Source organism: Corvus cornix, chromosome 3, assembly GCF_000738735.6.
Source record: "Corvus cornix cornix isolate S_Up_H32 chromosome 3, ASM73873v5, whole genome shotgun sequence".
In the NCBI taxonomy this organism is placed as follows: domain Eukaryota; kingdom Metazoa; phylum Chordata; class Aves; order Passeriformes; family Corvidae; genus Corvus; species Corvus cornix.
Window position 1 is genome coordinate 15,187,743 of NC_047056.1, and position 144,179 is coordinate 15,331,921.

Genomic DNA, 144,179 nt, shown 5'->3' on the forward strand with positions numbered 1-144,179 from the left:
GCGAAGATCAAACGCCAAAGAGCGTCCTTTCCTAAGGAAACGTTTAGATTTTCCCCGTTTCGCACCACGGCCAATGGGCACAGACCGGCTGGGCCGGGCGAGCCCCGTCCCGTCCCTCAGCGTTTCCCGCCACAGCTGGGGGGGGCGGGGGCCAGTCGCGCGGGTGGCGCGCGCGTGGCGCTGCTTTGGCGCGCAGGGCGGCCCGCGCTTCCCGCCGCGGCCATGTCTCGGCAGAGCACCCTGCTCCCGCTTCTTCTCCAAGGCCGCCCCGCCGCCGGCCGGCACCGAGCCCCGCCGCCGCCGCTCCTCGGGGGAGCGGAACGGCCCTCCAGGCCGCCGGCAGCCCCCCGGGCGGGGCGGGCCGAGCGGCGGCGCGGCGCGGCGAGAACGGCGTGAAGGGCGCGGGGGGTGGCGCGGCCGCCAAGGCCCCCAGGTACCGGCGGGGACGGGGGAGCCTTGGAGTGCGGCCCGCGGGAGGGGAGAGGGAGAGGGAGGCGGGACGGGGCTGCAGCCGCCGGCGGTCGGAGAGGGACCCTCGGGCTGTCCGTGTCGTAGGCCCTGTCGCTGCCCCACTTCTCCCCCACACTCCCCATTCCCTGGATGTGGTGCCCGGCCGGGCCCGCGGGGCCCGCCTGCAGCGGCCTGTGCTCCCGGCGGGCCTGGGCGGGCGGGACAACGGGACACCTGCGGGGACGGGGGCGTGCGGTCTGGTTTTGCTGTTTGGAAATAGTGTTTGACTCGTGCGCTAAATTTGCTTTCCGTGCTGTAGCATAGAATGACACAGTGAGTCAGACTGGAAGGGACCACAGTGGGACATCTGGCCCAACCTCCCTGCTCGAGCAGGGTTATCCCAGAACATAGCACAGGATTGTTTTCAGACAGTTTTGAATACCTCCAGTGAGGGAGACTCCACCTCTCTGGACAGTCAGTTCCAGTGCGCAGTCACACACAGAGTCAAGAAGTTCCTCCTTGTGGTCTGGTGGAACTTCTGTGCATCGGTTTCTGCCCATTGCCTCTTGTCCTAATGCTTGGTACCACCAAGAAAAGCCTGGCTTCATTTTCTTCGTAATCCCCCATTTGGATATTTAGACACATTGATGAAGTCCCCTCTCAGTCATCTCTTCTTGAGGCTGACCAGGCCCAGCTCCCTCAGCCTGTCCTTGTAAGAGAGATGCTCCATTGCCATAACCATCTTTGTTGCCCTCTGCTGGACCCGCTCCGGGAGCTCTATGTCTCTCTTGGGCTGAACATCATGATGGCAAGTGTCCTACGTGTCAGGAAAGTGAGTGTCACTGGTTGTTGGGCCACAGCCTGCAGGAGTATCCCAGCCATCCCACACATCTGTCGGAGTGTGGCAGTGGGGTGAAATCTATGGGAAGCAAATAGAAGCTGCATCAGATGCTTTGCAGTGCAGACAGAATTTTCTATTTATTCATTTTTTGTAGCCTGAGGGTTTTTTAAGTCTTACTCTTTTCCTTTAGGTGCCTGGTTGATAATTAGTCTCTCCAGGGAAACTTGTCTTAGTTATATACATCGATAATTCATAATACCTAGTCTGCAATCTTTTAGTTAAGGTCTGGTTGGACCCAGGTACTCTCCCTCTCCCTTAAGTGCATGAAGAGTTGGGTTACACATGGCTGTAGGTGGCCCAGCTTGAGGAGAGGGCTTGGACAAGAGACCCCTTCTGATCTCAGCCAGTCTTCTGTGACTGTGAACTCAGAAGAGGCCACAAAGATGCTCAGGGGGGTGGAGCCCCTCTCCTGTATAGACAGTATGAGAGAGTTGGGGCTGTTCAGCCTGGAAAAGAGAAAGGCTCCAGGGAGACCTTAGAGCACCTTCCAGTATCTAAAGAGGCCTGCAAGAAACCTGGGCAGCAACTTGTTACAGGGCATGTAGTGACAGGACAAGGGGGAATGGCTTCAAACTGAAGAGAGGAGGTTTAGATTAGATCTTAGGAAGAAATTCTTTACTGGTAGGTTGGTGAGACTCTGGTACAGGTTGCCCAGAGAAGCTGTGAATGCCCCATCCCTGGAAGTGTTCAAGGCCAGGTTGGATGGTGCCTGGTCTAGTGGAGGGTGTCTCTGCCCATGGCAGGGGGTTGGGACTAGATGATCTTTAGGGTCTGTTTGAACTCAAACCATTCTATGATAAAGCTCTAGCTCTGTGGGGATCCAGCAGAACTTGGAGGAGCAAATCAAAAAAGTTTAGGAGACGTGTTGGTGGTGGTATGGAAGAACTGTGTGATCCAGGTTGCACCCCCTGGGAGCCGTCCAAGACCATAAGAGGGCAAAATGCTCAGCAGTGGTGTGCAGTTACATTTACAAAGAGCTGTTCTAAATGTCTGTGTTCCTTAAATGACAGATTTGTTTTCTCTGCAGTGTGTCCTGTGAGTACTCTCCTGGGGACTTGGTGTGGGCCAAGATGGAAGGTTATCCCTGGTGGCCATGTCTCATTTACAACCACCCCATTGAAAGAACAATAGTCAGAGGAAAAGGAAAATCCACTCGTATCCATGTGCAGTTCTTTGATGACAGCCCTACAAGGGGTTGGATCAGTATTAAATACCTGAAGCCATATAAAGGTAAGAGATAGAAACAAAATTTCTTAAAATGGAAATGTGCCACTTGTTTTGGAAATACAGTCTTGGAATATAGGATATGTTATTTGCCATAAAGAGCAGCAAAACCAAGAGCAGAATTGAGCATGTTTTGTGCTTTCTAAGTGACAAGTTTTTGAGGGTTGCAGGTACATTTGTGTTTATACAGTTCTTGAAACAAGACACTAAGCCCTTTTGTTTATTAGATTAGAACAACTAACTAAGCAAACTTAAAGCTTGCTTATGTTTTAAAGGTATTTCCTTTATTTCTCCCATTAGTATACAAAGCACGTAAAAGATAAATCCAGTGTTTCCACTTTTAGCCCTGAAATCCTTAAAATATTAGGAATATGAAACCCAGTTTTTAAGCAGCTGTTTGGGAACTGCAGTTTGTCCAGAATTAAAAGGCTAGGCCCAAGATACTGGGTAAATAAAATTACTTCTGCTGTGGTTCTTGTAAGCAATCCAATGATTTTGTAAATAAAATATATAACTTGAGAATTGAGTGTTGGTGAGGACAGTGCTTGTAGTTACAGAGCAGAGTTGGTGTTTGTTGTATTGAAGAAATGACTTGGCTAACTAGTGAAAATCAAATATAACCAGGAATTAACGTTTTGCATAATAAACCTCACCTTTTTAATAATCATAATCTGTTTTTCCCTTTTAGTCATGATTTTACTGCTGCTGAAAACTGAATCATTGGCTGTGACCTGTCATGTGTAAATCATGTTGCTGTAAACTGTCTTGTTAGTCAATCAATTACTTCATATGTAATACAGTATTTCTGATACCCTGTAGGATTTGCTTGTGTCATTGAAAAAAACCTGAATTTAAACAGTTTCTTCCGTTTTCCAAGTCAGAGTTCCATCTCATGATCATGTAGCTACATTTCAGTGTACTGCACTTCAGCCATAGTTTTAAATTAAAATGGTAATGTTCTTGCCATGAGAGTTAGCATAATTTATTGCAAGTAAATTGGTTCATGGTTTATGTGTGTCTTTCCTGAAAGTGTTTGAAAAGAACCAAAGTATTTTAAGAGCTTACAGGGTCACTTAGAAGCAACTATAGTTAAGGGGAATGAATCTGTTTACCGAAAGAAAATTGCCAAAAAGAGGTTTAAGCACAGATATACATCCACAGAAAAACTGTTGAATGCAGAACAGAGTAAAAATACTTAAAATACCTGGTTTGTTTTAAAATTCAAACAAAAAACATCTTTGTATACAAAGGAAGAGTGTTAGAGTCTTTGGGTAAGAAAACGGAGAAGTTTCTTGGGTTGAGTTATTTTTTGTACCTGTGTAAACACAGACTGCACAGGGCCTCTGACAGGTGGGCATGAAGAAGTGGGAGATGCACAGCAGCTGATTAAGTGAATATATGCAAGTGTTGCACTTTTAAGTGTGCAGTATATGAGGAGATTTTCTTCCTCCCATTGTTCAGTTGCATTTAATATTAATGCAAAATATCTTCAGACTGCCTCACTGCATTTGGGAAACTAAAAGGGAAATCTGGGTTGTTAATGTGTTGCCTTTTTGCTGTAGAACAGCTACTTGTAACTCCCTGCTTTGCTACTGCAAACTCCCAGATGATTGTAAGAATTTTGAGTTGAGAGGTAGTTGTCCTCCTCCGAGTTAGCTGCCTTTTGTCTGCCACTGGCTTAGAGCTGAAGCTTCAGTTGGTAGTGGTGGATAATGGGATGCACGAGAGTGGGGAAAAAGGACCTGTCCTTCTTAGAAATCAGTCTGCAGATTGGTTGGCTTTGGGTTTGTGTTGTGTGCAGGTGGTGGCAGGAGGAGCTGTGGTGCTCGGGAGCTGTGCAGGAGGATGAGGGAATGGAGCAGTTATTAATAGCAGGCTTTGTTCACTGCCCTGCAGTGTCAGGCTGAGTGGCCAGTGCGATTGGCCATCAGCTAATCTGGCTAATGGGCTGGGGCTGGGTGCCTGGCTGCACTTAGAGCAGCAGTTTGGAGGCCAGCAGAGCTTTCATCAAGAGCTCTGTGCCACAGGTGGCTTGTGCCTAGAAAGTGAAGTTAACTCAGTGGTTGAACTTACCTGTCATTGCTGAAACAGCCCTGTGGTCTCAGCCAGGTCTGTGTGCACTGCCAGTGTGAAGTGTTAAATTCACCACTAACTACAGTGTGAGGGTGTTCAGAGCTCAGCTTAGGAGTGCTCACATGTGCTAATGAGCTACAGAAATAGAAGCCATTCTTCAAGTGTTCCTGTGGGTAGGCTTTTCATTTGTGAATGTGTATGCTTTCCCCAGGGGTAGTTTATCAGGCTGAGTGAGTGATAGGTTGCTGTATTTAAGATGTGGTGGGAATGGCTGGTAACAGCACAGAATGTTAGTTATCTGAATACATTTAACAGTGAACTATGAACACTGGCTAAATGCTAGACTGCCTTCAGTTCCTAACAGATCTGTGGTTTTTACAGGTTCATCAGATGGGGAGACAATGAAGGGAGGTATGTTTTACAGCACAAAGCCTGAAATTAAAAGAGCCATGGTGTTGGCAGACGATGCCATGAACAAAGATAAAACCAAGAGGCTTGAACTGGCAGTATGCAATGAACCTTCAGACACAGAGGAGGAGGAAGAGGAAGAAATGGAGGTAAAATGTTTCTTAATTGCTGTCATTTTCAGAAATATTGCTAGAACTTAGAAGCTGTGACTTGGAACTAAAGACGGAATATCCTGAAGTTCTCTGGTACAGTAATCACAGCTTATCTCCTCGTTAACCATGCACACATATGTATCCATATGCCTTTTTTTGTACTGCTTCTGTGTTGTCAGGTCATATTCCGGTCTCTCATCTTTTCTAGTTGGAAAGACAAATCTCTCTGGTGTTCTGTATGGTAAGGACTGACCCCAGAATCTACCTTATTTCTCTGACTCTCTTCACTCATCACTCCCTGGTGACCTACTTTTTCACTCAGAAATGCTTTTTTCTGGTGCATCGTTTTATCTTTTCTATCTGCTGTTCATAGTCCAAGTTGCCCTAAGTTTGATCTGAAGTTTTAGTGTGTCATAATGTATAAATTTCTAGCTTTTTGAGTATTTGTCTAAGGCATTAAATTGAATTTTTGGAGCCTGCCCTCATCTTGTAGAGTAGCACTAAAATAACAGTTCTCGCACTGTTAACTCCAGTCTGTTGGTGGAGTAACTAAAAAGTGATGTTTTATTGTATTGTATTCGTGTTGGGTTGATTGAACTATTATTTCAGTAGCACCATATGCCTTGGAATAGATCTCTTTGGAGACAAATGGTATGAGGAAACTGTCAGTGGGATGGTGGTTTCCCTTAGCTTCTCATCTACTCAGTGTCCAGTGTGACAGTGCCCTGAGGGACAGGTGCCACTCCAGGCACTGTGTTATGTGCAGTGGCACTTTGTACTCACTACAGTCCCTCCACTGCTGGTTTTCCAGAGCTGTCACTGGAGTTATTAAAGTTTGAGGCTGGAAAGGCAAATAATGGAGTTGCTTTTATTTCTCCTACACATGCCATATTCTTTTTTGTGCAGTTTTAAGTGTTTTGTTCATCAGCATCACATATGCACAGTAATGAATGAGACTCTAAAGAACACAAGTGACAGTAATTATGCCACTGGCCAGTAGCAATTAGTTATCCAGAAAAAACCTGAGTTCTGTTAAGGTGAATGGAATTGGCTGGGGCTCTGCTCTCTCTTGCTTGAAGTATCATAGCTACTGCGTTATTGCACATTTTTGCACTTTTTTATGCAGCAGTGTCTTTGTAGCCAGAATTATCTACAGATACAATAATTGTTTTTCTAGGAGATGAGTGAAAATGCATCGGGCAACAGTGAAGACTGCAATAGTGAGGAGGATGCGAAAAGCAATAAGCGAGGGATGAGCAGGGAAAGAGCTGTAAAAGCCAAGAGAAGGAGAGTGCTGGATTCTGACAGTGACCACGATGGCTCTGATGTGGAGTTCAAGCCTGATGGGAAAGAAGCAGCAAGCAGTGAGGAAGGCAGCAGTGGGGTGGATGAAAATGAGTCTTCTGACACAGAGGCAGAGAGTGTTGCAGAGAGCCCCATAAAAGTCCCTTCTAAACGAAAGAGAGGAGAGGTGAAAAAGCCTGCTAAAAGGAGTAGCTTGGGAAATGAATGTTCTGAAACACCCAAAAGAGCCCCAACAGTCTCCTCAGAAGCCAAGTCTAAGCTGACATCGTTTGCAGCACCTGAAAGTTTTGAGTCTCAAGCAAATGCTAGCAGTGGAGGCACTGGTGGCTTCTCAGTGTGGGAGCACGAAAAGCTTGACTGGCTGCAGGAAGGGAAGAGGAAGGATGCGCACAGGAGGCGCCAGGGTGACCCTGATTACGACCCCTGTACTCTGTATGTGCCTGAAGATTATCTCAACAAGTGCACGCCGGGGGTGCGGAGGTGGTGGCAGCTCAAAAGCCAAAACTTTGATGCTGTGATTTGCTACAAGGTTGGAAAGTTCTATGAGTTGTATCACATGGATGCAGTCACTGGCGTGAATGAGCTGGGCCTGATCTTTATGAAGGGCACTTGGGCCCACTCAGGTTTCCCAGAAACTGCATTTGGCCGGTTCTCTGATGTGCTGGTGCAGAAGGGCTACAAGGTGGCGCGCGTGGAGCAGACGGAAACGCCCGAAATGATGGAAGCACGCTGCAAGTCAACGGGCCACTCCACCAGGTTTGACAAGGTGGTGCGCCGGGAAATCTGCAGGATCATTACCAAGGGAACCCAGACCTACAGCGTCATGGACTGCGACCCCTCCGAGAACCACAGCAAGTTCCTGCTGTGCATGAAGGAGAAGGATGACTCGGCCGGGACGCGCGTGTACGGGGTCTGCTTTGTTGACACCTCCGTGGGCAAGTTCCACGTTGGCCAGTTCCCAGACGACCGTCACTGCTCCAGATTTAGGACTTTGGTAGCTCATTACACTCCTGTGCAGGTGCTGTTTGAGAAGGGGAACCTGTCTGTGGACACACAGAAGATACTGAAGGGCTCGCTTGTTTCTTGCATTCAGGAAGGGCTGACCTCGGGTTCCCAGTTCTGGAATGCATCTAAAACACTAAAAGTCCTTCTTGAGGAAGGATATTTCAAGGAGAAGCAGAATTCTGAAAATGGATGTTCTCTGCCCTCTGTAATCAAATCTCTGACTTCAGAAAGTGACTCCCTGGGATTAACTCCTGGTGAAAACAGTGAATTAGCTTTGTCAGCTCTTGGGGGATGTGTCTTCTATCTCAAAAAATGTCTGATTGATCAGGAGCTGTTATCGCAGGCGAACTTCGAGGAATATGTCCCTGTGGATATCACTACTGCAAAAACCGTGAGTTCAAGTAGTTTGTTTGCCAGAACCAGCCAGCGGATGGTGCTGGATGGAGTCACCCTGATGAACTTGGAAGTCCTGCAGAACGGAACCAATGGAAGCACAGAAGGTACTTTGTTGGAAAGGATTGATTCTTGTTGTACACCATTCGGGAAGCGACTCCTGAAGCAGTGGCTCTGCGCTCCGCTTTGTAATCCTAAATCCATCAACGATCGTTTGGATGCTGTTGAGGACCTCCTGGCAGTGCCAGATAAAATGTCTGAAGTCAGTGAGCACCTGAAGAAACTGCCTGACCTTGAAAGGCTGCTCAGCAAAATTCACAGCATTGGGTCACCACTCAAAAGTCAGAACCATCCTGACAGCAGGGCCATCTTCTATGAAGAACTCAAATACAGCAAAAAGAAAATCGCTGACTTCCTGTCTGCCCTGGAGGGATTTAAAGTAATGAATGAAATTGTCGATGTCATGGAGGAGGTTGCCAGTGACTTCAAATCCAAAGTCCTGAAGCAGCTGGTCACCCGCAAGGCCAAAAATCCCGATGGCCGCTTCCCTGACCTGAGTGCTGAGCTCACGAGGTGGGACACTGCCTTTGATCACAACCAGGCTCGGAAGACAGGAGTGATTACCCCAAAGGCAGGTTTTGACCCCGATTATGATGGAGCACTACAGGATATCAAAGCTGTCGAGGAAGATCTTCAGAAGTACCTGGATAAGCAACGCAAGCTGCTTGGGTTCAAATCTGTGCAGTACTGGGGGACAGGCAAGAACCGGTACCAGATGGAAATCCCAGAAAGTGCTGTATCTCGTAATCTGCCCGAGGAATACGAGCTGAGGTCGAGCAGGAAGGGATACAAGCGCTACTGGACCAAGGAGATTGAGAAGATGCTGGCTGCGATGGTGAACGCCGAGGAGCGCCGCGACGCTGCCCTCAAGGACTGCATGAGGCGCCTCTTCTACAACTTCGACAAGAACAGCAAGGACTGGCAGACAGCTGTGGAGTGCATTGCTGTGCTGGGTAAGAGCTTTGCCTCGTTCTGGCACACAGTAAGACTACCCCTGTGGTGATGAAATCTGATCTGGGTAAGCTTGTTGCCAGCTTTTAACTTGTAGGTTGAAAACTCTTGATTGTGGTCAACAGCTTTGGTAGTTAACAGTGATTCCCTGTTTCCTTCCTGTCGCTAAATGGCAGAACAGTTGCTGGGCCTTGATGTTTGCAAACTCTTTCTTCATTCCTGTTGTGTGGTTGTAGGTGTGCAGCTATTTCTCCCAGTTCAGCATAGCCTCATGGGCCTCACTGCTTCCAGAGTCTTGTGTATGGATTAGTGGCTTCTTATTAAATGGAGGTATAAAAATCTAACCTGTTGGTAAGCTTCTTTCCATCTGAGCAGGCTGCTCGCTCAGCAGCCCTTAAGAATAAAAAATTGCTCAGTGTCAAGCCTTGGAGAAAGTAGTCTAGTAGAAGATTTCCTTGCTTAAATTTCTGGGATAGAGCAGACTCTTGTATTCCCTTCTCAGGATTGGCATACTTCTGTCCTGTGGATATTCTGCTGAGATGAGGCACTCTGGGATGTCTTTGTTCCAGGGAAAAATGAAAGCACTCTCTGAATGCCACTAGAGCAGAAAAGGGAGGACAGGCAGGCAGGGAGTGTTGGCTGGGAATGGATTTGCTGGGAGAGCTGGGAAGCAGTCACATCAGCTACACCACAGCCCAGGGCAAGTGCTGAATTGGTTCCCAGCAGAGAGGAATTCCATGTCCAGGCTCAGCTGTACTGTGTGTACATAAAGCCTCTAAAAGTCATAAAAGTCATTTCATAGGTGATCAGCTTTTAGAACCTCAGGGCTCAGCTAACTGAGGGGATTTGTTTTCTGCTGGACCAACAGAGTTTTAATATTTATATGGCTTTCCTCTGGCCACTTGCAAGCAGAATTACAATTCTTCACAAAGTAATTCCCGTCACAAAAGCTGATTTCCTCCGTACTTGTTCTAAATGAAAAAATGGTAAGAAAATAATATTTTATACATGCATTTCCGAAGTGGAATGATGTGGATTTTAAAGACTTTTAAACGAAAAAATCTAGAGGGGAGGATTTTTATCCTGATAGCCATAGAAATCTGGAAGGAATGAGGAAAGGCAGTGGAAATACCTCAGCTTTTACTTGTTCTGGAGTGCTACTTGGGTGTTTCCCTTACGAGGAAAATGGAATGAAATAGAAAATGTTGTCTACAAAATTAATGTTCAATGAGTAAATGAATTCCAGTGTACGAAGAAATTTGAAAGTGTGACTGACTGGAATCTCTCCTAATTTTCTAGATGTCTTGATGTCCCTTGCTCACTACAGTCAAGGTGGTGATGGACCCCTGTGCCGACCTGTAATTCTGCTGCCTGTGGAAAATGCTCCTCCCTTCCTGGAACTTAGAAATTCCCGCCATCCGTGCATCACAAAAACTTTCTTTGGGGATGATTTTATTCCCAATGATATCGTAATTGGCATCAAGGATGAAGGCAGCAGCAGTGAGGCCTCCTGTGTGCTGGTAACCGGCCCAAATATGGGTGGCAAATCTACGCTTATGCGACAGGTGATTGTCACATGTTCCAGGGTACCCCTGGGGTTTGGGTAAGGGAATTATAGGGCCTGGCTATTATGAGTATCACAGGAGGTCCCAGAAGTGGCTTTCAGGGTGTGCAGCAATTGCACAGGCAGGTAGAAAATGCCCACGTTGAGACAGATTTTCTACTTTAGGGAAGGACAAGTTTTATTTCTCCTAGGAAAAGTGGTTGGGAAGAAGTGATAGAGTACCTTTTATCTTTTTCAAGTCCCAGGACTTGGTATCATCTTGCCAAACATACTTCTGCAGGTTGAATGAGATGAAACTAGACATCAGCAGGGAGGTTGCTCTGTAAACACTGCTTGCTGTGGTAATTTGTGTTTTGAAGGCTTTCAGAGTGGTTCAGTCCTGCCAGAGATGACGCTGCTGCAGCCTGGAGCTGTTAAAGCAGCAGGAAGCTTTATGTACTGCAGCCCTTGTTTTAGGGGAAACACAGCTTCCTGCCCTTGTTGTGTGTGAGGAGCTGAAGCTGCAAGCACTAGTGAAAATGTGTGTGTGCCTGTTTGCTGTGCAGGCTGGTCTCCTGGTGGTCATGGCCCAGCTGGGGTGCTACGTGCCCGCGGAAGCCTGCAGGCTCACGCCCATCGACCGCGTGTTCACGCGGCTCGGAGCCTCGGACAGGATCATGGCCGGTGAGTGTCTGACACAGCTGCACGAAGGGCTGGTGCCGCCAACGTTCTGCTCTTGCTCCCAGTGGCAAGTTGGAAAGGGAACAGTATTTTGCAGGGAGGGGTGGGCACTCTTCTCTCTTGTTGTTCAGAGTGGAGACAGGATTGTAGTTTCTTTGTTTCTGTCTCTGCGTGTCTGTTATTTTTGACAGACACACAAAATCACTTTTTAATGAATTTTAATACTAAAAGCCAAACTCCCAGCCAGATGCAAGGCTGAGGAATATTTTTGTAGAATTGATTATATTCTACTCACATTGATATCTAAGTGTTCTGAAATAGGACAGTGATGTTTGGGCAGCTGTTGCACAGGAGTTGTTTTTGTACCTTTTTGCAAGGACTAGAAGTCCCTTGTTTCAATCAGAATGCCTTATGTTTGAAATCTGATTTCTTCTGATGAGTAAGAGGGGCAGGTGTCCTTCTTGGAAGCAGTAGTTAAGAGTATTTTGTTGCTTTAATGGAGGGGAAGACACAAGTGGAGGATGACACGACAATTGGAAAGGGAAAGTCTGCCAGTGGTGGTGGGCAAAGCGCCACTGGCCTAGAAAAATAAAATTATTGTGGTAAGAAGAGTAGTGTTGCTGCTCATTTAAGGAGGGCACAGATTTTCTGTGATCTCTCTGCTGAAAAATGTGGGTCAGTGAATATGAAAGGAGTTAAGCCCACTGAACTCGTTGCACAGAAGGAATTTGGAAGTGAATCATTCAGAGTTAATTAAAAAAAATATTTACACTTCCCCAAATCAAGGCTTTTCTTTGCAGCTAGAGAATGTTATTAAGGCTTTCTCTGCCCAGCTCGTCTCCATTTTGTTTAATTTCAGTACAAGAAGGAGTCAAAAGTGTGGAAGAATACTTAAGTGCTTATGGTAGAGATGAGAACTGCCCTTCCTTCATGAGAGATGGTCTAGCAAAATGTAGCATTTTCAGGGTTTTTTTTTCAATTAGCTGAGAACTATACTTCTGATTTAACATTTCAGATTGTGAGGGTGAACACGTCACAGAATGAGCTTTGAAATCTGTCCTTGATGCATTTGTTTGCACACTGTGTAGATAGGAAAGCACAGCAAGAGTTGTTCCATGGCAGTCACTTTGTAATGGATGTCAGCAGGACTTTTATGAAGTTAATTTTTTTAGTAAAGCAATTTTTAAATTGCCTGTACAATTTTAGGGCTTTATTTTCTAAAGATAATAAATGGTTATTCTTAAATATTGTTTAAAACATATTAAATCTTGGACATTTCTTTAAATAAACGCAGAAAATTAGGATTGGTGGACACTGCTTAATAATTCATGTTGGAAAACTTAGGTTAGAGCAAAGCAGTGCTCGTGCAGCATGAGTACAGGAAATAAATGCTTTCCTTTAATGGAATAAATGGCAGTAATTGCTGCTACTTGTGATTATTTGTAATGAACCCCACAAAGAACTAGTAAATCCTGACTTTTTAAGTGTGGCTTTATCATGTGTAAGGGTGTGAATAATTGTATACTTCTGCTTGTAATCTGCTAATTTCAGGTGTAAATTTCGGGCCTTGTATTATCTGGTTTCCTGGAACGCCCATGAGATGCTCAAGCCTTAGCAGCAGAATATTGCTTTTGTCATACTTGGCTCAAGGGGAGTGCATACAAATCAAGCCTTTATTATCCAAATAGTTCCCTCATGACATCACAACCAAACCAGTAATTCCAGTCTCTCAGTCTTTGACTTTCTGCTTGTTTTTTTTACTGGAAAGCCACACACACCTGAGGCCTACCCTGTGCGTTTAGAGCAAGAACCACTACAAAAGGGAAAAAAATTCTCCCCATCTTGTATCCTTTGTGCCCCTCTTTTTGTCCATTTGGTACTTTTGACTGGTGCTATTAAAAGTAAACAGGTGTGTTGCCCTTAAAACTTAAATTAATTGTGCTTGTGCCTGTACCTGTACTCTAAAGGAACCAAAACTTGTTTTTTCTGGCAAATGGGAACCTGCCATTTTCACACTGAAAAAAAAGTGTGATGTTTTTGTTCATCTTCAGTTTGCTATTGAGTTTCACTTTAGCTTAACCCAAGATAGTAGTGCAGATTAAATGAGGTTTTAGTTGTGGTTCTCTGACTACTTAATGGCCTTTTTTTTTTTTTTTATCATTTCCTTTAAAGGTGAAAGTACCTTCTTTGTTGAACTGAGTGAGACTTCCAGCATTCTCCAGCATGCAACAGAGCATTCCCTTGTTCTCGTGGATGAACTGGGTAATTAGACTACTTTGTAATAGATGGAAACTAAATCTGAGAGATTAAAGACTGGCTGCAAGGTTTTTAGGCTGTCTGAATGGCAGCCAAGTACACAGGGCCAGTTTCATCTTAACGCTGCTGGTGTTTAACTGGTCAGTGTCTCAGCCTCTCTAACAAACACATCTTGGGTGCCCTGGGAACCCATCACCACCTCCCACCCTCAGTCATCATTACCCTATTTCCAGCTGTGGTTTCCTGCTTTTCCTTTGCATAATTACTTGCAGCAAACCTCAGGAGAGCATGAACATCTTGTTTCTGCAGTGCAGAGGAGGGTGATTGTTATGGGACCAATACTCTCTCACTTCCCAGAGATGGCTCTCACCCCTCACTGCTGTTTGTTTGCCCTCCATACAGTGGGGAGGGATAAAAACAAACACTGCAACTGCACTGCTGCACGTGTCTTCAGGGTGCCTGTCTCTCCAGCAGCATGTGAACTGTGGATTGACATTACTGTGCCACTCGTGTTCCCAAGTGTGCCAACGCTGTCCCGTTGTGTCCCCAGGCAGAGGCACAGCCACGTTTGACGGAACAGCCATAGCGAGCGCGGTGGTGAAGGAGCTGGCGGAGAGCATCCGGTGCCGGACGCTGTTCTCCACTCACTACCACTCCCTGGTGGAGGACTATTCCCACAGCGGGGCTGTACGCCTGGGCCACATGGTGCGTGTGTGACGATGGGATTTCCCTTGTGGGATTTGCCCTGCTTTTCTGTGCTCTCCTGCCCCGAGTCACGGGTGTTTTGAGAACAGGACATGACGTCTCGTGCATTTCTTAGGCTGCAGGTCAGTATTGCAAACTCTTGACTTGTGACTTGCTCTTCCCAGGCATGCATGGTTGAAAATGAGAGTGAAGATCCAAGTCAGGAAACAATTACGTTCCTGTACAAGTTCATTGAAGGAGCCTGCCCAAAGAGCTACGGCTTCAATGCGGCAAGACTTGCAGATATTCCAGAGGATGTCATTCAGAAGGGGCACAGAAAAGCCAAAGAATTTGAAAAAACAACCCTCTCACTTAGAGTATTTAGGTAAGGCCCTGGGTTTCTGTACCTAAGTTGCAAATGGTTTACAGGCATCCATTTTAACATTTGGGCAGTGGCTTTTGCTCAGTCACAGCAAGAGGGGGCAGTTACAATTACTTTTGTGAACATCAGATGTTCGGAGGGAGGGAGGGAGGGAGGTACTATGGGAGGGCAGATACGATGAGCAGTATTTTAAGCCTTGGGCCACTGTGCCCATCTGAATTTGCACACAGAGGTGCTATAGAGGGACACTGCTGGCAGCCTTTACACCAGGCCCAGCACCCATATCTCCGAAAGCTGTTGCAGGAATGGGAATCTTAAGCTCTACCCCTCAGTGCCCCATGTCAGTAAAGGTGGTTATTTCCCTCAGGTACCTGTGCCAGGTGGTGGATGGAGCAACCAGTGATGCAAATGCGGTTCGGAAACTCACAGCGATGATCAACCGGCTTTAGAAACTCGCATGGGTTTCTCAAGAAGGTGGGAGCAGACAACATTATGATCTAATAAACTTTATTTTTTAAAAATGACCATTTTTCCATTGTCTTTCCTAGGAAATTAAACCCTTTAATTCATACCTACCCTCTACATAATGGTTATTGAGTACTCCACAATATATTAAGTCTAGATGTTATGGTACATGCATACACTTTCAGGCTGTTGATTACCCACTGTCACCAATACACATAAATGGAAAAAAGCTATGAAACTGTATAGGGCTGTATATATACTTGTCTCAGCTTCATTAGAGCAGGAAATTGCTGTGATTTCCAGCAGGTTATGTAAGTAATGTCCAGACTGTTCAAAAAAAACTATGAACAGAGTAAAGTACAAGACTGTTTTGAGGAGACTTTCTACTGCGTACTTTAAAACATAGTAAAATTTCTTTCACAAAACTTAGTTACATGGGTACTTTGTTTTATAGTGCATTATAGTCTAGGAAGTCTCATTAAAACACTCGCTTTCCTTTCTTTTGTTAGGGTGGTTTGAGTACAGACTATTGCTGGGGCAGGGGAGGAGATTATTCTAACTTCAGAGGACACCAGAAAAATTGCTGGATATAATTTAAGATTAGTGTTTTCTCTTTCATAGAAAGAACGTACATACTGGGACATGAGTACAGTTACAGCAAGTCTAGGTGTGCTAACAAAACAGGACACATTCAAGTACAATAAGATTTTTTGCTTGAAATTAGAAACAAACTACATGAGATTAAAGCATTAAAATCATATTTCTCAATCTGAATAAATGTTAAAAAATCAAAAGAAATGCAGAAGTGCTAGCTCACATTTTTACCATGTTACAAAAGCAATTGGTACCCATGTCCATAAAGGCAGCAACAAAGAATGCTGCTTGTCTACAGAATAGTACTACTGCAAATTGGACTGCGTTTCAATGCTACTTGTAAAAACACCAGCTCTCAGAAGTTGGTATCTGTACAAAATTGCAGCTTATTTTTCTTCACTTCTGTCCCTTCAAAGTCTTTGTTTACACAGTAATGCTAAAACGCCCAGTTCTGTTATCCTGAGTCAACATATTGCCACTTTCTTTTTTGGTAGGTTGAGCTCCATAGTGTCAACACCTCACACATCCGCTTTAATACAGTCTCTTTCTGCAGAAATGGGCAAGTGTAACTTCCTCCAAAAGAAAAGTTTTAATAGTTATGATATTAGAATGGCAGGACTTTCTCTCTGAAAAGGAATTCAGTTGTGCTGCAATGTATTAGATTCTATAGGTGGAGCAGAGTCATATAGTGTATCTGTATCATGTGTAGGCTCTCCGGCGAGCGTACAGGGATTGGACAGTGTTCCAGCACCACAGTCACAGAAAAACCTACAACACAGAGAGACAGCTCTTAGTGGCCATTCCCTCCTGCTCCTGGAGCAGCCCCATGCCCTGCTGGAAACGTACCTATCATGTCTAATGAATTCTACGTCGTGTCCTTGATGGCACTTCTTGATGCAGTTCACACAGATGGCGTTACGGTCTGTGGTGTTGCAGGTGTGACATCTGGAGGGAAAAACAGCACATTAGGCAGTACCAAAACCTGAGCAGCTCTCAAGGGAAGTGCTCCAGGAGGGTGGAGGAGCAGAATTCTATGCATTAAAGGGAAGAGGGTACACAGGACTGTAAAGTTTGAGAATTTTACATGAACTTGGATTTCACAGCACACTTTTTTGTTACTTGTGTAGCAAATACGGTTGTGCTGTGCAACCCCTTGGGCTCAGGTTTACAGAAACAATCTGTTTTCCTCAGCCCCACAGTTAATTCCAGACAATGGGAACTTGTTTAGTCCTCTTCTGTTGCAGCTGAGAGAGAGCACACATTTGTGTATTCACTGACACCCAGCAACTGTTGTAGGGGCCTTGCTGGAAGAGAAATTGGGTTTATTGGAAAGCCTTACTCTAGGCGACGGGAAAGAACCTGTTACCTGTAGAAGTCATGCATCGGGTAGCTGGTATAGCTTGAGATCTTATATAAACACTGGCCTCTACTGACAGCTTTCTCTATGGCATCTTGATTGTTCATTATTTTGTTATCTGTTGGGGGGAAAAAAAATCCAGAACTAATCACAGCTGGATCAATGACCTTTTTTCTTTTTGCTTGAGGCATTGAAGCAAAGGGCCCATTAGGAACAGTTAGTCCTCTACCTACATTTCAGTTCTGGCATTTAAGCATATAAAATCCTCAATGCCCACATGCCCAGAGTGCCATGCACTCCTGAAGCAAGCAACACTTGTTCCTCTTTGCACATGTGGCATAAAATACCTGATAGCCTCTATTTGAATACTCTTTATGAACTGAGCTGTTAATAAATGCTTAGAGACACACAAGCCTTCCTCGAGGGCAGGCTTAGGTTTTCTGCTGAGGAGCTTGAAACCCAATGTTTGAAAGCCTCTCATTTAGTGTAAGGCCTTTTACACATCCCTTAGAAAGAGGAAAAGGATGGCTCTTTCCTCAGGAAAGTTTAGGAATAAGGTACTTTCCAACACAGTGGAAGTGGAAATTAGGTCTGACCAGCTCCAGTACTTCAAAGATGTGTCCAAGGTACAGTGAATTTGATAATCTGCTCTGTTACTCAACTACCTGATCTTCCATCTAGTACCAAAGTGCACCTCAAAAAGTTTTGCCCGCTCCCAGCAGTATCACAGCACTGCCTGATGCCATCAGGAAGCCCAGGAGCTGGGAAGCAGAGAGCCAGAGCTTGTGTTTTAAGGGGTGCAAAGCATCCACAGGAAAAGGTTTAACAGACACAGGCAAGTATGTAAAAATCCTGCAAACGGAATCTTTTTCTTCCAGAACAACTTCCGGGAGCTGTCTGGCATTCAAACCATCATTCCCATCTTGTCCAAGAGGCTCCTGTCTCGTGCACACTTCCCCACCATACAAGAGAATTTTATGTATGTAAACTGTTCATATTTTCTGAAAAAAGTGTTTTGGGATTGTGAGTATTCATGCTTTTGGATCCTAAAAGCCAAGTGAGGCATGTTTCTTTACTGGGCACTTGTTTTTGGATATGCAAGAAAAAGACCTTCCATTGTACTAACTCAGAAGTCTGAGATGGGCCAAAGATCAGGAACCAGTTCAGAAGTGATTTTGAGAGAAGAGCTTATCACAGTTTTAATATGACAGCAAAGCCTTAAGCTACCTTTGAAAGTGTCTGTCTAAAAATCTTAACACAGCTTAATGTGGCTCATTACCTTCACCTGAACCTTAGTCACAACTCAGCCTAAGGTGGTACCAACTGTGAGCCCCAAAGGGTACGATAAACCCAAGACCCAGCACCAAACAAATGACCAAACACAAGCCAGGAGGACTCGGGCTCACCTTTCATCGTGACATTGACACCAGATGCTAGAAATAAACCTCCAAAGCGGTTGTTGAAAATCTGATTGCCTTCTAATGTTGCAGTCGCATGATTTGTTATTTCAATACCTTTAGTGGGTCAGGGGAACAAAGGAGAGAAAAAAGAGTGGCAAAGTTAAATCCCTGGTGGTTGTGCATTGGTACCTCTCTCGTGATCTACAGCTTGGTTGGTTGGTTGGTGTTTTTTTCAAGCCATCATAAACTCAAGGGGAAGAAAGGCAAATGACACAGCTACAAAACTGCACTGTAATTTGTTACCAAACTAAGGTTAAAGTGCTGCTGTTGAATCCTTTCAAAGAGCTACAGCTGGCATGCATGGTTTCTGGGAGGAACAACACACTACTAGTTTAACTGATAATATAATGGTACTATGATCATGTACATTTTCAAAGGGGATATGATTTTTGGGTTCTTAGAGCTGTCATCTTCATGTACATTTGAAAGTTCTTGTGCACATACCTTACCCTTTTTAAAATATCTTTTTTAAAAAGTTCTCAAGATGGGCACCTAAAATTCATTTCTTTAATTCTTAGCTTTTATCAGTAACCCGTGTCTTCCAAGCCATTTGTCCAGGACTGCTCTTGACAGCAACCTATCCTTCCCCCCCACCACACTGAAACAACACCTTTAGAGGTTCTTCTCAGAAAACTTGCTTCTTCTGAAAGAAAGATGGGAGAAAACTCAAGAATGCAATTTTAGTTGAAATGGAATGGAATGCAAGACGTATGAAACTGTGATGATTAAACAGTAAAATTGCAAAAAATCACTGTTAAACATTTTTCATCTCTTTTAGAGCAAGAAACGCTCATTTTTATAGTTCTTCAACTTTGTGGAGTGAGAAAGTTGAACTTGAGATGCAATTCAAATGTCTTTAAAATGTGTATTTGCTCCGTTTCCTAGGTTTTAAAGCAGTGATAAGATATTCATACCACCATCCAGCACATCAACTATGAAGATGTTGTAGACAACTTTACCAATTGCTTCTAAAATAAAATAATGGAAAGCATTTCACAAAAAAAAAGGAAGACAGAGTACGTGTCATCTCCCAACATGCTGTAATTCCAAGATTGCTGTAAATATACCCTGACTACAATTCTGAATTCTCAAGTGACTTTTAGTATACACTGAAGGATATCCCAGTCTCTTTTAAAACGTCTAAATACCATGGGGTAAGAAAACTCAGAGTAAGCTCACTCCAAGCTTCCAAATTTGATTTAAACAGCACAAACCTGCAGCAAATCCATCAAATATTCGGTTTTTCCTTAGCACAGGGTGGCTATTGGTGCTGATAAGAACACCAGCTTGAGCATTCCTGAAGATATCATTCTCTTCCAGAAGACCTATGACAGACCAACAAATGTGACATTTGAGCTTGGGAACATTTTCTGACCTGTAACCTTTCTGTGAAATGTTTTCAAAGGATCTTATGTGTCATAATCCTCCTAATAACTCCTTTCATTTGGAGAATATGCACCAACAGCACTGACATCAGTGATACCAGTTTGAAGTAATTCTCAGTGTGTAATTTTGGAAGTGCATTTTTTCAGTACACAGCACGGAATTTGGGATCATAGGCACCACTGCAGAAAACTGTCTTTCTGCTTTCCAAATTTTTTCTTAAATTGTTATAACACCTCTCTGTTCTTGTCTTCTAAAATGAGCGGATTGCCAAAGCCAAGCTTCACTTGCATTTTATTGTTAAAGCAGGACAGGATTGCTTTAAAACACTAACTTAAAATTAAAGCTCACTTAGAGCAAGTGATTATCTGCAAAGTATCAGAATAGCTGCTATTAGGACACACAACAGTCAGGGGATTTCAGACAGGGACCACTTCTACATTTACAAGTGAACAAAAGATTCCTTAAAGATCTGTGGGTTTTTCCCCCTGAATCTTGGACACTGGCAGAACCTGAACTACTCACGAGCATGATTTTGGCTACATGACTTGAATTCAATACTGTGTTTCGTCAACTGGCAAAGCTTACAAAAGCAAATGGGATAAAAGGACTGTCCTAAGCAGCAATCTAACAGTTATCTTGGATGAGATTAATTACCTCTCGGCCTCCCACAGATTGCAGTATTACTAATGTAATTAAGGCTAAAAAGCATTAGGGTATGTTCGCTGTAACTATTTTATCACTTCAGAAGACATGAGCTGTGTTTCTAAAGAGCACTTCAAAAAGAACACTGCTTAAACTGAAATTTAACTCTTATCCAGAATATTCAGTGTAAAACAGTAAGGGAAAAAGCTACCTCTTCCCCCATTAAATATACAGATGCCTCCATCTCTTCCATCATGGATTTTATTTCTTCTTAATGTAGGATTACTGTCTGTTTTAATCCATACACCAGCCATGGCATTATCAAAAATTTCATTGTCTTCTATAAATCCAAGCCCTAAAATTGAAGGAAGGGTGGAAAAAAATAAAATCAAAAAGTATAATGAATGAGAAGATAATATAACACCACAGAACACAAACAATTCGGGATAAACATAAAAAACAAACCTACCAGAATTATAGACCAGAATACCACCATTCTGACCACCCCAGATTTTGTTGCGTCTAATTTTGGGGTTGCTTCCAGTTCTAGAGTGAAATGTAGGCAAAGAAGTCATTTTAAAGTCATTAAAAAGAAGTCATTTATAGTCATTTACTACATCCCAAGGCCAAACATCTCAAACACCTCTAAAGAAGTGCCCCACGGATCTCACTGCTTAAAAATCTTAGTAAAATACGGTTCTTTCCAAACATGCAGTATCTTTACAGACTTCAAGAGCCACACATTCCAGTCAATACCCAGGCTGTATTTGTGGTAACTTTCTTGTAGGTTAAAGCAAAGGGTATTCAGACATATTGGATTTCAAAAAAAGTTATTTTTATAAACAAACTGACAAGAACAGCTAAAAAGACACAATAGAGCACATAACAAGCTACGTCTGTTTTGGCATAAAATCAGAATAAATGTTACCTTATCTGAACCCCTGAGTACATGTGATTATAGATGTCATTGTCTTCTAACACGCCATGTCCATTGTCATAAAAATAAACTCCAACCTAACACATCAAGAATTATATTATTAGTTCCAAAGTAATGAGGCATAAAACCACAAGACTTTCTTTTCTGTGGCCCCCTTGTAACCACAGAGCAAAACTCACTTGTTTCCCACTGTGTATTCTGTTTCTCCTCAAGACTGGAGTGCTCCCTGTTGTCACCCAGACTCCAGCCAATGTATTGCTGTAAACTTCGTTTTCCTCAATCACACCTTGTCCTTTTTCATGCTAAATACAAGACGGTTTAAGAGTTAAGAAAACCTGCTAATCACCAATACTCTTTCTCCTGCTGTACCCATCCCTCCCACCTCTGGCTTCTTTACCATAGCAAAGTAATTACTTTCCATTTTGAGTAAGTTTTTTCACTTTTTTTTTTTTTAAATAACAGTGTATCATGATTTTGAATGTTTGCCATGAAACAAAGAACACCCTGCACCTAAATCATTCTGTTTCAAGGCTCTGCAGTGGTATTTGCAAATGTCTGCTGGCTGTTGGCAGGAGAGGTGCCTCCCCAGTGCTGTGCACTCACATGAAAGCCCTGGCTCATGGTTCTTAAACCTACACCCAGCCACGTCCCCCCGCTGGACAAAAAGCTGGCATGGCTCTGAAGGTCACCATCCCTACCACATGTCTGGGCTCAGAGGACAAACAACAGCTTTCTAAGTCAGGGGAAGAAGCTGGTTAAATTTACTCAATGAAGAGATGAAGCTGCACACTTGCAGCATTAGCTGGACCTCAGGTAACCTTTGGCAGAAAGACAGACACATATTTCTCAAAATCTGGTATTGCTTAAGGGAACCTGACATCTCTTTCAGTTCAGTTAGCAGAGCCCTTGCACATGTTGGGAATTGTGCTTTATTCCCCACTTTTTCAATACAACAATTCCAATTTCTATCATCCTGAAGGCAGTAGGAAAAAAATCTTCTCTGAGGTTAGTGGTAAACACATTACACTCCAAAAGAGCTGAGAAGACTTTTTTTTTTAAAGAGATGACATACTACTATGAAAACTAAGCCTTTTCACAAAGCTTTCAACCAAGCAATGATGAAATTCTGTGATCTATCCCATTTTAAATATTTTACTCTGTAACAGGAATAATTTAGTGGCGTTCATAAAAGCCTTCATCTTTTAAATAGCAGCACCAGCTTCAGTCTCTTACCATGAACATGGTTTATAATTTAAGGAACTCAAGCATTGTAAGGACAAACATTTCACACAGGGTACTTTTTCCCAACATTTCTAAAACAGAACACAAGTTTGTGCCTGTCTGTAGGCTGCACTTACTACATAAATTCCTCCGTGTTGACCATCATGAATCTTGTTGTGTCGAACGATGGGACAGCTGTTTGTTCGAATCTGTATTCCTGCTAATGCATTACCTGTCAACAAAAGTGTTATTTAATACAACTTACACATTCATTTTTCTCAGAAATCAATATGCAGCAAGCAAATCAGCTTACCATAAATGTCATTTCCTTCAATAAGGCCTCTTCCATCACCAAAGATATAAACACCACCTTGATTCCCATTAAAAATTGCATTGCCCCTAAGAAAGAAAAAAATCCACATTGTGAAGTGATTCTAATACACTGTACAACACTACATATGTATGTAGTGGCCAGGACTGTACACCATTCAGATTTAAAATAAAGAACTTATGTTCTGCTGCTTTGAGAAAGACCTACCTCTAAGTGTACACACAAATTAAAAATGCAGTTCAACTGAACACAGACAATTTCATTTCTACATATACAGGAGTATTTACAGCTCCTCACAAATTAAATTAAAGTGCACTTATCCCATCCCCATTAAATCTCTTCTTCCTCTATGCAGTAAAATATCAGTGAGGAAAAGGATACCTTATTGTTGGGTCACTGTTTGAGGTAATCCAAACACCTGCAAAATTGTTTGCATAGATTTTGTTCTCTATGAACTGTCCTCTTCCTTTTTCATGCACATAGATTCCTCCAGTCTGGCCGTGATGGATTTCACAACGCACCACTGTTGGGTTGGCATATGCTTTCACTTCAAAGCCTGCTATCCTGTTTCTATGGATGTTGCAGCTTTCAAAATAACCCTGAAGACATAAAACATGCAGTTTTCTGTAAAAGTCCTTTTTTTAAATGACGGTTATTCCCTCCCCTCCCTTCCCTTTAAATACAACCCTCATTTAAAAGGAAACTGTACCAAAATTGACAACATGTAAGTACTTATATAGCTAATTAAAACAACTCCTGACACTATATAATTTCATTTTTCCAAAAATAAAATACTGTTTCAAAGACAACTGTGTTTTCATCGCTATTTATGACTACTCAAGAAATACCATGAAAAAATGGCAACTCTAGATATAGCACATTAAATAGGACTCAGTATCAGGTTTCCTCAGCAGCTCCTAAGGATCAGACTCCTTTCTAAGGCCAGAAAGCCCACAGGCCCAACACAGGAAAGACAGTGCTATGGAGAAGACTACCTACTTGTTTTCAGACCAGGAACTATATACATTTGGCAAAAATATCATTTCTTTAGGAAGAAGTGTGCTAAATTTCTTTGAAACAACTGATCGAAATAAATTATATGAATGTGGGAGTTCAGTAATTTTTCCAGGGTTGGATTGGTCTGAGTGGCCAAGTAGTACAATTTTTTCCTTTTTCCCTTTTTTAAAAAGGTGTACACTTAGACACTGTAACAGTAGCAGCAGGCCCACAACACAACTGTATTTAAACAAGAGCATTATGAACAGCATTGCTATGGGCAGGGAAAAAAAAGGCCACTGCACAAAGCCATCCCAAGCACACTCCTTCCACGCCAACCATGAATTGGCCCATCTGAAAATTCACCTGGCAAAATAGTTGTTCCCTGCCCAATGATTTCTCTGATTCTACTTCATTCCAGGGCCTTGCCAATTGTGTCAGCTCTTTCACAGCATTTTCTTGACACAGTCCTAGAAGATTTTAATATTCCAAGTCATCCTATTCTTAAGGTGAACTTTAATGGTATTTCATGCCCATTTTGCCCAACCAGAAGAAAAACTAAATTGAAAGAGAGGAAGCATCTCATCACTTCTGTCTCTCAGCACACTCAAGCTGCCCAACCCTTAAGCTCTGTCCAGCTGTTTGGCAGCTCAAGCCCTGATCCTTTTGGGAGACTTGCCAGGCAGCTATTGAGGCCAAGAAGGTCAATACCCCTCCTCTGCAAAGAGGGACTTCAAGCCTTCCATTGCCTCCACCTCCTTCTAAGAATGGTTTTTAAGTGTGCTGGGTATCTGACTTGGGCTTTGTGGGGGTTTCTGGTTACAGTTCAACAGCTAACAGAAGAAGAACCTGGAGGACACAGCACCTGGCACCAGACAGTGCCAGGATTGCTAAGGGAAAAGAGGCCCCTATGATTAATAAGGAAGAAGGAATAAGGGATGCATGTGGAAAAAGTACTACTATCTTACACAAAAATACCAAGTAGCTTTCTGCTTGAAAATCCTAAATATTAAAAAAGCAGCTCTGTACATCGAATTTATTTACAATTCCAGGCAAAGCATTAGTTGTGGACACAAAATAACAGCTACAGTGACAGTTTGTGCGGGCAAGGACACTGCTACAGGCTGGTAAGATCTGGGCAGGCAAAGGAATAAGAAACAAACACCACAGCAATGATAATGCTGATGTTCCCACCTGGCACACACTGTACAGAAAAAGATGTGATCACAAAGATGGGACCCTGCACAGAGGGAAAAACTCAGAAGACTTTTTACATCAAGACTAACTCAGTAATTGAACTTGGTTTTTTTTTTTTTTTTTCTTTCTGCATGTTGTCTAGTCTAACAAACACTGCTTTGAAATGCTTTAGAGTCAAAACTTTTATCTGATGAGATTTTGGCACTGCTTTTCTTCTCAGAAGATTTTTCCCCTCTTTATTTCTAAAAGGGCTTTTTTTTCTTTCTCTGTTTTGAAGATCACAACATTACAGAAACACAGAGGCATTTCATGTTACTGTTTGAACAACACATGTATTAAAAAAAAAAGATATAATTGTGTAAGATTTAACATTTCCTAAATATTTATTGAATCTGGTATCCCCAATAGGGTAGGAAAAAAAACAAAATTAAAAATAAAAAGACAACAGGAGACCAAGAGAGAAAAAAGAGTAACTACTTATGCTTATAAAAATTTGCTTTCCAAACCCTGAAAGGGTCCTTATTTGAGAGTTAGTGCATTTTATGAAAATTCAAATGCAACATATGATGAAAATCACATCCAAGATGCAAAACAAACCCTTTATTTTTATGCACAGCAAAAGGCAAATTGAATTTTTAATGTAGTCTGTATAGAAACTGGCATATGCCTAATTTTCTTTTGGATTTATATACCCATTTCTTTAAAATTATATGATTTGTAGTATCTAGAAGACTGAGCTGTAAACTAGGCATGATCACCCAACTTAGACACATGCTGCTACACTTTTATTTCATCAGAAAGAAACCCCCCAAGCTTCTCATTTGGGAGCAACGAAAATGAAAACAGTTTTGCCAAGACCTCAGCTTTCAACTGTAAAATTATGCTTATTCTTACATTAAATTGGAACTTCTCTGTTGTTTGCATACAACTACAAAATACAATTTATGACAGATGCCTGGTAACTCATCTCAGGCACCTGAGAGGTCAGGGTAAGGCACCCAGGGCTGCCAATACCACGCTGTGTTTTTAATGCCAGCTTGTTAAACATTTGTCACAGCACTAAGGCAAATGTCAGGATATTGCCAGTTTAAAAAAAGAGGTTAAGTTTCTACAAGTATCAAAACACAAAGAACAATCTGAGAACATGGAAGTGAAAAACAAAGCACTCTTGAACCTTTTGGAGACAGCATTCCAGCACAGAAGCCCACGGGAAAAGAATGTGTAGGGTAGGAATTCAGCACTGGAATGTACTTATCCCACTTCACAGTCAGAAACAATATAAAAAAAAATTACAGAAAGTAACAGAAAAGAAGTGAGAGAAGCAAACATAGAAAATCCATTAATTTGTTTACATATATAGGATTTGTATCTGAAGGATACCACGTCACTGTCACTTAACGAGCATATAAACATTGCCAATGATGTCATTTCATTGACTCTATCACTAGACATGATGCAAAGATAGAAGGTGCTGCCAAAGCAGACTTTGAAGACATGGGGGCACTGAATCTTTCAAAGGAGTTTATGAAATACTTCAATAATATTTGCAGCTGAGATAGACGCTATTCACACATTCTCTTTAATGTGCTACTGTTTCCCTTAAACAAAAGAGAAACATTTATTTCTATTCCACTTTGCTTGTGATACCACACTGATCACAGCTCTGAAACAGGCGTTTCAGAAAATAGATCAAATACACTTTTATTTAAAATTAATCAAGTGAATTCAGCCTGACTTTTTAACTTTTTTTAATATTTCAGTGCTCATGTATTTAATATTTATACTTCAGTACTTAAACAAGAAGCAGCTCCTACCTAGACTTTCCAATTAACCCTCAAGCCTACACACAGACACCTCCCCTGCAGGAGTTACTGAAGCACTTTCCTTTACCATTTTTTTTAATAGCTGAAATCACTTCATTCCCTGTTTCCAAGTATGTTTAAGTCTTGAAAGGATGTATGGATATATGGACCCAGTGAAGCGGATTAGAAGTATTTGCACAATATGTTACTACAGCTTAATGCAGTCCAAACAATGAGATAATATAAACCAAAGACATCTGCCACCACTCTTTGCAAACCAGCCAAACAACATCATCTCTAGAGAACAGAAAATGATGTAAAGCCATCCATCAGAAGGCAGCTGCCAGCAGGCCATTCTCAGCTGGTGCAATCTTGCCCAACACAGAACAAATATGGTCTATTAGACTGTATTAGAGTGGAGAAGAGGCACCTACCAGCAGAATCCCACCATATTTCACCTTCCACTTACAAGACTTTATGCCAGCAGCAAAAATGGCAGCACTCTGTGACCTGTTTGCCTTCCACTGAAACCAGAAAACCACAAATCCAACAGCTACCACTAGCACTGCCTTGGTCGTTTATCCCTGCCTCCCCAGCAACCTGGGCAAAAAAGGAGAAAGGCCTCACTAGTTTCTATCCACAGTGGATTTCCTGTTAATGCTATTTCCAGTCTGCCAACTCTCAAAAACCTGAATAGGTCTGGGTTAAAACATGCTGAGAGAGCACTTGATCCCACTGTCTCTATCACTGATGAATGGTACTGGTCCCAGTACAGACCACTGAGGGACATGATTTAGCCACTGGCATCTACCCTCTGGATGGAACTATCCAACCAATTCCTCATCCCTGCATCAAATCCACTTCTCTCCACTTTAGAGAAAAGGGTGTTGTACAGGAATGTGTCAAGGCCTTACAGGAGTCCACATGAATGACATCCATAGCCCTTCCTTTCTCCACTGCTGCAGTCACGCCATCACAGATGGTCACTGGGTTCGTCAGGCAGGACCTGTCCTTGGTGAAGCTGTGCCATGACCTTTCCAGGCATGGAAGTGAGGCTGACAGGTTGGTACCTGCCAGGGTCCTCCTTTCTACCCTTTATTAAAAATGGGTGCAATGTTTCCCTTTTCCAGTCACCAGAGACTTCACCTGACTGCCATGACTTTCCCAATGTCTTGGAGAGTGGCTTGGCACCTACATCAGCCAGTTCCCTCAGGACTCTGGGATGCGTCTCACTGGGCCCCATAGACTTATGTGCATTCAGGTTCCTCAGGCAGTCACAAACCTGATCTTCTCTTACAGTGTGAGTGACTTTGCTCCCACAGTCCCTGCTTTGAGGTCCATCCACTCAAGAGGTGTGGGAAGACTGACCGCCAGTAAAAACTGAGGCAAAATATTGTTGAGTACCTCAGCCTTCTCCTCATCTCTTGGTCGCTGCTGTTGCTCATGGCGGGGCGGGGTGATGTGCTCTTTTTGACATTCCTTTTCTGAAAGACATACCTGTAGAATCCTTCCCTGTCATTCCTTGTGTGCCTTGGCAAGTTCAGCTCCATCCACGCCCTGGCTTTGCTGACCCCATCACCACACAATTGGACGGTGTCTCTGGACTTTTCCCAGGTCACCTGTCCCTGCTTCCTCTGCCTGTGCATTTCCTTCTTGCCCTTTAGTCTCAACCCAGGAGGCCTCTTGCCTTCCCTTTCCTGATTTCTTACATCTGGGGATCAAGAGCTTTCACACCCGATGGAAAGCACTCTTAGAAATCTGCCATTTTACGAGTGACTAAAAGAAAACTGCTTGTTTTGCCATCTGGGCGTGGGGAATTGCAACTTTGTCATTCAAGCAGGAAAAACAATGATCTGGCGCTCTTTGGAAGACATGCAGAATATTTTCCTAAAACAAATCAGCAAATTACCTTTTATTTTAGTGACAAAAAACTATTCTGTTTATTTCAAGGGCTATGAATCTCATTGTTCACTACTTTACATGTAATTAGAAGTTACCACCTTCACCCCACACAAGTAAACATATTTATGAAAGGAGGCCTCAATTCTGATATGAAATTCTGTGTTAAAATTCCACAACTAATTCCCGGCTACAAAAGTCCTCTTCCCAAAGAAGGTGTACATACCCTGTTTCAGAGTTTTAACATTAAAGGAAGGCTAAGTCTCCACAGAACTTTTTTTTTCATTTCTAAATCATCCAGCACCTTATTTTTTGTTCCATTTCAAAGGGAAAAGAATGAAGCATAAATGTAAGCCTACCATTTACATCCTATTTCAAGAGGTATTTTGTCACTGCAACATAATACAATGTAACAGGATGCCAATCAATTGCAAAAAACTTGCTTAAACCTCTTTCACCTAAATTGTCTTTAAAGTGAAGTCTCCCACCTAAGGGCAAGAGAACAGCAGTAGGCATATTTTAAAGTATCTGTTCATGAGTAAATGCACGCTTTTTAAAAAAAACATTTCTCCAATCACAGGCAAAAATTGAAGACTTTAGTTCTACAACATCTGTATTTCTTTCTTCAAAAGAAAACATGTAGGTTACCATGCCATGGTCAAAAGTGAAAACGCCAACGTCACGTCCGTGGTGAATGTGATTCCGTCTGATAATGGGATTTCCGTGGTTTTTAACCCAAATCCCTGCTAACGCATTATTGGATATCTCATTGTCCTCATATATTCCCTGGGAAATAAAAACATAAATTAAGACAAGAATCAAGAACAGTAAACAATTTTATCGACGTAAAGAAATTAATATGGAAAATTACCTGTGCATGGTCTGTAATATAAAGTCCAACATTTTCACAGTCGCTGATGTTACAGTGTTTAATAGTAGGACAAGCTCCCTGGCCACTAACACATACTGCAGAGCCAACTGGAAGAAAACAGTACAGTTACCATAGCTCCAAAGCATAGTGTATTTATAAATAGTCTGGCAGTGCTTTCGTAAGAAAAGTTAGTGTGAACTGATATTTAAAAAAGATCTGGCATGCACAGAGCCAAAGCATTGCAAGCCACTGGCAGAAAAACATTAAGTCATCATTTTGCAGATGCAAGAACCACTGTAGGAGTCGCTTTAAAATCACCCTGCCAAGGTTAAACAGCTGCCAGGACAACGGTTTATATAATAATTCATGCTTATGAAAGTTCTCACTCATTTATTTCCCTGCATTAGGCCCACTGTATACTGACTGTTCACAGCAGAGGACAACAGAAATCTAACAAAATTCTCTGCTAATTACTGCCTTGTTTTACTTCCCTTTAAAGTTTCACAACTCAGTACTTCAAAGAGGCCAAACAGTAATTTTGCAGCATACAAAGACACACTGTCTACCCAATGTTGAGCAGGACACAAATGCACAATCTCAGGTACAGAACTAAACATCAGAAACCAACAGGTCTCTTCCCAGCTGAATTACAAAGCCCCTTGAATGATCAGCTACCATACCATAACCCAGAAAACACATATTTTCCAGGTAACTAGGACTCAAACTGCTCAGGATTTCAGCAGATCAGCTCAATTCCCTGAACTCCAGGAAGTTATGACAACATGAAATTCCACAGCCGCTAAAATCAACAGTGATTTCTGAAAGGTAAGAGCTCATCTCAGGGAACCTGGCCTACATAACACACATTCCCCACAATTAAACATCACTAAATAAGCAAGCCAGTACCTGCTCTGTTAGTCAGTTTTCATGTATCTTTCTAGCAAAGTTCCACAAAGACTATGCTTAAATAATTCACAGACTCATTTACAGAGAGCTTATTTTTTTTTAATTCCTAAAGAAATTATTTTGATTGTCTAGTCTGGCCTCATGAATAATACAGGCTATACTAATTCCCTGAATTAAGTCCTGCTTCAGTTCTAGTAGCAGGAACTTCAGCACATATCTCATAGAAACATATTTAATTTTGATAACTTGATGATTTCCAGCAACTGAGAAACCAGTATAAAGCTTGTTAGCTGGCTAGAGAGCTGCTGCCCTTTTAATTTACACTTTAATTGCTCATCTGAATTTCTCCAGCTTTGGCATCCAGTTACCCGTTCTCTTTACACCGGTGTATGCCATACCCAACGCACGCATGTGTTCAGTGCAAGCAATTTGCTCCTTCAGCTTTCTCCCTGATAAAGTAACAAATTGCAGTCACTGTGCTTTTCACTACAACTGAATTTTTCTGCTTTACCTTATATGACTTTTCATTGAACAGTTTCTAAATTTTCCAGCATGTTGCTATGGTCACCAGAAAGGAGCACTTCATTCTGAAGCAGGACTAAGCAGAGGCGTTAACACAGTCTCTCTACTTCTACTCAGTATTCCCACAGGTGTAACTAAGGATCACATCAGTTCTTTTGGCCACTCGACTACATGAGGGCTCATATTTAGCAGTTTATCCACGGTGACTCTTCAAGCTTTTCCCAGCTTTCCAGGAGAGAGGTCTATCACTCAGAAATAGGAACAAAAGCAAGTTGTGTGTATAACTCTGCACTTGGTCAGACTAATGTGAGTGGTGCTTGACAGTCCACCTATCAGGAAGGTCACAGCAACCCATCTCCTGCTTATTTATACAACTGTAGTTATATTACATTCATATTGTATCTAAAATACTCTATAATAAAGTCCTCATTGTCTACAGGACTCATCAATATGGATCTTTTTTCCTTTCTGCAAGTCAAGAAGTCATCTTTGAAACAGCCACAATAAAAAAAAAATTCCATTAGTTACCCTGAAAATTATTTTTCATCTATATGGTGTGTGCTCTGGTCATTCTGTAGAACTTTAATATTTTAAGGCACTATGTGTTGAAGTCAAACATTTTTCAAGGATCTGTGTAATTATACTGGGACTGCTGCCTTCTTTTAGTCAAAGAAAGTAATCAAAAATGCCAACAGTGTAATGCAACCATTATTAACTTTCTGTAAATACACACTAATTCGATTCATCATAAATTTTAAATTCTTGATGGACCAAACCCCTGCATTTATACCTTATCATTCTACCCAGGATCAATAGGCAGTACTCCTGCCATACTTCATCCTGTGTAGTCTCCTCCCTGCCACCTCCCCCAGGGACAAAGACCATCTCATCGAGGTTTCAAGTTACCATTGATACACAATAAGGAAGCCAGAGAATTTTTTGGCCAGTTCTTTTTAAACTCCTGCATGATTTTAGAATGTCTATTTTTACAGCTGTTTAACCTCATCCAGAGTTACTGTCAAGAGTGGAACATGTTTCATTACCCCTCTAGGGGATGAGGGCATTTATCATTCCTGCCTATTCTCATTAAATATGGAACAAAAATTACACAACACTTTGCCATTCAATTTTTTCCATTCTATGATGGATCAGCATCACTGCTAAAACTCCCTTTGTTCCCCAAATTAAGACACAAGCACTGTCGCTTCTAGACAGATGTTGCATCTTGTCTTGTTTATCAAGTTCTTTGTGGCAGTAAAGTGGTATTTTGATGGTGTGTTTTTATTTTGGAGGGAGATCCCCAGTTTCCTTCAATTCCTAATTTCCTATTTATATTAACTGTTAACAACATCTTGTTTCTTGTATTTTATAACTGCTTTCACTCCTCTCCTTCTGTCTTCTTTTTGTGAGACTGAGGAGCTATGGATTTTTGGAACCCAGTGTGATGTTCTAAAAGCATACCTCTATCACATTTTGCTAATTTAAATGAAAGCAATCTTTATTGTGACTCACTTCACTGGACTTGAGTATTGATTGTATGAAATTGGTCCTTTTGGAATACAAACCACATGTTGTATTGGTTTTAAGCTTTGCTTGGTTTACTCAGAATATAATGACTGCACACACTTTAACAATATTAAAATTTAAAAAAAAAGGAACATTGCCATCCACTACTACTTTTATCCGTCAAGGTGAGGACCAACACAGATTTCTTCCACAATGGATGCAACAGAACCTCTAGACTCAGGATCTTGCCATTTAAACTTTATTTGAAAATATTTCTAAAGATGCTTTGGACTGGCAGAAGGAACCTCCAACTTTAATTCACTTGCACTTACACAGCTCCCATCTTTACATATGACAAACATTAAGAACTTTACACATGACATAATGTAGAAATATGCTTTAATGCAATTAGGACATCTACAGAAAGGGTATCAAGCATGTGCTAGGAAAGAGGTTTTGAATGCCTATGGATCAATACTTCAGAGACGTCAATTATCTGGAAACAGTAAATGCCTTTTCTGGCAGACTGCCATTCTTTCTCCCTTTTTACACAAACTTAGTACTTCCTGAGTAGGCTACAGTACGGCTTGGTAGGATTAAAAAGCCAATAAAACTTAATAATCAGTAAGTGATGATAGTGTAGCCTACACACAGCCTCCAAAATTGACTAGAAATTTTAATTTTGGAGAAGAGAATCAACAATTCAGTAGAGTAAATATTCAGAAATCCAGAGTCTTGGAGGGAGTAAAACTTCAAAATTCTCAGAAATGGGAAGTGATCATGAAAAAAATTACTCAAAACTTAATTTTAATAAACAACTTTCACAGAAGGTAGCCTATCTATAAGCATGTTTGAATATGAAGTCATGCAGCTCTTCAAATTACTTTAATAATCTAGCTGAATGTGGTCTTATCTAATTCCTCTCACTGGTTTTCAGGGTCCCCAATATTGTTTCATGGCAAGTTCCAGAACACCTTTTCTTCGTATACTCCAATTTCCCAGTATTAGCATTAACACTGGGATACTGGGACACTGGAAGCAGCTCGCTGTCTTTTGCTCCTCTTTTCTCATTTTAACACTTCCAAGTATTTGGTGATGTGTCTCCAATAAAAGAGATGGTGATGCAAAACACAGAGCTGCAAAGCATAGAACTGCCTTGACCAAGTGCAGTGCTTTATCACCCAAAACCTCCAAGAAAGCGCACCTTCCTCTAGAAGGCACAGACCAGGAATCCGTCCACCATGCTCATCATGGTTCCCTGCAGTATTCTTCACAGGCAGTACCAGAAAAGTGTAGTTTTTATATCTAGCTGGAAGAACTCTTTTCTTTTTCCTTGCCTCTATGTTGAGCTGAGTAATCTCCATGCACAGTCTGCTGCACAGATCCATTCCCTCTCCCTAGCTGACCTGGGCAATGGGAAGTTCATATGGCCACTTCCATGTGAAGACTCACTATCTTAATTCTCCTGAACCTCTTCTTTCTGACACTCCAACTCCACTCCACCTGGCTGTGTTCAAAGATGTTAAACTTGCCATGTCTTGTGTCTAGTGATTGCAAACTGTCATGTCTTCCTGCCAGTGACTTTAACTGCAATCCAGCTCCTCATTTCCAGACTCTGACCCATTCTTTCCTGAGTCTACATTACTGATCTTTCCCAAATCGGGCACTATCAATTCCTCATTGTCTCTGATGGTGAAATGAGTCTTTCAACACTTCTGCCTGTAGAGCTGCTACTCATCCTCTGAGTATGTCAAATCATTCCACTTGGAAGTGAGCCGAGCTTAGCAGTTACATCTCGTGACTGTTTAATGACATTGATCCCAATACTGAATTATCACAACAAACCTAATGAACAAGTCCCATGTGTAACCTTTTCAAATGCCCCATCCTGCCAGCTACAACTATACACCAAACCCAGGTATGTTTATTGAACTGTCCCTTCTCAGTTTCAAACCAACTGGCCGAAGAGTCCAAACAGATTCTAACAGAAGACCAACTACACATTATCACAGAGGCTTTGGACACAAAGAAGTCACTCTAATAGTGATGGTCCAAGGCAATTAAGGCTTGCAGACCTGTATTGAATACCTGCATCAAAAAATAAAAATATGCCAATAGTAATCATACTCAATTTGTTGTGTTCCTTCAAACACTAAAAAGCCCACTAACCTGTACAAGTACTTCGAATAATACAGTGATCTATAATTGGACTGCAGTTCACGGTAATCTCTAAGCAGTGGTGTGCATTGTGGTGCTGAGCAGATTTGTCATCAGGGTTGAACTGAAAAACGAAGGAAACAAAAGTGTTGTATTTAACTGCTCAGGCATTAAAATAAACTTTTTAAAAGATGTGCTTAAGGTTGAGATTCTTACCCTGATTGTCATATATCCAACATAGGCATCTTCAGAACCCTCCATAAAAACGAAGGTGGAATCTCTAGTGTTTTCTATTATAACTTTATCTGCTACTTTTCCAGGTGCTGCAAAGGGAACAATTAGTAAGTCTTAGTTTATGCTGCTGAAAAAAACCAAAAATCCTCAAAATACTTACAGAATTCTGTTCAAAGCAACAAAGGAAAATTAACACTATTATTGGCACATAGTATTCCTGTCAAAACAATCTTAAAGAAGGAAGTTTCAAAGACAACGAAGAAACTAGTCTTTAACTAAGATAATCTAGCACCAATTTAGTAATATCTAGTACCGTGAGAATAGCCTTCTCTTTTGCAGAGCTAGTTTGGACTACTACTTACAATGAACAGCTTAAACGTGGATACTAGGCTAGAGGCAGTTTAACTCTGTTCCAAGCACAATTTCTTTTGGTATTCTAAACCCTTCTATTAATGCTAAAAACATACATTTCATCACTGAGATGAACCACTATCTGCTAATCTGCCCATGACCTACAAGTGACCTCCCCACACTTCTCAAATGTAGGATTCAGAGTTTTGAACTGATATCCTCATTATTCGTCAGGAAAAAAAGGAATTAGATTGAACTATACCACTGGCTGTATGTACAGAAGATTGTAAAGTGGTTCACTTGCAAAATGCCATAATGTGCCATTTGATTTCCTGTGCTATCAGCGAGGCTCTGGTCGATTCTTTACCCTTAATCCAAAGGCAGGTGACGTTTACGTTGGGATGGCATGAGCCAGCAGAGGGAGCACGAGTTAACAACAGCCACCCCCTGGAATAAATTCAATGACGCTCATTCACAAGCAGGATCGTTTGTCTGATTCAAACCTGCACATTAAACATGCAAGCCAGAAGCAGCCTTCCCTCAATACACCAAATACAAAGGTGGAAGTTCCATGTACTATAGCAGGTAACTTATCAGATAGCATTTTAAACTGTTTCCAACCCAACACAAACATGAGCAGGCATTTGCCCTAAATTCTGTATTTTAATTGAAAAGCCTACGCACAGGATTCCTCATGGGCAGATCCTTTTCTGTTGTCTGTTGACATTAGTAGAGACAAGTGGTATGTCCTGTTCTTTGTCACTCTGGCAGAAAGATGTCAGTCAGAATGAAGCAACATTTACAGTATTATCCAGCTTGTTCTCACTATCTAAAAGCCCAGTCTCCGCTTCCATTACTGCAGAACTGCAAATATTTTAAGGTAGTCTGGCTCTCCTCTACACCACTGTTCACTTAATACTAGATAACAACTTGAAGAGGCTTTGATGAGGAGTTGTGTCACCATGCAAAACATATTTCTGTGGTTTGGTAACATTTCTATATATTCACCATGGTGCAAACGCAGCGGCATAAACAAATCCATGTATTTCAGCACATGAAAAGGAACAGCACCACAGTACTGCAGGTGAACCAAACCCAGGAAATAAACAGAGCTCCTAGGAGGATATGAAAGCCATAAATCAGTATCAGAATTGTGTTCCCTCTCAGGGTGCCACAGAAAAACTGCACTTCACACTGGATGCTCTGAAACACTATTAAACAGACATTTGTGGAATTGTTTGCAAAGCACTTGGATCATGTTCTCTACAGACACCTTCCTCTCAGCCCACAGGTTCCTAAGCAAGTAGTAACTTCCGAGTTGGCAAGGTCCCAGAATGCGCATCATGGAACATGCCAGTCAGTAAGATCACTGCACTTAGATCTCCCCAGGAAAATACGGAAGACTTCCTTAAACACTAGTTTCATTCTAAATGCACCAAGGAAATTCTCTGCAATGCTCTACTTAATCTTCACAAAATCATCCTTCAGAGAAGTATCTCTATTTCAGCTTTTGGCTCAGTCCACTTTAGAAAAAAGAAACCAGTATAAGAATCGGAAATGGAAGAAAAGGGCCACTAATTTTGTAATCAAGCAAAACACAGCTCCCAAGTAGTCAATTTGCTGAAACCTAAGGGAGTCATGTTCCCCAGGATCAGAATTCATGCTCAGCCTAAGGACCATGTATAGACTGTATAGAAATAATGGAACAGAAAGCCTACCGTAAGGGATTGCCTAAAGAAATATAAATTAACTGGATGTTGCCTCAGAATTATTTAATTCCTCAAAAGGAATAAAACGATTTCACTTTTCACTGCATTAGAAGACAAAAAAATCACTACACATTCTACAGGAGCTGTGACTGTCACTGTACCAAGCAAAAACCATATACTCTTTTAGATCTTACAGTCTACAAGACCTACACCACAAATGGCTAAACCATTCCAAAATAAAGCTTTCATTTCAAAGATGCAGAATGGGTATTTGAAGAAGAGCTCAGGCATGTGAAAGTACTCTTGCACTCTAAAGTAAAAAAATAATCCAATTATGATAGTTTCCTTACCATTTCAGATTCTTCCACCCTTACAATAACAAAAATTTTTACTGGTTTTACTAATTTTTTTCCCTTGACTGAAGAATCTGTTGATAATCCCTTTTCACTTACTTGCACATTATTTAAGTCAAGTGGAAAATAAAGGGAAAAAATGAAAGCTGTAGCTCTGAAAAATACACATTCAGTGAAGATTCTCAGATCAGGACACGTCTGTACAACTGCTGAAACTCAGCCAGTTGGGAGATTTTGTGTCTTGAGTGAGATGAGCACTCCATGGAAGGCTCCTATTCCTGCAGCAAACACACCCCCCTTTCCAACCCTGGAAAACATAATTCTTTTAAGAAATTCAAAGGTATTTCTGTCTGCCGAACCAGATACAACCATTTCCTTACAGAACCTCTCCTCTTGCTTCTTTCTTGTCAATTCAGATATGCCACAAATACTTCCAAAGCCTTCCTTCTGAACCAACTGAACCTTCACACATATTTAAGAGAAGAAATAACCCCAAAATTAAACAGAACAACAAACTCAGAATACCAGGCATTATTCTGTAAGCACATTTTGCTTACGTGAAAGCAGAAGCTTCTTGCAAAGCTCAAGGTATGTTAAGCTGCCTTTCAAATAACGCTGTGCTTCTTCTGAAGCCAGAAGAAGAAACTATTAAAGCAATTTGAGTAGAAATGCAGAGAGATTTGGTGCTGCCTTAATCCTACCATTCTGAAAAGCATGCCAGACTGAGCAGAGAAGAGGTAGTTCTCCAAGGCTTAGCGGTTCACTTTAATTTGTTTTCTTTTCCAGTCAAATGAAAATTGACTCTCTCTACAATGTCACTCACCATTCAGTGGAGAAAGTCTGAGGAAGTGAAATCAGCAGTGCCAAAAACTGAAATATAAATACATCTAGCATTTCTGGATTCCTCTTGGAGGTTTTGTTCCCCAAGACAGCTATTCAGTTACAAAAATACACAATGAAGATCCCTGGCTTTTAAAGGACTGTACTTAAGATGACTGTTTTTCTGAATAACTTAGGTTAATTCCAGAGGAAGGGAAAGCAGATGGCTTTTCAAAACTTAAAAGGAGACAGAGAACATGCAGAAGTTTACCCAGCTATCAAAGATATCATTTCAAGTGTCATGAAGCGATTGAGAAATTTTATATCTTAGGACAGTGCAGTTAATACACTGCACTGTAAAATAAACAGTAAAATACAGTTTCTCTGTATTTGAAGCACTTCATGAATATGACTCTTCATCCTCTCTGTGAAACAGAGGCCAGGGGTTATTTGTCTGTGGCCACATCTCCATTAGCAAGCACTGCAGCCTAACACAGGAGTGGTACCACAGAGGGAAACAGTGCTGAGGATGAGCCATTCCCAGCACACACTGCAGGACAGCAAGGGGAGAAGAGACTGACTTAGGACTAGTCCTCAGCAGGTCCCTCTGACTGAACACACACTGGCTACTGAAGGGCAGTAAGAGTATTCCAGGAATATGTCTCTTAAATTAGTCTCATCCAAAAGGAATCCAGTTTGTGCTCCAAAAGCTCTCCACAACACAAACCAAAGCACTGTAAGTGGGCATGTTCAGAATGTTAGCTCCAGAAACGTAGTCACAAACTGACAAACTCACATACTAACACAGCCACATCTTGCAGATCTGTGGGGACAAGTTTTGAGAGTAACACTGGAACAATCTGACTGCATTGCTCAAAACCATTCTCCCTGCCAAGGCTGCAAAACCCAGGCAAGAAGTGCCAGAACAGCCTCACTCAAGAACAAAACAGTTGGTATGGAGAACAGATAAATACCCAAAAAGAGGGACTCTGCAAAACAAAGAAAATACACATACAAAACACACCCACCAAAACAAACAAAAAACCCCAAACCCACCACTCTCAATAAAACCTACAACCCAGTAAACCCATCCAACCCAGAGAGATAGCTTCTCAGAAAACACAAACAGCAGGTAATTCACTTCTGGGTCACCACAGGAACAAGAGGTCTGAGATCCCTTAACCAAAATCTCTACCAGACAGTAATGCAGCCTGAATTCCCACCAGTTATCATGCTACCGGGAATTAGCATGCTCCTAACTAATGACAGGAAAAGCAAGGAGCTTCACAAGTTCCACTGTTTGTAGCCTGGTATATTATATTAACTTCCTAAACCCTTCCTATTCTCCAAGTCTTATTTCCTTCTCTATAAAGGTTTCTGTTCAGAGGAACAGTTGGCAGAGAATAGAGAAAGAAGCTCCAGTCTCAGAATCTTTCTGCTGGATGCTCTCATTTCCTTCCTCAAGATGGAATTATGATGCTGAAGAAAATGGGACAGATACTAATTTGGGCTTGTTCCCACTGCTGGTTTCTTCTCTGGAGATGGGTTTTATATATATATATTTTATATATATATAAATGTAAAAACTTCAACTGCAGTCCTGTAACTGAGTAAGCTTTCTAACAAATTCCATTTTTTTTCTCCTCATGAAATAAAAAGTAAGTTATTCTGAGAACTAGCAAGCAGACAACGGTACTTAACTCTGAAGCATGAGCTACTTTTGAGTTAGTGACACTTGTACAAGAAACACTTACTTGCTAGGCAGATGAAGAAAGATGGGCATTTATACTGGATATTTAACACACCAGAGTATCATGGTAATTAAGGTGGTAATTAACACCAGCTTGAGACAGTGACGCTCCCAGTTTACATACCTGCACCAATCATGGTGATTGGAGATTCTATATATATCCATTCATCAGTATATATGCCAGAGTGAACAAAGATAAGTCCGTCAAAATGAGCTTCCTGAACTCCACCAAGAGCATCCTCAATGGTATCATAATACTAGAAGAAAAGGGACAAATTTAGAGTAATGTCCATTTCCATTTATATAGATATATAAACATTTTAAAGAACTGCTTTAGAAACATACCAACATATTTTCTCTTCCTTTGTATCTTGCAGGATTACTGTAGAAGTGTTCAGCAAAACCTGGCTTTACATGTGCTCCTTTGTACTGAAACAAGAAAAAGAGTTTGTGATAAGCTTGCAGACAGGTGGGCCTGAATGCACTGACAGGAGATCTACTAATTCCCTAATTAACAAGCAGTTTGCTGAAACAGTTCGTCCCAGAAGTAAGGATCATATACTGACCTCCCACTGTAGGCACACAATTTGAAATGACAACACCAAAAAATGTCTGAGCCTAAGGGAGTGATCAACTAAGCCAAGAGACCAACTACTTACACAGGCAGAAGCCTCAAAACTGACTGAAAAGCTTCATTTACCCGTCCTTACTTCCATCTCTTGGTTTTCCAGCAGCTTGCCACAAAAACTGTGTTTATATGGTGAGGAAAAGAGAATTCCACACCTTCACTTGTGATTGAATACTAAATAAAGAAGCCAATTCAAGCATTTGTCCTCAATGCACTTCAGAAATTCATTAACCACCAACACATGGCATTGTGTGATACACTCACCTCAATGTTTATTTCTCTTACTTATGTTTACCTAATATCATGCCTGGCTGTTCCTTCAATACCTTTGAAATTTTGGATTAGAGGTGCAATCACATTCCTTAAAGACGACTTGTTTACCTCCAGTCAGGCCAGCTGTAAATCACTGTTTAGCCCAAGTGATATTATCAGTATATGTTTGGTTCACCAGAGGAAGATGCACACAAATCTGATAACCAGCACACACTCTGGTTTAGTAAGATATGACAACAACATCTTTGAAGTTGTGAGTGTCAGACCATGACAGTCTCTTACACAAAATTTCTGTGATGCAAAACCCAACATAGAAGAGCTGGATACTCAAGGATTCCACTGTACCATGTGGTATCTCTCTAAAGTGTGCCTTAAAATGGGAAATAACTTCTGAATTCCCCCTACTGCATAACATCCACAAGGATCTTAAAGTCTAAACCCAAGATAATTACTATTGTCATCCACATTTCAGAAGTTGGTGTTTTTACTTTTATAAATACCTATAAATTTGAATATAAATGAATATAACTGTTACCAGCTGCTGGAAGCTTTCTTTCCAGGGATTTGGATGTTCATATTCTTCTGGATTAATCTGATAAAATTTACCAGGTTCAGGATGCATCATTGGACGAGTGTACTCAAATACTTCCATATACAATCTTTTCCTGAGCAGAAGACAAAATTAACGCGTTTCTGATTACGCTTCCATTTTAATATAAAACCAAAGGCTAAAACTTGGGGGTTTTCCTAACAAAATTTGCCAGTCAGTGACAGTGAATACAACCAAGATCAGTACCTACCACTTAAAACCAATTTTTATGTTGTACTGACTTTTGTGTTTTTCTGACAAAAATTTTTATGTTTTACAATCCAAGAGAAAAGGTTCTCAACATGCAATTTTTATGAAGAAACTTAAGGTACACTATTTGTGAATCAAACTGTGCATTAACTACAGCGTTGCTTTAACACTTACAAAAGCTAGTAGCACAAGTATAACAAAACTTAAGACCAAGTGTGCCACCACCTCTTCCTCACCTTGCCAAAAAAAGACTGAAAAATGCATTCACTGAGAACAAGTGATGCACTGTATTCCAAAAAAGAGTTCATCAGTGAACAAATTACAGTGGTTTAAAAAGAAGAAAACGGCACACAGCAGTTGGATTCTTTTCATTAGTGCCAGAATGCAAATAATTGCAGTGTCCGAGCCTGCTGATATTAAGCCCAGACTTACAGGACGCCACTGAATCACAGAGGCTGTGGTTCATCTGACAAGGTATCCACAAAGCTGTCTTTAGGACAGGAAAAAAGGGGTAGTTCTGTGATGTTATTTTATTATTTTTCTTTTAGTCTAAATTTTTACTTTTAAAACAAAACAGCTTAAGAAACATGCTGGGGGGTTTTTTTCCCCTTAGAAAAAAATTACAAATTTAGATCCCATTTATTCAAACTCTCAATAACCCAGGGTAGAGCAGATTCACATGGGGGAAAACAGCCCAAGTATCCAACTATTAAACAAAACAAAAAACTCAAACCAAACAAAAAAACCCATTTAAGTAACACTAGACAAAGCTTGCATCTAACATGAAGCTTGCATCTAACGTGAAGCTTGCATCTAACTTCTACTTCTGTGTGAAGTAACACAATCCCCATAGCAGCCTAGAAAAGGTTAAAGGGGGAAGAAGGAATGGCAACCAAAGGAACTGATTTATTTAAAACAGGCATTGTTTAACTAGTTATCTACACTACTAGAGAATCAAATTTTACTCCTTAATACATAGATATTCATAAGTAACAAATAAGGCTTAACTAAACCAGACATAATAAAACACAACTAGTTTTAGTTCAACTAATTGTAACCAACATTTCAATTTTTCTATTGTACTGGCATCTTGAGCAGCACATCTAGTATTTCTCAAGATAATGAGGAATAGCTTTTCACTTACCACAAAATTGGATCATTAGCCAGCTCACTGAAGCGTTTACACACACAAGCTGCTCTACAGAGATCCTGCTCCAGCAGGTAGGAAAAGATCTTTAGAACCACTTCATCTGGTAACTTCTCCTGAAGATATTGTTCTGCAGGTGCTGCTATTAAACAGTAATCAATACAAGGTTATTGACATATTTAGCAAGCTCAAATTCTGACTGAAAAAGACTACCAACTTGTCACTTGAAAGACTCCCCATTTAAAATGCCAATTATCTCAAGGCAGCCTTTTTTTAAAGCATGTTTCTTCTAAAACCAAAGGCAAAAAATCCAATAAAAGTTACAAACTTCAAGTCCTCTTTCCAAACTTCCTAGTTCACCTTTTCCATGGGAGGAACCATTCTGCCAACAAGTGCAGATGTTAAGCAGGCTACTGTGCATGTTCCAGATATGCTGGCTTCTCACTGCTATTAGCTTAATTGTGGTTCAATTAACCCACATTAACCATACAATAATAATAATGCAGTCCCAACGCCAAAATCTCTGCAAATGTTTTCAAACACAAAAGAATTTAATCAGAAATAGTCACTGTCTGGAAAAACTACTAGGAAGACTTCCTTGTTCTCCCACAATGAACACATTAGGGAAAGAGGACATCTGGGATGTAGGAAACCAATAGCCAGCAATCATTCCAAAGTCTCCTCCTTCCACTTACTCCCATTTATGTTCTTCCTTTTAAAATGAAAAATCTAAACCCAAAGAAGTGTTAGTTTTGCCAGATGTATTTCTTCAGAGAGGCTGGAGAAATTTGTATTCCCATGTCACTGTGTGGAGACAGGAGTGCACTTTGTTAAACCTGCTCTTGGGCACTTGGACACTCCACAAACAACAGCTCCTTTGGGAAAGCCCTGCCTGCAGTTTGTGTTCTCACCAGACCCTCCTGGGGCATGAATCCTCAAAGCAGGCAAGTTCTCCTTGCAAAGGTCACTTGCTTGGTTAATGCCTTCAGGATCCTATGATTCTAAAGACACAACCACACAAAGCAGCCTCCAAAGTTTAGAGGATTTGTATGTAAGGCATTCAAAGTTCCTGCCTGCTAAATTCACAGCACAGTTACATCCATGTAATGCCCCTCACATTATTTTTTCTTAGAACAGACGAGCCTAAGGAGCAATAGGATTGCCATTTTGGCCACTAAAAGAAGCCTACTAAAGTGACCTTAAGAGAGATGACCTACTAAATGTGAAGGAATAACATTCTGAAGAATATATCCATGTGAGACTTCACATATCAACAAACTAACAAACTGCCCCAGGATCTCCCTGGGCAAGGCAGCACAAAGCAATGTGCTATTTCCAGCTGTAAGAGGGAGAAGACAGGAACTGCAGGGACCAGAACCGTGGCTTTACAAAGATACTAAACTGGAGTCTGCAGACTACATCACCAGAACCTGCGTACTATGACAGAAGTGATTACAGCTGTTTTTCCAGGGTCATGCTTACATCTCTGATCAGACCAGGTAGCAGAAACTGTGAAATATTCCTGAGTTTGCAGCACCTTTCCCTGAACATGTTCCTTGTTGTGCCCTTGTATGAATGTCTTCTTAGTGATACCCGAATACCAATTTCTTCTAAGATGCCAGAGGGGCATTTACACAGCTGACAGCTGCTCACAGCAGCATCACAGATTAGAGCCATAAACTATAGGTACGCGCCACTTCAAGCCAACAAAAATCTATGCTGTGCCAAAGGCCCAAGTGCCATCATTCCACATGCCCACAGATATTTGTTCCCACAGTATCCCATCCTCTCCCAGAATTTTTTTATTATCAGCTCCTTGCTGTAGTTCATTGCAAGCTACAGAATTGCTAGCTTGGATCACAAGGAAGGAGGCAGGAATGAATGCCCAGAAGCTGGCCAAGACACTTCTCTTCTGCAACAGCATTATTAACAGCAGATTACAAAATTATTTTTATTCAAGAAAAAACAAAACAAAGGCTTATGAGAGCCAGACTGAAGCCAGTAAGTTGGTAAAACTTATGAAATGCAAGTAGTCTGGAAAGGCCTTCTGCTCGAGACACTTGGGGAGCCTGAAGTCTGAAGAGCGTTAACAGCAGCCTGTAAGGGGAGCATGGCTGGGCATCATCAAAAAATGTTACATGCACTATCAATGTTGGCTTTTAAAAATATCCTTTTCCAATGGAGATACAAAGGGTCTTCCCTGTGTCAAACAGGCAGGAACAGTTCATTCTACAGTCCTAATTACTCCTGAAATGCATCACAGGATAATTGGACACTGCTTCTGAATTAATCTTTTTCTGGTAGCTTTCCAGTTAGATGTAGACTTCTACTGTCTTACTGAAAGCTGAAATGTTATATTGCAGATGCAAAACAGTAAATCCTCCCTAGTTTTCCATGACCTGTCTTCTCCTTTTAACACACAAATCCCTGAGGCATACAACTGAAGCAGTTACTTCTATAAATAACCTGCAAGTTTTTTTCTTCCTTTACCTACGTTAGGACCTTGAATAATTTTTTATTGAAGGGGGAAGCTCACTAATGTAATGCCTTCCCATTGCTCCAAAGTTCATACTCCTGTTTTCCTCCCTAGGCTCTACTTCAAAACTAAAATTGAAATCCAGCTGTGTTTCCTTACTGCAGGGGACAAGGACCGACTTTGAGAAAGTGTCAAAACACTTGAAAATAAAATATTTTTTTTTAAAAATTATTAAAAGTCTCAATAAACACCCTCGCCCCTGCAATTTTTCAAGTTGCATTTACTTGGAAACTCAGGCACCGCTCTCAAAATGAAGATGATGATCTTACAGGTGTTTGTTATGCTCCCTCAGTTTTATCTAAAATCCTGTAAAAGTGAGCAATTTAATTTAAATTGCCCTTCCGCTCAATTTAAGCAGGGGTTGATTTAAGATTTCTCCACTCAAATCACTGATACAGCGACTACCAGGTGAAGTTCTCCAGTATAATTTGAAAAAGCTAATTCGCTTCTTAATGTGAAGACTCTTCTCTGTATCCAAGAGAGACCTACGTGCTTTTGTTCTACAAATCCACACTTCACATCTTGGATATCTTTTGATAATGTGTCAAAGCAAGGATGCAATCAATGTGTTCTTTCTCTTAGTTTACAAAAATGAGCCAAAACAGTTCTAAAGGCTTGTCTGGCCACCAAATCAGAAGCATTTGCACGCTCCTACTCCTGACAGTTTCATGCCTATTGATGAAGTGAAGGTAACGTACAAAATACATACTCATATTAAAAGAAACCCAACCAGTTTTCCAAATGAGCATCAAAACCAGGCAAGACTAAAAACAAAGTGCAAGAGGTCATCACCGATCTTTATCTTTGCCCTCACGTAAGCTGACAGTTGAACTATTTAAGATTTAGTAAGTGTTAATATACTGCACATCTGAAAGTCAGAAGCACAGCTAGTTATGTCATTCAGTTTCCACAGGATATGCATGAAGCTAATTCAGTTTCAGTTGTGATCATTTAGCTGATAGGGACTAGCAAAGTAATACCAAGACAAAGAGCAGGGAAAGCTGCCTGAAAGTGAATTCCCTTCTTTGTACAAAGACCAAGAATGCCATCCCAAGAATCCAGAATTGTAAATTATGTCTTATATGGTTGCCTTTTTTGTCCATTTTAGTGAAGGACATGGAGACAAATAGCGTGTGCTCCTTAAGGAGGTATTTACTAAAAATCTTTTCTTGTTAAGAAGCAGAAGTACGTCAGAAACATAGCATGCATTGCTCTTGGGAAAGTATCTTAGGAAATCAATAGGAAAAGAAAAAGATCCATTTAAAAAGTCGGTAAGTTCTGTAAATTATGAGCTATGCATGTTCCTAGTGTACAGAACAATCAGTGAGTGATCCAGTAACCTCCAGTCTCAGTATGTACAGCAAAGGCATAGTTCAGTGAAAAGAGAAATTTAAAATAGCAACGCTCCCAAGCAGAACTAACTCTGAAATCTGTATTAAAACACATGTTTTTCCAACTCCTGGCTCCACTCCAGTTGGAAACTAGTTGACTGGCCTTTCTCCTTTCAATTTTGCTGAATTTTCCTCGACTCAGAGTGCGTACAACAAGGAATGGTTTTCCACCAAGAAATTTTCCTGTATTTCTAGTCCTATGCGCCTTCATTTCATCTACAGTTCTAAAATAAACAACTGCACAGCCCAAATGACAATACACAGTCACCACTCATGACAATCCAGAAAGCCTCTGCTCACAACTCAGTGACAACAGCTATCATTCATTACCTATGCCAACAAAAAACGTGAGGGGGCTGCAGGCTAAAATAAATCTCACCACAATCAATACTTGTACAAATCTACAGGAATCTCTCAGAAACTCAACAGGAAGAATAAAAAATTACCATCACCTGTACTAGGAAAGAGATTAATAAAAAATGGTTTGAGGATGACACGCCCTTCTTACACTGCAACTGGTTTGAACATCGTCTTAGAAGTAAAACTGTAAAATCACTGTTAACAGTTCCTCCATTAATTCCATGCTGGAGAAGCCTCCACAATCCCTGTACTTTCCCCACATGAGCTCAAGAATCTAGGAAATGGAATGTGCAGTGAAAGCGTGGAGAATTCCTCTGGAAATCAGTGTCATTCCTGTTGTAAAGTTACAGACCTTCACTAAAGCAAGGAAGAGAGTAAAAGCACAATGAAGAAGACAGCAAAAAAGTGAATTAAATGGAAGAAAAACTAATAACTGTCAAGAGAAACAGAGTCTGTGACAAGACAACTCTGCACAAGGCTCCAGAGAGCAAATCAGGAAAGGAATCAATGCAAAATGACATAGGTTGATGTCCAATTGGTTCTGGCTATTTCAAGAATATAAATCTAAAGTTAAATGGTTCTTAAACAGCTGCTGAAATTAAGAGTTGCTCAAAGAGGGGGAGAGTAAAACAAAGGGGGAAAAAAGAGAGCTCAAAAGACAAAAACTACATTATGGAGAAGATAGGAAACCAGAAAGAGCAGACCTCAACAGAAGCAATGAAAACAGACCCAAAGCCTTGTGCCAGCTGCTCAGTTTTAATTCACAGTATTAAGGAAGATGTGGACTAAAAAAACCAAAAGCAAGAAAAGCAGGAGAAACCCCATCAAGGGGAGTTGGTAAGCACTGGTGTTGATTTTCCAGGAAAAGTGACAGCAGATCTCCTGGAACTAATGAATGTGTCAGGCGACAAAAAACAACAGAAGCAGAGAGACTGAAAAACAACACAGAAAACAGAAAAAGCAGGGCGTGTGTGCCTGTATATATCCACAAAGTGTGTGCACACAAATAAAAGACACACACAATATAGTTATATGCACATGTATTGGATGTCTGATTATTATACAGTGTACATATACTGTAAATGTGTGCAAAAATCTATGTACATTATGTATGCAGGTATATGTGTATTGTTATTTACAAACACACAGTCTCCCCCTCTCTCCACAATGAAGTGCTATAATGACATACCCAAACTACCCCTAAAAATGCAATGAAACAATGCCATCAATATGAGAAATAGTCAATAAGGCACCACTGCAGTATTATTGCTCCTAACGGTAGCTTAGATGCAACTACACAGCACTGTGAGAATAAAAAACAACGAAAATATGCCTGCAGTGAAGCAGCCAGAACAAAGAATGACATTCTAAAAATTCTGATTAAAATCAAGCTACTGAATCTGTAGTTCAGAACAAGCTTGTTGTTTTTGCTTTTTTTTGTTTTCCCCACAAGTGTTTCTTAGTTGGAGAACACACAGGAAAACAGTTTGGGGACAATGTGTGAGGGAGAACGTGTGATGTTAAAATGGCCCCACTCCTTCTCCCTTGCTCCCTTTTTTGTACAAAAGTTATTACCTGATAAATCCTGGGATTTCCCAGATACTCTAGCACGTTTTGCTCGGTGACCAAAGTTTTCAGTAGCTGAAGTAGAGGCACCCTTTAATGAAATAAATAAGAATTAGTTCAGTCATTAGACTTAAGAAAAATACTAACTAGTTTCATATTCCTGAAACAGTAAAGTTTCCTTTACAATTAAAACCAAAGAAGTTACCTCCATACTGTTCTTTGTAGGACAAGCTGTTCTTTTAGGTAGAAGAGTTTTTCTGCGAAGTTGGTATGGACTGTTTTGTGCACCAGGACCTGATTCTTCTGCAACCATATCTGCAGGTACATCATCATCTGCAAACAAAAAAATTAATTCGATAATTGGAATTGTAGTTCTGCTTTATACCAGGAAAATGCTACAGAAATTTTCAGGTAAGTACATAGTCAGAAGGGTGGGGAGGAAGTGCTGAAGAACAGAGAACTTCTACTAAAAACAAGGTCAGAATATACACAGCATACAAAAACCCACGAGAATCTAAGTTTCTTCATGTGTACTTTCTCCATACAGACACAGCAGCTACACCAAAAGCTGCTTAAGAAAAACCAAACAACCAAAAACCTAGGTTTTTGGTTTTATGCAAGCATTGAATTCACTATGCTAATTCAATCACCTCATTACTTCAAATTTTTCACCTAACATTATCAGCAGAATGAGGAACACTGAAGTGTCAATTATTAAGTAGATGTTATCAAGAAATCCTTTAGTAAACACAGCACTTAGTACAAAACTCAAGACTGAGTTTTCCTCAAACATTCTGGGAATAGCTCAAGCCAGCACACAAAACCGTCTGTAAAATGGAGGTAGCTTTAAATACGTACATTCTCTTTACCTAAATTATACTTGAAAAAGTAAGAGCATATTTTCTCCCTGCCCTTTAAAAAAGAAGTGCAGAAAGTGTCATGAGTATAATTTTAAAGGTTTTGATTCATCAGTTTCAATTTTCCCTGTTCATATATTTATGGAACATACTTGAAACAAGCAAGAAATAATTACTCACTGCTCATGCCCTATAACTAACATTACATTATAAAGCTGCAAGAATTTTAAAAAGGCCAGAACAAAAAGCATCTAGAAAATAAATTAAAGCAAACTCCACTTAAGTAAAAGGTACACTTCCTGCAGATACTTAACTGTGAGGAAACAATTTTGTATTTCCTTTTCATTTTAATTGCTTTTTTCTTCTTAAACTAGGCAAAATGTGATGTGAAAGTAATAGCCATAAAAGCAATGCCATAGAGCCAGCAGTTTCCCTGAATATATTAGGTTGAAGAGACTAATAAAAAAAAAAAATCCACAAAAAAGAACCCAATATCCCACCATAAAACTTCCCTACTCTTCTAATACTACAGTAGTCTGTTTAAAACACAAAGCAATGCAATTCTGAAGTGACTCACTCACATTTCAAAACCCTAATCTCATTATTTTCCTAAGGGTTTCTGGTTTGGGGTTTTTTGACATAAATTATAAAACATTGTGCTTATATTAGATTATACATACCATGCAGCCTGAGCTGCTACATCAGTGAGAAAAAACACAAAACCCCAAACTATTTTTCCCCTTCCTTATCAGGTATTTATAAACTGCAACCTTGCCATGTACCATTAGAGATCACAACACTGCCACAACATCCAAATAGAGGACAGAACCTGGTGTGAAGATGAAGTTCACAAAGGCTCCTCAGAGCAATAGAGAAGAGCTTCATCAGTTCATTAATCCACCTAAAAATTAACCTGCAAGTACCTCCATGATCAGCCTTCAGGCAGCCCAGCAGCTGGTGCAGCTCAGCACAGCCACAAGATCCCATGACTGGGGAGACCCTCCAACGCTTTTGCGGCAACAGCACAGATTTTTAAGGACAGAAGTGAACTGTGAAACTCCTATCAAGACCCGCCGCTTTTTAAAAGACAGCGACCTCTGAAACTTCAGCTAGAAGCTGGCTCACACTCCCTGTCTACTGCTAACCAGGCACACCTTGCATGTGACCACTTCACTACCTAGGAAGGTTAAGTATTTATGCAAAAAGCCTGAAGGACACACTGATAGATGAACTGTAGTGAATCTTCCTGTGAAGGTGTGTCTGGCCCAGCGTGGGCATCACTGCCTGTGGGAGGTCAGTGACCTCAGAGCAGACTCAGTGCACACTCATGGTTCAGTCATTTGGATTTACCCGTTTCTTTTGCATCTCTGATCGAAAACACCCTCTCAATTTAACAAGGTAGGCAGAAGACAGAAGCTGCTACAGGAGAATTCCCAGCCTTCCCTGGCACACCAGAACAGAAAAGGAGCCGTGGGTGTGAAGCAGGCCCTGCCAGGAAGAATTCAGGCACCACCACCAGCCCCAAGGCTCCCCACAGCAAAACACCCAAATGTACTCAGACGCTGCAGCACGCTTCAATTTTGCAGCCCTTGTTTCTATTTTAGATTTGATACAGTGACTATGATTACTGTTGCTAATACACCCCAGAAGCTACCTGGGGACGTTAAGCATGGTGTCTCAAGCCCCCACTGCTCCCCTATTTTGCATTGCAGACACAAGATGACTGTCAGAACAGCTGGGTTTTTCCCCCTGTTCTGGACAGTCGGTACAACAGCTCGAAATTCACATGAAACATAGCAGAAGCATAATAAGCAAAGATAACAGGAAAAAAAAAGCAAAGCAAAAAATTTTGATCTCTCAGTAGGCGATGAAAAGGGGATGGATAAACCCCAATCAGGTCTTCAGAAGAACACCCACGGAGGCCACAAAGGACAAAATATATTACTGCTGGAAAGAGAAGGCAGAAGCCTGAGGGGTAAAATGGAAGTAAAGGTCAGTTTGGCTGAAACACTGAAGGAGTGGCTAAGCAGAAGAGGAATATATTCATTTTCTTGCAGTGTGCTTAGGAAAATGGCAGGAGTCCCACTCCAAAGATCACTTTGCTAGCACAGATGACATTAAGGGGTATGCACACATTGACAGCAGGTATCAGAAGAATTAAAATCTTCCTTTTTCCATCTGAACAGCAAGGAAGATGAGGGAAGGGTACTATGATTTCTCTCACCAGCAGTTTTTGCCACACTTCTGAGGGGCTTCTGCACAGATTTCTGGCACTTCAGGAATAACAACTGATCCTATTTTTCCAGATGCAGCCTGTGCAGTTACTGCCAAGTGAAACAGTACCAGGAAACCTGAAGGTCTTGAGTGATCTCCTACAGCAGTAGCCTTGATGCTTGGTTTTAGCCTTCCAGATGCTCCCTGTTAAGCCCTGAACAGACTAAAGCAGCTACACTGGGAGCCTTCAGAGAGATGCTGCTCACAAAGTAATGCTTCTTCAACACTGCACATTGCCCTTCCCTGAGCAAGAAAAGTCTTAAAACAGACTCCAAGAGCTCTATTTTGAAAATCCTTCCCTAAAAAACACTTAAAACATATACCTGCTTTAGAGCAGAAATATCTATTTTAAAATACAGAAGCTCAGTGCCTCCAAAATATTTTGAAAAACCATATTTTAAAGTGTAACAGAATAAGGAAGTAACATTCATAAAAAGCATTATAGTCACATTTGTTGATGATAGAAGCATAAAAGTCAATAAACAAATTTGGAAGAGTGTGTGTAATATTAATATCATCATACAAACACCTGCTGAAATGACTGCCAGATGCTGTCACAGTTTTAACCAAGTCAGTATGTTTGCAGTTTTTAAGAGATTAAATTAAGCTGAGTCTGCTCTCAAAAATATTTACCTGAATATTTTACACCAATTATACTGTATAGTAAGATAAAATAATTTCAAATAAAATCATGTTTACTGAACTTCGTGATGCTGAAATGTCAAAACCTAAATTTAAATTAAGCATTATCTCATCTGATAGTTCGAAATGACTCATGAACCTGAACTGTAACACTGTAAGCTCTAAGACCCACAAAAGACCAATAAGCACAAATACTTCCAAGAGGAAAAGAAGAAGAAAATAAATCTGCCGTTCTGGCAACTGCTGTCACTGCTTTGTATTTCCACAGATGCTGTGGAAGTGAGTACATTAAAATAAAGAAAAAATAAAATTACACAACTGACTTCTTTTGTTTCACGAAGACTTAAGTTAAAGAGAAGTGACAAAGCACTGTCAAGAGCTATTTATTAAAAAATATACACACCTAGGTCACTTCTAGAGAAAATTTATCATGTCCACAACATCTTTCCCAGAAGATGTGCATGTTGTTTCATTTCTACCTTATATGTGTTCACATAATATTTCCAAAAAGCATCTTAAATAATTTGTTGACAAATTATTTAAAATAAAAAGAAAAAAGCTTTAAATTGCCCCAAGAGACTCATCATAAAAAACAAAAAGTAGGGAGAGGGTCTCAAGGGAAGCAGTTCATACACTAATCTGTAGAGGTTGATCACTTAAGTTTTTACTCTGCAACATCACATTTTTGTGCTGTTTTCCTCTACCTTCCCCAAATGGGGCAGGAGGAGCAAAACAATACAAACAAAGACTTTTAGTCAAGAGACACAGAGTGCTGGGGGTGGCAGATACTTCCAAAGAGACACAGCATTGAAATTGCTCCTGCAGGCTGAGGGAAGAAAGTGATGAGAAGTGTAACCGACTAGTTTTAAGACAGAAAAATCCATATCAAATTGGGAGTAGATCCTAGAAGAGCAGCTCTGAAAAATAAAGTTAATCCATACTGAACCTATTTAAGCCATGATTCATCTTGTCTATCAAACAAATTTTAACAGGAAGAGCTCATTACACAGTGTTTTGAGTAGAACCAGTAAAACTTCAGAATGAAATAATAATCTAGTAAAACAAAAAAATCCCAACACTGTCCATCTTCATAACTAGAAGAAAACATGAGTTAAGCAACTAAAATGTTAACTGATACAGCTCAATTGCTCTGGATTGAGCACATCTTGCCATAAATCTGGCAAAATCCCTATAAAGCATCCTGCGAGCCTGTGAGACGACAGCCCCAGCTACTTGGTTGGATCCACTTCTGGATCAGCTCACCATTCCAACAGAGCAGAGAGGATGACAAAAGTTTAAGGGAGCAGAGAGGAAGGTGCCCCCAACACAGCTAACAATGAAGGCAAATAACTTACAGAACAGAAATACACGGCAGTTCTGTATTTGCACTTACAGCAACATCTCTGCAACAAACTGCAGACCCAAAAAACAAGCAGAACACATCCACCCACCATTTTCCTTTAAGAAGCAAGTCTCTGGGAGCAAGCTGTTAAATAAATGCATGTATCAGTGGTGTGACTGACACTCATCCTGTGTCCTTGAAAACATTCCTAACAAGTGGCTGACACTTGAAAGCAGATACAGTACCAAAACATGAAAGATACTGAATATAGAAATTGTACATTCTACTCTGCATCTCAGAGCAAAGGTTTCTCACACCAGTACAGGCTTTCCCATTGATTCCAGGCAGCATTTAAGGGTTAGTTTAAATTATGGATGGCTTAAGGTTGCTTTTGAAATGGAGACCATTTTCTTTTGAGAGCTGAGGACCTCTCTGAAGAGAAAAAAACACTAGCTAGGAATATCACCACTACAAAAAAAATCAAGGGCACCCCCAGAAACCCCCACCCCCCCAAAAGCAAACAAAACCCCTACAGAACTAAAAAACATGACATGCAAAGTTCACTGAGCTCAGATCCAATATGTCCTAAAGGCAGGAGCATTGTGGTGGTCCTTTACAGTCATATTCCACTTCACTTCAGTGGACTTGGAAAAAAAAAAAACAGTCCATAAGAAACAGGAGGCATGTATATAGCCACTCCATTTTATGTTTAACGTTAAAAACATGGTATTAAAATAACAAGTAGCTGCAAACTCTTCTGCTACTAACATAAAAGACTTTAATAAATACTGTGATATATTTTAATTACTATGGAAAGAAACTCTGCAGTATTTTTCAAGCATTATCCAGAGCAGCTCAGCTCACAGAAAGATAAAATCTAAAAGGTAATATTTTTGTAAGGTTCTGATAGCACTGGTCAATGAGAAGGATTAACCTCTGAGTGGAGACAAAGCTGTTTGGAACTGGAGAAGACCCTGCAAGAAGAAGATTCTGAGTCAGAACTGCTACTCAGAGTAGCAAGCTCTCAGTCAGAAAAGCGGACAGACCTAACATTAAAAATGTATGCTTTCTTAAAGACTACAGAAAGATCAGACTTCCTGAACGCCATATGGAATAAAGATTCTGCCTTCTGGGAAGCAACAATCAGACACAATAACCATTACTGACTACTAGAATATTTTAAATATACATACAATTTCTTACTGACAATAAACCAAAGATATACGACAATATGCAAGCACACTGTAGCTTGCAAAAGTTTCTTTGATAAACAAAAATTGTGTGGAATACCTTGAAACTTTCCTGTATGAAATTTACTTCTTAACTTGAAAGAGAGGAAAAAAATTATGCTTAAGCTATAAGTCACAGTACTTAGATAGAGCAAAATTTAAGAAACACACACATGCCACATCACCTTCCACCTCAAGAATCAAACAGCACCCTTTTTCTATCTACATTTTAAGCTTTTAAACATCAATACCCAAACAAGACATCTTACTACTCTCTCTGGAAATAGGTCGTGCAGTCACGATGGCCTAAAGAGTAAGAATAGATCAGACATTCAAACTCAATCTGTACTTATCCAGGAGCTCATGTTAATTTTACAACATATTCAGAAGTATTCTCTACAAGAAGAAAAGTAACTACTTCCAGCTACATAAAGAGTTTCTTACAGCTGAGATTATTTCTTAGTGTTATTCTTAGATAAAAGTTAATTTCCATAAGAACCTAAGAATCTGATCTTTTCTCCTCCTCAGCACACTGTGAAGCCCACTACAGCAATCTTCACACAGGTCACTCCAACCAGACAGAGAGAAAACACTCCCTCAAAGGTCTGCTAGGTCAGCTGGCCCCCCCAAAATGCTGCATAGGAAAACATGGTTTACACAGCAAGGCAAAAACTTCAGTTCTTAGAGCTGGCACAAAACAGACTAATAGAAAAGGAGACAACTGGGAAAGATAAACTGGCTGCAAGCCCAAGACTTGTCCACATCTATATTTCTTAAAAAATTATCAACAGTCACAGCTATTCACATCTTTACACTTCATTCCCTGGGGAGTTTGCAGTCCAAAACCAAAACTAGCACAAAAAACATGTGTGAACACTAGTTAAAAAACCCTCCAGGTACTATGAAGAATATATTCCTTTTCAGAAGCCAGGAGCAAAAAGTGATAACTAGGATTTGATGAAAAAATCTGGTTTCTTTCCACAACTATGCCCCCAAAACAGCTATTTAACATCAGGTTAAAGACTGAATTTCTAAAAAAGTCACTAACATGCACATTTTTATTAGACATACAGAATAATAGTGCAAGTACCTGCATACTTGAGGTACTTTTTAAGCAACACATTTTATAGAGGGAAGAAAAAGATCTTTTTCTTAGAACAAGCAGCTCTAATGATCAGCACTAGCATGTAGAACTGATAAACTAGAATTAGAAGACAGACTTTTTTTCTGTTTTTTTGTTTTTTTTTTTTAAATTACACTGTTTTCCGAAACTGATGAAAACTGTATTACAGCATCATCTATAACATTTAGCAGAGTAATAAACAGCTCTCCAGGTGGCTGCTGTGCAAGTATTAAGGCAACTTCCCTCCCTGATTAATAGGCAGCTTGACTTCTGCTCTGACAAGCTTTCATTGAGAAGGGACAAGGAACCCTTTTTGGGTGCGTTCCTCATTAAGAAAGCAATACTTTCAAAGCTGTGGCCTTGCTGCATGGTTCCTTGATGCTACAGTGAAAAAGCTGAAGAAGTGGATTTTAAGGTTCAGAAATACAGTGTTAAGAGCCTTTCATTGTTACATTTCTGAATGACACTAAATAAAATAAGACTAATACTACAAGCTGATTTTTTTTTTTTTTGTCTATTGTGACTACTGTACTCAAGATTCCAACTAGGACCAATTAAAATTTCTACCCGGCCATATTGCTTCATTTGTTAGGGCAGTCAAATTACCAGTCTCAAAGGTCATCTCCCTCTCTGGCTGAAATACAGCAACTTTCATCTCATTAGAAAAGCACAGCCAGTGAGAACAACAAAAACACACTCAAATAGGTTCAAGTATTGAACCTTTGGTTACTTTATTTTGACCAGAAAGATGTTTCTGATAAATCCTCATATTTCAACTTCAGGCAGTACTTCAAGGTGCCTGAACAAAGAGGGGAGAATGGAAGCCTGTGACCACACCCTTGGGGGCTACAAAAAATTCCAAAATCCCATTTTACCAGGAAATAAAGAGTCTCTCAGACAGGAAGGAATTAAGATATTCTCCAATAGCAACACCAAAGTCACCAGAACATGTGAACAGAAGAATTGTGGAACCAGTCACTGGTACTTAAAAAAAAAAAAAAAAAAAAAAAAAAAAAAAAAAAAAGGGCAAACACAACCCCCACCAAAACAAACAAGCAACCAAATAAACAAAGCATTAAAAAAAATACATTAACAAGCCCAGAGAACTCATTTCCATGAACAATGATGTCAGTCAAATGGCTGGACATTAACAGGATGAAAACCAGCCTCTAAGACTCAGGAGAAAAATGTTCTAACTAGCATATGTACAATTAATAAGAGATACTTATTTGTGAGAATAGATTATTTCTAATAAGCAGAGAGTAGCTGAACTATGAAGCAGGAACCTTACCTTCTTTAATTAGACTAAGTCTGGATATTCTTGATACCAGTAACTCCAGAAAAATAATTAGAAGTATGTGATTTCCTCTTTGTATTAACTTCTAGCAGCAATTATGATCAGCCTCTCCTCCTTTAGCACTGCTGAACTGAAGAAGGAGCATGACACTATTCATTTCTTCTCTAGTTGAGTTTCTGGTATCTTTGAAAAAATTTGGGGCAAACCCACAGTATAGGAATGAGTAAATTCAATGAGAATGCAGAGATTTCACTTAACACATCCACAATTTACACTTCCAAGTTTTCTACAGTCCATAACTGATCCAGATGAAGAAATTTGCTGTGATCCATGCGAAACCAAGAGAAACATGGCTCCCCTTGAAAGAGCAATAAAACAATCCACAAGTCTCATTATGAATCAACACTACTGCAGCTACTTAAGCATAACCCCTGTAAAACACCATCTCAGGGCACAATCATTTCACCCAATTTTCAGGAAATGAAAGCCTCCCACAGATTTCGCTGTCATGAGCCACATCTGCAGAACACTGTTGTAACACAGGCAGAAAAAAAAAAAACAAACAATGTATCTCCTGCTACGAAGAATAGTAGCAGATTTGGAGATTCTTGCCATGCAAAGCCAACTGCCTTCTATGGACTCTCCATCAGACGTGACTGACATCTATCAATACATTGGCCCAGCTGAAACTTCATTATGTCAGAGAGCAGTTTTGACGAACCTTAGGAAATTCCTGGTTTAGTGTTTCAGAATTAAAAGAGCTTCTGAAATGCCTAGCATGACAAGGAAAGGCAGTCATGGATCTGTCTTGCAGTGGCAAAAAGGCTAAAGAAAAAAACAACCAAGATGAAAGGCCAGACAATTCTTTTTGTGTGCTGGATTCCAAGGAGTACAGTCAGTATTATTTCCTCTAAGAAAGAAGCATGAGGAGGAAAACTGTATTAATAGTATCTTAGAGCTTACTGGGTTCAGCTGTCTTTCTTCCCTACTATACCAAGCAAAGTTTCCAAGCTGACCATTAGTCTATGAAGAAGCAGAGAAACACCAAACAGTCCACAGGGGAAAAATACGGACCTTGTAACCTTGACAGATAGCTGGGAGGAAAACACACCTTGTGCTAATACTCCTCACAATTTTGGATGTTCAACAGCATGTCTCTAGAAAAAGACAACTGTGCAAACTGCAAAAGGAAAAAAATATTAATCCTGCTACCTTTTTTGGCTATTTCCCCTTACTAATACATTGATATTAAACAAGCACACTGCCTTCTCCTGCTGCCCTAGTACTACAATCAACACTTACACAGAATTTCAAATGTTACAGCTGAAATGAAAAAAACCCAAACAAAACCCAAAGAAATTCCGGTACATACACCCCGCAAAGGAACTGTGAAATACCATTATAAGAACAACATAACTAATAACAGTATACTGAAAACTTAAATACATTAGACTGGAGACAAAAAAAACAATTTTAAGAAATCATTAGTTTCTGACAAATTATTGTATTCACCAAAGAGACACCCTATTATAAGATATAGATATTTTTAACCTTTCAAGCAAGGCTATTTAATGAAAATAATATATATATGTATGTTATTATGCCAGAAACATGCACACATACAAAAAGGAAAGCAAGCATTTATTATCCTTGAATTAGTCAAAAATATGTTGTACCTAATATATGCTGTAGCAAGGCTGAATTTTACAAGCCTAACTGTGGGAAGGTTTACAGACTTATCTGATCCTTACTTTGAAAACTTCTCAACGACTGTTCCTATTGTTCTATTCCTTAAATTACCAACTCCAAGGTGCCTGTCAAGAGCAGGAAGGCATGGTTCTGTTTTGCTTCAGGGAAATAACTGAGAAAATAATGTGTGGAACCAGAGCAAATGCCAAGTATCATTGGGGTGCAGGAGGCAAATACTTATTTGCCAGCATATATGTTATTAAGATGGCTTAAGAAATCTGTCATCAAACTATAAAACACCATTGCAATAGTCAGCATCTGATTCAAAACTAAATTTGTTAAGAGCTACAGTAAAAATAAAAAACTGCTGATAACACCAACTACTGTAGGACTAAGGCCCTACCTAAACCTAAGCTGCTTTGAGACAAAGTGGATCCTATACATAGCACAACTATCATTACTCAAACCTTTTGCTCTGGGAGATAAAGGCTAAATAGCTTTTCTTCCAAGTTTTACAGTATTAATACATAATTTAAAGACAAATTGGAAGAACAGATCATCTGTTTTCCACTGCCAACATGTGTTGCAAAACAAACATGAGGAAAGCTGCAAAGAAGGTTTGGTATTATACGTTCAAGGAAATCGTAGCACAGGGAGGACACTGTTTTTCCTTGCCCTGTAGACTAGGGATCTCCTACGCACCCCAATCCAGAAGTTACTGCTCTTGCATAGCTGGAGAGGAAAAAAATAATAAAATTACATCCTGATTTTATTAGAAAACCAAATGGCACAGTTTTGATACATTAATCAAGTTTTTACCTTTGTTTTTGTTTTCTCTGCTTTTAAACAGAACTTTTTTAAAACCAGGTTTATTTTTACAGAAACACACTTATTTTTTCAAACCTAAACACTGAGTGAATTCTGTACACATTAAGTTATCCAGCCCATTCCACAGCACTGCATAACCAACCATCCCACGACACTCAGCTGGTTTTAACTTTCCCGTTTTCAACTGCAAGGAAAACAGGCTGTCAGATGCTGACTGATTATGTATTTTTGCCATTAAAAGCAATATCATGCATGAAATGCTGCATCAATGAACTTCTAAAAGCTTTTTTTAAAGTAGCTATTAAATTTCCATTAGTATTTTCTATTAACACTGTCATTTCACATCGTGAGGAGCTGTTAGATATCTATACACATAAACCCATGTGCATTCAAACTTCAGAAACATGTTTTTAATATACAACACAACTGATTTTGTTACAGGAACTCTGCTTTTGGTAAAACTTCAGAGACTAAAACACCAGCAACTGCAACTGTCAAGGTGTGTGGGTGGTGGTGCAGGGCAAAAATCTGTGTATTTGGCTGTTAATGATATCTTTTGGTAACTAATTACACTAACTGCAGATACATTTTTCCTGATAAATTCTGAAGTTAAATGTAATGGCTGCATAATTTAAGAGCTTCCAGAATGAGACTTTTTGCACCGAACACTCTCAAGTTTAAAACCGCAGATGATGTCCTGTTATCTGATGAACTATTTTCAACTACTGACAATTTCATTTAAAAATAAATCTAGCTTCTTTTCTCAGCATCTCTCAACTGTTTTTCTTATGGTCCCAATTTGACTAAAGCTCTGTTACACTGAACAATATGGAAATGCCCAACTAAAAAAAGAAGCCCTATAGATTCCTCCTTGCCAAAAGAAGTAGAAGCTTATTATTTCCATTTCAAATTTATTCTTAACAACATTAAGAGGCAATAAAGTTTAAGCAGGCAGAGTAAAGCTTTATCACCTGAGAGCAAGCATTAAGTCATAAAATTGAAAGAAACTACTAATTTTTGGTTTTGTCAAAATTGTCCAGAAATACTGGAAGTTTTCAAAAGGGCTGTTTTTCTTCCTCCACTGTCTTGTATGTCTAGTCTTTCTGTATATCTACAGCAGAACCCTGAACTTTTTATTTCTTAAAGAGGTCCTCTTTCTCATGCACCTGAACTCCCATTTTTAGTTTCCCAAATTCTGGATATTCACTCATTTTACAACCAGACAGAAGGGGGTTTTGTCATTTATTCTGTATCCATTTTGAAGGTCTGAGCCACTACACTTCCTACAAACTTCCTATAAATTTGTCATGCCTCAGCATGGTAAATTTCTATTCAAGAAAGTATTTTTAAATCATGTGCATTAACTGTAAAGGCTGTTTGAACACATGCAGCAAAAAGCAATAGGGAAACAGTATGGTTGAAGAAGAGCCCAGTGACAGCGCCTTCCATCCAGACTCTCAAAGCCCTTCACCACACACAGTAATCCTGTGTTGTGAGCCATTAAAAGACAGATTGAAACAGACATCAAAAAATAAACCCTATGCTAAAAGGCCACAAGGACCTAAAGAGGTTTTAAGAGGAAGAAATGTTCTTTCTCACTATGCCAAAAAATCAGAGATAATCTAGAAGTTGCACATTAAGATGGTCAGTTTTCTCCTTTCATGTCTGCACAGCTCCATCATTATACACTGACCTCAAATATCTTCTCTCAGATATCTACACACCAAGCAGCATATTTACACACCAGGACACTTTAGAGAGTCAGTGGACAAAATACATGCAGAAAAAAAGGAATTGATAAACTCTTTTTCTGGTTATTTTACCTACATTTCCCAATTTTTTTTCCAAAGAAAGATTTAAAAAAATTAAAAGACTGATTAGAAAGTATTCAAAGATGTCAAGATGTGCCATGACAGCCATCCTACACTGAGGGTCCCCTTCACGTCTTAACTAGTGCTGACTACCCCCTCTACCCCCACATTCCCAATGAGCCTACCCAGTTTGATCTTGACCCTTTCAATAATTTTTAGTGTTGATGAAAAGTTAAATGTGTACAAAACAAAATGTAGCCGTGTGCATATGCATAGCTGTCAAGGCATTCTTCTGGAGACAAATTTGATATAGACACAAAAACACATTGTGAGAGAGGAGTCCCAGGTGTACAGACCTGAAACAGTTCACTGATCCACCAGAACAGATAACAGCCCCTGTTCAGCCAAACTAATTTTACTTAGTACATCAACGGACTAGGTCAGTCACAATAACTTGGCTGAAGAGGGCTATCATTTCATAGTACTAATTTATTGTGGTTTTTAGGTCATCTGACTACATCCTTAAAAGGTTGCAGGAATAAAGAGTATTAACATTAAGAAGGAACATCGTATTACAAACGAGACAGATGGCCAACAAACCTTCAGATAAGTTCTGTATGACAAATAATCTTATAGATAATTATCTCTTCTGTAGGACAAACGGCTCAAATATTTAAACTAAAAACAAAGACTTTCTTGGCCCAAAGCACTGCAGAAGCTCACTGAGTTTACAGCTGTATACAAACAAGGTGAGAAAGCATTTAAGCACTGGAGGGACACCAGAAAAAAAAAAAAATCCATACGGAGATTTTTTTTTTGACTGTGAGGGTGACTAAGCACTGGCACACGTTGCCTGGAGTTTGTGGAGTCTCCAAACTAAGTGAACGCTTTCCACCAAAGCCATGGCCATGGCTTTGCTAATGTGGCAAAGGCAGAAGGCACCATCAGAGAACAATTCAATCACTGCTTGACTTCAGCATTCTCATAATGGAAATGCTCTCCCATTCCTGCTTAACATACCAAGACCTGAAGTATTTACCCTCCACATTTCTATCACAAGGCCTTACCACTGGCCTTCACTGATGCTCCAATCCAACTGTTTTGCTATAAAACACAAGTTTGTAGTACTTCAGCATCTCAAAAACCTCAGCCCATTTTAACTCTGCTGAGTACTCCACACTTCTAAAAAAATCCCAGCCATCATGACAGGAAGACAGACTGCAGTATTTTCAACCATACGCATGTAAAACTACATTGCTACATGAATGTGGATATTTTCCACACCAGTGTTACTACGTTAAGTTGTCAAATAATCTGTATCAAAATATATTTTGTCAGCAAAAATCTATTATGAAGCAATACTATTTTAGGTTAAGTCAAAGCATCCTCAGCACAACAATTTAAAGATTTGATTAGAAGTACTAAAATGTAACTTCTTAAAGTTACAGAAACTCCCTCCTTCTCTTAGATTTCCATAATATATACATTACATCATTCGTTCCCAACTGTCGGAGTCAGTTTAATTTCATCATCTTCCTGGTCCAGAGGTTTGAGAGGAGATAAACACCACTACTGTGCATTTTGATCCAGAGTTAGGCTGTAAAACATCCCAGGGCCCTTCTATGCACTTGACCAGGCAAGTGGAACATTACCAAGTCTTTATCTGTTTGTTTTTAAATAAACAGTGTTTTTGTAGAGGGAGAGCAACTGATAAGGTACTTGTAACAAAAAGCTGTTTTAAAGAAGCAGCAATGTTTACAAAATTGAATGCCGATGCGTAACTGATAGAAACATCCTTCCTTTTCAGTATCTTTAATTGTATCTACAGAAAAAATCTGAAGAGATCAGTCTCAAAGACAATTTGCAGAAGTTTTAAACAGGAGGACTCAAGCTGCTTCTCTCCTCACCTTTCCACATTAAAGACCAAAAGGTAATGAGGTATTTGCGTTTACCTGGATGACCAACATGAAGAAGTAAACAAACCACTGCATGACTGTCTGATCTTGTTTACACTGCTCAAACATGGTTATAACTGAAATAAAAGCTTTGATTACAGAGCTACAGGAGAAGATTCATCCCTTACTGCTAGAGCTGAGAAAGAAGGGAAGATAAACTCGAAGACATCCATCAGACCTTTAAGAGAATTAAGATTTCAAAATCTGCACTGCAAGGTGGTAGCAGAGCAGGGGTAACCTCCATCTCTGTTCAGAAGTGAAGCCCTCCCAGGCACAGTGAGCTGAGCAGAGGCCATGGTCCAGCCAGGAAGGTACCCCTGAGCTGTGCCTTGTGAGCTCTCTCATGGCTCAGAAAGGACTCCAGGATATCTGCAGCAAGCTACATTCTCTTCCTGCTCTTCCTCTCCCCATCTCATGCTCTTTCAGTCATTTCTGTTCAGGCCAGGATGAATGACATACAAGTGCCACCTACTTAAGGGTGATCTTCAAAATAGTGTCTACCCCCCCACCCCCATGTCTTTCACCTGGAATGAGGCAATACTTACGCTATTACTGTACACCATCTTTGCACAAATCTGTGAGTGTCCTGCTGGTACAGAAAGATAAACCATTTTTTCTCCATATTATTAAGCTCTCAGCATTTACAAAAATAAAATTTAAAAAAAAAAAAAACCAAGAAGTGCTACTGTGCCAATTCATGGTTTCAAGGATCTTTGCAGCTGTAAATAGAAGTATGCTGGAACACATGCTGGCTGAACACACTGAAAAACTCACCTGCTAGACAAGATCACACCAGCTAGAAAGTCAGAGTAATAATATATTCTACCTCCTACACCTTCACTCTAAATTACAGTCAATTTGCTAAAAGCGAAGCCACACACAATCACTCTCCCTTACAAAGTATGTTCTGAAACTAATGAATCTACAGGCTGCACTAAGATGGTTATATAACATCACCAAATTGAATTTATTTTCTGGGCCCTATTTTCTGTCAGTCTTTATAATCATCACCTCAGTTTCAGTTTCCTTCATCAAGTCATCCTGTCACAGTTTCACCTGTTCTGAATTTACCAATCTGACACACCTGCAAACTACTCAATTGTTCCATTGTTATTAATGTGCAGTAGCAGCTGGAAACAGCCAAGTCAGTCACTTCAAACACTTGCAGCAGGGGGAAGAAACCCAAGCTTACCCTGAAGAGCTCATGGACACGGGTGCAAGCAAGACTAGAACAGGAGAAAGCAGACAACAAGGAGGCACAGTGAGTTTGTTTTCATATGGGCTTAGACTGGTTTGTTGACCACGCAGTGTTTTGGGGTTACATGAACAACGTTCACATCTCTGTCTCTGCTGGTTTGCTTACAGCCACTCCTTCTCCTAAATGATAATCTGGGATGAGATGATGACACATTGTTTTAAGAACGCTACACTCAAAAACTAGCTTGAAACTGCTGGAGTCAAACCAGAAGTGGCTGCTGCCATCTTGGCACACTTCACCTGATTCATGAGTTAAAGGATTAACATCTTTCAAAAGCAGGTAAGGAGGATTTAAAAGACATTGCTACTTATATTCTTTCACACATGACTACTGTAAAGCAAGGGTAGGAAAAGTATTTTCTACTAACTCATTTAAATACTACTGAAAATTGCTGGTGAAAATAAAGGAGGATCTAGGCAACCAGTTTCCAATGTTTGATTTGAATTACACTACCATGTGTTAGCACATAGAAGATCAATTCAGTACCAAAAGTCCTTAATTTCATTAACCACACTTATCCCACATTTTTCTTTACTGAACTTGACAACTATACAGTCACACTTGTTACAGTGCAACTGAAGTTTTCATAGAGCAGCACCTCCTCCCTCCAACCCAAAGCTACCAAAACCATCTCAATGCCACTCATGTGCTTCTGAAATACCACTCTCAAATGGGCTTTGGGAGTTTTCCCAGCAGTTAAACTGGGAAGAAAACACACATCCGACGGTTTCTACAATCCCAGTTAAGGGCCAGACATGTGGGCATTATCCAAACCCTGTGAACCCAAAAGCTTGCAGCCAGCACAGCTAGAAGGTAGGCTACAGAGAAATACACCTTGAAGAACTCTGTCACTGTACAGCAGGCTGCTTGACAATATTTTTTTTCCTTAGATGTCAGACCATATGCCACCACTGATGACTAACAAATAAGGAACACAAAGAAATTTTGGTACATCAGTCAAACCATGGCTGAAAAACCATGAAGCCTGACATCAAACCAGGCTGCTATCTTTGAAGTGTAGTACTTAACAGTCAGTGAATTATTTCATGCCAGTGCTGTGTGCATTTCTGATACTGGCACAAGATGAGAAACAGGCCAGTGACTGAACTATGATGGAATGAACTTTTACTTTCATTTGATAAACAGTAGACACTAGTAGCAGATGGATGCATTGCACTGTCTACAGTGATATTCTGGGGAAATATAATGGTAGTTGGACTGTCCAGTTATAACCAGAAATCAACAACTAAACAAAGCTGAGACATCACTGTAGAGATTAATTTCCCTTAACAGATGCCTCTTATTTACCACTGCCAGAAAAAAATATTCTACTTTATATCTCAGACTCTCAAAGGACTTACAGGAGGTCCTGTCTTCGGTGGAGGAAAGTTCAAGACTCTTGTCACACAGCAAGACCTATGTATGTGTGAATACATATACTAGCTAATTAAAAACAAAATAAGAGCCAACCTTAAATACTTAGAAGAGGAAGAGTCAGAGCCACTTCATTCTGCTTCTGTCTTCTCATATTTCCGGTATAATTTGATCCTGGAGAACAGCAGTGCTTCAGGGAACACGGGTCAATGCCAACAATTCAGCACCAATCTAATACTAACCATCACTTCTAGAGACAAGAGGGTTTTTATTGACTCCCTAGCATCTTTACCTTGAAGGGAGCCTCTGAAGTGTCTGAGTGTTCCTAGAGAAAAACCTTGCATGCAAAGCATCTACAGACTGATGATCCCATCTTTACACAGTCACTCCATATCGCCCTTCTCTGCAGACCAATGCCTATCATGGGATAGCAAGACTATAGATGCAAACTCAGAACAATGAATCACAGCGAGTTTCAAACCCTACACAGGCAGAAGGTGCAAGACACTGTCCATTTGGAAGCACAAAAAGCCCTGCATTACACAACCATGTTTACCTAGTCTGTGAGATCTGAAGTGCCAACACAGACACGAGCAGATTCAGTATTGCTACAGACTCAAAAGAAAAGAATCCTTCCTGAGTTGCTCTTAAATCACAAGCATTCAAAACATTTCTAGCAAGTGAAATATATTTTGTGCACTCGACTTCAAGTATGCCACAAGGGTCACGAACACAGTTAAATCCAACCTACTAAATAAATGGGTATCTCTCCCCACTGAACTAAAACATACAATACTTGTCAACTACTAATTACACTGCATCAAGCACAGCATTCTTACATCTCTGTTCACTGCTTTTCTTAAGGCAAAACTGGGATATTCTCCATGTTCTAGTATGTATCAAAGATAGTTTAGAAGTGCATTGAGCTTTGCCATGGCTCCCCCCTGTACTTTGGTTGAGCACACGGATTATTAGTCATCTTTGTTATATTCATGCTCGACATGACTAAAAAATTGTCTTAAGATGTATTCTAAGCAACTGTCAGATTGAATTCTTGACATGTTTATTCTCAAACTATGGCTAATTTAAAAAACAAACTGTTCACATTCTATAGGTTGAACAAATAAACTTACATGAAAAATGCTAGTATATTTATTGAAATCATTTGTTCATATGTAATTTTATGACCGTTTTATGTAGAATACAAATTTTAAGAATAATTCTTTAAAATACTGCATTATGTCTCACCATTCTGTAGTTAATCAAGAAGTTACCTACAGTGACCTTTACTCATTTTCCTCCACATATACCAACATCCATCCTACATTCAGATGCTGTAAATATGGTGTTTTGGATTCACTTTCTGAGGTTTATATGATTACTCAGGTTTTGTTCACAACTTCAAAAACTAGTATTTTGGAAGGAACAAGTGTTGCTTCCAAGAACTTTTACCTTAATTGACATGGGCAATCTAGCAATCCATACTCCTGAAAAAACAAACATAGGTACTCTCTAGAAGGAACAGTCCACAGGCAACTCCAGGCCTTGCATACAAGAGAGGCAAGAGGCTCTTGGCACCTATAAGCAACATACACCTGCTCCTTTTAATTAAACATATAGAGAAGTACATCGTGCACGACCAGATTGAGCCCCAGTAGAAATACCATGTACAGTAATAATAAATTAGATACTTTCTGATCAAGTGCACTAGTAAAATGCAGTTATCAGAACAAAAAAAAAATTAAACATTTATAACAACCTAGACTGGGAGAGTAAAAGTCATATTTAGAGCTCATATTAGATTTACTGCCAGGCAGTAAACTGCTGAATACACATAATTAAGCAGGCAAAAACAGTATTATGCTAACAAGACTTTAAGAGCAGCACTTAGGTGAAAGACTAAAACCATCTTTCATTGCAGCAGAGTCTTCTATATTCCAAGGGCAAGAACCATTTATGCTATACATAGTGCCATCTATTAGTCACAAAATGTCATCATTCCTGGGAACAAAGTGAAGAGCTATGAAATAACAAGTTTTGAAAAGTTTGTTAATAACATTTCACACTTGAGAGCCAATGCCTTCAAACTTAAGAAGAAAAATAAAAGAAGTCATGTGCATCTCAAAACCAAAATCCAGTTTGGCTACTTAAGCTTAGATTTTAAGACAAAAGAAAAACCTTTATGGAAATATCTTATGTTCTTTAGGAAATAGATGGAAAAGGAGAGAAGTTTTCCCTTAATGAAAAGTAATAAATTGTGGCTGAAGACCTGAAAACACCTTCAGCTATGACAGTGTTGGGAAGAAAATCCTACAAAGTGAAAACTTCTAGAAGAAACATGGCAATAAAATTGTCAATGATACAAGTGCCAAAAAGATCTGTTTTGTGCCCTTACTGGACAAATGCAGAGCTGCACTCATCTTCAGTAAAGAGCAGTTCAAAATTACGTTTCATCTTTTATAAAGCCAAACCCTACTGTCAGCTTGCTCACTGTAAACACAGAAGACTTCTGGTATCCCAACAAAGAAGAGACTTGAGATAAGAGGGACCAACTACCACCACCCCATTCCTCCCCACTCGACCACAAATGACATTGGAGACAGGAGGCACATGTGTATTAAAACGCAAGTTAAAAACCATTCTAAAAAATACTAATACCAGGAGTCCCCCCTGCAATGGGACAGCCCCAGACAGGAGCTGCCAACATAACATTGTCTCTGATGTGTATCTATTGGGGAACATGGTGCCTGAGTAAAGATCAAAAGCAAGACAACTGAGCCATGGACTTGAACATCTCAAAATACAGACAATATCAGGCAAGTTCTTTATCAGAAATAATTACACTTTAAGTAATTTTGAAAGTGCCACTGAACTTCATTTTGCCACTACAAATGAGTACAATACTTCGTCAGTGCCCTTTTTGAACGGTTGTAATATTTTATTCCAAGTCATTACAAGTTTATTTTTTAAATCAACTTTGAAAAGTACAGAGAACTAAATATCATTTCCTGCAAATCTGAAGCAATTATTAAAGTCAAATGTTTCTACCACATCTACAAGCAAAAAAAAAAATTGCCATCAAAGATTTGCTTTCCCCTAGCAAACAATGTAATTTAGTAGGACAGATCTAAAGAAAATTTTAATTCCAGACTGTTCTCTGAGCTACAAGTAGCAACGAGGGGATGCCTCAGACATGTTCTATTGCATGTTCATAACACTCCAACCTTAACAGCCTGGAAGCCCTACCACTTACTCCTAGACAAGACTGTGAAAGGCACAGTCAACACTGTGACAGATTCTGAGACCAAACTATGGACTCATACCAGAGCAAAGTCAATAAATGCATGCTGCACATACTTCCTTTAACAATCTCCAGTCTAACGCATGGAGAAATGGAGAGAAGCAGATAAAGCACCCATATGCCAGGCACCGTCTTTTTAAAGGTCCTTTCAGGGCAGCCAGTAGCAGGTCCAAGTTAGAGCAGAACATCATCTGTACCAGTTCAGATTATCACTGAGTACTAGGAATCCATTATTTAAATTATGTTGCTTCCTACCATCTCCTCCCAGCACATCAGCTGGCTGTATGGGATGACCAAGTTACAGCAGACAGACTTATGCAAGAGCCAGTGTAAACGCTGGACTCCCTAAGAGTTTCCAGAACCACTAAACCATTAACTCATGCCTAGTCTTGAAAAAACAAAAAAGCCAACCACCAAACAAAAAGAGAGGGAGCAGTACTTCCCCTTCTGATAAAATATTCAAAGCATTTCAAATTAAAAGCCATATATTGTTTGACTGCCAACTGCAGTGTTTTTTCCAACTACTTATTTTCCCAACAACTACCTTTTATAAACTCACACAATCTTCCTCAGATAAAATGTTACCAATGTTTTTTTCTCTTTCTGTTCACAGCAATGTGCCAATATGATCAATACCATTAGGAGCTCCCACATCCCTACTCAGAAGCCTATCATAAAGTTTCTAAAGAACCAGTGTAAAATCTCACTGTTTAGATCTTCCACACGAGCTGTAGGCTCTCTCAATGCACTTCCTTCACTATTTGTGCTTTCACAATGTCACACTGCATTTTAGTATGACTGTGTAATTTTCTTGTGCCATACGTATGGTTCAGTGCACCCACAGGCACACCTATGGCTTCAAAACTGTCATGAAGTTATATCTCAAAAGCACAAAAAAAGAATCCATAAGGGCACAGAACACAAGTTATAAGAACATTATTTATTCTCACAGAAATGCCCACTGTTCCTCTTAGGATTTTTTAAAGTTAATTGCACAAACAATTAAAACAACCCCTACTCTCTGCCTTACCCACAAATAAGGGCTCTGACTGACACACACTGGCAAATAAAGAAAAAAAAAGTCTGCCAGGCGAAGCAAGCCTCAACCCTGCCAGCTGCCCCTCAGAATATAAGTTGTTGCCCCAATGACAGATGGCCGTACAGCTCACGTGGCACTGCAAGAGCAGCTCCAGTTTTCAGCCCAGCATAATTAAGCCAACCAACTGCAATTCCCCTTCACCTTTATATGCTGCCTTGAAAGATTAAAGCACCACCACAGCCATATTCTGAGCCATTCAGTGATCCTTGTCTCAAACAAGGATCAGCTGGGAGCACAGGACAAAGGACAACTGAGAGCAGCAACTCCCAGGACACCCATCCAGATTTTAGCCTGGGACAAGCTGAGCACTAACGTAAGTCCAGAAAGAAAACAGGTATTGTGCTAAGGGACACTGTGTGGTCCACAACTATACTACCAACCACAGGAACCCAAGGACATCACGTTCAATTCTGTACTGTGCCACAGATGTGGCTCCATGATAAACCAATTTAAGAGTATAATACTGCCAGAAAGGAGAGTGCAGACCTTTTTTCACCAGCTCCCACACACAATACCCAGTGACTGTACAGGTACACGGTCATTAAAACAAAGGAAGAAGAAAAACACTGAGAAAATCTCTTTTGGTGGCCATTTGCAATTACACTGCTTAAAATATCAGTGAAACTGTGCCTACAGACTTCCCTGGTGACTTTGGGCAAGTTATGCCATTTCTTCACGTTTTCATTTCCCACTGCTGATGTCAGAACAATGGTACATCAGTACATCCCAGGTGTGCAATGATGACAGCTACAGAAATGACTGAAGGCCTGAAAGACACACAAGTTCTGCAATACAAATACCCAAATTAGTAAAACAAAGGGGATCCTTTACCAGTATCTGAAATTACTCTAGGCAATCACTACAGTCGCTGCAAGTGGTGGAATAGCAGATATTTCCCCATGCTTACTGCAACTCCAGCACAAGACGTTCAGGCAGAAGGGAAGGATTAAAGTTGAGCGCACTGATTAGTATTCTTTTTACATCGCTGAATGCTTGAACAGCTCTTTCCCAAGTAAACTCTTAGCATATACAAGAGTAAGGATTTCTGTGAAAAGATCAGTAAGTCAGGAACCTTCTGGACTAGAAACTGCTCATTAGTCTTACTCCACCCACTGCAGTGCTGTTACTAGAAATACTACAAGAGGAAACAAAGAACCACTGAATTGTTCCTCTCACTTTACAAATTAAATATGCACACATATACACAAATCTACTCTTAAAAAAAAATTCTTATTTAATTTAAACTCTTAAGGTCATTAAGTCTACTACAGTGATTCTCTCTAAGAGAAATTTTATCTAGATGGGGAGATTTTTGCCAGCTAGGTTTGCAGGAAGGGATACTTAAGAATTGTCTCCATATATATAGTGAAAAATACCTGACAGAGGGGAGGACCTGACAGAGGGGAGGAAGAGGCAAGCTTTGGGAGGAAATATATCGCTTTCCTGTTTTAATAAAAAAGGAGCATGGTGATTTTTTTTTAAACTGAGCAAAAAACCCAACACAAGCAGGATACCACATTTCCAAACCTTGCTCTTCTGATCCCCTTATCCTTTCTCAAACGATAGACGGATTTCAAAAGCTAGACAAAATTCATTTTCTGTAATGTATTTGGCCATTTCTGTAGTACTAATGAATTTGGGAAAATTCAAAATACGTCCCAGAAATCCTAAGGAAATCTTAACCAGGCTCAAGCAGTTTCTCCAGCCACCATAATGCACACACAGCATTCATATTACTGCAAAATATAATCTTTCTGCCAACAGGACCCTACATACATGTTACAAGAAATACATCATAGGTAATGTTTAATACTCAGTATATATATATATATATATATAATTTTAGTGACTACCTCTGCACCAAAACATCATAAAGATAATAAGAAATGGTCTGTTTTACTATTTAAAACTTCCTCATTATGGAAGTGGCAATTATTTCCACCATGCAAGTGACATAAAGAGTTGAAAATTTCTGCCTTTCACAGCCATTACAGCACCACTTCACCAGACTATCTGTTTGCTAATAGTGGTAGCCCAGAGGAATGCTCAGGGCCAACCTTGCTGCTAAGGAAGAAACATTGGGATGACAACTAAAGTGTATTTAGTCTGAAAAATCACTGTGCCCAACTCACTACAATTCAGGTAACGTTCTTGACTCCACACAATTGTACAACATTTCTAGATCTTACACACACGCACAAAAATACACTGGCAGCTCATAGCACTCTTTGTGATACTGGTCATTGACTCAACTGAAATAAACTAAAAACTAAGCAGTCAGTCTGCTGGGATTTACCCAAGAACATGGCTATGAATCCACTGTGAGCACCAATGGATAACAGGTATTGTTGGGTAGGCCTTTAAAAGGGAGGAGTTAAAAATCATGCTTTTTCCACACCCTACCTACTTTTAACTTCCATTGTATTAATCAGCATAAGAGCAACCCACAGAAGAGAGAATGCTCAAATCTTCACTTTCTCAAAAAAGTTATCCAGAAACACATAGGCTGAAAAATTAAAGCGAACTGAAAACTGCTCTTGAACTGGAACACCACATACCATTGAGACTGAAATTTTCAAATAAAAATTTGTTTGAAATTAATTTTCTGTTCTTTTTCTTTTCCCCACGTTTTTACAAATTTAAAGATTTCAACACTAGTATAACCAATACATTTTCCTTTAAACTTACATATTAAAGTTAGGTTGCCTGTAACAGAAAAATCCGAATAATTTCACCTCCTCTTCTTTTCTGGCATTTAAAAAACACGTTTAGAAGAGATGGGGCTGTTTAAGTAAACATTATTTCCTGTTTAGACTTTTAAAGTTAACAACCTCAGATGCTGAAGCATTATTTAGACAAAATGGGAGATCCAACATCACACTGACAGGTCCTGTGTGATCTTCAGAACAGAGCTTCATTAGAAAGACACCCTCTGAACCTAGTGGGATACGCCTTTTTCAGTTACTTAAACCTTTCAAATTAAGGTAAAATTTGACAATGACAGACACCCATACTGATACTGTCAAGTGTATCAGCAGATTATTGATCACAAGCTGCTGATCAGTAAGAAAAAATTTGGCAAGATATGAAAGGCTCTAACCTTGTTATCAAAGCCCATTTAAAGTTGCTCAAATATCACCCATTATCACAATCACACCCATTCTTCTTCTAATCATCCAGACAGCAACAGTAGCCCAAAGCACTAATCCTCTCTCCTCCCACTGATGCTTAGCTGGCCAAACAACTCTTGTGTTGAAGGAGGTTCTCTCAACACCAATCCGAGACACGTACCTCAGAGGCTCAATTATTATAGAGCTTTGCAGAGGCTTAAAAATGGAACCAGAAGAAGTTCCAAATGGATCTCAATACAAGAAGCATTGAAATCAGATGATTTTTAAGGTCTCTTCCAACCCAACCCAGTCTTTGATTCCATGAAAAGGGGTTCTTCTGTGATGGAAAAACCACTACTCATTTTCATATACTGCAATCGCCCTGGATCTTCAGTCCTCCAAGCTCTTAACAGATGGAGCTCAGCTGTCTCTTGTCCCTACCCATGGTCTCAACTTGGGCAGTTGCAGCCAACACAGGTCAAAATAGAGCAAATGAATATGAAACCAGAGTAAACTCTGGTTTACTTTGAATAACTGCTCTTTAAACCGTGGAAGAACGTCCAAGAAAATGGTCACAGATCTTACCACCTTCAGAGAAAGGTGATGCATCACATCGTGACGACGATTAATGTAACAACCATCTACGAGCTGCAGTCCTTCCTTCAAGACAGCAACAATTGAAAGAAATAGTAAACATTAATTTGAGCAGCCACTACATACAATTTACATTGATGACCCAACAGCACTTGGGTCACCTTTCTGGCCTCTTGCTTTCCTAACCATCATGAAAGGCTTGTTTAGCCAAAAAAGCATTCCATTTTGTCCTCAGCTCTTAGAAGCAGCAATTGAAATCTGAAGCTTTCCTATGCTTCTGCAGCTTAATGTTCTTTCTAAAGGTATGATGACAAACTAAACTTTTGTCTAAAGGTAGGTTTACAAACTTTCCAACTATTCATTTCTCACAGGACTATATCAAGTCTGTGCCAAGACCTGTGTCTCAAATTCCAATTAAAGGAAAAAATTTACACATTTCCTCTCACTTTTCTAAGAACAAGAAGCTTGGGAACTGCAAATTTTACCCAATTACCTCCTAGAAAAAAAAACATTTATTGACCAAGTAAGAACAAAAAAATAGGGAGGATACTTTATATACGCATAGGATCAGTAATGTGGTAATTAAGTAAGAAGATTAATCTGTCTAAGAAGACAAAATGGAATACATTCAAGAGGCAGTTCTGAGTTTCTCTCTGGGAGCCTTAAGAATTCAATAAGGCAGCAAGACAGGGTGGCTGTATCAGACTACTGAAAAATATTTTCACATAAGCATTTCAGTAGTATTTTAGATTTTTAACAATTATTGATGAACCAGACTGGACTGGATTTTCTGTTGCAAAATCAAATTTCATGTAAGAACTAAGCACTACAAAGAAAATCAATTGATTTACCTTTCATGTCATTTCAGATCAAATTCAAGTGCCATTTATAGTAAATGGGAATCTTTCAGTTAGCCAGGATTTCAGTAGGCTTTGAATGAGAACATCGACAATTGTTACGGCAGTGTTAGACTTATTTCAATTACCAAGCACTGTCTGAAAGAAATCAAGGTAAAATGTACTTATTCAAAAACAAGAAAGAAGCATAACAAGATACTGTGAAATAAACAACTTGTCTGTCGTGTTTCAAAATGCACTAATAAAGCTTTGTATGTTCTGCTAAAGAAAAACACACCTGGCAGTTGTAACATCTGACTGATTTCAGGGTAGCATTTCTGTAGGATTTATTTCTTCACCAAGGTATGGTCTCAAAACAGCAACAATACAGGAAATTGTGAAGTACTCATCCTGCTCTTGTACAGATAACGCCAAACTAGCTGAGAGACAGAAACTGCATTACAGTTTTAGCCAAGGCTCTCCAACAGGTCTAACAATCCACATGGAGAAGGGAGTGCCTTGCAAGAGCATAATGAAAGAGGGTCAAGCTAACTCAAATTACCTTCCATTTGCCACAGGCTAAGAGCATACACATGAACAATTACTGTGAATCAGATACCACAGATCAGCTGACATATGGTAACTTCTCATCCTACAATAACCTGCCCAAACACAAAGATAGCTTGAAATTTAGACCTGCTGTAGAGCTACAACTCTCCCCTATTCAGAAAGCAAGACACTAAACCCCTGAACCTTTGCTTCTGGATGTGTAAGCTGAAAACAAGCAACAGAAGAGAACCCACAAATGAGAGCCCTTAAGGTAAACAGGCTGTTTCCAAATACTATGGACTGGGATCACCAAAAGGAAATAGTTACTGTAACATGACCTATTCATGCTAACCAGCCCTTCGGTATAAAAGCATGCACACAGCATGATGACCATGAGACTGCAAATTCAGCTCTTCTGCTGGTGTGGCCAGTGGTTATTTAAAATAAGTATACAAATTCAAAGTACAGTTGTTGATTTGGCCTGGTTGCCGTGCAATGGCAATTCAAAGCAGGACAAAACCCAAGCTTTTGCTTCCTACCCTTATTCCCAGGAGTGCTTATTTCTCTATGCTGTGTGTACCTACCAAGCTCAATGCAGTCAATCAGTGCAGAAAAAGTGACTAAAAGCTTTATACGCTCTACCAGCACTAGACTGGCACTCACATGATACAGCTGAATCAGTTTTTTGGAACACAGAACTGGTTGTGCAAGAAGATAAACACTACTATTATTTTGATACTGGAATACCAGTGATATCCGGTATGTATGGGAAGCATATCTCTCTACAGGCTTCTATGGAATAACCTACATAGAATCAAGAAGGTACAGCTGCTCAACAGAAACAAACCTAGGAGCCTGAGTGACAAGGTTTCCAGGCAGAGCTCAACTATGCAGCAGTTTGAGCTCCCCAAACAAAGCAGTGCCTGAACTCTCACATATAAGACATCAGAGGGACCTGACAAACCTGGCAACGGAATGGAAACTGCAGGTTTCTGTTACAACGAACAGTAGGTTTCATTGTACGTCCCACAGCACGGAGCAGAGCACAGAGCCCCAGCAGCATTGCAACGGCTCCTCTTAAATACAGGACTGGCATCAAGAGGTGGGAAAGGCTCCAGTCCCACACAACAGCCAAGCTGATCTAAGGATGACCTGTGAGGGCAAGGGCCAGTCCCACTGAGCTCAAATTCCCTTACGGCACCCACCCAACCCTGCAGTTAGATAGCTCCAACAGCTAAACCAGCAGGTAACTACTCGGAGTGTTTTGGAGGCTTAGTTTCCATGGTGATATGGTTCAGGGAGCTAAGAGTGTCAAAGCAAGGCAAAGGCTAAGAGCATGGAGTTAGAAGCAGGAGTAACAGGACAACCCTTTTCTCTAACAAACAGGCTCTACAATTACTTAGTTCTCTTGTAAAAATGCAACTGAAGGAAGTATCTCAGAGAAGAGCACAAAAAATAGTCCCCAAAAGCCTACTGAAAGAACTCCATGTTTTATAAGTATTCATTGCTCATCTATGTCCTCCCAGCTTCTACCCACAGATGAATAATAATTTTAAGAACAGGCAGCAGAATAATCAAGAAAACTGTTACTGAGAGGAATCACAATAACCACCATTCAAGCTATCTTTTAAGATGGATTCCAGATTCATAGATTTTAATAACCTCAAGAAAAGTTCACTAAACTTTCTAACAGGAAGTACAATGCACATAATAGAAGATGACTCCAGAGCATCTTCTTTACTTAGGAACCCACATCTAGAACTTACTCTTTTCTTCTACAAAAATTTAAAAGTAGTAATATACTGTAAAAGCAAAATTTTGATGTTTTGTAATTTCACCGCATGTTTTACTTCACTTTCTTTCCTTCTCCCCTCCTTGGCCCCTGTTTCACAAGAACAAAAGAACTCAGACTAAAATCCTAAGTTATGTTCAGATACTACAGCTTAGTACCATGAACAAGAATCACCAGGTTTTACCCCCCTTCCAATCCAAGTGCTGAATGCAGAAACACCACATAAGTAAGAAACAAAAACAAATTTGAAAACACGATGGGATTAGGTAATAACAAAGTCAACTGAACAAACCTTCCATTTTCTCAATTCCTGTTAGTTCAGTCACTTCACCTCTGCTTTTGTTGTCCATATGTTGCACACCTCTGGTTTAATTTTCCTATTGTATCTACTGTAATGTGTAAGACTAAATAGATTTAATCACTAACCAACACAATTTAGAAATCTTACAGAAGCACAGTACCTCCTCTTCCTAGCAGACCAAATAATTTACAGGCATAGCCTGCAAAAGGAAGTTTAAGTGTTGCCACAGGTGATGCACGTTAACAATGCACCTGGCGCATCCTCCTTCCAATTACACCAGGGATCCAGAAGAGAGTGTGGGCCAAAGGAGCTGTTCTGGCTGCAGCAGCACTCCCCGGGATGCCACCCCTGCGTGCGTGCTCAGTGCGCCGAGCAAACATGTGGCACAGCAGTGGCTCTGTACGGGTGCTGCACGTTCAGCACTTGTGAGGCACACCAGGCTCACCAAACTGCTGAGGGAGCTGCCCATGGAAAGCAGGCTGCCAGCCTGACCTTCCCAGGCAGCTGCTGGGCTGACAGAGCGTTCCTAGTGCTCCAATTCTACGCATATACATCAAAGCCTCAGATCCAGTGCACAGAATGTTTATTTATGCTCAACAAATGAGATGCTTCATGCCTGCACACCTGCAGTAAAAGCTTGACATACATCGCACAGCTTTGGTCTACTCTAATTGTGATTGTCCTAGGAAGCACCAGAGCAAGGAAGGGATGCAGAGCATAACCTTCCCCCAAAGCACAAAGATATAAAATAGACCCACGGAGGAGACTCCATTATCTCTTAAAACACTGGGCTCCAAGTTTTTGTAACACAGAAAGTAAAAAAAACTTTGGTATGTCTGGGAAACTGTAACTAATGTTAACAGTCTTATGATTGACTAAAATATACCAAAACTATAAGCAATGAACGCTACTGTGCATGCCAAGAACAAATACATTTGATTTGGATTTCTCCAAATGAAATAGAAAGCTTTAGCATAGGTTTAGGCCCTTGTTGTACATGAAGGACAACAGAGGTAGGCATATATTCCTCTGTACTCATAATGCAGAATGAGGCTTTGGGAAACAAAAGTTGTACTTGAAGAACCAAGTTTACAGATTCTAAACTTTGGAAACTTTTCATTGCAAAAACAAATTACATTTCCGTATGTGTATATATCTTTTCCCAGCTCAAGACTCACTTTCAAGAAACAGAGAAAAACCTTAACTAGATTTCTTTCCACATGGACCAACCGATGCCCAACTTGACTTCTTGCCCTAAGGGACAACCCCACAAAAACTGAAACCCATTTAGGTGCTTTGATGCAAGTCTGTGCATTTGCTTCAGAATAATAAGAGCAATTTAATTCAGTTACTGTTACTGCCCTGCACTCGCCAAATAAGCCTTTTGGTGCACATACTAAAAAAAAAAAATCATATATAATCATGCACATGCTTACACACATACACTTGAAATAGAGCCAAATAAAAGACTCCTTACCATTCCTGAGGTATTTATCTCAACATTACAGAATTCAAATGTTGTGAGCAAGGACTCTACTAGAGCTGAGTTTCTACATGTTTGTTTTACACAGCCTAACCTACTCTTTTTCCCAGTACGTCAAGCCCTCATGTCCCCTATACAGACAAATGACTAATTCAATTACCTTGTGTGCTGACAGGCCAGCTGGTTGCTGCTTCTTGGCATGGGTAGAGAGGGCGAGTTATAAATGTCTTTCCCTCATTGTCTTCATCCTCTGCCCAGCCAATAGTTTCCACAAAACTTAACTTCACACCCCTTTGTCAACTTGGTTGAAATGAGCTAACAAGTTCAGAAGTTGCAGAGTGACACACAGACTGTATGGGTGTATGTATCTTGTTTTCACTGGCAAATAGATTGGGGCGAGGAGGGGAAGCAAACTTGCAAGGTAGGTTTACAGGCTGCATCTATTAAATTTGCCTCAGCTCCAAAAGTATTGACCCAGCTTAACCCAATCTAAATTGGAGCTGCCACAGTCCCACCACACCCACAGGCGTTCAGTGCTATCCCTTCCCTTGTAGCAGTACTGGTGCCAAAAATCAACCTGGGAAAAAAAAAGGCAGCTAGCGTTTGGCGCAGGCAGCTCCGGAGCCAGCTCCCTGCCTTGTCACATGGACACCGCCACCACGTAACAGCAGCGCGCAGCACTGAGGCAGATGCAGCTGCCACAGCGCTACACGCTGGGTACTTATCGGCACACAGGAGCCCATCCTACGAGCGCTTAATTCTGGACATGCAGCTCAGAACCTCATTAGTACCATATCCAGTGATGTGCTGGTTTTACAGAGGCACATATGCACTAATGGAGTTATTTTGAGAAGAACAGAAACAAGAAAAAAATATTCATATGATAGCTCTGAGGTTGACAATTTCAGCTGCACTCTGGACAGGATCTTTTTGTTTTTTAAAATAAGTGTCTAACCTTGTCTTCTTCCTAAAACTAGCCAAATCTATATGCTCAAGGGAGAAAAAAACAGCACTATAAGCAAACGTGAATATTTAAACACAGACATCACCCAGTCCAGATTTCTTTTGGGGTAGACCTTTGTCCTAAAGAAAATAAAAAGACACATCTATTCTATATCCTTCATGTAGAATTACAAAACCACTGGTGACTGGGGAGATATCAGGAGGGAAAAGGTAAAACAGAAGTAGCATAGTGTAGCCAGAGTGGCTAATTTAGATGGAGGGAGGTGTGAACAGCAGAGCATAAGGCAGAACATCTTGGGAAGTATATCCCGATGACATCTTATCTTGGCTGTACAATACAGTGGGTCTGGGGGAGAAAACATTTTTATCTGCAATCATTTATGATTTCCCTTCCCCACTAATCAGAACACAGGTACACAGGTATTGTTTATCAATGTATAATATAGACAGTACAGTTATATATTCATTAGAGTTATTTCTACTACAAACATAAAATGAGAATCGCTTCAGTATAATGCACAGCTTTGTACAATTTTTAAATTCTTATAAGGAACCTCTGAGGGAGGATTTTTATAAAAGCATTTTTTCCCAGTGATCTATTTATTAACAAGAGGTGTCATAACTTGATTTTTACCCAGTAGTGAACATGTAACAGCTGTTACTCAGTTGTAAAACACTGTCTACTTACACAGCATTAAATAATAAATAAAGCTCAAGACCTACTACACGTTTTACTAAGCAATCTAATGATATGAAACAAGAAGTTCCAAAGATTAACTGTGAGCTGTATTATCAACTCTGTCCCATGATATCTGTGCTTATAAATACACTGCTGTAATAGGAAGGAGGAAAGAAATTAACAATAACAAAAAATAATTTTCGTTCAGTCACAGCTGCACTCACAGTATCCAGTAAGAGTTTTTTAAAACAAATTTAAATCTGAGTTCAATAGAAACCCTTTCCTAATAACTTATACTGATTCTTTTGTACAGCCTTTTTTAGGATGACCTACATTGCTTGGGAATAAAGGTGAAAAAAGTCAACACTGATTTGCATGTCATAGTCTTACCCCAGTATATTGGCTTTTAATTTAGTAGCATTATTCATCAGCCTTTACTGCAATAGCCCTGCACAAAGCGATCAAAGTCACAGGTAAAACTGAAATTATCTCCCAGATATAGTGTATCAGACCCTGGAAGTCCTGAGATAGAACAGAAACTGCACTAGAGACACCCCAAATGTAGATGGAACACTAATGACAAAAAAACCTTAATGCTGTTGATACATTTTTGGATAAGCAAGACCTAGCACAACTGACCTTCAAAAATGCAAGGAAAAACCTAGCAGTGATCCATACGGAACAGTAATTTCCACAAACTGTGGAACTTGATTTTGTTATAATTTCATCACTGAGTGGTCAACAGCACAGAACAATAAAAAAAAAAATAATAATTAGGTGAATCCAGAGCTCCAGAAATGTCAGAGTAATACAAATACATTGCGGCCTCACATTTTAATAGAGAAAGTTTCTGCCTGTATCTTTAGCAAATTAATACCATATGAACAGGGGCAGTCCAATGTAAAACTGAATAATCACTGCATTTAATCCATAAGCACATCATTCTGGATGCCTTTTAGAAGTTGTGTTTTCATCTGTTTAAAAGGCAAAGTAAACCATGGGGCTGAAAAAAAATCTATATTCTGCATACGGAACATCGATGATGAAAACCCTCAGTGTATATCTTTGAGGGGAAGAAGTTCTTTTTGTTGTTGTTGTTTTTCATTTTTTTCTGTGTTGTTGTTTTTCTTTTAAATGTCAGTATACCAGAGAAGTAATTTTAATTATATAATTACTGAAGATTTTGGAAGGTTTACACAAGACCCATAATTGGGCATAAGACATCACATCCTCTGGTTATATACACAGCAATCTGGTCTGGGTAACATTCTTTGCTCTGACCAATGTGTGCGAGGGGGGCGGGGGAAGGAAGGGGAGGGGGAGGAATGGAGAATTAAAAATACTTCCTCAGATTAAATTTTCTTTACTTCATTTACTTAAAATGTTTTGATTGCATAAAATGTACTGAAATATTTATCACGACGCATCTCCGTAGTTAAAATACCTTGTTCTCAATGTGATATCCTAGATATTCAAACAAAAGACATTTAGCTGACAATGAAGCCTTTTTTCTTTTTTTTTTTTTAATTTTAAAAAGGCATTTGTACACCTAAGACCGCACCACAGATCAGTCTCCTTTATCACGCCGGAGTTGTGACAGGTAATGCATAAAAAATTAAAATCCAATCCACCAGATAAGACATGCAAAATGTCTCCTCCAATCCCACCCCCATCTCGCCTTCAAAAAAAAAAAAAGCCCAGCCACCACCAGCCCTGCACATTGGGAGCACACGCACAGCGGCACCCCCAGAGCCACCACTGGGGCGACAGTGACAGGGCCGAAGGGCCGCCACCCCCGAGCCCCCCCGCACCCCGCTCCGGCCTCCATGAGGGGCGAATCCCACCTCGCCGCTTCCTCATGCCCTCACACAATGGTGCTTTCCCCCATTAGCTCCGAATTGTCAACATTTTCACGCTAGGCCCCGGCCGGGCAGGGCTGAGGCGCAGACGGCCGGAGCCCCCGCTCCGCTCCAGGGGCTCGGGGGCGGTGTGGCCGGGGGGGATCAATGGCCGATGGGGCCGCGGCCCCCCGCCGGCGCTGGAGCCGGAGCCCGAACTGCGCAGCAGGCGCGGCGCGGCGGGCCCGGCCCCGCGGAGCCTCGGCCAGACCCGGGGCCGCCGCCCCCGGACACCATTTCGGGGAAGGTGCCGCCGCAAGTCGCCCGGCACCACCTCCCCCCGCTCCGCAGCCCCCCGGGCTCTCTCCCCCCGCACCCCTCGGGGGCCCGGCCCACCGCTCCCCGCGGGGAGGCACCGGTGTTGCCGGGGGGCGAGGGCGGCTCGCCCGCTCGCGGTCCCCGGGGACGGGGCGGGGGCTCGGGGGGGTGTCCTGTCCCGAGGGGGCCGCGGGCAATCGGCTCCCCCCTCCCCGACCAGGGAAGGGGCCGAGCCCCCGCCTCCCCCCGAGCCGTGGCAGAGCCCGAGCCAAACAAGCGCGGCCTGAGCGGGAGCCAAGGGTGAAGCAGCCTGGGCTTTTCCTGCCGGTCCCCGCGCAGGGCGGGCCCCGAGCCCGGCTTACCCCGATCCCCGGCGGCGGCGGCGGCCGTTGTTCCTCTCCTGCTGCTGCTGCTGCACCGGGCGCGGCCTGGACACTCGCCTGGGTCTCCTGTTGGCGGCTCGGACCGAGTTCATTTGCCGGCTCGTGTGGGCGGCGGGAGGGGAGGGGGGGAATCCTCCGGCAACCGGTGCCTCGGCGGGGACGGGGGCGCTCGGAGGGAGCCCCGGGGCGGCCGCCTCGCAGGCGCGGGCAGCAGGGAAGGGCGGGGGGGAAATCTCCGGGCGCGGGTCCCGCCGCCGCTGCCGGCTCGCTCGAAGGCAGAGGAGCCGCCGGCTCTCCCAGCGCTGCTGTGGGGACGATGGCGCCGCGCCCCCCCCGTCCCGGCCCCCGGCGATCCCGCGGTCCTGCCCGGCTCAGGCCCGTCGCTGCTCCGTGGCAGGAGGAGCCATTGACACCGCCAGGGACGCGCTCGCGAGCGGGCGGCCGTTGGGCGGCCGCGCTCCGCCAATCGCGGCGCCCCACACAAACGGCCGGCGCCGGCACGGCCAATCCGTGCTGCCGTACTATCGGTGCGCGGGTTGGGGAGGGGCGGGCGGGCGGTGCGGCGCGGGGTGGGGCGGCACGGTGCCTATAAAAGGCCGGGGCCGCGCGTGCGGGGCGGCAATGGCGGTGCTCGGGTTCGGCTGTGGCGGCGGCGGCGCCCGTGAGGAGCCGGCGCGGGAGCCGGGCCTGGGGCAGCCCGGAAGCTGCCGGGACCGCCCGCAGCAGACGGGGAGCGGAGGGGCCCGGCAGGCTCCGCTCAGGCCGTGTGTGATGAGGGGGGGAGGAGAGAGAGAGAGAGAGTGGGCGTCTGGCGGAGGTGCCTTGTTGTGGTGCCGTGCGCCTTGGTAACCCTGCCTGGGCTGGGATTAGCCGTGCTGCGGGTGCCCGCTCGTTTCGGTTTCCTCGCTGGTTGTTAACCATTTTTTCCCCTCTGGCTTTCTGTATGTTCCTTGGCCGGCGTGCACGCTCGTGTTTGTGCCACCTTTTGCTGATACAACGATATGCTCTTTATTTGGGGCTGTAGACAGTGAATGAGGCTTTTCCTCTATTATATTTGTTGTGTTGGTGCTCAGCTGATGGCCTCAGAGCAGGGAAAAAAGTAAAGGAAGTTAGCTGTGGTCTTCTTCTTTTTCAGGAATCACTTAATAAAATGGATGGCACTACACAAGCAGTAGGGAAGAGATCTTTTCTGTGTAGGGTTGCTCAGGAATCTGTTTCTAATGCTGTGAAGGTGGGTTTGTGTGTAGTCCTACTTAAACAGCTCTGGGAGCTTCTGGAACCAGGGCCCTTGTCTATGCCTGAAAAGCAGAAGAGTGTTATCTGGTATAAAATGTAAATAAATGATGGTAATTAAAAACACATTAGGTAGGAGCTTGTTTCAATCTGACAAATGAAGGTATAATATAGCTATAGGAAATGACAGCTTTTAAAAAGAAAAAGTTTTAAAAACATGTATACTTGTGTTTCTAAAGGAAATAACAGGGAAATTCTAATTCTCAGTTCATATTAAACCAAAAATATATGTATGAAAAATCTGAGTAGTTGTTAAGGAGCACTTCTTAGACTTAACATTTTGTTGCCTTAAAGAATGACTGGAGAAACCATGGAGGATATTTTTCCATGTCCGAGGAAAGTAATTCTTGCCAACTTCCCTAATAATGGGGGTAGAAATAATGAAGTTAAGCTCTTGTGAGAAGAACTTCATAAGGAAAAAGAATATAAACATAAATCTGTTTGGGGCCAGTTTCTGTCATAACAATTACCAGGCTATTGTACTGAACATTCTGTAGAGCTACATAATTACATGTAAATATCATAAAAGTATTTTTACTTTTGATAGCGTTGTGAAACTCTGCTTTAACTCTTGAATGGGAAGAATAACCCTACCCAAGTATTGTGCTAAACTTACTGTCATGGTTAAGGATTTTTCCCCTCATTAAGAGCTATCTTTAATGTATTTTGATAGTTTGAATCCATTTCTGTGTAGCTGTTCTAGTTGTGCTCTTTTCACCAAACAAATGAATTCTTGGTGTCACAAGATTACCTATATTGAGCAATTTCAGGTATACTCCAAATTTTTAGTCCTCTAAATTTTTGAAAGCTTGTTCAAGAATGTATGACAAGCTGACTTTCACACAGAGCCTTCAAGAATCTAAAGCTTCTGATACTAGAAGGAAACTTTATTTAATCGAAGCAGACTCTAAACTTCCTTAAAAAGTCTTGAACTAGTTTGAAACCGAATGATCTCTTGGCCTAAAAAAACAGTTTCTGTAATTAGCTCCTTAAGGTCCAAGATGTAGTCTCACTGGCAACCAAAATGCATTGAGGGCAATCTATAGAAGGTTATGCTGAAGTTTGGGATAAATGCTCTGAATTTATACAATGTGAACCTCATGCTGAATAATACAGATTTGATTCAGTTACTAAATAAATTACTGGTGCAAAAAAAGTGATTCCTGTAAGTATTTGATGTTTGTTTACAAGGTATGGAGTAAAGAAATAGTTGCAGTGCTCTTGTCTGACATTCTTGGCTGTGCTTTAAAAGGCCAGACAGTAGAAAGCCTGAAAACTCATCAAAACATTATTGACTAAATTTCAGTATCTCCTCTCATAGCTATTAAATATATCCTGTCTGGGACTTGATCATAATTTCAGGTTTGTTTGTCAGTCTTTAAAATGTTCTGCTTAGCCATTCTGTGCCTCCATTGCTGCTCTAAAGCCTCTGAGAAGGAAAACACTATTCTGTGATGGAAATGGCACTGAAAGCCCAAATTAATAATTTGGGCTTCATTGTATTGACCACTGCAGAGGTGCTTTAAGCCATCCTGTGTGATGTGCTAATAAGCCATTCCTGAATGTGTGTGTTATTTATACTGGCAAGATAATTTTGCCTTTGTCAAGACAGCTTTTTCTTTATTTAAATTGGGAAGAGAGGGAATGGGAAGTGGAACTAAACTGTACAGTGATCTTTTTGCATAATTGTTGACAATAGAAATGCTTGCTGGGCTGGTTATGTTGGCCACAAATCACCTTTTGGTGACCTTTGAACAGCCTCACATTATGAACAGAAAGGTGTAAGACCTGGGTGAAGAGCTTGCTTGGAGCATTTATAGCATAAGCAATTTGGACAGAGTTGTCAAGTGCTAGCTCATCATATTCAGACTATCTTCTAAGCTGCGCTGAACTTCAAATGTGTGTGTATTTAAATGTTAATGATAACTGGTTCTCTGCTTCTTCTTGAAGAGTTGGCTGCTGCTTTGAAGAGATCACCTTCCTTCCTGCATGGAGGAAGAGATGCCATGGAGTGCTTAGTGATAACAGTAACTTGCTAATTATGTGTTAACATAGAATAGTTAGAGATGAGGCAGCTTCACAGAGAGAAGCAGTGCAAGTTGTCATGAAGGGGATTCCTGTTTGTGAGGGTGATGTGCAGAGACAGAAGAGCAACTTTGAGCCAGCTGACTTGCTCTAAAGTGAGGACAGTTAAAACAACTTAAAAGATCAAGACAGTGAACCAGTATTTCTTTTCTAGAATGTCAGAGTATTGCTGAGAGATTTGAGGTGGTGGGGTCACAGAATAAGCCAGAATTGGGAAATAACTATGGGACAATGTAAACTGTTAAGTCAGCAAAGCTGACTGAGGCCAGGGTGATCTGCAGGAATCCCCACTATTTTATTCCCTTTAATGTACATGTCTACTAGCAACCTGAAAAGCCTTGTTTCAGAGCCTGTTAGAAATGCTTTGAATGTGGGACAGATTCATTTAAGTTGTCATGATCCATACTTACCATGAGGATGTGAGTATCACTTAACAGTTGATCAAAACAAGTCTAGGATAACACATTTCAGTGAATCTGTGGTCTGTGGATTACTTCTAAGGGGTTCACAAGACATAAATAAGGACAGACTTCAACTTGTATATGATGGCCTAAAGCTCTATTTTAAAATTACTCAGGAACAATAATTTTGAAATTTGAAAAAACCAAAAAACCAACAAAAAAACCCCCACTGAATTGCTGGCTTTTAATTAAGTGGCAAATACACAGTATTCTCCCTAGCTTTTGCTTCCTAATATTTGTGTGAGAACAAGAAATATTTTGAGAGCATGGTTATGGTTTGTTACACAAAGCCCACCACAGAGCCTTTAGTTACAGCTCACAGATTTGAACAAGAAATACAAGGAGTCTTTTTTTTTTTTTTTTTTTTTTTTTTTTTTTACTGTGCTTTTTTAATCGATTCAAGTGGCTTTGCAAAGGAACCACATGTGTCTCCCTCTCTGTATGGATGAAAGTGAAGCAGAAAGGGCTGAAATGACTTGTCCAAGAGCATTTCCAGGCTATTAACAGGGCTATGAACAGAGCCCAGGGTACAGGAGTCCTTACCTAAGGCTTTCTTCACAGTGTCATGTTACTGCTTTCGGAAGCATAAGAATTTTGCCTATTATTTCTAACCATCTCATATGCTGTTAATATGTCCCTGGACTAAAAATGCTGCCTTGAAGATTTGGGACTGACCCAGTGTGAATTTCTGACTTGTATCTCTTTAAACTTAGAGGGTTGTTTCTCCTAAGATTGGAAGATGTGGGCCTTTCAGAAATAGCTAAGGATACCTAGAACTGGTTGAACATGCTTGCTCTACAGCTCAAAAATTTCAATGTCATTTTGTTGCAATGTCTCTGACCCTCAGTTCCTCTTAATTGCATTTACAACCCGTCTCACACAGCTACAATTTTCCCACTCCTGCAGAAAAGACTCTTAAATCTCTCCTCCTTTTACCTGGAATCCATGTCTCCTGAAATCCAGCTTGATGTTAACTGACCTTCCTGGGTTGCCTTCTGGGTGAATGTCTGTGGCTGGGATGTTTTCTGTTGCTATACCAACCTGGTTTCTGCACTAAAAATAAAGACCTCAGGGTGGGGAATGTGTGTTGTTTCCTATAAGCTCACATGACTGTTGCAACATGTTTATCTACCATGTTAATTCTGATTCTGCCCTAACAAAAGCTCTCTGGAAGCATGAGTGGTACTTCAGTTCTCATTAATTTTTTTTAATAAAAGTAACTTCTGAAAGAAGTCCTGGAGGGGTTGTGTCTGAGTTTTAAAGCATTATTGGTTCTCTTGGTAGAAATTTCACAGCTACATAAATCTCTACACATCAGCTGCCTCCTGGATTTTTTGGGAGTGTGTTCAGGGGAGGGAGAGGGAGTATGGAGCTGTTTCAAGTATCCAATCTATATTTTCAGCCCATTTTTTTCCTGGTAGTACCCACTGAAATCCCCAAACTTAGTCCTCTGGATTATACTGAGTTTAGGTGTTTCAGATGGTCTGAACTGATACAAAGCTTCATTGTTAAAATTAATTAAAATACATTGAGTATAAATCACATAATTTCATGGGTTACCTGTCAAAATAGCATAGTGAATGATCTGTCTAGACACAATATAATCCTGAGATACTATTTTGACTTGGTTGTTCTTATTCATTCAAGGTTTGCTTCTCTCTGTTCATTTTCAGACTTGCAGGTACAGATATAAAGTATGGGCTTAATTCAATTTTTATTCCTTGGAGCCTACTTTTGTTTTGCACATTGCATCAGCAGCATGTCCATATGATGAGTTCTGTCTCCAGAGCTGGGGTTTTCTGCCCCCCACTTTAGGCTGGTGTGGGTGTTGTTTATATTGCCTTGGAGGGGATGCAGCCTGGAGAGATCTTCCAACATAATGAATTGAGTCAGGTCCCAAATGAGAAATGTTTACAAGAAGTACATCCAATACTCCCAGCTGGAAAAATCAATCATTTAATACCAGGAAGCTGCAGTTGTTTGAGGGCCTGGCTCCAGTTTTAGACCTACCAAAGGAGAAAGAATGGCTTGTTTATGAAATTTTTTTGCTGGTTTGGGGTGTGGTTCTTCCCTAAAAATATCTCAGTGGGATTCCTCATTTTTACAAAGTACTTATGTTCCCTGAAGCTCATCCATTACAGGCCTAGAGTGGCGGGAACAGTTAGGGATGCTTTGCTTCACCTTTGTTATGAACAGCTAAATATGAAATGAGTATGAGGAATCCCAGTCTTCATTTTCAATGTGTCAAACAGTTGGCAGCATTGTAGAGCATCCAAAGGTGGGGTGCTTAAATGGGGTTTGGTATCTCCATGCAGAGAGGGGTTGACAGTGAGAAGTGATGCTTCTTTCAATCCTGGAGGGAAGAAGATGGAAGTGGTCTTCCCATCAGCATGTGAATATAACTGCCACCACTTCAAATCTGGAGAGCGGGTGGGTGTGGGTTTTATCGGTACAGACAGTGTTAACCCTAACAACAACTGATTTTGTTAACTGGTGGGAACGAGTTCTTAATGGTAAAAAGAGAGATACAATTTTTCACTTTGCTCCCTGGTAGACAGATGCCATTTTAAATGTCCTCCTCCAAAGCTGTATCCTTTTCTACCGTAAGAGTTCTCCCAGTATAGAAAGATTGAACCCACCCAGGAAAAAAAATGTGTAGCATATTGTGTACATATGTCTTGATAGTTTGCTCCTTCTCTAGTCTGAGCAGGTAGAAGAGAGGAATTTAGGTCCTTTTTCTCCATTTTACAGTTTCAGGTGGACCTCTTGGTTGTGCCCTATCTGATAAGTGAGGGTAAGGTCTAATTATCCTTGTGACCAAGAGATATTTCATCAGAAAGCATTTTTGAATGCCCTGAAGAATGTTTTGCAGTTATGGTCTAAATTGCCGTTGCCATTAAGAAGCAATCCTGCTCTTCACAGTCACATTTTTGCTGCCCCTACCCTGTCCCCTGTTCTATCAACCAGCACTTCTGCAGCAGCATAGTTAGGCAGATCAAGGAGGTAAAATGATTGCAAACTAATCCATCTGAAGGCTGGATTATTATTTATTATTTTCAGATATGTGCAATGGTAGTGCAGAAAAGTGATGGGAAAGGATGCCCCTTATGTGGTGAAGGAAGCTTGCAGACAGATTGGCTCACTGTGATCCTGGAAGCATGCCTTTAGTATTTCCCGGGACCTGTGGGTGAAAGTCATTTCTAATTAGACCTGTTTTGTTCTCATGCTCTCAGACATAGCTGTGCTGCTGTAGGACCTGTCTGGGCTGCTGCTGAAGCCCCATGTTCTGCTCTGTGGTTGAGCTGCCCATCCAAGCAGGTGGCAGCAGGTACTTCAGAGATGACCAACTTGGGAGCACACAGCCAGCAGAGACTTTAAGATACGTGACGACTTTAAGCAGTTAATTTCTCTCTGTTGCCACGTGGTGGTGATGTTGGTTGTTGCCTCCAAGGAGCTTTGGACTTGTGCTGCTGAGGGCACGTGACAGATGAGTTGGCAAGGAATGTCTTACAGGCCAGTACCTATGGGTGACTTTCTCCAGTGCTGCGTGGTTTGTCCAGTTATCCACATGGTGGTGACATTTTTGCTTCTGTTTATCCTCCATTTTCCATCTGCACATTCCTACACCTCAGCAGGGTCAGCTAATCAACAACAGGAGGTGTTTTGCTAGGAATAACTGACAAAATAGAATAGATTTTAAGGGTAGCATGCTGCAGGTATCTCCTTTTGCGTTTGCTCAGCTGTCATCCTAGGTTATTCTAGAGCCAGAAGGTTTTCCTGTCTCAACTTTATACAACAGAGACTTGGTTGTTATCTTTTTGATTCCCCAATGACCCTGTTTCTGTGGTGAAACCCTAATGTCTCAGGTTCTTATCATTATCTTATTTTATGCTGATAAGCAGAGATGGAGGAGACATCTTCCATTCAGAAGAATGTGTGTATAATTGAGATCAATGGCACTGTAAAATCCTCTCCACCAACTCTTGGTGATGAGCATGAGTGTGATCTAGGCCTTGACAAAATTTATGTAGTATATGTAAATGCATATTCACTGTAAGGACAGTTTACAGAACAACTGATTTAAATATGTTAAATAAAATCTGGTTTTCCTCCACTTGGCTGTGTCCAGTACTATAAACTCAGATTTACTGAGTCACTGAGTTCCTGAGTCTTAAATCTTCTCGTTGCTTAAGTTCTTATGGTGGTTTTTATTTTCCGCAGCAAATCAGAAGAGGAAAATGGGAAATCAAGATTATCATATATTTTCAAGTCTCAGCTGAGAAGGAAAACTTGAGTAAGACAAGACTAGTGCAATATTTTAGAGAATTTTCCTTTTAGGAATTGGATAAAGGGAAGTGATGTCTCTATGCTGTTTTATAGAAACAGGTTACTGACTGTCACTGTAAGTTCATGTTCAACATCGATAGAGAAGCTGTTGCTCCAGAAGTTTATAAATGTTCAACCTTTATTGTTTGTTTGTAATCTTTGTTTCTTAACAGCTGATCCTTGTCTTTGTTTTTTATCAAACTGGTCATCTTATTACTGTGTGTGATTAAATGGATGACTTTGTCTTGTAAGCTGCTTGGCAAAACCAGGCGTATTTTGATGCAAGTTGGGATTTTTCAGATTTACATCTGTGTAGATGGCATTGCTTCTGTGAAGCACTTTGGGTATGGACTAGTTAATAGTTGTTCACAACAAAAAACGCAGTCAGGCGTTTTACTTTTTTTTTTTTTTTTTTTTTTTTTTTTTTTTTTTTTTGTAGCGAGGCAGAAAACTACTGAGAAGGAGGAAAAGCGTCAAATCAAATTTTCTCTCTCTATGCTCTGTTCCAACATGACATTAGGTGCAGTAGTCAGTGTTGGACAGTGCTGGGCTGTGGGTGCTCAGTGCTGGAATTTTGCATAGCTCTGAACACATTTGGGTGGAAAGGGGAGGTCCAGCTCTCACAGTCACAGAGTTTCCACAGCCTGCGTGAGCATCTTGACAGGTCACTGGTTCTGTTGCACCACACTCAGTTGAGCTGTGTGTGTGCAGTGTTTCCATATTCAGCCTGTGAGGTGTGGAAAAAGAAGGTGGCAGTCCAATCTATGAGTCAATTTTTGGAGGTGTGGAAGAGTAGTCAGTGAAGGAACATAAAAAGGTGAAGATTGGGGAATGGAATGTTTGGCGTTGGTTTTAATTAGAAACATCCTGTTCATCATTCATATGTGAGATAAAAAGGGAAGAATATCTATTACTACAATACACTGAAATAGGAAGTATCTATTAGTATCTATATAGAATCTAGAAGTATCTATATAGTGAGCAATTCTAACTGAGCTGCCAAATGTAATTGAATTGCAATATGGATCCTATTCCAACAATATTCCCCTTATTGTAGTGTATGAGTGAGAGTCAACTGGCACTATATTTATTCCTAATGTTTCTGCAACTGATGACTTTTGTCTAAAATCCAAAGTACTTCAGTATTAACTCAGTATTAAACTTAACAATTACCTCTGTCAGCTAAAAGATGGATAAAGCCCAACCAACAAACCTTTCTTTCATGAAGACAAGGCTTCTTGTACCTGTCCCCTCAAAAAGGTACAAAGATGGTACTCGTATTGTGAGCTGGAAGAGCAACTGTGTAAATCAGAGAGGGAAGCTGATACTTGCAGAGCTCAGAGCTGAAGGTTCTTCTGATTTTGGGGGGAACTTTGTTCTTGCCAAGGAGAAACCAACCACTGAACTCCTCTGCTCACCTTCTCCTAGGTGTGGTGATGTGACTCGATGAGAGAGGTATGTGCTGCCCGTGACTGCAGCTAATCACGTAAAATGACCTCTCCTCTCCCTTCCAGCACTGCCAACCAGTGCGCTGAGACTGTTACTTCAAGTGTAGCTGGAAATTAGATTAAAATCTGCTGCTCCTGGATTTGGTTAATTAGCTGGCAGTATCTTTTTAGAGCATTTGGACAGTGATGTGAAACATGCATCATTTTCAAGGCTTAAAGCTTACTAAATTAAGTGAAACAATCTGAGGTCCTTCCACGTGTCAAAGAGAAGAGTTTAAGAGGTTTGAATTCTGAGTGTTCTACATCATGAAAGTTAACAAATATCAACATAAACGGGTACAAGTAGTCCTTTCACCCTCCAGTTGATACAAAAGACTTTCCTCATTTTCTATGAATGTCTCTATGTTGACTGAAGTTTCCTCTGAACCAATTTTTTTTGGCTTCTGCTTAAAAAAACCTGTGAAGAGATGTTCCAAAGTAAATACTTTGAATTACTATAAAGCTGTGACATGTCATACCTAAAAATAGTGGTAGAGAAAAGAAAACTGTTAATTGATTGCTTTCCTTTTCTAAAATACACAGACATTTTTGACATTATTCCATTCAGGTCATCAAATTCTTACAAGCTATTGTACTACAATATAAGACATAAATTTTAAAAGAATGAAAAGTGCAGGAAGTTTGAATGATGCATGACCATAAAATTACTCATCTTTTATATAATGCCTTCTTGAGGTGCTGACATTTTCAGTACATTAATTGTTCATAATGAATACTCTTGCATAAAATATTCAAAGGTAATTTTCTGAGGCCAAAGAATGACTAAAAAGTTATTCACTAAAGAGCAGTCAATAATCTGTATCCAAAAGAACACTCGTGGGATATGAAATAAACTGATGTAACAGGTAGAGAAATTTGCCTATATAAAAGAATCTGCCCTTTTTTACAGTTTTGATGCCCTGAAACAGAAGCCACAGAACTGGTGGGGACAGTTGCAGAGGTAAACTCATTATGTTCTAATCATGTTTCATTGAAGGAAAGGAAAAAACCAGCTTTGGGCAAAAGATCCATATCTCTTGTGGCAGACATCCAGGAGGTAGCCACGTCTGGTGCAGGTAATATATGATCACTTTTGTGCTGTATACTTCAGGATGGATAATAATAATCAGTGAAAATATGTTTAAAGAATATACTAAAATATCAGGAAAATAAATTAGTTGATCTATCAGGCTTCTTCCAGGCAGTAGGTTTTAAACAACTTGTCAAATATTTCTTGGCTGTTATACCCTCGCATAAGATCTTTCCCTGGTTCATAAAGAAAATTAATGTGAAATCAATAATGGTATTTAAAAATTCACCAAACACTTCCCATCCAGTGAAAGTCTCACTTTCAGAGTGCCACTGATGCAACAGGCAGAGTGGGAAAATCACACAGACTTGACCTTAGCGGTAAACAAAAGCCGGTGCAGATGGAAAGTGCAGTGAAGAGATGCTTTCAGAAGCAACCAGGAGGACCTGCCTGCTTCCCCACAAGAACAAACCTCTAAACAGAGTCACTGTGAGCATCGGCTTGCAAAAGTCTTGTTTGAAGATGCAGTCTATGCTACGCTGACTTCCTACTAGAAGATACAAACTAGCCTGAACAGCAACCAAAAAAAAAAAAAAAAAAATCACATAAGGGTGAAAACCACAACAGAAAAACAGTAAAATAAGCTTCCTCTAGCATCATACAACACTAGGAGCTGCCAGATTTCAGACAATGAAGAGGAAACATTTGCTACTTCAGGTTGCTTCATTCTACTCTTGCAGAAAACCTGGGATCATGGTGGAAATGGGAAGAAACAAGCCATAAATTAGATTTGTTTGTTAGTTTATATTTTTAATAGAAGCACAAAGAGGAGTAATACAGTACATGGTGATTTTGTGGCTGTATCTGCATTTAGGCAATTTCTCTGGTGAAGGAGATGCATTGTAGTTACCATTTATGTAAATTAATACAATTGTAATTACCCACAGTTGCCACATTTGATCTGTGAAAATAAATAGGATTTGTCAGTATCCCCTCTTCTCCCCCTTCCTCCCCTAAGTGATTCAGAACTGTTTCCCAGCCTCTTGCACAGGGCTGTTCAGCAAGGGCAGAGGGTGAAGTGCAAGCCTGCAGAGTTTGGGTGCAGTGCTCTCTCCTGAAAGGCTGACTTCCTGAGCTGCTTCATCCCAGAGTGAATTTCAGAGTTTTCTCAGTATTGTCATCTCCAGGCACCCATGCCCACGCTCTCTCAGTGGCATTCACAAAAATTTTAAAATATACTGCTTTATTACTCATGGTGGTATCTAGTTTTGGGGGTTCACATGTCTCACACCTCCCCAAGCTTTTTTTTCTGACAGAGTTAAAAATTTGTTTTTCTTTTTAGCTTAGAATTCAGATTCACATGGAAGCACTTGACTCCCAAAGCTGCGGCTTCAACCAGCAGATAGGAGATGCAATGATAGAATTGGCAGAATTGCACTGCTCTAAGCACTTTTGGAGACATATGCTGCTTTTCCCACTCCTGGAAGCAGTCCCACAGATGTCTCATGACTATTCACTTGAGTCATGGTTGCAGAGTTGAGTTTTTGGTGGTTTGGATTCCCAGATTCCTACAGTGCATATTTAATAGGAGTGCAAATTCTGACTGAAGACCTCCCCGGTTGAAAACACAGAGGATACATTGAACCAAAACCCAGTGTTTTGAACTCAAACTAAATCTCCTCATGGCTTACAACGCTATTTGGTGAAAATGAGACATCTCCGAGGAGAAAGAGACGCCGAATGGTGCAAGGAATCCCTCGGTGGCGCTCAGCTGTGAGTTCGGGCGTGTGTTCCGCTCCGCGGGGACATTTCCCCGGCGCTGGTCACCAGGTGGCGCTGGCCCGCGCGCTCCCGCATTCCCGCTTGGCCGGGGCTCCCGCTGCTCAGCCGGCGTTTGTTTTGGAAGGGAAGCATGGCAGTCACAAAGCTAGACAGCAACATCTCTGGCCCGCTTGGGCTGGAGTGAATTTTTCGAGAGCGCAATCGCCCCGGGGAGTCTGGGTGCTATTTTCTTGGCGGAGGTTCCTGGAGCGAGGGATCGCCTGTGTGCCGCTGCTGACCGGCTCCTCTCCCGGGTTCGTGTGCTCTGGGAGAAACGTGGGAGCGCCAAGCCTGTGCTTACACGCCGTTCAGCTCTGTGCTGCAGGGCTTTCATATCCAGTGTATCAACAGAATAATGAGGCTTCCCCCCGCCCCAGGTGTGCTCTTACTGTTCAATGAATTATTACATGCATGAACAAATGTTAGACAACCTGAGAAAAGTTTGCTTCGTCTTTTTAAAATTCCATCAGTTTAGTTTGTTGGGGTTTTTTGTTTGTTTGTTTGTTTTTTAATGGAAAAGGAAAACAAAATCTGTCCACAACAGTCCTTTACAGAGTTCAGAATGTTACATATGCCCTGCAAATGAAGATTTAAAGATTCGTTGGGTACTAGAGATGGTCTGAAAACGATAACCATTTCTCAGTGCTTTCTCTTAAGTTTTCCTCAAAGCTTCTGGAACATTTGAATCAACTGACTCTAAGTCGGTTCAGTTTTCAGGCAAGGAAAGTTGTTTTCTTTTTCCTCACTGGTAGTATTTTTACAAGAAGTGAGGACGAGATCAGGCAGATGGAAGGGGAAAAAAGTGTGAAGGAATTGTAACATCAAAATCTTTAAAACTGCATTATTGGTTTGAAAAAATGAAGACATTAGTTGTGTGGCTTCTGCATCTAAATTACAGAATGTTTTAAAAATGCCATTTTAGTTTTAAAAATGGTGCGTTTATTCAGAGACTGCTGAGAATGAAAAGTATTGATAAGCTCTACTAAGCGTTTTCATATGGAATCTATTTTCAGCCACATACCAGAAAATGTCTTTGTTATTTTTTTGAATGCGACCCTAATCTCGGAATGACTTTTCATTTATCAGAGCCTTTTAAGTCTGCTATTGTGTTTCCAGTCAGATCCTTTCCACTCACTTCTTTTTTCCTGTGTCAGCCTCTTACAAACTTGCCATAGGGCAAAGTTCGCAGTTATTTTCCACAGGCACAAGGATTTCCCCTCTCAGGGGTGCACTTGGGCTTTATGCCGTGGAAGCCAAGCACAAATTAATGCCAGCTCTAATAGTTTGTGATAAAGTTTCTTGTGGTATCTCATACTTAATAGCAAACCCTACAATTTGTGATTTAACTTGTTAGCAATTCAAAGGCTTTTGTTTCTTATGCTGTTTAGTCAGATGAAATGGCTTAGTGGTTTTTTGCATCACCAGCATTGGCATTTGTGTCTGTGTTGGTGTTCTTATTTAGCGTTGTGTTAGTTCCCACTTCAGCTATAATTTAATAATGTTCAAATATCACTTTCTAGGAAAAAAAAAGTAAGTTCTGGCATCTGCAGTTGAGAAGTTGGAAAACGTGAGTGCAGTATGCCAAAAAAAATCCCCAAAGAAATATAATTGACTCCTCTTAAAATTTCATTATTTTTCTTTTTCTTTTTTTTCTTTTTTTTTTTTGAGGGGGTGGGGATTAACAATATTGTAACACTTAAGTTCCTTGAAATATATTTATTTTAACTTTTTCCAGGGTGTTCCAGTTTATTTCTGTGTATTTTATGGGGAAGAAACAGCTGAAATTCTCTCAGGGGGTTAAAAAAAGCACAAAACCTTTTGGTTCTCTCCTAAATCACTGTTACAGATTTTATGACTCCTGGTATCAAGAAGGATTTGTGTTCCTACCCTTGATTGAAACTTCCACCTCCCTGTCCTTCTGCAGTGAGGATGTGCCAGCTGTCAGCCTGGCTGCCATCTCCCACCCTCCTGCAGCTGAGCAGAGCTTTTAATCAGTCTTGGAAAGTGCTTTGCTGACCCTTCCCTTCCGACAGAGGCTGATGTTCAGGCTCTAGTTCCTCTTACCAAATGTGCTTTTGTATCTCTCACTGGGCATTCAGCTGGAGCTGGGACCAGCAGTTGTTTGCCTGTATCAATAACCAGCTAATAACAGGAGAGAGCAGAGGATGCGTGGATCAAAGAAAGAGGCAAAGCTGTTCTGGTTAGTGGCACCATGGGCTCAGATTGCTCAGTAATGGTTTACCAAGTATCAGCGTGGAAAAATAATCAACCAGGTTGTTTAGGTGACCTGCCTTGCCTGTTAGGGGCAAAGAAACATCTGCATCACAAAATGCAAGTAATGAGCAAGAAATCTGGAGATCTGTGCAAGTTCTGTTTCAGAAGAGCTGGCCTGGTCAGAGTCAGCTCTCTGGGAAAGTGTCACCAAGCAACCAGGGCAAATGAGCCAGGGCTCCAGAGGTCTGCAGCCAGCATGGCCTGGCTTTGCTTTTCCTCCTGACACCGAGAGGTGACCTTTGGCTGATTCCTTTCCCGTCTCTCCACCCTCTGGCCTCCTCCTGCCATTTGATTGCTTTGTCTTGTTGGAGTTGAGCTCCTGGGCAGGGGGAGGCTGCAAGTTCCATTTATTAGGTGTGTGTGTGAAGCCCTTGGCACCACAGGGCTGAGCCCAGTGAACATCTCCAGGCTGCTGCACCAACAGCAATTGTTCCTATTAACAGCAAAAACAACAAGTTGAAATAGAGTGTGGAAAGGGGAATAGCTTGCCATTATTGATGTCAAGTTTAGAGAGTAAGAACTGCATTTGTGTTATTACTGATCATCCTCTGGAGAAGTGTAAGAATCTCCCTGGATGAGGATCCAGTTTCTGCCCTTACCCTGTATAACCTCATCAGCTTCAAAACAAGATTTGATGTCATTAGAGCAAATTGGCATTAAGGCAAGGGATTTTGTCCAAGGAATTCAGGTTGTCTTTACTTATTCTTCTAAGCACGTGGCATCAGAAGGATCATTGAGAAATTTACCCATACTAACCTTTCTTCCCAGCTGTCTCAGGTCCAGCCTGTGTCACCAACCTTTTTGCCTATGCTGCTTTCCATTCTACTAAGTGGTAAACACCCTCTGAAACATCTTAGCATCCTTCAGGATATTTTATACTCCCTTTGTTCGATCTCATCCAGGCACAAGAGACAATTGCGTGGTCTGGTTGTCAGCTGGGAACTTGATCAGCTCTCCTCATATTTTCAAGATTGGTTATAGATTAATAATTCTCTCTGGTATTGCTGTGAGTAAATTATAACTCAACAACGGACAAGTGTATATGGCTAGCATTTAGTTTTATGCATTTCCCTTTCTTTTCTGCAACATTTTTCTTTTCTGCAGTTTAGTATGGGTACCTACTTCCATAATAGATTGTGTCTGGAATTCCTGAAGGAGTGATTTAGGTGATCCTACTATCATTCCCTTTGCTTGCACTTTTAGCACTTTGAAATTTCTTCATTTCAAGAAAAGGAAGAAAATTCCCTCCTGTATGGAACTGCTTAGATTTCATTGGTAGTCTTTTAGTGTTTCAGTCAGTGCTTTGTCTCCTGGTAGGTACAACTCCTCTGTAAATGTCTCTCTAAAGTCCTTCAGGATACCTCCTAAAAGAATGTGGAGTCAATATGACTTGCAAATTGTTTTAAGTGATTTGTTTATTGAGTAGCCCGGGCTTAGTTCATTCTCCTTGACAAAATGCAATCAGTTGCTTTGCATCATTCCTCATAAGCTACAGTTAGAATCTTCTTTTGTTTTTCCAGAGAAGGATCTGAACCCTGACCCCAGCAACGCTTTGAAGTCTTTCCTGACAGACAAAGATGAAGCTTGAGGTATCAAAATGTCCTGGGAGGGACGTGACCCTTCAGTGAACAAGGACCTAATGGGGTGAGCTTCTTGCACAGGGCTAGAGATGGGGAGGGGGTGACTGTGCATGGAAGTGTGGCTGCTCTGGAGCCCCTGTAATTGCAAATTGTAGCTGCAAGCAGGGAAGAAGCCAGGAGGTTGTGAGGGACAGTGTATCATTTCCTGGTGTCATTGCTGAAGATTAAGAAATATGCTTTAATGGGGAAGGGGGTTTTATCTTTGGATAAATACACGTGGATGCTCATGTGTTTCTTGGATCTAAAAGAGAACGAGTTGAAGATCTCCACTATGGTATTTTGATTCCAAGAGAGACAGTGGCCTTGGTAAGCAGTAAAGAAACAAGGCTTACTGTGATTCTTTCTTCCTGTGAAACTTTCAGCAGAAGAAGTAGAAAGTATGGAAAGGCAAGCAAGAGGTTGTGCTATAGGAGAAGATTAATTCATATCACATAGCAGATAAGGGTGTTCCTAAAGTTCAGGATATTCTTTTAGGAACATCTCCACTTAAAAGGGAAGTGTCAGATGCCTTAACCAAACTAAATCAATCTTCATGACATGACACATCTGTGGGCATTTAACATCCTTGCTGTAGCACCTTTGTAACTGCACTCTCCTGTTGCATAGATGGGTTTCCAGGCATAAAAGTTGAAGAGATAAACATTTCATCTTTACTGAAGTGTAGGCTTCAGTATGTATGAAAGATGTTGAAAAAGACCCTGAGACTTTTTTTTCAGAGAGCCAGAATACATGAGATAATGTCAGGTGTAAGAAAAATTCTTGTATTTGCAGTGAGAATATTTCAAGTGAAATGTTTCCATCTGAACCCAGGAAAAAGACAGAGGAATGATAACAGCTGATTTCTTGTCAGAGATCAGCTGTCAGAATGAACAGATAATACTTACTTAATGGCATCCAAAATAGAAATCCTCCAGATCAATCTGCACAGTCCCTGTAAAAATAACAAAAACAGAAAAAAAGGAGTAATTAAATACTTGAGAGGTATACAGTGACAAAATGCAAGCTGAAATAAGGCTCTGAGAGATTAACTAACACAGAACAGTTGTTTTGCCTTTTCTCTCATTATTTTCCTTCCACTCTTCTGCTTCTTCTTTTTGTTTTTTTCATAAGGCATATGCTAAGAATGTTTCCAGTGAGTCATTTCAGACAGGTTGAGCAGATATCTAAGGGAGCAGCCTTTGGTAAATCAAGTGGGATCATACAGGTAGAGCTGGAATTCAGTGGCCTAGGCTGAACATCCCTTTGTAACTGAAAAGCTTTGCTTATTCAGTCCCACAGATGCAGCATGGCAACAGGGATGTGACATATTGCTTATTTAGGGGCATGTGCCAGAACTTGTGAAGTGCAGATCAAGCCTTCTGAAAGAAAATCAGACCAATTAGAATCTTGTCTCGTGTTTTTAATTAACTTAAAACTCAGTCTCTTGTATCAAGAAAGGAGTGCTTGTGGGAATGGAGGTACTTGGATACCCAATCATCTTCCAAACCATTTGGAATTCATCCTGATAAGAGTGGGTTTTGACTGAGCTTTATTTTCAGCTAAATTCTAATCCAAGATGCCAAGCAATACAAACCTGTATGAATGGAAAAGAAAGAGGAAAATCCTACTGGTGTCTGATAGCTGTATATTGAGCCAGTCAGTCCAACTACTACACTATCTGAACATCTGAGTCTTAATGTGTGTCACTTCAAAACTTCTACATAACTAAAATTTCTTTTAAAGGTCAAAATCAACTTCTCAGAAACCACTTAGAACGTGAGAACCCGTTTCTAAGAAGAGTTTACATGCGTATAACAGGTGAAGATATATTGCAATATGCTGGGGTTTTTCTGATTTTTTAATTTATAAAATACATTTTTCCCAGGCTTGGGAAACCAGCAAAAAATCAAATATGAAATTCACCTAATAAGCTGATAAAAAGCAGAACATCATCCATGACACTTCAGTCTGCCAGTTCTCATATTTTTCACCCACTTACGCTCTTCTCAATACATCTTTTTGCCTAAGGAAAAGCACAAGATTTATAATATACCAGGAAAGAAAAAAAATCTAATTCTTACCACACAAAGGTGAAAGCTCCAAGTAAAAGGATCATCTCCCAACATATTCTTGTCCATGTTTATTTTAGTCTAATCTATTCAGATTTTGTGTATTTTTAGAGTATCTTCATCATCATAGTATTTGATCATTACCTCCTACAGACCACATATGGAATAAAATAGTCTGGTATATGGCTGGTAGTTATTCAGGAACAAATAGGAGTCCAAGAGGAATAAGCCTGGATGGCTAATGATGTCTTTAATACTTGCAAGCATTTGCTTGAGATGCAGCAAGTTCTGATCGTGCTTCAGGAAGATCCACATCTGAAGCCTGACTGCTGCTGGATAGTAAATGAGGAGCAGAATGCACCCACATTTTTCAGTTCCTCTGAAGCTATCGTGGAAAGTTGTAGCTCATCTGTGCTGTCATGGGATGACTGGGTGGGGCAGAGTCAGGGAGGGAGATGGGCAGCTCAGGTGATACAAACCCCCTTCACCTGTGTATTTAATAAAGGGAGCACAGGGAGCATCTGTGCCCTGGCTGTGGGAGTGCCTGTGAAGCAGCTCTGAGGATGCTCAGTCCCACCCACAGAATGAGCTGCATGGAGCAGTAGTGTCCAGTTAGGACAGGGGGAGAGAGGTGCCATACAAATCCACAGGAACATCATGGAATAATTTTTAGACCCAGCATGTTGTTGGCATGCAATTACTGAGTGAAAGTATCCTACTGGAGTGAGTGTATCCTGCCTTTTCAATAGGCTCCACAGGGCTGGGAAAGAAACAGCCCTATCCAGTCATTTCCTTAATGAAACCTGAAAAAAAGATGAAGTTGGACTCTCTAATGTCATGCTGACAAGTGATATAATATTCTTATTCATCTTTTAATCCTGTTCTTTCAGGTGTCTAATTTGGTGCTTCCCCTATTAACTTTCTCATTTCTTCCTGTGCGGTACATCAGAGGTCACTGTACCTCTTGTCATAATATTTCCAGTTTACAAGAGGGCAGAGGGAGCAGAAAGTAACTACAAGGTAGTTCTGAATCTTTCATCTTCATTTCTAAATCCTGTAATTTCTTTAAGGTACATACTCTCCTTCTTTCTTACCATCAGAATCAAGAACTTATTTGAATGTCAAACAGGGCTTTAATGAATCCCATAAGATAATCATAGCAGCAGCTGTCCAAGTTAGTTTCTTTAAAAAATTCTGTATGATTTTACTTATATTTTCAAGTGCTAACTCGAGAGTTTGCCTTTTTCTTCCTCTCACACATCCCTTTGAAAACAGGGATGTTAATTTACTGGTTAATGCCTTTTAAGTGCTTCTTCACCTAAGATACTGAACACAGCTCCTCAAACGTGCCAGCTGAATTGGAGCACACACCATTGAGGAGAGAGGCACTCAAGTAGCTGATATTGCAGTCATGACATTGTTGATATAAATATTTAGAAATGCCTTGATATAACAGCTAGAGTTCAGCAAGGGTTGGCACCTCTAGAATGGTGATTACTAAATATTTTTATGCTTTACTAACTTGGTTCAATGAGGCCTAAAGGGTTTATTACCCTCCTCTGAGGGAGCACTGAGCACATGCAGGGTTTTACCCTTTAAAAGTCTCTCCTACAAAGAAAGGCAGATGACAGTAAACTGAAGTTCTGTTGACTTTTCTTCTAACATCTGGGTGTCTTGTGCATCACTAGCAGATGCTTATGCCTTCCTTTGGGCATAGAAGAAGTCTGAGGGTATTCTAAATTTGAATCACTTTATTCACACATACATCCCAGTCCCAAACTGAGGATGTACAGCCAACATGTAAGGCAGTTTCTTCATGTAGGAGTCCTAGCCCAACATCTCTGTCTGGTTCCCAAGTGACAACTCTTAACAGCAGAATTACTTTAACAAGAAGCAAGGCAGACAGCCAGTTTCCAGGCTGTTCACATTGCCTCCTCTTCTTCTGAGCCTGCCAAGGTACAAAGTCCTTGCATAACCCAAACACTGAACAGCAAGATATCAGCTCTCTCTAAGAGAGGAAAACCTGCGTGCACACTGTAAAGGTAACATTAGGAGACTTTGTAGTGATGCTACATGGTGATGCTCCCCATGACAATGTGCCTGCTTATCTGTTAACAGAAAAGGTACCTGCAAAGCTTTAGCACTTCATTTCTGGCCAGCATTTCTGCAGTTGGGCTCTTATCCTACTTATTTGTTTCTGTAAAACAAGTAAGAATCAGCTTTCTCATAGTGCACTGATACTGTTACAATTTATCTTTAAAATTTTTTCAATGTGTTTAGTGACAGGTTTGTTCTCAACGATTTTAATTCCCAGTGTGATCAATTACACAAATGGGCATGTTTTTACTTCATGGGGACATTTTGTACTTCATTTTGCTTCAGTTTTGCATCAGTTACTGGGGCTTCATTCCTCATGTCTTGTAGGGCATCCGTCAAGAGTGCTGTGTTTCACACATGCTTTTCTCAGAAGAGAAGAATAATTTAGGTTTTCTTCTAGTAGCTCAGAGCTGGCTGTCTCTAGTCCTACTTCACCTTTTCCCTTCAATTGTTTCAGATTTGCAAGTAAGATGCCACTAGTAATATAGGAAGGCTGCAGTCACTTCCAGCTTCTTCTCAGCACTGCCTACAGACTGATGCAAATTGGCACATTTAAAGCCCAGGCAGACAGCAGCTGTGTAATCCAGTGGCATTTCCTTCTAAAATTTTCTGCACAGAAGAGGAGCTTGAAAGGAAGTAACAGTTCGGGGAGAAATCCAATTCCAGCCCCAGAGGCAGTGCTACACTAAGCAGTAAATCTTGTCTGTGTCTACAGAAAGAATAAGGCACTCCTGGCTTGCTGGCTCTGTCTCTGCAGCCAGGGAGGAGCCTGCAGACTTGCTGCCCCGCTCTTCTGTATCAGAAACCTATTTGACCATGCTGCAATTCCCTGTCAGTGCATGCTCCAGGTTTTCTTTTCCACAGAAACTGGGATGCTGCCAGTGAAGGAGGATGGGAGAGATGCTGTGTACCTTATTTCAACCTGACATGGCTTTAGGACATGAGCAGAAAATACCAGAGCCAGACGCAGCTTTTTTTTTTTTTTTTTAGCTTGCTAGGTATCCAATAGTTTCAGGCAAGTCAGACAGTGTCTGATGTGAAAAACAAGCTCAAAAAATCTGGAAGCATCTAATTCATGCAGAAAAGTACCTACTAAACTGGGGAGGAATAGACACTTAAAGCTAGTCAGTGCTGTAAAGTCACAGGCAGTTACATAGCTTCAAGGTAGCAATGCCTCCCGTCTAATTCCAGCACAATCTGTCTCTCGGCTTTGAAAGAGGCAGCGTGAGCAACAGTCGTTCAGCAGCAGCAAACACCAGCATCAATTGTGCCTGCACACCAGTACTGGAAGGATGATTTCTGCATGATTTCGTTCCTGAGATCCCACTGGGGGTTTTTGCTATTCCTTTTTAGTAAGAATAGGTCTGCTTCTAAATTTCCCATTAAAACCATGGTTTTGATCAAAAATTCAGTTTCTGCCACATGAGCAACTCTAATGCACTAACAACTCTTTCATCAGGAGATGTAAAAAGAAGTCTTGCTTTTAGGGTTGCTTAACCTGAGCTTACTGACCTTCAGCCTGTTGAGCTAACCCAAAAGGTTGAAGGCTGAATTGCTTCCCTGCAAGGCCAGCAGGAAGCTGCCCCTGCCATCCTCCAGTCTCCCCATCCCAACGACTGATCCAACAGCAAAACATGCTTTTCTGGCTCGGCTGAGTCAAGGAGATTGCTGTAGGTGGTGCGTGGCAGTGACATTTTAGGAGAAGGAGCCCAACGTAGGAGGCCAGACCAGAGAGGAGACACAGAAACCCAGGCTGCAGCTCTCAGGAGACGTGGTTTCCCTGTACAGTGAGATGTAATTTAACTTTGAGCTGACTCAAAATAAAAGGCTGAAGGATTTTTCTCTCCCACCTCCCTTTTACATCACATGGGTATTTTTCTCTTTACCAGTATTTTCAGGCTTTCAGTTCCTCTACCCAGCTACAGCCTGTTCTGCTTCTGGGAAGATTTGGGAAAAGGAACTACAAATAGAAGATACATCTCCTTGTTTCTATCCACCTCTTCCCTCACGTGCTTTGGTAAAAAAAAAGTGTAGATATTATATCTCTTTTTTTTAAAGTCCCGATTGCTTCCCTTAATGCTTTCTTTAGTGGTTTCGGCTACACTTTTTTCTTCAAGAAGAAATAAACCACTTCACATTTAAAAGTCACAAATTGTGGCTTCCATTTTGTCAAAAAGGCTGGGCTCCTTCCAGGTTTAGAAATACACTTAAATCTGCCAAATTTCGTCAAACATTACCTTCCTTTAACAAGAAATATTCCTACTTTTTGGATTAAAGAGAAAGAGGAGAAGCAGCCATTCAAGTGCCTTTTATGAGAGGGAACATTCTGTATTTTCTTGGGAGCAGACATGGGGGAGGAGGAATATGGAAAGAAAAAATAAAAAAGAAAAGAGCAGACAGAAATACCCAGCTGAGGGCCAATCTGAGTTTATAATTGGTATCAGATTCTGCCAGTCTTACTCATGTAGTGCAATTCCTATTGATTTCTGGAGGTTCCTCACAGGGTAAGCTAATGTTTAACATAAATAAGGGTTACTGAATCTTGTCCTTGAGAAGTAGGGGTCAGGAAGCTGTTATCAGTTGAGCTGCTCTATTCCTGACTGGCAAGCCTGCTCAATTCAGGGTTAATTAACTGATTCCTTAAAGTGGAAGTGTTGTGGAGGAGCATGATCATTACCATTTATATTCATTCTAATATGATGTATTCCAACTCCCTCTCCATCATGTCTTGCTGAGAGCGATCTGGTGAAGGAGAATGACAAGTCTTTGCAAAATGATCTTGAATTCTGCCAGATACTCATAGTTTAAGTTGTCTGGCAGTGCAAGATCAGATTCAGTGTGACAGGCAATAATGCACACATTTTTTATTCCAGACTATTTTCTAAGCTTGTGTGATACAAACCCCTCATCGCTGCTGCTTGCTCACTTTTTATGTCAACCTTTGCTACCTATCCCACTCCAATGTGCAGGAAAGAAACTTTGATTTGAATTTTACCAAGATGACATGCATCTTAATAGTGCTCTGGATTGGAGTGATTGGAGTCTGGATTCCAGGGCTGGATGTGGTACTGCTGCCAGGAGACAATGTTGCAGACAGGGGCTACAGCTGTGGTCTCTGAAGGGACCTGGCCACTCTGTCCATGTATCCTTTCCCTGTGTCTTGCAGTGCTTGAAGGTACCAATTTGTTCACATTTTCCTCTGTTCATTAATGCATTCTGTCCTTAAAAATTCAGTTTTTTAAAATAGTAATGTGTATTGTCTAGTTGAAAGATTAATCACAAGGAGGGGCTTGAGGTGGGAAGGCTTTTCCGCAGAGGTTCCACATGTTGTCAGCTAGTCACTCCTAGTGGCGGTTTCCAGTAGGTCCCCTAGCTTTTGGAAGTGACATTCAGTCTGACATGTGCCAGCCACGCAATCTACCAAGGCCTGCAAAGTGCAAATATTAACATAAACGCATATTAAGTGACTGTGTGTTAACTCTTAACTGAAACAGAGAGTGGGGGTTCTAGCGGAGGGAAATAGCATTGATTTACACTGGCTTGAGGATTTGGCCCATTACCATCTCCTTACACCCTTCTTAGAGGAGCTGCAAATTAGATAAGGGCTTTTCCTGGATCATGGCAAGTAATGGTATGTTTAGGCTGACTAGCAGTAAAGTTGGGGAATCTTTCTCAAAAATCTTTCTGCTGGATAGCTGATCCCTCAGGTAAGAGCTACTTATTTAGTTAAATCCTCCATCCTAGTCCTGCCCCTCAGATAGATCTTCCTTCTCAGCTGTCCCTTTGAAATCCAAGTGGATTTTGAAGAACAGCTCTGATGATCCAGGATATCTGTGTGTCTGATCAGTCTGTCTTTTGGAGGAGGTCCTGGACCGGCTGCACCACGCTGAGCAGAGCAAAGTCCCTGGCAGCAGCTCATTCCCAGCCTGCCTGTATGGAGAAGGGGCAAAAGCCACTCCAACTTTCTGAAAAGCTCTAGTGTTACTGCACAAGTGCAAAACAAAGCCAAGCATGTGAAATAACACACATGCTTCCAGAAAATGTCAACCTTCCTGCTCAAAGGGGGTGTACCTGTTCTGTGCCCATCAGTGTGCTGGGGTGAGGGCCATGTGCTGAGCACCCTGCATGCTGTGGCCACCCCAGCAGCTCCTGAGTGTCCCCTGCAAGTACTGCTGATGGTGTTCTGGGGGTTTTATCTGCTTAAAAAGCTGATTTTGCTTGTAGCATAATTTGATGGCAGTTTTCTTGGGTGTTTTTTTGCCTCTCTAATAAGTATGCTGTGAGTACATCTGCAAGCATTCATATGTTAAGATAAAATTGCTGCTGGTGTTCATCTCCCCCTGTGCTACTGCTGCTACCTCCAGTAAATGCTTGTGTGCCTGCATGCTCATGTACAGACAGATGCATGTGCACAGCACCTGATCCTGCTTCTTAATTATTTTTAGCCCAGTTCCCAGAGTTGTTCTGCTTCCTGCTGATGAATGGGAAATTCTAGTAGTGCTGTTTCGTTTCACCGGCCTCTCAAGTGTAGAAATTATGGTAAATTTGAGAACAAGTGAGACTAGATTGATAGTTACACCTCCTTCTTTAATTAGACAACCATGGGATCTGTGGAGATAAGGGAGGGGAATAAGAATTTACCATGGTGACAGTGCTGGAGGTTCTTTCTTCTCCGTCCTTTCTTGCCTGTCTGTTCTCACTGACAGTAGCCCCTTTCGTGATGTGTGGTTTATTTACAACTGCCCTGACTGTGCTACATCAATGGTTTCCCTGACCTTGGCTCAGTGATTATGCAACAGAGCATTGTAAATTATCTTGTCACCAGAATCTCTATTTAGGCAAGTATAATCACTTCCTTGTAAGATCCCAGGCCTGGTGTACAGAAACAAAAAAATCTACGGCATAATAATGAGCTCAGCGCACTGTTAGGGATGAAAAAGCCCCTCCGCCATATGGAAAACTACCACATACTGGTGCTGGGAACCTGAACGTCAGGAATTTGTGCAGAGTGCTTAGCAATTTTTGGCTAAAAGGTGTAAATTACTATCTGTAGCTGCCCTATAAAATGCAGCATGCCCCGTCCTGTCTGTGATGCAGCACTGAGCCTCTCTGTGCCTCGCTGCAGTGACGCTTGGCAGTGCTGTGATCCCTCCCCGGTAGTGCTTCTGCAGGCTCCATATTGCAGGGTGCCTTCTTCGCCTTATTGGCTCTCTGATCAATGTGACTTGCAGCCTGGTTTTTCCGCACCCATGGCAATAAAACATGTAATGCTGGCTCTTTCCGATGCATCAGAGGGGCGGGGCGGAGCGATCGCGTTCTGCTTGCTCCTGGCAAATCCCATTATGGAGATGAGGTATCAAGTGGCCGCGTGGCTGCAGGTGGGTATGTGCACACATGTGCATACTGATTCCTTCAAGGAAAAGTATCCTCGCTTGGCTTTGCAAGCTGGGCTGCAGGAGATGCGATAGGGATGGGCTCTGATAGGGATGGCTGTGTCCAGCTCTCTCGAGCCAATTTCAGATGCAGCATAGCTGCTAATGCCAAACCTGTTCCTGTGTTTGTTTTGCTTCAGCTGAGAATTACACCTTCCCTTCTTGTATCCTGAGTGATGGGAAATGTCCCTCCCATGAAACACCCCTTCAGTATATCTCTAGACAAACTCATCAGCAACTTCTCATTTCTCTCTCCAAAACCTTGAACGTAAAACCTTGGGCTGCTGAATTATTATTACTGTATCTGAGGGAATCACACTATCTTGTTCTTACTCCAGAGATTTTACAATTAGTCCTCCAGCACAGCACCTTCTCCTCTCCCTCTCCATAGTAACAGGGGAACTGTTATTTTTGTATGTTTGTTAGGAATGTAGTTAGCATTCACTGAATAAACTCAGAAAGCAATAGTTCACGTAGAATAATTATGAATATGTATTTACTTGAATAAGCTGTTGATTTTGCATGAATTCTGCACACTGTTTCTTAGGCAAATATGCTAATGATTGATGTGTGAAAATTTACTTTATTTTGGGCTTGTCAGACTAACTAACACAGTGATCCAAATCCAGAAAATTGTTTCCTTACATCTAAGGAACCATAACAATTACAGGAATATTCCAGGGAAGTTGATTACTAATACATCAAACCCTTCTCTATGGACATGATGATTTTACAGCGATATTTCCAAACAAAATTTACTTTGCTGCTGTCTCTTGGCATTGATATTCAATCAAGTCCTCATGGTTGTATGAGCTGCACCAGGAGACTAATCACATTAGAATCCTTTCACATGGTCTCTGTGACAAAACCTGGGGACAACACCGTGGGCAGTGATGCCAATGTGCACTGAAAGGGGCAGTGCCAGAGGGCCATGGCCATCTCAGCAGGTACTGGGGAGCAGTGGGTGTTGTTTACCTAAACTTCAATGAGGCTTTTGACAGCTTCCTGTAGTATAGGTGCTGGAGACAAGAGGACTGAGCAGGAGGATGAGTGGAAAATGGGCTGGACTACAGGGCTCCAGGTATTTCATGCAGCAGAGGGCTGAAGGTATTCCATGCAGCACGTCAGAGCTGAAATAGTGACTGGTTACTGGTGGTGCTCCTCAGGGTTCACTACAGGGTCTGATGTTATTTAATGTCTTCATTAAAGCTGGACAATGGAGTGGGATGGAACCTCTGCAAGTTCACTCATGACCCAAAACTGGTGGAAGAGTCAATGCACTGAAGGGCAGGGGGGCATTGAAGAGAGATGACAACTGGCTGGAGAAATGGGCTGACAAAAACTTTATGAAGTTCAACAAAGGCAAATGCAAAATCCTGCACCCAGTAAAGAGTAATGTCCTGGAACAGCACAGGCTGGGCTTGCTAGAAGGCAGCTTTCAAGGCAAGACCCAGGGGTCCTGGCAGACAACAAGCTGATGGTGGTGAGGCACTGGCACAGGTTGCCCAGAGCCATTGTGGGTGCCCCATTCCTGGAAGTGTTCAAGGCCAGGTTGGATGATGCATTGAGCAGCCTGGTCTAATGGAAGATGTCCCATGGTGGGGGACTGGAACAATGTGATCTTTAAGGTCCTTTCCAACTCAATCCATGGTATGATTCTATACTGGGTCAAGTTCAGCAAAAAACACCAGGATGCTCAGGGTGCTAGAGCATATGGAGTACAAGGACAGGTGGAGAAAGCTGGTTGTTCATCTGGAGAAGAGATGGCTCAGGGAGTATCTTATTGCTCTCTGTAACTACCTCTAATGAATGGTTATAGACGAGATGGAGCCAGACTCTTCTTGGGGTGCACAGCAAAAGGCAAGGGGCAGTGAATGCCAACTGCAGCAAGATGAAGCCCATTAGATATACGGAGAAAAGCTTCATGGAGAAGATGATCAAGCACTAGAACAAGTGCCCAGAGAGGTTTTAAGCTTTCTGTTCTTGGATATACTCAAAACCTAATTGGATAAGGCCCTGAGTACCCCCATGTCACTTCAAAGCTGACCCTATTTTGAGCAGGAGTATGGACCAGACATGAAAGCTCCTTTCCAGCTTATTTTATGGAGAGTTTATGGTGAACACTTCTAGTGGATTTTGCACTTGGAAAACTACTCCTTTTATCTGTATTTTGGATATCTTTCATGTCACAGTAAATTTCACCAGAAAGGCATCCAAAGAATGGGAGTTTTGCCAAAGAAAATGAATGCTGAGACTAATTTGTATCATGACAGTCTGGCTATGAATTTATAATTGTATCACTCTAAGCCCTGACTGGTTACCTACAGTTCTCTGTAGCCAAACATTAATCACCAGCTGCTAGGGATGAAAACCTTCCGGAGCTTTCATCCCCAAGTTGTGGGGGATGCAAGCTCTGCCCTTCAGTGGGCAGCCACAGTCCCTGGCTCTATGTTTCCAGCCTGCCTTCCTGCACTGAGCAGCCTGTGCAACCCCACGTAGGTCTGGAGATCTGTGACTGCTCCTCAGAGCAAGCGTCAAGGAGCCAAACTGCAGCCTTAGTGTCTCCCACATCAGTTGTGTGTGGAGAACTATGCAGAGAACTTCCCAGCTGTCCCGAGTGTTAGTCATTGGGCATTGTGCTGTTGATATAAATGACACCAAGATTTCACAGTTCCCTTCCCTTGCACATGTGCATTCGAATCCTAGAGACAACATTTAATGCAAAAATAAATAAGCAGGTTTGCACAAAACAACTGGAGGGGGTTTTTTGGTGCTTTTCTTTTTGAAATGTGAATGGGACTTTGCTTACAAACTGAATTTAGTTTTTCAGACCTGATGATGAACCAGAAACAACCATCTTGATGTGAGTTTGTATCTGGAGGAGCATGCTTTGCACTTTGCTCGGCTGTTTCAGTGGCAGGGCACCTATTCTTCTAATTCTCTGGCTGATGTGCTCAATGAAGCATACACAGAGAAGTCCTCCAAATTGTTTAACAAGCTTTCTTAAGCCCACAAAGATCATTTTAATCTCTGTTTGTATGGCAAACAAATATGTAAGAGGAATTAAACTAGTGGGTAGCTCCATGTTACAAGACTTTTTAGCACTGCTCTATTAATGTGACTGATTGAGTACAAGATGTGTTGCTTGCCATTTCCTGGAATAAAAAAATGAGCTGTTGAGTCTTAATGTGCTATTCCAATTATGGTTATAAAATACTGAATCAAGTCTTTCTTTAAAAAAAAAAAGAGAACCATTTGGAATTAAACAGTTCGACAGAATTAATAATGATTCCAGATGGGCCTGTATTTGGCACTAAGAAGTGTGTGAAAGGAAACATTTTCAACCAGAAGCTTGAATGATTTATAAGAGTTCTTGAGAGATTTTTCACTAGTAAAGATGCCCTTTCAGCCTCTGCACATTTGGAGCTAACAAAGGAAGTGACACTCAGTGAGTGAAAATCTTGGCATTGGTGAAAAACACACATATGTTCACAAGCAGAAGTGACTGAAATAGCACAATTAGCAAAGCCAGGTTCTTGACACACTCTCAGTTCCTTGTTTCCCTATGAGTAAAAGAGGAAGAGTTCCTCACCTTGAAAAGGTACTGAAAATAGGAGATCTTTTGTGACTGTTGGGTAAATAGATACCATGGGACTGGTACCTGTAGCAGTATGGTGAGAATAAAAGCAGCTTCTGCTTGCAAGTTAAACCTTCTCTTGGGTCTGGGAGAGACAAGACATGGCCAAAAAGAGAGAGGTCTATGTTTGACAACAATTAATTTAGTATCTAATATTGGGCAGACTCGGAACTGCTGGAAGCAGCATGAAGCAGAGTTACAAGCTCTTATCCAAAAATGAACACTATCTAATGAACTACGGTCTCCCTCTTCCATAGCATCCCTGTTATAACCACAAAGTATTTGGCAGACATTTAACTGTCTTAAGTGTGAGTTAGCAGTTGGAATTAGGGAAAAAGTTAGCATTGTGTGGTCAATCAACCTCTTTACTGGTCACCATGATTCATGGATTATAATAAATGGAGGAACAAGGAAACAGATTACTCACACTTCATGTCCTACATCAAATCAATTATTAATAGACAGCTGGGTATCTGACTGCCTTGTACTCTGTTATGAACTTGTGGGAATGATGAGCAGCAAAGCAGAAGTTAATAGACTGCCCCAAACCACTTTTTTACCAATTACAGTGTTAGCCTGGTGTCAGTTAATGGAAATTACTGAACTTCGCATCCTGCCTCTTCTGTGATTTACAACCCAGTCCTTGATCAAGACTTTAGGGAGGATGTCTTCTGCAGAGGGAGTGGAAACGACAACATACGGCTTCTGTCTCATATTACATCCATTTGTAACCTGCAGATTTAACTTCTTTTCTTACTATAAAGCCTGAGAGACATCCCCTCCTCCCTCCACCCTGGTGCAGCTAGATCCCAATGCCACAGGATCTCTCCTTGCCAAATTCCTCTCTTTTTATTCCAATGTCCCTTTCCTTTATTTCACCACTTTAACACTTTCTGTCTGCTAATGCCAGTCTTTCTTTGCACATATGACTGCCCAATTATTCATAATTTCTGGGCCCAGGTTCAACAAGTCTGTTTGAAAATGATAGTTGCTCTGCACACACAACTTCCCTTCATATTGGTGGTCCCAAGGCTCACATCAGGCTCCTTTTCAATGAATAAATGGCATTCTTATTTACCTAGTTTAAAATATTAAAATATTGTTCCACATGCAAGTGATTGGATTCCATTTCTTCCTAGGGCCATCATGTGCTGACAGTCACGTGTTTTTTTCCTGTGAGTGTCATGATCCTTATTATAATTTAAAGGCAGAAGTAATGTGATCAGGAATTTCGTTCACTAATTCCAGTTGTTGAAAATAACCAAGAATTAGCCTTTAATGTTTCAATTTTAATTGCATCTTGGTAGTTAAGCAGTATATCTCTATCTTCTGTTAAGTCTAAACTTAAGAAACATCGAAACTGGTCCTTTCATGTTGGAACCCTGGGTTCAGAGAATTTCAGTCTTTTACTTTAATACTTTCACTTCCTGAATTTTCCAGGCCTTCTGTTCTTTCCCCTTTACTGCTGCATGACCTTGGGAAAAATCAAAATAAACCCAAACCTTGCAGCCTGCATGTTGGATGTAGGAGAGTGCCCGTGTTGTCCATGCACTCTGTGCTCTGCAGGTTGTGCTCCCTGCTCTCTTCTGCTTCGGGTGCTGTGAGCATAGGCACAGCTTCTCCTTCATCCTCACCATGAATTTATCCCTTCTAAAGGGGTTCACAAGGTTGCTCAGTTCCTTCTTGTTCTTGTTTTGTGCTCTTTTGCTAAAAAGATTGGTAGAGAATCTGATCATGTGCTTTTTCTTCTCTCTGCCTTATTCAGCAGCCTATGTGGAGTGAAATGTATCGTGTTGTCCACAGTTCTGTAACTTTTCCATTCATCCAGTATGTTCAGATGAATCTGGCTTTCTGGTGTTTATAAACCAAAACTCATCCAAGCAGATGGAAAAATTTCTAATTCCCTCAGTTTCTGGGCCTCATAAACTTGGCTTGTCTCTGCAAGTCCTTGCACCTTTTGTATAATTATTTGTAACTTTGCAAAGTAGTTCTGAAGTTTTCTAAATGTTGCCCAAATGAAATATCAGGGCTTCACACCCCCTCTGTGGAGCTGTAGATGAGCTAGAAAACTCAGAAAATTTGTTCTGCTGAATAAAAGAATACTAAAGACTTGGAGTTAATGTTAGGCTTAGGCAGGCAGAGCAAAGCACCAGCAACTCTGCCTAGGAAATATAGGGAGAAAAGCCAAACCTCATAAACATTTCCTTTCAAGGAAAATAGGTTTTGAAACAATGTAAATAAAGACATTACCAAAACCATGTTTTTCTTCTAGCACAGCACCATCCAGAAAGGATGGTATTTTCCATTTAGGAAATAAAGAAGTCTATGAAAAACTATCAAAATCTATCAGAAGCAAAGCAATCTGGACAAGAATAGGAACAATCAAATTATAATTAACCTTATTTTTTTAGGATTGTAGGAGCTGTCTGTGGGTTTTTGTTTCGTTGTTTTTGTGGCGGGTTTTTGCTTTGCAGGTCTCATTTTCTGACGAAAGATCAACAGAATTTTCAACCTATGCTTTTGTACATGTTTCTGTAGAGTAGCAGATGCTAACTCTAGCATTTATTCACAAAAACAACCCCAGATTTGAATAAGCCACTAGGAATACAACCTTGCTGCTGCTCTTTGCTAAGAGACAGCCTTCCCGCCTTTTCCTGACGCAGCCCATGATAAGGGTATGAGTTGGGACTTGAATCCTGCAAGACCCTGTGGCAGGCTGGGTTATTCGCTTACTGATAGCTGTGTTGCAGTAGTGTGACACAAGCTTCAGGTTTGCACCTGCATGGCATTACTTAATTTTTGGGATATATTCTCCCATCCTTCACAACCCCTTTCAGTTATGCATGAGAGGCTTCTAGCCATTCCCTAGTGATTGGGAAAGGAGAGGGCAGTTCCCAGCCCATTCCTTGGTCTCTATCAAATCCTTGCTGCCCCAGTGGCAGGATCCCAGGGAGGAAAAAATAAAATGAAGGAAAAGGCTGTACTTCTAATGCAGATGCTGGGTCACTAAATAACTCCCTGGGTTTGCAGGCACACAACACCTGTGGGAAAGGAAAAGCTACAAACGTGAAGTGATTGTTTATAGGTACGATTTTTCATCTTAAAAATGCAAATTTGCAGCAGAACCACACGTACCGGAAAAAGGCATTTGAATGAACTGGCAGATAGATTCTAAAGCCCACTAGAAAGTGAAGCTCACTTCTGCTTTCCCAGTTGCCTAGGTGATTAACATGAGACAAACACAGCTCTTCCCATGGTTAATCTTCAATCCTTAAGACAAAGAGTTTTTTGGCTTCGTGTTGCAAGATGTGAAGGTATTTCAACAGCCGGATTTCACCAGAGCTGTGCCCTCCTCCTGGCCCTTTGCTTGTACGGCATTTCTGCTGCGAAGGTCACCTTAGAGTCACTATCTGAGCACCCTCTCTTAGGGCCAGGAGGGGACACTGTCCCTGGGGGCAACCAAGTTCAGCGGGTGTGTGCCTGTATGTAAAGCTCCCAGGAGTTAAAAATACCGAGCCACACGCAATTATCTTTAGTGCCATTAACACCCTGCAAGCACCAGAGCGGCAAAAGGTGGCTGGCCGTGAGAAAGAGCAGATTGCTGGGCTGGAAATCAGAACGCCAAACCGTGCAACTCTGAGCTCATCTACTGATTTCTAATCCTCCTGCTATTCTTCCTCTGCCGTCTCTGTTTGGAGAGCAGGTCCTTTGTGACAGGGATGGCTCTCCGTGGGTGTTTGTACAGTGCACGGCACAATAGGCCCCGATCCCCATGGATGGCTCCCAAACACAGAGCCTTCGGATGAGGATTCTGGTACAGAAATCACCCTGTGTGATGGTTCAGAAAACCCGCTTCTGCTGCGTTTTTCCTTCTCCTTTCTAAGGATTTCAGGCTGCTCGTAAAGCAACATCAACACGAGACATGGAAATGCTGCTGCCCTTCTGTGACAAATCAGGAAAGAGACCTACAAAAACGTGGAATGAGTTTCTCTGGCTTATATAGCAAACAGGCTTTTTTCCCCCCTCTCTCCCCCAGCTCAGTATTACAAAGAGGCAAAACCTTTTCCAAAACGAAAAATTCCCTGCATGTCTTCAAGGTTTTGCCTCCTGCTTCCTCTCCCTCTTCCTGGGCTGGTAGAAGCTGCCACATCTGCAAATATGTGCTTCCTTTAATGTCTTCACTTTCTTCCCTGATTCTCTGCTGACCTCTGGAAACTCTCCAGGGATTACTGGAGCAAATTTTAGCTGGGGAAAAATGGTCTCTTCTTTGCAGAGGCAGCCACTGAACATGTATGTTATGCCTAATCCATGCTGAGGTTATGAACACCTGCATCCACCTAGCCCTATTTACCCACAAATTAGGATTTCTTTTTGTGAGATAGGAATTTTTTTGTGAGGCTTGAACATCCACAGATTGATAGTAATCGGATTTAATTTTTTTTTTTATAATTGGGAAGCAAAAGCAACATCATCACTCTTCATTTAACGTCTCAGCTCCGTAGTGGAGGAGACAAAATGGAACAGGATCTATTCTAAAGATGGACAAATAGAGGTGAGGGATTACAGTACAATTTATTTGGCTCCTACAGAACTCAGAGGTGAGGGATTAAGCCGGTGGTGCTTGGGCTAAAGCAGCCCATCACCTGCTTGCTATCCAGGAGGGGAAACCATTTCCTTAGGGCCAAAAAGTTTCCATTACGCCGCAGGGCAAAACGGAGAGCTGCCTTTTCCATCCTGTGTGCTGTGCATGAATTTGAAGGTGCTTCAAAAAGGGAGGTTTTTTAACAATTAAAAAAAAAAAAAAAGAAAAGAAAAGAAAAGAAAAAAGGAGAAGAAGTTATTTCAGACATATTTCCTGGGTTGTTGTTTGTGTTTGATGTTTTCAGCTGTAGCCAAGTGGAACGAAGCAAATGCAGCCCTGGCTGCGGCGCTCTGTTTTCCTGGCTGGCAGGGACACCTAGTGGGTAGGACAACGTGTGCTGGTGGAGGCAGGGGAAAACACGCGGTCTTGACTCCCCACCAAGGGCAATATTTCATTTTCTGAGTCATGGTAGTGCCTAATTGCTGCTCATGTTATCCTTTGGAATTAGCATGGAGTCGGGAGCAGTTTACAGCCAAACCTCCTTCAAGGAACAGTGAGTGTAATGTGAGAAGGTGATCTGAGCAGTGTTACCCAAACTACTGCTAACAGGAACCGCTGCCAGCCTGCCTTTTGTGCAATTGATTCTTTTGAAGCCTGTTACAGTCATAATAACACCTACACGGGCTCTGTGTGAGAGCTGACTCGGTGGTGGCGTGATTCATCTCTGTCTGCACTTACGCCTTCCGCGGGGTGTTGCATCGGGGCCACTTTTATTCTCTTGCAGACACCTACAAAATGACATTTATTGCTGCTCACAGTGGGACAGCTTCAGCAGGAAAAAGCAGCAGGAAGCTTAAAAAGAAGAGGAAGGCAGTGTGACCAGCTGCCGCCCCCAAAGCAGCAGGGCTGTTCAGAGTCAGGGCCAGGCCCAAATCCCTCCTGCCTCCTCGCTGCTCGCAGCACAGGTCGGGCTTTGCTGGCCCTGTCCCTCAAGCTGTTTACCAGATCAGACCCTTGATTGCATTCCCTCCACTCATGTTTTTATGGGAAGAGGTTGTTGAGTAATTTCTTTGTTTCCGTTGTGGGGCTGTGGACAACTTTTTTCCTGGCCTCTTCCCAAGCACCTGTCTGAGAGGGCTGGCATGCAGATGCTACGTTCCAGATCGGTGGCAGCCCAAAAATCCTCCAGCCCGTGCCAGAAGCAGAGACATTATATGTGAGAGATTTCATGCAGGGAAAAAAACAAACCCCCTTTATAAACATGGTAATTTTTGTTTGTTTTAGATACTTTTCCTGTGCAAACTATAAAATGCAGAGGCTGGGAAGAAGCAGCCTGCAGCCACCACTCTGGGGATGTAGGCCCCAAAAAGATTCTTACCCTTAAAAATATAAGATGAACTGCAGCTTTTTATTCAGAAACAGATCATCTAAATAGCAAGAAGCAGTTATGCTCTGGACATTTTGAAATCATCTTCTTCTGATCTAATTATGTGCTAGCAGTAAAACTGACACAGTTATGGTTATTAAGCACTTTTCGTTTTTTCCACCTTTTACCAGAAATTCTGTCTTAGGATTAACAGGCACTTGCATCATTTCAGTCCTATGTGCTGTATTAAGGAGCATCTACATCATCAGCAAATATTTTTATTGTGCTGACAATGCACACAAAGTGAAATGGGAAGGTACAGAGCTTTATTTTTTTTCCTCTGGACTCTCAACATAATTTGAATAGCTTATGCCTCATAAGTTCCTTCATTAGAGAAGGAGACTTAATTCCCATTTAATGAAATTAATAAATTTGAAGGAAGGGGTAAAAAGTACTTCTTTCTGACATAGCTGCACAGTTTTGTAGCAGGACCTGCATATCTGTATTCTAAGTACTGATGATGGGGAGAAACAGTAGAAAATATATTTAATAAGACTTTTGGCACTAATAACCTGAATTCATACACATAAGCTGGCAAAATGCAGTTTATGCAAAATTATGATTATCAGTGTGTATACAAATAGATGAAAAAACTCCTGAAGTATTATTGCAAATGACTCAGTGTCAAACTGGAAGGAAATTTCAAGAGAGCATTCCAAGCAGATGTGCAGAGATCTTCAGAACTGATTTTAGTCAATATTTTTATTAGTGATTTTCAGGATAAATATAGAGTACACTTATAAAATTTGCTCAGTCTGGCAGGCAGGATCAGGATGCGAAATGCTAAATTGAAGAGATGGTCTCAGATCAACAAGATGAAGTTCACTAATGACAAATATGAAGTGCTACACTGAAGAGGGAGATATCAAACGCATAAATATGAATTGAGAAATAATCAGCTCAGCGTCAATATGAGAAAATGATACTGTGTGTATAGTGGTTCATAAATTAAATATGACTCAACAATGTGATTATGCTGCAAAATTTGCTAATCCCACCTGGAGTTCTGCTAATAGAAGTGTTGTATGTGGAAGAGGGGAGATTGTGCAGGCATCCTGCAGCTCCTTAATTGCAATCTGGTCACCCAAGTAGACCATGCTGCCCATCACCTCCCAGACCTTCCCTCTGCTCCCTCTCCAGGCCCTTTCCTCAGCCACAGCCATTCTTTGCTGCCTTCCTCTGTGAAGGATCCTTGACTTCTTCCCTTTGGAAAACACTACCCAGACTCCTGCTGCCTCATGTTGTTTCTTCTTATGAAAATAAGTAACTGGTGATGCCAGGGGTAGTCTCCATATGAATCCTATAGGCACATCCTATATGGATCCCACACAGGGAACATGTGCTGCTCTTGCAGAGGTGCTGGCTCCTGGCAGCTCTATTCTGACACATGGGAGCATCACTCAAACCAGGGCAAGGGTGTCACTTCCAGGTGCAGCTCCATTCAAAGAGAAAACAAAACACTTAAACAAAGAAGGAGACAGTCACCTGAGAATTACCAGGGCAAGAGAAGAGCGTGGAGGGAATTGATTGCATTTCATTGCATCGTTTTTTAATCCCAGCGAAATTTTTGAAGGTGTTTGGTTGTGGGAGCGTTTTTAAACTACTCAGGATTTAATGCTACCCAGAACCATCCCCATTGCACCGTGTGATGACTGAGGGAGCTGCCCCAGGGCTGTGACACTGTCACAGCCAGCAGTGACAAGGTTCAGAGCTTCTTCCATCACTTCTGCAGGCAGACCAGGATGGCGGACAGGCTCCGACAGCTCTAGAAATCAGATCTGTGTCAGAAATCATAAACAGATCGCTCAAAAACCTGGAGGGGGATGTGCGGCTGCTCCCAAAAGCCCGAGGCTGCCGCTAGATGGCAAACTTTAATTTTCAAATCCTGGAGCTGCCGGGGCTCGTGCCTGGGGCCGTGTGCGGCCAGGGATGGGGATGGGAGCCAGGTCCCAGCCCTGCACACACCCAGGGGGCCGCCGGCATTCCTACTGCCCCAGTCCTTCTCGGCACCCGGCTCAAAGCTTTCCCTGGGAGCTTCTGCACGGTAAAGAGCTATGAGATGCTTTGCCAGGTGTCTGTCCCTCCAAAGCTGGGAACCAGGGCTCTCCTGCAGTTTTCCGCCGTGTGGAGACTCCTGGTGATGCTCTGAGCAAGGCCATAGGGGCACAGGTCCAGGCGGTCACTCAGTCAGGCTCGGGGCTCTGCAGGACAGGTCTCAGCAGCAGCTGGACACTCTCCAAAGACCCCCCGTCCCTCCTCCTCCAGCCCTGGCTTTTCTCCCTGTCTTGGGCCCAGGCTGGCGCTGTGTGTTCTGGAGAACAGAGGTGTTTTTCAAGGCTCAGGACATTGTATAGGGTGGGAAAAAGACTTTTCTGCACTTCCCTCCCTGATGGTTATCTCAGAAAGCATTAGGAGGTAAGGTAAGAAAGCAATTCTACTGAACCTGGTCTTCTCCCGATCTTTATCAATCCCCAAGGAAATGGGCACACACTGAAAATCAGAGTGGTGCCAGAATTGCAGCAACCTCAGGTCTTGCCATATTGTGAGATGTACATAAAGCACGTAAAGTCTTACATATATTTTAGGAAAGCCTAAAAAATATCTAAATCAATCTTAATTTTCTTATGAACTTAATGAAAATACTCATCTTCCCCATCAGTCATGCGTGTTGCCTTATTTTAATCAGTTAATTTATCTCAGTGTGAAGAGATTCCTCAGTGGATACTGGGAAACTCCGACCCAAGTGTAAGATATGTGCTCCCCTGTATAGAAATAAACTGTTTGATTGTGTTTCTTACAGCCCAGGTTTTAGACCAGGAGCTGACCTTATGAACACCAACACTTCTAACATGGCAACTCCAAGATCCTTTTATGGGATAAATCACATTTCCTCCACAAATATAGTTCACTACTCTGTGTCACACCACCAGGAAAAGCATTTCTTCACCACAGCAGATAGTGTTTTTGTGGCAAAGCACAGTGGTTAACACAGCAGCTTCTGTGATCCTGAGAGCTCTGTAGGGTTCCATATGGTTCTCCTCGCATCTCTCCAGTCGTGGCAGTCCTTTTACACCTCTTAAAGTCTTACTTACTAAGTCACTCAATACCCATCAGTTGTCCTCTACATACTACAACTCTCGCAGAATTTGGCACTGTGTTATGAAAAATAGGGCTCGCTTTTACTGACTCTTTTAAATTGCATGGCATGAGTGCCATGTGAGCTGTATTCTTCATCTTCTATACTTTAATTCTTTTCCAGTTGTCTGGCCCTACATCCAGTGTCATTAGCTGAAAGCAAAATCAGAGCCATTCCTTCCAACTGATGAAGAGCTGTCTCCTCCCCATGGTATTCAGAGTCTCCATTTTGAAGCCCAAACTTCCCAAAGTGGGGAAGGGTGTCCCCTGACTCCACACAGCAGGGTTAATCACCTCATTTCAAAAGTAATGTCCTGAAACAACCACCTTTTTTTTTACCACCAAAAGCAATATTTTCTATCTAAAATTTAGATGTTGCAGCAAGGTGAGGAGTTCAAAATATCCTTGGGACTTCTGCCTCCAGGCCTCTTGGTGAATCCCTTCCCCTGAAGCTTAGACTCATACAGCACATTCAGAAGAAGTCCCCTGCCTCCTATTTGCTTCCTGTGGGATTGGAATATGTAGTTCCTTTAGCTTTTTCGGCAAATGGCTGCCCAAACTCGTGTTTCCCAGATCACCAATAATAGGGTCAAACTGAGCCCAGGTACCTCCTTCTCCTTTTCCTTCTCCCTCCTCTCATCTTGGGAACCATAAGCTTCTTCTTGGGGTTTTTCTCTCCTTCTGTCATCTTGTCAGGACTGGGAAGAGATATGTGATGCTTCTGATTAATGTGGAAATGCAGTTTTAGCTAACACAGAGCTAAGGCAAATAATGAAGAATTTTTCAGAGTCTGGTTTCCCTGATGGATTCTTGCATCAGTACCTTTCAGTAACAAGAATCCCAGGCAGGTGAAAAGATCAATTTAGGGTCAAATAACAAGTAAGTAATTCAGTGTCAGTTATTACTTCCTGCAGGCATAGGCTGAAAATGGTAAAGAAAGATTTGGTATCAAAATGTATGTTCATTTTTAACAGAGAAGGGCTAGCTTTGGGTAGAGTGAGGCTGTATGTCCTTCATTTTCTGGGTGCAGAAAACATCAGGTAATTACATAAAGGCAGGGTTTTAGTTTGTTTTACTTTATTTTAAGGGCTCATTCAATGTTCTTGCCTGCAGTCAGGATGGACATGAAGGAGTAGCCCAGGACCTGTAATAAACCGGGTCACAACGCCCACACACAGTAACACTGGGGGAAAATTTTTATTGGGATGCTGTTAACACTTTTCTGACATCAAAAAAGCATTCCTTGTGTGAGTGTTTGGTGAAAGTGGTGAGCGTTCCCACCCTCTCAGTCAGGATCTCACCAACACAAGGGACATGCCTTGTGGCCCTGAGCAGTCAAAAATGTCAAAGGGGGAGAAACATTTCGGACTGTCTTCTTACATATGAGGAAGGAAAACAGATCACAAGCCAGTTTTCAAAACAACCTTCCTTTTCAAAGTTAACTATACTCACCTTCTGTGTGAGGAGAAGGCAGCTGAAATGTAATCTGTCCATGAGAAACTGCAGCCTCGAAGAACGTAGCTTGAACAGTGACCAAGTATCCAGGAAGGACTGGACCGTGTCCTACAAGCAGCTGGCGGTCTGACAGCTCATCCATTATTGCTGAAAGGTGTCACTTGTGAGGGACAGGGAGGCTCATGGGGGCTCTGCTGCCTGGAGCAGTGGCTGGGGAAAGCCACAGAAGTTTCCAGGAATTCCAGAGCTTTTGTGAAGGGTGCTGGTTACAACCTATTTCCCTCTGGATAAACGTGTGGGCGGCAAAATGTGCCACCAATGGCAGCAGGAGGTGTGTTATCCGAGGGCAGGCATGGCCTGATGGCCATTCTGGTTTTCCCCAGGAGTGCTTGTTCCTCCACTGAGGCTGAGGCTCTCTGGAAAACACATTCAGCTGTGGAGGGAGCCCAGGTGGTTTCCAGTGGCAGTGGATGCCTGGAGGTACTCCTTGCCCCTGGACAGACCACCACAGTGACCGTCCTGTTCACTTCCCTTGCCTGTAGGACTTTGCCTTCCATATTTTAATGTTAATACCACCACAGGCATTTAATAGTGCTCAATTGAACATCTGCATTCATAGCTGGACAGAATTTTTTGAGTTCAAAATTATATTGTTTGCTATTTTTTCTCGAGTTTCTAACTTGGTTTTCTTGTATGTTATAGTACGGCCTAGTTGCCTGTTGCCCTACATATTATGCAAACAAATACCTAGGGTAATATAAACCCAGACACATTAAAAAAATATTAATGAGTACTGGATGGAGAAAAGGGGAATCATTCTTTGAATTTTTCAAAATTTTATTGTCCTTACTCAGAACAAAGCAATGTTTAAAGCCTGCAAAATATTTAGTGAAAGGGATTTCATTTTTCCGTGTGTTTTTCCTGACACATCTTAGACATGTTTTGATTTTCATTAACTATTTGATAGCAGATTCCTGAGGTAGTGGAGAAAATAAAAGAAAACAAAAGAGTAATATTGGTAATTGTTTTTCAAAGGGCTGTGTTAGCATTTCAACCATACCCTTTATGCAGCAGGGTAGTAAATAAAATGAATAAATGAAGAACTAGCTTTATTTAAAAGCATTAATTGCTGATGCAAAAGGTGCATGGGATTTAGCTGGGAAGGCAATAAAAATCCTTTTTTATTAATTTTTAATGTTTATATTTCTTCATCACGAGTCCGTAAAAATGCAACATCCGGGTTTTTTTCATGTCTTGTATTAAGTACAATGGATTACACTTAGGAAAATACAAAGGCTTTCTCTTTTTTCAATAATATTGTTTAATTCTCTCTCCCCCCCGCCCCCCCCAGGTAATAATTAAATGTAGAGCATGGAACAGGGAGGATCTGTTTTTAATCTTAGACTGGTATGAACTGGGAGCTAATCCATGGACTCGGTTGTGTGGCAATGTGAGGAAATGGTTGGGAGATCAGAGTTAAGGCTTCTGTTTCTAGGAAGACTCATTGAAGAGCATATAGCTGTTTTCCTGGAGAGATGCTCCGGAGCCTTTCACATGCTTATTTTAATCATTTATTAAAAATACACCGAAGAGAAAAAAAAAAAGTTGAAAAAAAAGATGTTTCTAATTCTAGCAGTTCCAAGCGGTGTCTCAAGGTTGAGCACAAAACAAACCATACATAAATAGCAGAAAACAGTCCGCATCTTGTTGCCATGACAATGCCCTACTTATAGCACATTAAGCTGATTCATGTCTTTTCTCACCTCACTGTTAATAAATTATGGTGGCTGATGAGAATTAAGCCAGCTGGAAGAGCCAGTGAATGTAAGCAGCAAATTAATTTGCCACTTAAACGTGGTGTCCTTCAGGGGAATTACCCTCTACATACAAATAATATCTTACTGTATGTGTAAAGCAGTAGGAATAAGTTGAAACAGCTAATCTTTGTTTTCTTTGTTATACTGATGTATCACAGCTTATTGCTGTACCAGCAAGAGCTGGTGCAGCCCCACTCCTGCTGTAGGCAGCAGCACCAACTTCATTTGGTGGCAGACGAGTGTTGCAGAGGCTCCTGTGCTCCATCAGTGAAGATTACAGGAATAAATCTTTAAAACATTGATTCCCCAAGTGTGAGTCATGTTTTCTCCTTGAAAGTGTGGGACATTTGGCCAGCAGCTGCTGAAGGGTGTCACCTGCAGTCTAGCACCTTTATGCTAAACTGGTGCACCATGCCTACACGTGCAGGGTTACAATGGGGACAGTCATTTCCCAGCTGATGTGTCAATGGGGTTTATGCAGGTCACAGTGCAAGAATGCAGCTGAGAGCAGGCATTCATCAATGGTGAGCAGAGTTTAGGCTTCTTGATTAATGTATATTCACAGTGGAAAAGATTTTCTCCTTTTTCTGTAGGGAGAGATTCAACAATGGTTATGGTAGAACTGAATAAGCACTGCGTAGCTCATAATGGCAGCCTTTAACAGAAACCAGCCACACTTCATTCAAACCTTTGTCTCTACACTCACTTGAAGTCAATAAACTCTAACAGCTGGAGCTGGAGGTCTGTATTGGAGGACTTTCCAAGTCACAAGTATAAACCCCCCTTGAAAAGTAGCAAATGCTTGCTCTTGGGGCTGAAATCTGTGAAACGCCAACTGAATTCTGCTAATAAGTATTCTGGGATCTTCAAGTATTTGCTCAAGTGCCGGAGTCTTACTGCTTTCCCTATATTTTTTCTTCACTGACTTTCTTCTTGAATGATTTCACTTCCCTGTCAGCCATAAATCAAATTTTCTTTGGCATTGCACTTCAGTTCAAGTTAACCAAAGAAACATCACCTGATCAGAATCACCTGAGGAAGCCAAATTAAACTGTTGTTCTGTATAGCTTGGCTAAGCTAAGCCCTCCTCCTTTTGATTCTTAATTTCATCTGCTTCTTTTCAGGACATGAAAAATCACTGGAGGCTGGCACCAGCTCAGTTATCAAAAATGCCACTACTGTGCATTCCACTTTGCCGCTCCTTGTCAGCCCCTTCTGGTTCCTCAGCCTCCCTTAGCGAGGCTCAGCCAAGAGAATGCCAAGCACACCTACCCCTGGGCCTTCCCCACGGCGTTAATTCAGACTGGGACACAGGAAAGAGAGGTACCCCAACCCCAGCTCTTCTCAGCAAAATGATGCTTGGGGGTCCACGTTGTTTCTTTCCCCCACAATGCTCAGAAGCAGAATCTCCTCTGCCTCATATGCCCCTACACACACAAAGTGGGACACAATTAAGGGTTAATTATTTGTTTCCCCCACATTTCTGAATATACTCCCCTAGAGGCTTTTGGAGAAGATCCGCTGCGCTGTGATGGGGACCTGAAGAGGTGATTCTCCTCATAAGCTGAGTTCTCACTGTGATCTGAACGCTGTGCTTTGTTTTGGGCAGGAGCATTGTCAGCGCGCTCCGGCGCAGCACAGCTGGAGAGCCGGAGCCTGCAGCTGCAGAGCTCCACAGAGCCGGCGGCTCCATGGGGATGGATCCCGCCGGCATCAATAGGCTCGGCCTCTCAGTGTCTAGACACTCCTGCCCATCCTTTCACGGCAGGAAAACAGCCTAAATGATCGCATGGATTTTGCAATTCAAAAGCATGTCTGTGCACCTCATCCAATGGCTTTTGAGCCACGAGGAAGGCACAGGCACACATTGGGAATTCTTGCTGTATTCTGTATGCAATCCTAAACTCTCATCTTCTTGCATTCCAGTAGTGCTCATCAGCTCCATAGCAGTGTTAAGGTTTCTTTCTTTTTATTTCCACACCAGCAGATTTGGATCTTGATGAAGAGGATGAACTGTTCTAAAATGCGTTTTTTTTCTCTGTCTTTATAAGACAAGATATGGGGACAGCCGAGAGATTTTTCTGAATGGATTCAGAAGTATCAGCAGCTTTAAAGCCACAAAACTAAAATTCCTAGACTTATTGCAATTTCAAGGCAAACACAAAATTTCATTTTATCTAATGTGGATTACCAATTAATCTGGTTCCCTACTCTGAATTATGGAAAAATTAGCACATGTGAGTGCTGCAGGAATTTTGCATTGAAATCTGCTTAAGACTTTCTGAAAATTGCAGGAACTGATGTGAAGCTGATTTCCAGCCTCTCAAACAATGAGCCTTTGGGAAGCTATGAATTAATCTGTACCCTACTTTTACTCTTCCCTCTCCTGTTTTGCCTTATGACAAACACATTAATGATCCAAAGTGGCATCACACATGAAACCAAACCCCAAGTCTCACAGCAGACAAATGAATGCCACCTCCTCTCCTCTACTGCCATCATCCACCCTGCCCTACCAGAGCATCAGCTGCTGCACAATGGCTTAAAACCTCTCCCCTCCAGTGCAGCTGAGCAGATTTATATCAGCTGACTGACCCTCCTTTGTAACTTGCTGTGTGGAAGCCTCTGGATTTCAGAGGCTGGAGCTACAGAAAGGTGACAAGCCCTTTCCATGTCTCCTTCTGATTATTTTCCCTACTCAAAAAAAGTAAGCAAGAAGGGATTTGGTTACTTCTAGAGCAAGTACTGAGCAGCTACAGAGAAAGAGGATGTGCTTAGCAAATGTCCATGCAGCTTCTGCTGGGGCCTTGTCATGGTTGGGTGGAAAAAGCAATGGCAGAGAGGGCTTTGTAATGTGAACAGTTGTGTTTCCTTCTGCATTTACTGAAAATACCAAAAACTCAAATCAACCCACGATTGTGAAGGATCACAACCTCCCAAATCTGCCATTACCTTCCTGCCCTCACCAAGAATGTTGTTGATTTGAATTAAGGTATGTCCCACTTAATGTATCTCAGATGCCTGGGAAGTTTTTCCTATTGTCTCTGCATGGACCTCTAAAAGAGGGAGGCCTGGGGTGGAGAACCTTTATAGATCAGCTTGCAATCTTCTCCATCTGTTTCAGTAAATAGTAGATAGAAATCATGAAAGGCAAAAAAAATCAATGCATTCAGTTGCATGACACTCAGCACTAGGATGTCTGACTTACAGAGCTTCATTCTAAAAACTGCTTTATAGATGAAAGATTTTTTTTTTCTTCTCCCTGGGTTATTCTAGTTCATCTTCCTCATATTGATTCTCTTCTTCAGTTTCCATTGTGTGGCACATGATGTGATTCTTGGGGCTGCCCTGTGCAGGGCCAGGAGTTGGATTATGATTCTATGATTTTATGTATTGCTATTTTAAATTAAAGTGAAACAATTTTGTACTGTAAGATCACAGAAACAGATTTACAGCTGCTATGTTTTGCGTTTTCCTCATTTCCTCCAGCACAGCTATGTACAGTGATATCAGCTTAGGGTCTGGCTTCTTTTGTGGTTTTCTTAAAGCATATTACATTAAAAAATCCATCAAGTGTAAGTCTAAACACAGCAGCAAATTGTTCATTAGGGGCTTTGTAGATAGGTAGCCTTCAAAAACCTATGCTATTAATACAACTTAGAATTGCCTTTGAGTAGTTGCGTTGTCAATAAAATGCAGAAGGAAAATGAGTTTCCAGTCAACTTTTCATATCCAGGAACATCTGAGCTCAAGATTATGAAACTGTGTGATATTATATATATAAATGCCAGTGAATTTATCTGAAAGTGCCAATATTACACACTAATATCAGGATATAAATGATACTCTTACTTGCTAGCTTTAAAAGTATTAATGCTCCTGATGACTTTTTTTTTCCTGAGATACAGAATTGACAGGGTTCAGTAGCTATTTCTCAGACATAAGCACCCTGGCTGAAGTTGATTAGTTCAGCACTTAGAACAAATAGTCTTAACACTGCCCTAATTTGTGCAGTGTTCAAAAGCAATGTCCTAAACGTTCAAAAGCATGTCCTAATTTGTGTGCACCTTGTGTTGGAGGATGTTGCTGATCAGCGACTGATAATGCAGCCACCATATCAACGTGCCTGATCTTGCTTCCCCAGAAAATAAGTGGACATTTATTTCTTCAGTGGTTAGAAGCAGCTCCAAATCTCCTGCTTTCCCACATTTTAATATCTTGTTCTCTCTATGTGTGTGTGGGAGAACCCCTTACCAGTGTGGCTTTTATGCTCTCTTTAGAGTTTCTTAGCCTTCGGTTTTTCTTATTTACAGTCACATCTTGTATATGTGGCAATTACAGCCACGACTTATTTTGTAGAAAGTATGCTGGGGAAGTGTGTAATTTCTGACACTATAAATACGGGGAGAACCATTACCAGATGATGACCAGCTCCTCGAGGATTATGAGCCACCACAGAGTTTAACAAGTTTGGATCCATGGTACTTTGCAATGCTTTTGCCTGGAGACTGTATGAAAGTCTTTTTTCATCTTTAAAGATTTTTTACACTGAAGTTAGTTGCACTAAGATAGTGAATGTCAAAAGCTGTGCACAGTGAACTATGGCTTCACTTATTCCCTTCCTCTTTTTGAAGGGGATGGTGTTTTCCATCCCCCTCAGACAAGGGAGACTTAACACGAGGCAGAACCCGGGGAGAAATGCATAGCCGGAATAACTGTAACTAACACCAAGCTTAGCATTTGGCCTCTGCTGAATAACCCCATTCCTCAGGCTTCCTAAGCCAGACCTTGCCTGTTGGTGAACCAGCAGCAGGATTTGGACCCATTGGAGCCAAAAGAGGGCGTGAAGAGGAGAGGTACAGGGGGTGACGACAGCAGGTGACAGCCCTGTGTACCAGCAGCTTCTCGCCTCTGTGAATTTCTGCTCCTCTGGCCAGTTCCCAAATGGGTCAACCCCAGTGCTGGGGTGGATTTCAATAGCACTGTTACCTAGAAACTAAGTCTGTCTCTTCCTTCCACTGCTCACTGACTGAAGGCTCAAGGCTGAAAGTTTTGCATGTGTTAAAAAAAAAAACCCCAAAAAAAATAAAGAGAGAGAGAGGAAGGGACCCAGCTTGGTTAGACATTCCTAGACCACTGATAGTGCTGTCAACTGGTCTGCAACCTACAAGGGGCCCCAAAATACTCACTCGAGCAAACGTGGGCACTGCGAGACACTGATACCTAGTATTTGAGTCAGCACTTCCTAGCGTGTCCTGCTTGTCCTCTCTTCCAATGAAACGCATACTGAAATATGAGACCTAAATGTCTCCTCCCCTGATCTGAAGCAGTGGCAGAATACTGTCATTGACTTGCATCTGTGACAAAATCTGCACGGTGGCTGACAGCCACGACACCAAATGCTATTTGCCTTTTTGTTGTTGTCAGCAGTGTTAACTCTTAATGAGCAGGAAAAAGCCTGTTCTCTTTCAGGACACACATCTCCCTGTCTCAGTGCTGCGGGGTGAGCCATGGTACCTATTGCTATGAGCAATCCTGCCGGTGCTTCAGCTGTTTTTCAGCTGCAGGTCAGCAGCAAAACCTTTACCAGGATGTTTTCTTTCAGACTTAAGGTGTTTGCTGCACTTCTTTCATCTTAAAGGTAGATTAGGAGCAGTAGCGCTTGTGGTTACTTTAAACAATGCCATTTATAGGTCAGGTCTGGGGAAGGAGGGGTAGTTTTGGTCACAGTCTGTCTTTTGGCAGCAATCTGATTTTGTGAGGTGGGATGGGGTGACACGACTATTTTTAAATGGCTGTTTACTACATCCTGTGGTCCAAGGTGTGTGTGTGTAAGAACTTTATTTCTAATAACCATGTCAGTTTATCTGAACAGCTTGGTATGCTGGGCACAGTTTAACATGGCTTAAGTCTGTCCACATCTGGCCTGTTGTTCAGTTTTTCCTTATACTAGAAAATATAAGGAAATTCTTTTCCTCTCTATGGCAATGCATGCCCTTAATTACCCAGAAATCATCGGAGAAGTCTGATCTCAGGGAAACACAGTTTGATATCTGTGTGCTTGAAACACCAGAGCTTTGGCAGAGACACTTAGCATTTATGGAAAATCCATTATGGTCAATACATATTCTTCTAATTACATGATCAGGAGCCTGTGCAATGTGAAAGTTCCCTGTCTAGTTCAGTCAGAGATGTTTTTCTATTCTTTAAATTTTTTTTTGTTAACTTGCTGCTATTCAATTTTCTGTTTACTTTCTCCCAACTGCTCTCCTTTCCCTCTGCCGTTCCATTCCATGTCAGTTTGCTTTCCATCTTTTATTCCTTCCACAGTTACAAGAGGCTCTGTCCTGCAAGCCTTACACCGGGTTCTGCTGGGTGCTGACACCAATGTCTCTGCTCCAGGAGTTCTTCCTTTCCTGGAGCACTGACCTGCCTTAAAAATTGCATATTGTTTTCCCAGATTCATTTTTCGCCTTTTCTTTTTTTGTTGTTGTTGTCTCGGTCGTGAGGGAGTCATGAACAAAGTTAAAGGATGCAGCTCCAGAAGATGCTACTTGATTTTTTAATTCTTGTGGGCTTTAAATTATTTTTCTTCCTGTGCTTTGGATTTTATGCCTGTCAACAGAATTGAAACAAGTGAAGTGTTATAAATTTTGCTAAGCCCCCACAGCATTTTGAGAGTAGCTCAGGAATCATGAGACTGTTTTTAAGAGATTAGAGCTCTTTTTATTTTGTCTGGATTTTTAAGAAGTCCTGTGGCTATATTTGGGTCACATTTTCAAGCTTTGTTCTGCAACCGTGAAGACTGAAACTTTATATTTTATTATAAAATTGAAATTTAAGAGGTCATCACTTCAAACAACCAAATACTGCAAGACATATAATTTGAGAGATGCCAGTTCTTCTGATCTTCTCCCAAAATGTATTTTTACAGCCACCCCTTCAAGACATTGGAGGTTTCTGGGTTTTTATTTATTCAAGCCACTGGTTTTTTTATTTGTTTTCATCTGTTGCTTTTGAACACAGCACATATGTGCAACCTGGGACAACTGTAAATTTCATGATGGATTGGGAATAAATATTTCCATATTTAGCAAGAACTGTTTCTTGCATTGACACTTCACCTCCCTTCCCTGGGGCTATAGGATCTCTCCCAAATCCTTGCTGTGTGCAGCTGATCCCAATGCTGTGTAATCCTTCTAATGTAGCTTGGTTTCCTCTGAATCAGCAGAGTATTTTGTGTGCTTTTAACCTCCATACTGCAGCCACACCTGTAGGGGGGCTGCTAATCTAATTTTGATTCACAGTGGTGGCAACAAACAGGTCACTTACAGAGTTAATGTCAGCCGCTCCACTAATTACTGCAGGAAAGTGATCCCATCATCCGGGATGAAAATGTCTAACTCCAGCCTACAAAGCACTTTCAGTGCACTAATTCTGTTAATGCTCCATTACTGCTTCATTCGAGCTGTGTAGTCCATCTCCCAAAGTGAGGTACTAAATCCCCAACCAGTTCCAGAGCTGGGGAAGTGTGCAGACTAAAACATCACTGACGACATTATTGGGCGTTGTTTTCTGTTGGGCTTGCTCTCTTTCTTGAAGTTTATCTAGACAGATCTTCCTTGCTAACTCTTGGCTTTAGTAGCCTTAATCCTCCAATTTACCTTGAAGGGAGTTAGATGCCAAAAATACCCTGTAGGCGTGGATCTGATCTCTCTGTTCCTTAGATACTGAAATATAAAATGAGACTATAAAGCTACACTACTGCAATAGCTTAAAGGTTATTGGGGTCTGAGAAAACCTGACAGTGGCAGGTATATATATATATATATATATATGTATATATATATGTGTACACCGACCCCCTCAAACAGAAGTAAAGAATGCCTTGAAACATCTGGGTAGGTATCTTTGGGCTTGAGATCTTGCAGTCTTCTCTAGGCATGAAAAGCTCCACAGCAGCCTCAGTCCATGAGAAATAACCTGGGCACTGTACAACAGCAAATGTTATGATAATAACAGACAGAATTCTATGCTGCCCTTCCCCCTAGGCCCCCACCAAAGACATAGGTATGTACAAAGTGTCTTATCTTCCTAAGTTTGCAAGGCTTTAATTTTCTTCTTTTTGAAGTGAGTGGGGATCCTCGTGCTGGTGTCATTAGATATTCCTTAGGCTTCTTCCAATCATCCTCACTGTCATTTTTCCTGAAGCCCACTTGTATGTCTCCTTTGAGATATACAAATTGTTTTGGAATTTGTTGTCAAGCAAAGTGCTTTTGAAGAGCAGAAGAAAATGTGTTGTGCTGGGAGTTGCTGGCTGGCTTGGTTTTGAAAGAAGCTCTGAATGAGGTGTGTTCACAGAGACAGATCAATAAATATGCCCAGATGCCTGAGCTGCCTCTTGGCATTCCCTGTTCCCTTCTCAGCTGAACTGCGAAGACTCTTGAAACTTGCTTGGAAGTTGTAAATGAAAGGCAAAGTGAAAGCTGTTGAGCTCCTCGTAGCTTGTGGGACAGCAAAGGCTGGGTGATGGTGGCTCCTGCAGGCACTTCTTGTCTGATACTCCTTGCATGTCCCATCCCTGGGATCTCTGTTTGTCAAAATTCCCTTGCACTAAGTCTTATGTAGTTCATGCCTCAAAAGTAACTCCAGGCTGCTTTTATATTTCTGTTCCTCTTGTTTTAAATATATCAGCTGTATAAAAGTATAATAAATTGTGATAGCACAACTTAATAGTACTGTACATCCTGTGGTGAACAGAACCTATTGCTCAGAGCTCACTAATTCCATATATAGAAAGAAAGGTTTCTTCAGCCCTTTTTAAGTTTAAAAAACCCCTTATGGTTCTAAATAGAAGTTGAATATAAAAAATTGCTGTCTGAGAGGAACTGTTTTGTCAATGCTTAGGAAGAACTGAAATGAATGGTTATAGATGAGGTTGGAATGTAGCCTTAATGACAGGATATGCTGACAGCGTACATTATCCTGCTGTGAAGTGGGTTTATTTATACAGATACAGTTAAAGCACCTCATGTGAGAAGGCAAATGAGTGTCAGAGTAGATACTGTGATTTAGTCTGAAGGTATGACTACATCTTGTTTTGCAGTGCTTGATTATCTATAACACAAGGTGTTCGCTGTCTCCCAGAACTCAGACCGTGATTAACACATACTTGGAAAACTGCATCTCTGTTTCCCACAGGGAATGATCACCCTGACAGGTACATCTGCACCAGCCCAGCAGATGACACACCCTCCAAGAGCCAAGGCTGACATGGACAGCGTGGCACGAAGCTGTGCCCCCTCCTGCTGGACAAGGGCTCGTGCCTTTATTTCCCACTGTTTCCCAAGGCTCCTTGGCTCTGCTCACTGGGCTGCCGGCTCTGCCGGGCTGCCTCGGGCAGATGGCTGATTTCCATACCGAGGGGCCAGGCTGTTGTGGCCACTGTGTGCACACCCTGTAACCAGGCACAGCGCAGCTGCAGCTAAGCGTGCGAGAGCCGCATTCGTCTTCCCACTGACGCCGGGTTTGACCTTTCATGAGGAAAACTGGTGGTGTCACTTGGAGCAGATGGTGAACAGGAGCTTGGTAAAATATCTGTGGTGTCATTTTTAAAGAGTCCTGTCAGGCTGTTCGAGGGCTGGGGCTGTGGAACCAGGATATCGCCGTTTCTGCTCATTCCAGAGGTGAGCTGCCACTAAGGGCAGCGTGCACCTGATATGGGATGGAAAATGTGACTGTGCTTCCATGCAAGAAATTGTCAGCGTTCCTTTGTGATGTCCTGAGCTAGGTGAAATATAGGCTATCATCTTCCATAGCGTTGGATGTGGCCAAATTATCCAGAAAAAATGTTCAAAGCACAGTGGTCATGAGGGGTCTGTGGGACACACTCAGGCAAGAGGCTGCACGTGTGGATTACTCGCTGGCCATGGGACAGCTGTAAAGGAATTCTGACAAACCCATGCTTGTCAGGACTGCAGTCATTCTCAGGAGCCTTTCAAATCCATTGCGTTTAACTTGATATTTAGCAAATTCAGCCTGACAGAAGAATCAGTGTTGGTTCTTCTATTTCATCTCACAGAGGTAGGAGGTGAAGATGTCTAAAGAGAAAATGGGTACCACTGTAGGATGAGCTGGGGAATCTGGGAATCACAGCTGATGGTGTATGAACCATAGCTGTGAAAACTGCTGTATTAACCACTGTGCCACCCATACCTGTCCAAGCACATTTCTGTGCACATCTGAGGTGGGTCCTGGCTGTATCAAGGCTCACAAAAGTAAGTGGTGGCAAGGGCTGATTTAGGCAGGTAATGGAGCTTTGTCTGCTCCAAAGGGAAGGGGATGGGAGAGATCATGGAAACAGATTGCCCAGAGAAGCTGATGATGCCCTACCTCTGGAAATGTTCAAGGCCAGGTTGGATGGAGCTCTGAGCAACCTGGCCCAGTGGAAAGTGTTCCTGCCCATCACAGGGAGGTTGAAATGAGATGTTCCTTAAGGTTCCTTCCAATCCAAACCATTCTATGATTCTATGAAGCTTTGAGCAACAGGAGTGACTGAAGGGATTGTTTAGAAGGGTTACAGTGACAGGCTGAAACCAATGGGAAATTTTAATCAGTGCAGAGTGTCTGATGTTCCTGGGATAACTAAGCCAGGTGAGAGAAAACAATCGGTGTTCAACATCCCTAGACACTGTGAATCGCCAGGGCCAACATGCCTTTACATTTAGAGTGTTTGTGCTTCTGCTAGTGCTCTCTGAGCCTGCACTGCTTTCCCAGTTATGTGATCTGGTTTGTGTGTTGTTTGCATCTGACATTGATTTTGTGATGTGTCAAGCCTCTTTCAGACAGCTCAGATGCTTTGGATTACCACTTCTACCAGTAATCTTACATCCTCCAATTTTTCCTGGTAATATCTTGGCAGATTCCTGGAAATCTTGGCTTCCAACACAAGAGTTGGAAGTCCTCTTCATTTTGTGTGTGGTGAACCTGGCATGCCGGGAGTGCACATGGAGAGGGGCGATGCCTTATAGATGTAGGAGGCTTTCTGTGCACGCGCAGTGGGTGCTGCTTTTTTGTGTGCAGATTTTAAGAGTTATACCATAGGTGGGTGTCTGGAATTTCAACTTCCATTTCAACTTCAGAGAAAACTTTGGGACTGAGCTATCTCTAGCTGAGGGAAGTGGTGACAGACAGGCTTGTCACCAGTAAGTGTCCTGACAGGGACAGTGTCAGCAAGGGCAGGTATTGCTCCCAGCAGTCTATGTGAGAGGCTGAGGAGGAGGGGCCTATGAAAAGCATGGGGTAGTTGTTATTCCTGTTAGCTGGTTTATTTCTCAGTGCAACAAGCCCATGTTTACCTGTGATATCTACACAGCACCTCTATGTGTTTCATTGTGGCAACCTAAAGTGACACAGGGATGTTTCTGTTTTTCCCTTCCCGTGGGCAGAAAGGGAAATCAAAGTTGGCAAACAGGTCCCAGTTGCCTAAGAGGTATTCCTTCCCTTCAGTGGCTCCCTGGGACTGGCCCAGGTCAAATATACACATGGCTGTAAAAAATATGAATGAAAAGAAGTGTAGCAGTACATGGTGACAGTAACTCAAGCGCTGAATTGTCTCTGTGAAGAGTGGGATAAAGGATGACTGACTGGTTTGGGTGCAGTACCAGCTGTCTGCAGCAGTGGGAATGGTATTGCAAGGGAGTTAGCTCACTGAGTGAATTACACATCCCCAGAGACATGGATGGATCCAGCCTGATGGATGGTGTGATCATCCATGACATTTTATTCTCTTTGGAGTCTCTGAGCATCGCTCTCATAGCGCAAGCACATTTCTCACACACTGATGGTGCTTCTGCTGCTTTCTTCAGTGGGGACTGGTTTGGGTACCCCAAGGAACAGCAAGGTGTGGCAGGGACTTTGCCTGTCCCCCAGCTCACACATCCCCAAGCCTGCACCCAAACTGCCGTGTTCCCTCTGCAGCATCCGTCTGCCCCGTATTTGCTGCTCTCTCCTTTGTCTGGTGCCACTTGGCTCCTCCACAGTCATGGGATGTCTGGCCCTTAAAACACTGAGCACTAAAACCCTGCTGGAACAGTTAAAACACAGCACTGGAACACCATGCTCAGCAGACTACCTGCTTTTGCCTGTTTTGTTCTTCATCACCACTTCTGCTGTGTGCCTTTAGGAAAGAGCTGCTTGTGTCTTCAAGCGTTATTTGCGGCTGTTAAACACCATCCTTACATTACTCAATTAGCTTGACAAATTCTTGTCCTTAAGATGAGTTGGCCATAGCAGGGTCTGCCAGAGCCCAAACCCACCAGCAACAGGCACTGCTGGGAGCTGCTGCTGCTTCAGGTGACGTAGGTACTCGACTCTACAGGCAATACTCGGAAGTGATCATTTTTGTTATCAAATATAAGGCATTCAGGCTGACTGTTAGGTTTCATCTGATCACAAGGCAGGCTTTTACTAATCCCTTATCAATGCAGTGCTTTTGATTGAAATCTGTCTCTCTCTTTCTGTCTCCTCCCCCCTTTTCCTTGCTGGACATAAAAGACAATGGAAGGGATAGGGCCAAACTGCTCTTCTGCAGACAAGAAGCCAATTGTCTAAAAACAACACGTCATTCAAGACCACGGGAGATTGAGGACAGTGGCAGGAGCATGAATATACAAAAGTGGCTACTGTTAAGGCCACAGCTTTAAGTGTTTAAATTCAAATCACATTTCCATTTGGGGTTCGAATTTATAGCAAGAACATGCACACAAGGGTTTCAGTGTTCTAAATAAATCTCATCTGACTTCTCAGGGTATTCCTCATGGCAGCACATCAGAGCTGAGTGCAAAGGAGACTTGCTTTCCTTGCTCTATGAAGCAAAAATATTGAAGTAGGTTATTTTGGTTTGGTTTGGTTTTGTGTGCTCTGTGTTAGTAAATAAAGCAGCCTGTCATATCTAGGCTCTCGTTTTCCAATTGTGAGGTTAGTCCTTGGCTTGAAACACTATTGTTCTTGGACCTTTGCCTTGAGCTGGAGGGCTCATATATGGGGAGGAAGAGGAGGAACCAAGCTAAAAATAAAGTGGAACAAAACACTGCTTATTGCCATGGAGTAGATAATGTTTTCCTAGATGTCTCGGCAGCCCTGTCCTTGCAGGCAGCATGGACTGGCACAGTCTACTTTCATCACATGCGAGGTGTGATTATCTGTATCCCACACCGCCTTCATCATATTTTGCTCTGTGCTCTGTCTAATATTTTGCTCATGCTGGTCACAGCAACAGCAAGAGAAACAGGCTCCACTTTCTATTACATGTCAGGCAAAGAGCATTTGCATTGCAGATGTAAGAGGCAGGTCAAGTTCCTTCGCTCCTTTGTGTCCCTCAGCGTGACCCTGTGGTGTATGCTCCTGCCACGGCCCTGAACTGATGGAAGATGCTGAGAGCCACAGGGACTGCAGCACAAAATACCTGTGTGTTCACAGAGCCTGGACCAAAAGCACTCTCTGTCCCCCTTTATGGAGAAGCACCGAAGGCAGGGAAGGAGACACTTCTGCACCAAGGGGCACAGCACTCGCTGTGACAGGACTTGGTACACACAGGCGCTGAGCAGATGTTAGATTGAGTATGGGAACAATGAGAATATCCCCAGTTACATCAGATGAGCTGCAAACTAGACGTGAGGCAACTGCCATTAGTCAGGATTTAGAAGAAAGCTTCTGTTAGATGGGACATTCCCTCCTTGCCCATTTTCAGGCTTTGAGTACGTGACCCTAAACCCTCAGCTATGAAACCCTCTTGGTGCTAGGCACTTAGCTAAAAACACAGGATTGACTCAGTGCACAAATTGCCCTGTTCAGTATAGATGCCAGAGAGGCAGGTAAGATATTCAGATGTTGCTATATTTTCCATGAAAATCTCCTAGCTGAAGTTATCTTTGACCGGTATATCAACATCCACATCACACAGATAAACAGTGACTGAGCAAAGGTCACAGAGGCCCCATCCTCTGCCTGTCCAGCCATGCTCCTCTTGCACTGATAAAACATTCCTGCAGCCTTACAAGTTCAAAGACATTGATAAAGGGTTTCTATCATCAATGTGGTTTTAGTCAGGCTGTTGTGAATAGTTTATGCACAGTATCATGAGGTGCTCAGTTTCTGAATTCTGAAATATTGGTACAAGCAGAATATAGTTTCAAGTTTGGGTTTAGTGTCTGAGTACTGAGGTACAGTGAATTTTTAGACATTTTAGAAGCCGATCCATAATAATATTTCCCTGTGTGAGTAAAACACAGAGCGCTGGTGATGCCTGTGGTGTCCTTTCCCAACACATACTGCCTGTGCTCAGTGGGCCAGTGGCTATCTCCTGAGGATCAAACCAGGGTATCTGCACGGAAAATTCCCAGGTCTGGCAATTTGAGCTAATTGAGAAGCTGCAGCAGAGCTGTCTTTTCCTGAATCCCCAAAACCGTGGAGGTCCCTTTTCCTTTGCAGCAGTAATTGAGAACCTGTAGTCAGATTGCCTCTGGGAGTGGTGAGTTATTAAAAAACAGGCACTTCAGTACTGGTTTTGTGAGCTGGAATGATGGTAAAGGGCAGACAGGCAAGGCCCTTGTGCAGAAACCTCAGACTGGGCATGACCTGTTGCCAAATGCAGCTGTGTCGTGCTTCAAGCGTCTTATTCTGAAGTCGTCTTCGTGACTAGGAAAGGGGCTTGTGCACCGAAAGGGATGGATAATTTTCTTCCTGTGTGGGCAGTTGCTTTAGTAAAAGATGTGATCTCTTCTTACAAACTTTGTCTCATTTAGTGGACAAAATGCAACAGTAATTTTAGTGCTGTGTGGGTCATGAAGTGCAGGAATTGTCCATCTGCATCCCAGTCCTGTGTCTGTGCCTTACCTCTCTAGGAAGTGGGTGGTGGAAAAAAAGACCCTGAAGCAACCCCTACCACCACTTTTATCAACAATTAAGGCATTGTCTTTTTCTCTTCCTGGTACATTTGGTGCCTCACAGATTACTAAAGCTTAGATCACTTTCCTCTTCTTGGCTACTGCACATTTAATCCATGCTGGTTGTGGTAGGAGTGGGGTGGCCAGGTGGAGTTCCCATGTCAGCTCCATCCCTGCAGCCACTGGAAACTCAGGTTGTGTAGACAGTGTCGTCATAGAATTGTGGAATGTCCTGAGTTGGAAGGGACCCACAAGGACCATTGAGTCCAACTCCCAGCTCTGCACAGGACAGCCCCAAGAGTCACACCATGTGCCTGAGAGCGTTGTCCAAGCCCTTCTTGAGCTCTGTCAGGCTGGTGCTGTGACCACCGCTCTGGAGAGCCTGTTCCAGTGCCCATCCACCCTCTGGGTGAAGAACATTTTCCTGATATCCAACCTAAACCTCCCCTGCCACAGCTTCATACCATTCTCTCAGGTCCTGTCACTGGTCACCACAGAGAACAGATCAGTGCCTGCCCCTCTGCTTCCCCTCATGAGGAAGTTGTGTAGTTTGCATATGGCCTGGGACCACTCTCCAAAGACTCATTTGGATGCAGGATGACGATGTGGCTTGTGCCCCAGCCTTGCTCCCCTTTGCAGTCAGGTTGAAGTGACTCACTCTTCCAACCCACCACCACAAGAGAGTTGGGTTTTGGTTAGTCCTCACCTTGTTATTTGAGGGTTTTGGGAAAAAAAACCCCAGAAAACAGCAGCAAGGCAGCCTGGCAGTGCCATCTGTGCTGAAGGCTTGCCACCCCTCACTGGCTGGGATCTGCACTACAATCTGCAGCCAGCATCTGCTGGGGAAGCTTGTGAGCTCCAGCTTCAGTAATAAGGGGAGCAAATTACTATTAGAAGGAAAAATCCTGTATCAAAGCAACATCAAAACCAAAACAGGAAGCAGGGGCTCACCTGGAAGCGTGTGCTGAGACTGAGTGGGCTGGACATGAAACATTCAAGGTGAATGGATGGAAGTTGGCAATGCTGTCTTGCCTTATCTCCTGAAAATGCAAGTACAGGAGCTCAAAGTTTGCAAGATGTAACTCTTGCAAAAGAAAGGCAGCAGGCATCGTTTCTTCCATGAAGTAGCTCAGCGTCTTCATGGCACCTCTGGAGGTACAGCATGGGTGAAGTTTGCTCCTTTGTTTAAAGTCTTCACCTTGCCATTAAGCTTGTTATAAATCTCAGTGCTAAATTAAGTGTTGTGATACTCTTATTCTGATTCTGTCTCCTCCAATGGCTGTTTATTTGAAAAAAAGAAAGAAATTTGTTATAATTCTCCTTGCTCACCATTCTCACACGGAATCAAATCCAGCTCTTTCCTCTGGTTATATTACTGAGCACCACTACAGGAGGTGGTTAAGGGTTTTTTAACTCCCAGCTACAGAGGTATCACTTTGCACAAAATCTGTGGTGGATATTGAGAACGCTTTCAACCAGTTGTTTGCCTTGTTTGATTTGTGTGGCACCGCTAATGTAATACCATCTTTACAAATTATGTTAATTATGACTTTCCCTGTGTTATGGAAACAGAATGGAGAGCTTTTTCAGAATGTAACAACCACACTTTATCCTGTCCCATACTTTGCAATATTCAAACCAATTATCACATTGGTAAAAACACGAAAAACAGTTTCACTGTTACAGTCATTATTGAGAATACATGGCTGTAGTTGTTGAAAATGTGCTACCTACATCTACATACATCTTAGTGAGTGCCAAAAGACTTTACTCAAAAGAATCTTGTATTTTTCAAGCAACCACAGTGTTACAAATAACCACAGTGGTGATAAACAAGTGCACTTTCTTCGGTGGTTATGGCTCAAATTGTGCTTTCAAGATGAATGTCTGAATATTATCAGATTGATACAGATTTTAAATCTGTATTGTCGTAAGTGGGAGTAAGGTTTGCCTTAGCAGCTGGGATAACATACTTAAAACTGGGAATAAATTAATATGATTAAGAGGATGTGTGAGGAGCTGTTTAATACTGCCAGGAGCAGAAAGACCAGTTTTTTTTCAGTTAATACAAACAGAATATTTGCATCCACATCTTAAGATACAGACCCAGGAGTGACTGAAGGCTTCCGTATAGATGTTTTTGTTGGTAGGATTTTGTCAGCAAAGATTGCAGTAGAGACAGCACCTGCAATGATAAAACTTACCTTCTTCCTAGAGAGATAAAATTCTCCCAATCAGTGTGATTAATACAGTAAAAAGACTCTACTGCTGCTGTCAGTTCTGCATGTGCTGGTGGCTTATTTTGCCACCGTTGCTTCATCAGTGGGAGAGCATTTTTCTTGTCCTTGTGGTTGCACATTCGGTTCCAAAGCGTGGCTTTGACGATGGATGGAAGCCTTCACCTGAGCAGCCTGGAGGTGGCTGTGTGGAGCGGCTGTCTGGTCACATAACTGGGAGGAAAATATCCCTGCCCTGAGTCTGCAACATTATTTCAGATGCAATAAAGCATTAAGCTTTGTTTTAGTTATAAAACTTAATGAAACACTGCTACAGAGGTGTTTCAGGAGCCCTGCTGTCTTCCCTTGCTCTTCATAAAGTTGCTAAACAGTCTTCTGCTGTGTTTGGGTTTAATTCTCATGGGAGAAGTTTACCCTTTTGTTTCTTTGTAGCTCACTAAATGCTGATAGCCAGCACAACATTCTGCAAGACATGGGTAAAGGGAAAAGAGAGCAGGAAAACTCAGAAGAAACATAATGGAGAATGTACCCACCACGGTAACCAGAAAGCAGCTCTAAGTAGCAAAATCATGGGACTTGCATCAGCCTGATGTTTCCTGGATAAATAAAATGAAGCTAATTTACACTGATGACCTAATTGCTTTTCTGCAGAGTCCAACTGCAAAGTTCCCATCTGCCATCAAGTTCAGTGTCTTGGATTTGTACATGTGATATCCCCTAAAGAGAGGGACTTGGATAACGCACAGCAAGGCCAGCCTTGTTTCTCTTTGTGAGCCTGTTGTTCCCCAGCTACACTCTCAGCAGTGCTGGTGCTGGTGCTGGCGAGGTTGTGGTGGCTCAGGGGTGCTGTGGCTGAAAGCAGGCCCGATGCACGTCGATAGTGTTGATGTTACGCCTGGTTTGTCACACTCAAGTGACTCTGCCCTGCCCGTCCCTGCATCAAAACAGACTCTCAGAGTGACATTCTGGGGCTCTTTTTCAGACCCCTTCACCCATGGAAGGAGTAAGCAAAGGAAGCTGGGAGACAGATGTGCAGCTGATGCAAACACAAATCCTCCTAATGAGCTCAATGGAGCTGAACCAGTTCCATCAGCAGAAGAAATTTCCCTTTTTTCCCAGGTCAAAAATGGTGACCTGCAGCCTGGCTTGCTTGTACCCAGCCTGAGTGCTGTCATTTGCTCCCAGGAACATGTTTCCTGTATTTTCAGAAAGGGACAGTGAAGGCCCAAGGGAAGAGCTGAGGGCACAGAGCTGGAGCACCAAAGACAGTGTTTTTAATTAACCACCTTGGTGTCTGGTGCATTTCTTCCTGGGTGGCTCAGTGTGGCAGAGTGTGAGGCACTGACCTGGTGTCCTTCTGCATGGCAAGAATGCATGATATCAACCAGAAAAA

The 144,179-nt window shown here is 41.6% G+C and overlaps 2 protein-coding genes across 3 annotated transcripts; one reads left to right on the forward strand and one right to left on the reverse strand.

Annotated features, from left to right (window-relative positions):
• The first annotated feature begins 222 nt into the window (after positions 1-222).
• On the forward strand, positions 223-14,992 carry MSH6 (mutS homolog 6). Its single transcript, XM_039568005.1, is given in 12 exon segments — positions 223-246; positions 248-325; positions 327-433; positions 2,379-2,581; positions 5,030-5,205; positions 6,386-8,924; positions 10,222-10,487; positions 11,032-11,149; positions 13,319-13,408; positions 13,953-14,107; positions 14,272-14,471; positions 14,836-14,992. Coding segments are annotated over 12 exon segments (4,038 nt in total). The 3' UTR covers positions 14,918-14,992.
• Positions 14,959-83,642, reverse strand: FBXO11 (F-box protein 11). Of its 2 annotated transcripts, XM_039568006.1 has the most exons (23): positions 83,538-83,642; positions 48,839-48,966; positions 48,643-48,724; positions 42,778-42,922; positions 41,370-41,499; positions 40,279-40,362; positions 40,058-40,190; positions 34,934-35,040; positions 34,730-34,841; positions 29,627-29,733; positions 29,404-29,541; positions 23,243-23,460; positions 22,844-22,929; positions 22,668-22,762; positions 21,489-21,611; positions 21,301-21,386; positions 20,842-20,918; positions 20,584-20,727; positions 19,559-19,669; positions 18,291-18,398; positions 16,894-17,002; positions 16,374-16,472; positions 14,959-16,295 (listed from the first exon to the last, which is right to left on the reverse strand). In XM_039568006.1, the coding sequence occupies exons 2-23, from the start codon at positions 48,944-48,946 to the stop codon at positions 16,166-16,168; spliced, it is 2,532 nt and encodes an 843-aa protein (XP_039423940.1). In that variant the 5' UTR covers positions 48,947-48,966; positions 83,538-83,642; the 3' UTR covers positions 14,959-16,165. The 2 variants fall into 2 exon arrangements, with proteins under 2 accessions (XP_039423940.1, XP_010391827.1); XM_010393525.4 differs by lacking the exon at positions 83,538-83,642 and having other exon boundaries at positions 42,778-42,919; positions 48,839-48,963.
• Between the last annotated feature and the right edge of the window lie 60,537 nt (positions 83,643-144,179).

What these genes read in the sequence shown, in the direction of transcription:
- FBXO11 (XM_039568006.1), bottom strand. Translation starts at nt 48,946, where the DNA reads ATGGTTGCAGAAGAATCAGGTCCTGGTGCACAAAACAGTCCATACCAA. An exon ending in AAGAAAGCTTCCAGCAGCTG is followed by an intron (nt 40,363 to 41,369) that starts GTAACAGTTATA and finishes TTCTTGTTTCAG; the next exon opens with TACAAAGGAGCACATGTAAA. An exon ending in TGTCAATGTCACGATGAAAG is followed by an intron (nt 17,003 to 18,290) that starts GTGAGCCCGAGT and finishes TCCCCCCAACAG; the next exon opens with ATAACAAAATAATGAACAAT.